General features: G+C 37.5%; 3 protein-coding genes and 1 long non-coding RNA gene across 5 annotated transcripts; 1 reads left to right on the top strand and 3 right to left on the bottom strand.

Annotated features, from left to right (window-relative positions):
- Window positions 1-1,038: 1,038 nt before the first annotated feature.
- Window positions 1,039-3,461, bottom strand: LOC134649419 (uncharacterized). The gene is made up of 4 exons (XR_010096963.1): window positions 3,408-3,461; window positions 2,581-2,619; window positions 1,554-1,619; window positions 1,039-1,067 (listed from the first exon to the last, which is right to left on the bottom strand). It is a non-coding gene; the product is annotated as an uncharacterized LOC134649419 (long non-coding RNA).
- A 1,757-nt stretch (window positions 3,462-5,218) lies between these two features.
- Window positions 5,219-33,888, bottom strand: LOC134649725 (multiple epidermal growth factor-like domains protein 10). Its single transcript, XM_063504556.1, has 8 exons — window positions 33,637-33,888; window positions 30,797-30,887; window positions 29,555-30,291; window positions 11,315-11,339; window positions 8,540-10,200; window positions 7,775-7,810; window positions 7,003-7,127; window positions 5,219-5,355 (listed from the first exon to the last, which is right to left on the bottom strand). The coding sequence occupies exons 1-8, from the start codon at window positions 33,738-33,740 to the stop codon at window positions 5,240-5,242; spliced, it is 2,895 nt and encodes a 964-aa protein (XP_063360626.1). The 5' UTR covers window positions 33,741-33,888; the 3' UTR covers window positions 5,219-5,239.
- A 10,755-nt stretch (window positions 33,889-44,643) lies between these two features.
- Window positions 44,644-92,073, top strand: LOC134649411 (uncharacterized). The gene is made up of 8 exons (XM_063504160.1): window positions 44,644-44,975; window positions 62,319-62,517; window positions 81,672-81,815; window positions 83,473-83,634; window positions 84,014-84,196; window positions 84,506-84,637; window positions 90,827-91,071; window positions 91,481-92,073. The coding sequence occupies exons 2-8, from the start codon at window positions 62,349-62,351 to the stop codon at window positions 91,547-91,549; spliced, it is 1,104 nt and encodes a 367-aa protein (XP_063360230.1). The 5' UTR covers window positions 44,644-44,975; window positions 62,319-62,348; the 3' UTR covers window positions 91,550-92,073.
- A 19,453-nt stretch (window positions 92,074-111,526) lies between these two features.
- On the bottom strand, window positions 111,527-115,688 carry LOC134649348 (heat shock 70 kDa protein cognate 4). 2 transcript variants are annotated; one of them, XM_063504060.1, is made up of 4 exons: window positions 115,527-115,688; window positions 114,813-115,017; window positions 112,115-113,835; window positions 111,527-111,705 (listed from the first exon to the last, which is right to left on the bottom strand). In XM_063504060.1, the coding sequence occupies exons 2-4, from the start codon at window positions 115,015-115,017 to the stop codon at window positions 111,586-111,588; spliced, it is 2,046 nt and encodes a 681-aa protein (XP_063360130.1). In that variant the 5' UTR covers window positions 115,527-115,688; the 3' UTR covers window positions 111,527-111,585. The 2 variants fall into 2 exon arrangements, with proteins under 2 accessions (XP_063360130.1, XP_063360129.1); XM_063504059.1 differs by lacking the exon at window positions 111,527-111,705 and having other exon boundaries at window positions 112,026-113,835.
- Window positions 115,689-117,479: the final 1,791 nt, after the last annotated feature.

The raw sequence follows: 117,479 nt of genomic DNA, 5'->3' as shown, positions 1-117,479 counted from the left end.
TCCCTTTTAGGTATAAGTTCGCCTTTGTACATAACATTCTTATTTTTGTTTTGTTTTTGTCCGTTTTATGTAAACCTGTTTATGTGCAATAAAGTGACATACATACATACATATTATATTATAAGCCCTTTTCACATGTGGCATTTGTTAGCGTATGCGTGGTATTGCTAAAGACCAAAAGTGCTTTGTTCTGTTGATTTATTCATAACACTTAAATTTAACTTATAAATTTAAAAAAATGCCTAAATCGTAGTCGCTCAGTAGGGTGCCCAGAAGGCTGGCCGCATTGCCCCGCTGGATGGCAATGCTGGGCAAAATATTGGCCAGCCCTCTGGTCACCAGAAGCACAGAATAAATAATAGTACTAGGTACAGAAGACGCACTCTCTAACAAAACGCGTCTGTTACGATCAGCACAGATATGGCCGCTAGGTGGCGACAGCGCCACGCGCGGCTTATGGCTTTCCCCAAAATTGGGGTGGAACGGATGTACTTTTAGCTAACTGTAGCAAAGCGACGATATCGCGGAGTGAGCCACGCCTGCCAGAAGCCTCTATAAGGCGCTTTGACAGCTCCTTATAGAGGCTACGCGCGCTAGGTCCCCACGGCCCCAGGGTTTCCATCCCAAACGCCGCAAATATGTAGCTACTACCCAGTGTCGCATACCTGCGACGTTTGAATTAAATAATGATCGTTCAAAAGAAAATTTTAACCCAAAAAAAACGTACTTGATGTCGTCGTCACCCGACATCCAATATCGGAGAAGGGAAATAAAAACTGCAGTTCAAAATTATGAATATTTATTTACTAGACTTATCCACCGTCCGTTATAGTTATATCGTGATTACCTTTTGTATTGTTTCGAGCTCCCGATAAGTATTTCGACGCAGTTACATGCATTTTGTTCATGTCTTGTTGTTGTTGTTGCTTATTATTTATTATTAATTAACTTTTGGTTTATTGTGTAAATAAAGGGCGAATAAACCCGCGCCGAGGATCGCGACCATCACGCCCAGGACCGTCAGAATGATGGCCGTTACGGACATCGCAGGCTCATCTTTACTGCCACTGAAAAAAGAACAATGAGTCAACGGTATTTTTGACACTAACCAATCATTCAAATTCTATAGTAATATAAATTGTATTTTTCTTATTAACTCGTAACGCACAAGCATCACAAGCATTAACAATAATTATAAGATGTAATAATGTTTTGAAAAGATGTGTCCCGCCGAGTTTGTTGCCGGTGTAGGGTTGAAGCCGGTGTAGCTATTTGACGACTGACGTTCATAAGCGCATTGTAATATGCCTAGTTGAATAAACTATCTTTTTATCTTTTATCTATTTTATCTTTTGATAGATGTTGATAGATAGACCAGAGACTACAGGAGGACTGGTAATCAGGTGGCGCCAGTGGACCCCTTAACAAGTTGCAGTATGTATAGGTATTATAGGAGGAAGTAATATAATTTATAAGTACATCTATATGTATCTATCATATATATGTATATCTATATATATCTACCCACTATTGATTGTTTGAGTAATACTTACGTTGAAGCTCCTTTTGTGGCTTCTGTAGCAGCTTGTTTTGTGGCCACATTGGGGTTTTTGACAAACCTGAAAATTAGATATACAAATTTCAAACTTTCCGTCTGCCAATTAATTAGGTACTAAGTTCTTAGAGCCTAATTCAAGTGGCTGTTATTATAATATATAGAGACTCGTAATACGTTCATAAAAAAGTCCCAAAAAACCTAATTTCGAAAATTTCATTTCCACAAGCACTTACAGTATACAACATTAAATTAAAATAGATGCACCATGTAGGGCATGTAGCCTTTTACACAATTCGTATTACCTACTACTGAAGCTACTGTTATAATCTACAGGAAAATAAGGAATATACTACTAAGAAGTGAGAAGCTTAGATGTACCTATGTACTTTCTGTTTGGGACCAAAACCACCCCAACAATGTCCTCCGGTGGACCCAAAAAAAAATCTACTGCTTAAGACGAAATAGGAGCTGAGATTTAAATATTTTAGGTAAATATACCTCTGTCTCGCTAACGGAAGCGGCTCCTAATACTAGTGCGATAAGGACAAGGCGAAAAATCCTGCGTAAAAATCACAAAAATTGAGGTATCGTAATCGACTGTTTCGTCCTCCAAAACTTAACCAATCGTAACCAAATTTGGAAATCTAAATGATTATGAAATTATCTGTGGGACCGTTTTGCTTTTTTGGCTAATTGATATCAGTTTTGAATACCACGCCTCTCATTGCGGCATAGTCAATTAGGCAATTTTGAGCATTTTTTAAAGGGCTCTAGCGCCTTAAAAAAACAAAAATATCAAAAAAAGCGAAACGGTCCGACACAGATATTGACAATATTAATCTGTACTGAAAAAATCATTGCTCTAGCTTCAAAACCCACGGAGGAAACAGTCGAGTACGTTTGTATGGAAAAATGACCACTCCTGTTGGCTCTTAATTAATGTTTCATTCTCATCCATGATCGACAAAATGTTGATCACTCTATGGTAAACTTTTAGAATTTATTTTAGTTGAGATACATACCCTGCTTTTGTACATAAATCATCTGTAGCCACGCTCATTCTGAAAACAAATGTTTTTATTTAACCTTTTCGAAGCTGTGTCAAACACAAAAGCTGTCACGCTGACGCCACGTCACCGAAGTGTCAAAACTGAAATTTAACATTATGCATATACACGTAGGCCTATGTTGCTCTGTGGTCTTTGATCGATTAATCGGTCTTTGGCGTTGAACCTACGGTGCGTATATATCGGTCATTGGCGTCCAAAAGCTTAAAATAGCAATACGAACTTAGTTGTAGGTATATATATAAGTTATTGAGTTTATGTAGTTACGAAACTTACGAATGTGTTTAAAACATTTTTATAGAAGCACAGCTAGGTTTCTTATTAATTCCATATAGTTATGTCACGAACAGTTTCCTTCCAACCAAATGGGGCATTATCCATGAAAAGGGACCTTATTGTCGATGGCGCTTATGCCGCTCAGCGTCGCGCGGCATTCTATTTATATCGAAGCATCGTTGACAAAGGCGTAAGCGCCATCGACAATAAGGTCCCTTTTCATAGATAACGTCACAAATAAAGATAAAGCATTTTAGTGACTCTTTTGTTGAAACAGAAGCATCTTATTAAATGTGGGTACCATTCATAAGAACTAGAGTCTGTGCGGCAAGAGAAGAGTCGTGGAATGTATGGGACCCAATACATTCCACGACTGTTCTCTTTCCGAACAGACTATTAATACACGATGGCCCGAAAGACAATTGGCAAAGTATTCTTAGGAACATTTTTCGTTGTCTGATGTTGGGAGGTGAGTAGATAAAAATATCTAAATAAAATTATCTTACTTATTTCCTTCTAAAGTTGTCGAAAGAGAATCGCCGGAGACTGCAGTTGTGGCCTGAAATAAGATATCTCATTTCCAATTAAGGTCAAATGGGGAAACTATAATAGAAACTTGGTAAGATCGATGGGGATAAGTGTGCCTGTGGGATAAGTGCCGATCAGTCGTCAAAGAAAATTACATGTCGAACGCTTCGGCTCGGGCCCGGCCCGGTTTAACGTGAGTCATCCTTTACACGAAAAATCGCAGTAAACGTGATCGTATTAGGTAAGCGAATTCCACAGTAGGTAATTATAAAGACAGAAGACTTACCAAGACAGCAAAAGCCACAATGAAAAGGAATCCGGTATACATTTTTTAAAGAATTGATTCAATTCAACAATAAATTAAATGATCTCGTTGAACACAACCACCGCCCGCGGCGTATGTCACTTACAGGATAAATTATTTTCCTGTAAGATGATGTTTTTACAATTATGTACTCATTTTAAAGGAAACGGATATCCTGTTTTATCTAAAAACTACTAAACAAAATAATAAGTACCGATGTATATAATTACATTACGATACAAGTGCGAATTACCTTTTCGCACGTGTATTGTATCACCAAATGCTTTACCGATACTGAAATAAATATTTGTACGTAAATAAGTACCTACACGCAGTGTTGTGAATAACGCTTATTTTTAGGCTAAAAGACTCGAGTCTTCAATTTAAGACTCGTAAGTCTTGACGACTCGACTATATTGGAGAATTGTATATATTTATTTTACGCGTATGAATGTAAGAAATCGTCTTTGCCACCTTTGAGGAGTTAAGTCTCGAGAGTCTTAAGGGTTCGAGTCTTTAAGCCTCGAAATACAAAATACCTACACGTAGATAGTAGGTACCTAATTCTAATAAATAATGAAGATGGGAACTATAGTTGGTCAAACCAATTTGTCAGTAAATAGGAACATAAAAAAACTATACTCATCCTTTTCTGTTGGGTGCTAGTACTAGTGTAAGACAAAGATAGTATGATTCTCTCTGTCTATGTTTGAAATGAGACAGTCCTTTGAGAAACTATACATTGGATAACACTTCTTTGACTAGGCCAAATACAACATTTAAACCAAAACTGTAAAATAAAATCTTTTTTTACCTTATTTTATTTTACGTACTTATTTCATTACCTAGTAGTAATCTCGTTGCAAAAAAACTTACACAGTACTATTTTTTTCTCTTATAATAAATAATTTTGGTTAAGGAGATTGCCGATATTCCTTTGGTGTGTGGATATTCAAAGAAATGTTAGTATCTGGTTTTTTTTTATTAGGTAGCTAAGAATTTGCCAACACAAAACCATAATTTATTTATTTTAAACTTTATTGTACATAAAAAAGAGTACAACAGGCGGACTTAAAGCCACTATAGGCATTTTCTACCAGTCAACCAGCCAAAAACCTCACCAAATATCACCAAGGGGGAGGGGGGGGGGGGGTCAAGGCAAATCTTTGTGGCCCTCATAATAAAGGTACTACCATAGAGAAAAAAATACATAGAGTGCTCACTGCAAAAAGACTATTAGCATCTAGCATCGAGTAGCGGAACTATCAGTACTGCTACTTGACAATAGATGTAGCACCGGCCGGAAAGTCTTATGCTGTTGAGATAAGACTTTCCGGTCGGTGATGCTACATCTATTGTCAAGTAGCAGTACTGATAGTTCCGCTACTCGATGCTAGATGTAGACACTGATCTTAATAGTCTGAACTGATGTATGGAGTGAGCACTCTTGTTCTTATTATATTTCTCTATGGTACTACCTATAGCTGATTTAACATTACTTAATAACTAAACAGCACTGGTTTCTTTGTCCAAGAGAGTGTCGTTCGTTTCCTCTTCCTCGATCAGATCGTCTTTTCGGAATAAAGTGTTCGGGACGGTGTACGCTACGCTGCCGTAGAGTCCTGGAAATTAAAATACGACAGTGAAAATTATGATACAAAAAAAACACCGGGTTGCACTCAGGGAGGGAGTGCTGGCAGTAGTGAAAACTCAATCACTATTGCAAAATGTCTGCAGCACTATGTATAATTGAGGTTAACGCCATCTAGCGTTATTTCGTCGCATTACTTGAAACCCCTAAGCACATCACTGTTAGTACTCGAGTTATATTAATACCAGTTAGATCGAAACTCACTATATGGCATTTAAATCAAAAAGAAAAACTCAATGACATTGAAGTAACAGTTTTTCGATCCGACCGTTTTACGTCTTACGGTCACGTGACACCTGTTACGAGTTTTAACATTTTTTCCCCATCACAAAAAGTGCACAGCGCCGCTAAAGAAGTTTTCACTTCAAAAATCAGCCAGACATCAAAACTTGTAAAGACAAATGCAATTTTAATTTGTCTAAACAAAGATTCAAATTGAAATAGAACGGGAGTTGGAATTTATGAATGGGCTTCAGGGAAGCTTGAGGATAGGAAAGAAGATAGACCAAAAGGGCCGGAAGAAGAAACTATAGGACCATACGGAACAGTAAATACTGCAATCGTATTGTATTCCGTAACCCCGTTATACTTGCGTATTTTTACGTGTTACACCTCCCGGGGTGGAAACTTCAATCGCATGCAAAAAACATGCAAGTAAGCAAAAATATTATATACTTATAGCTTTCCATCAGCCAAGGGTCCTTATGCACATGACTCAGGAGCATAAGGACCCTTCTCCAAAAAAAAACAAACATATTATCATGAATGGTCAAATGGTCTCACCGGAAGATCAGCGCTGACTTTCGGGTCAGTATTATGTATGCTGAGACGAGACCATTTTGTGGTAAACTTTAACTCTTACATACTTGTAGTTTTTAGTTATACTTTTGTAACTTTTGTGTGTAACTTTTGTATGTCATTTTAAAGTGTCATTCAATAGAACTTGCTAACTATGTAAACAAACCGCCATACTAAAATGTACACTGAATGTAACTAGTAACTTTTGTTTACATAGTTAGCAAGTTCTATAGAATGACACTTTAGTTTTAGCTTTATCACGAATAAAATACTTGATTCTGATTAAATCGTAACTATTACCTACATCATTAAATATTCAGTATTTTCGGGGTCCCTTTGTTTCCCATAAAGTTTTAAGTCATAATGTATTGTTTGTCATATTATCATTAATCATAAAACTGGAACCGTTAACTTTTCAGGATTTTCGTCAGGTTATCCCACAGAACAAGTTAGAATGGCGATGCGAGCAGGGTACGTGTCGCCGCCGGTTTTGAGCAAACGCTCGCATGCTACTCGCCCGCGCTGACCGAAAAACGAAGTAAACATGCCTTTTGCGCCACAATAAACTTCAGATTTCTTAATCTGGCTTCTTAGCCAGACATCAAATCTGTCTAAAGGAAGCGTATCCATTCACCACGCACACAAGTTTTTACTACCGTTGCGCGAGTGTTAGTAAATGTGGTGAGGAACGAGCGGCGACACCGGTTCCGATACTAACTGCGCGCGATAGCCATTCTAACCTCTTTAATATGTTCTGTGGGTTATCCTATAGATGGGTTAGGTTAGGTTTGTGATAAGTAAAGATACGAATGACTCGTACCATCTTCGGGTGTCTTCCGTGGCAATTTCCTAGCGTAGAGGCGGCTTATCACCACCAGCACCAGCACGATCAGCAGTAGGAGTACTGATCCTCCAACGATCCACGTCAGCTGCATACTCGCCAGCCTATAAACATATTAAATAATTAGGAAATATTAAAACCGCAACGTAATCGACTGAAAAATCTTTAAATTGATACGGCATTCAGTCGACTCGAAAGCCAGAAAAAAGTAATTCAGAATTTGGACTTAGGTTTCTTATTAAGGAGCCTTTCGAATTCTCAGGTATCAATTTTCATTACGATTGGAACAAAAATAAAGATTTTCAAGATGGCGGCTGTTTTATTGCAAATTTAACTTCGGTTTCTTAGGAGCCTTTCGAATCCTCAGATATCAATTATCAAATTTTCATCATGACATTAACTCGACTCGCAGTCTATCGTGCACGACAAAAATGCGCGTGAAGCCCTTATGACACGAACGGTAATTAATTTCTGGGACACCAATAAGCGTGTTTCCGTAACATATTATCAATACCAAAACCATATCAGAAATATCAGAATTAATACCGGTCGAGATTTCTGTTAAGAATTAGACTGATTGCTTTACAAACTGTAATTCCAAACGCGTGTGTGAGAGTGCGTGTTCAATATTTTTGAGCACCTAGGCCACTCCGATACATCTGATGGCGACTTTACGTGGCGTACAGCAAACCTGTCAAATTTGAGACACCTTTTTCTAAGAGTACACCTCTTATACGAATAATAGTCTTACCCAGTAGTGGTTCCTGATGACATTTCCGGATTTGGTCTGAAAAAAAAGATAAATTAGTATTTATATGCAATTATCTATTTACTTTACTTATTTTTAAGATAATAACCAAGGCCAATGATATTTTAATATTTATATATTTCGAGCCCACTAAATCCTTCAAACGCAAACGTAGCGTAGGACGCCCTCAAACTAGATGGAGCGATGACCTTTGCAAGGCGGCTAGCAAGAGCTGGATTAGAATTGCCGCAAATCCAGCAGTGGACGAGAGTAGGCTGATGATGATGATGATGAAATCCTCAGGCAGATCCCCCTCACATTCAAACTTAAAAATTTAACTTGTTAATGAAGTACATATGCCTGACATATTTCATCATGAACATTGGCTAAAGAATACTCAAAATATCGTCTACAAACGTTTTTTGTACAAAATTTATTCAACCAGCATAGAGATATTCAAACTACAAAATAACTCGCCAAAAATACCCTTTTCTTTTCTGAAATCTTACATTAACTTTTATGCAGTTTAATCGCAGTATTGGTAAGGACCTAAGGACTCTCTTGTCTCTCTTCTTTGAGTCCTCTGTTTTTTAAGACTTGATTGTAGTTTTTTTTTTCAGACTCATATAATTAATTCTAATTCCGCTGCTTATACTTTTAATTGCTGATATTTTTTAGTTGAGGAACTCATGCCAAATCGATGATAATTACATCAGAAAAATAATTTTATTGAAATTTTGTGGACAATGCTTTGCTCTTAATACTTACGGAAGAGATACAACACAGGTTCTATTGATCAAATCCATATCAGGACCGCAATTTTCGTAACAGATGGAAGAATCTAATGTATCTTGAGTGAAACCAGTATTGCAGATGCATTCATTTGGAGCTGAACAATAGCCATTAACGCAAATTTTCTCGCATATCGGGACGCAACCTTTATCTGTATGATTGTAACCTTTGTTGCATTCACATTTGTTAGGAGCTTTGCAGACTCCTTTAGTACATAAATCACATTTAGGCGAACAAGTATCTCCGGCTTTCTCAAATCCATTCAAACATTTGCATGTATCTGGCGCTACACAGTTTCCATTCTTGCACGGTTCTTTACAAACTGGCTCACATTTATTGTTGTTTAATTTGTACCCATCATTACAAGTGCATTTACCAGGTTCTGAGCAATATCCATGGCTACAATCGCTACTACATTTAGGTATGCATATTTCTTTGCGACCATTCTTAGGTTCATATCCTTTTTTACATTCACAAATGTTCGGTGCTGTACAGATGCCATTTTGGCAAGGTTTTTTACAAACAGGCTGACATTGAGTACCCCGTAATTCGTATCCATCATTACAAGTGCATTTACCAGGTTCTGAGCAATACCCATGTTTACAACCGCTACTGCACTTAGGTATACAGATTTCTTTATGTCCATTTTTAGGTTCATATCCTTCTTTGCATTTACACTTGTTGGGTTCAATACAGTCGCCATTTTGGCAAGGCTTTTTACAAACAGGCTGACATGTATTATTTTGTAATTCGTATCCATCATTACAAGTGCATTTACCAGGTTCTGAGCAATACCCATGTTTACAATCGCTACTGCATTTAGGTATACATATTTCTTTATGTCCATTCTTAGGCTCAAATCCTTCTTTACATTCACACTTATTCGGTGCTATGCAGTCGCCATTTTGGCAAGGTTTCTTACAAACAGGCTGACATAAATCACGTTTTAATTCGTATCCATCATTACAAGCACATTTACCAGGTTCTGAGCAGTATCCATTATTACAATCGCTACTGCATTTAGGTACGCATATTTCTTTATATCCATTCTTTGGTTCATATCCCAGTTTACATTCACAAGTGTTCGGTGCTATACAGTCGCCATTTTGGCAAGATGTCTCACAAACAGGCTCGCACTTATCACCTTTTAATTCGTATCCATCATTACAAGTGCATTTATCAGGTTCCGAGCAGTATCCATTTCTACAATCACTTTTGCACTGAGGCGTACAATGACCAGCTTTCATAGTATAACCTGTATGACAACTGCAGACATTTGGGCTGACGCAATCACCGTTAGTGCAGTTGGTACAGTGGGGAACACAGGTGTGTGTATCTATTGGTGTGAAGCCTTTATTGCAAGTACATTGGTTGTTGGCTGTACAGTTTCCGTTAATACATGGTTGGTCACAGACGGGATGTAAACAGGTGTTAGGGGTGGTGCTGTTGTACAGGATCATCGGTGGTGCGCACACGCAGTGGTTCGGAGCGACACATGTTCCATTTACGCAGCCGTGTTCGCAGTCTGGTACGCAGGTGTCTGTGTCATCGTCCCAATTGTACAAATCGCAGCATACTAGCTCTGGTACTGTCTGTAAATAAACAGAACATAATATTATCCGCCGGATGATATCGGCCTGTCAGTTGTTTCGGAATGGTCAACTTTATGTTCTAACTGACAGAGCGATATCATCCGGCGGACTGGTTATCAGTGGGCCCCTTAACTGACAGGGCGATATCGTCCGGCGGACTGGTAATCAGTGGGCCCCTTTACTGTTAAAACGTCATTGCGGTTTTCACGGTTATCAGTAAGTTGTTGAGTCATACATGTATTATCAGCTATCTTTCGGCGCGGCGGATGTGTCCTGACTGTCCTGAGTTTCTGGTTATTAAATGAGTATATTATACGATAAGATGGTAAGTTTTTTTTGTATTCTTTCTACTGTATGTAAAATTACTAACACTACGAGTATTTAAGAAAATTACATATTTACAATTGTAAATACAAACGGAATGTGTACAGCCTCTACATTAAATTAAATGAACAGCGATACGATATCATATAGCAGTCATTACAACTAATTAGCTCACAGTGACTAACTATTTGCTACTAATACCGCCAAAGCTTCGCCGACCGTTGATGTTGTTTTGATAAGTCAATTATAATGACACACTTACGCTGCTGACTAAATTACGATTTTCAGGCTCTCTTGAATTGGTCAAATACTGTTAAGAAAGTTGCATTCTATTCACATGCGGGGCAAAGTACAGCGGGCTCAGCACGGTTCCATTTTTATCGACTATGCCCGTCACTTTCGCACTTACATACTTGTTAGAACGTGACAGACATGGTGATAAACGATAAAAATGCGACCGTGCTACTAGGGCTGATGCAAATTTTGAGTTGTTTCCTTAAGTTAGCTGATAGAATTGACTTTCAAATGATGATTTTGAATGATAATATTTGAAGACGTGCATTTGGATTTGATCTGGTGATTTTGTTTGATATTTTACAGTTAATATTTTCTTCGGATTGGCATGGTGAACAAATTTGTGTTTCACTCAGGGGCAAATTTTGTTCAACCCCGTGCTTTGAAACCCTCGCAACGCTTAAAAATCTATTTTTCGAACCACAAGCTACGCTCGTCGTTCCATTTTAGCTGTGGTGTCAATACTGCCAATGTGGTTCGGATTCGGACCAACCATTGTTACTTATTGAAAAAATGAAATTAATAAACGGTTTTTTCTTACCTCTTCTGACCTTATTCCCGATTCACTGAAATAAAAAAAGATACATATTAGAATCCTGGGCATTGTTTCGGAAACGTGGGACAGCCCCCTAATGAGGCACTGACTTACTGCCATATTCGAACTTCAAGATATTCACAAGAGACGACACGAACTAGATCCATTCTAGATACGTTATGTTATAGTTTAGATTTCAACTAGTTCTCTTTTGCAGCGCAATTCTGGCAACCAATATCACTTTTACGTTAGATAGAGTTAGATATCTATTAGATGTGAATTGGATCTCTAAGCCATATCTTGTGGAAGTCGTTCAAGAGTATCTCCAGAATCGCGCAAATGTCAAATTTGACAGGTTAGATCTTAAACATATCGTTATCGTATCTTGGCGATGTCTAAAAGATATCTAACAGATGTCTATTTCAAAATCCGAATCGGGCCCTTTGTCTGCATGCGCCAAATCCTTATGTACCGGGTCATAGGTTAAGTTAATTTTATTTTATTTATTTTTTTAGTTTTATTGCATTATTTAGTTTTATATAATAGTAACCCTGAGTAATTTTAAGTTTAGTAATAATGATACTAACCCCGATGGACCTAGGTCTGAAATAAATGATTTTTATTTTTTATTTTTTTTATTTTACATTATAGGAATGGTGGCCGTAGAATTTTATTACACTTATAAGGCAGTAAACATTCTGAACCCGATTCTGATTATAATTCATGTTCTGAACCCCTAGTGTAAATTTCATTAGATAACGCCGTGACGTGACGTGTACGTGTATGGGATTTTGAGTTCCCAAAACGTCCCGCTTGGTGCGCTGTTCAAAATCCCAACAAAATAGACATAACGCAAACTCGAACGCCCCGTCACGCTATCATAAGAAATTTACGCTAGGGGTTCTGTACGGCTACCATCAGTTTTGCACTGACATAAACGCCATCGGGAACGTAATTTACTTTCTATACATCTCGCTCGTACTCGCATATTAGTGCGGGCGAGATATATAGAAAGTAAATTACGTTCTCGATAGCGTATATGTCAGTTTTGACACTGTCAGTAACTCATAGTACGGGCTCTGAGCTTCATACAAAATGATGTTTTCTCAACTGTCTATTTATATGTACAGCCGCTGTCAGATATATCGGAGCGGCCGAGGCGTTCAAAGATATCTGAACACTCACTCTAAAGCCTATATAGAGGCGTGTTCAGATCTATTTCTGAGCACCTTGGCTGCTCCGATATATCTGATGGCATCTGTAAACTCAAGAGCAATGGTAACGGATTATATCCTATTTATCAAATTAAGCTGTTAATTAAAAATTTACACACGGACAGCCGTATATTATGTCCAACCGCAGGGCGGACACGCTATACATCAAAAAGCGGCCAAGTGCGAGTCGGACTGGCCCATGAAGGGTTCCGCATTTAGGCGATTTATCACGTATTAAAAAAAACTACTTACTAGATCTCGTTCAAACCAATTTTCGGTGGAAGTTTACACGGTAATGTACATCATATATTTTTTTTAGTTTTATCATTCTGTTATTTTAGAAGTTACAGGGGGGGGGGACACATTTTACCACTTTGGAAGTGTCCCTCGCGCAAAATATTCAGTTTAGAAAAAAATGATATTAGAAACTTCAATATCATTTTTGAAGACCTATCCATAGATACCCCACACGTATAGGTTTGATGAAAAAAAAAATTTTGAGTTTCAGTTCTAAGTATAGGGAACCCCAAAAATTTATTGTTTTTTTTTCTATTTTTGTATGAAAATCTTAATGCGGTTCACAGAATACATCTACTTACCAAGTTTCAACAGTATAGTTCTTATAGTTTCGGAGAAAAGTGACTGTGACATACACGGACAGACGGACAGACAGACAGACAGACATGACGAATCTATAAGGGTTCCGTTTTTTGCCATTTGGCTACGGAACCCTAAAAATGATTTGCGTTTATATATGTGCGCGGCACGTCTGTACACGCGTCATTGAGTTTCTGACGGAATCCTGACATGCTCTCAGTAGAGCGACTTACGCACACATTCATGTCGCGGCCTGTCGCGGGCGAGGTAATCCGAATCGGGGCGGGGCTGTGCGTGTCCGTTCTGTATGATAATACTATTACTTATTCTGTGGTCCAACAAGAGATCCTACAGTTTTTTGTTACCTATCGTTGACAGTTGACACCTCATGGCCGTCCTTGTCTAATCTAAGCCCGGAACGCATTCTGATTTAATGTTTTGATACTGTGTTGATAGTTATTGCATGTTATTTAACATCGATTCGTTTCGGTTTAGGCAGTAGGCACAATGCTTTCGTATGACTTTTGAAATTGTGTGTGTGTGTGCGTGCGTGCGTGCGTGCGTGTGTGTGTGTGTGTGTGTATCGAGCCTGAATCAACAAAAAGATACCTTTAGCCCGATTCAGATTTAACAACATGTTACGGTTTAGATATCATTTTGATACGACCTTGAAGATCGCTCACGCTGTTTGGTGCATGAAATGTAGTGAAAGTCGTGCGTGACAATCACTAACCTCGTAAGGCCCACCATACAAAGTTTCCCTATTTTTAATTTGAACCTTGTGGTATAGAGATAAGGGGGACTTTCGTTTGTTTTAGAAAACAACGAAACAAAAGAAATGCTACCTTAAGTATGTAGTTTTTGTAAGGTTCGAATTAGATTGAAACAGAGTGTACATTGTAATGCACATTGGGCCTAACGAGGTTAAGACGATCGTTAAGGTCGTATCGAAACCTGTTCAAAACCACAACATATTTCTAAATTGGAATCGACTTCCATATTTTTGTTTTATATCTAATGTGACTTACTGCTTTTTACAATAATCGTATCATGGGGTCAATGAACTGTTAAAGATAAAGATAAAGATAAGATAAAAGATAGTTTATTCAAGTAGGCATAATTACAATGCGCTTATGAACGTCAAATAAAGCTAGGTAGACCGGCTCCAACCCTACACCTCTGCCCCGAGAAGATTTAAATCCCCCCTCAATTGGAGGAGGGTATCCCAATATGGGACCGGCAACAAACTCGGCGGGACACATCTTTTCAAAAATAATTACATCTTATAATTAACATGCATTACGAGAAAATAAGGGAAAAAATACAATTTAAATTACTATAGAATTCATGCAATTATACACATAAGGTGTAATAGAAATTTGATTTAGAAAATATACATATGTACATGGAATCATACAAAATCGTAGCTCTTTCAGAAAACATATCAAATTCTTACAAAAGGAAAAGAAAATAAAGTTAGGTATTAAAAGAAATGGGAAAACATATTATATAAATCTGATTGATTATTATTAATTACCAACATATAATATTTGATGTGCTTTCCTGTTTACCTGAGCTGTGTCACCTACGTATAACTCTATACATAATACAATGTTTTTAATTGCTACTACTTTTTATTAGTTAGTTGGAATAGGAAACCTTTTGGCACGCCGCGCAAATAATGCGTAGTAATATAAGTAGTCATACTCAGTAGGTAGGTACAGTAGCCATCAGATATATCGGAGCGGCCAAGGTGTTCACAATATCTGAACACGCACTCTAACTCCCTGACAATAGAGGCGTGTTCAGATATTTGTGACGGCGACTATACCTACATGTTGTAACTACTTAATACCTAAACATAACTCAAACAAACGCACAGAATAAGAATAATATTTATTTAAAAGAACAAACCTTTTATTAACAATACATAATTTACCTATTAACTTGTCATAAAATGTGCCTATTATACGCCCGCATGTGCATACTATAAGTATAATGTGACATCCCCAACACCAGAGGGGTTGTAAGTGCGTTGCCGGATTTAAGGGAGTACGCTCTTTTATTGAAGGTCGTATTGGTCTGGAAATACCGCAGGCGACAGTTCATTCCACAGTTTTCTACTGACAAACCTGGCTTGCCAGACAATATTTTAATTATTTTCGGTTCACGCGACACAGGAAGGTTTTACTCCGCGAGTAAATAACTGAAACTCAATTAACTCTCAATTATCTCGAACAAAGACAAGCAAAAAACAACTTTGTAAGCTTCCGGCAGAGTTCAGAGTTGAATGGAAACATTCATGAAATATATACCTATATCCTTGCGGTGGCAGATAATTAATATGTTTGTGTAACGGTTTGACGAGTGCGGAAATGGGAAACACTGTATAGAAAAATATGTAAAACCACAATATGAAATTTCGGCGATTTGACAATGTACCTACGGATATGGCGGTGTGGGATATCCCAAACGAAATTAGGTTACCAAAATTATATGAGAAAGATAGGTACCTACTACTACCCGCTAAAAACTATAGCTACAACCACATTCTAGAAATGTCGGCGTCCATTTGATAGTTATAAATGTAATGTAACCAAACTTGATATTTCTGCAAATTTTAGTTAAGAAGTTCCTTAAACCTTCTATCTTGCGGCTGTAGCACGGTCGCATTTTTATCGCTTGTCACCATGCCTGTCACGTTCTTACAAGTGTGTAAGTGCGAAAGTGACGGACATACTCGTAGTGAAAGGCGATAAAAATGGAACCGTGCTGCGCTCGCAGATCAAGGGGCCTAGCCAAGATGACAATCATTGATAGAAAAAGCCAATCGAAACTTGGGTAGATAATATATGGAAATAGTTACGTCACTTTTGGTAGCATCTGTCACCTACATTTTATGTTTCCTTTTGTTTTGTCGATGTACCACAAAACGGTATTATACTGTATTTAATAGTAGATTGTTAACCAAGGGTGGTATTGTCATCTTTGCAAGGCCCTCGGCTGATCTGATGTTGAGTCGGAAGGTTCCGACAAATTCATTGATTCCAGCTAGGATTCGAACTCACTACCTCCGATTTGAAAGCCGCAAACCTTTTCGCTCGGCTACTAGCGCTCAAAATTTCCATAACTTTTTTAATTAATAAAAACATAATAATTACTCTTCCACTTCACAGACACCAGGATCTCCAACCTTTATCGCGTCAGTACACCACACCAGCACCAAAATCCAGTATGTCCGAGAATGCATCACGAAACATTCAAACGAACGCAAAACAAAACACTTGAAGGATTTTAATTAAAAAACACTGGCCACTAAGAATTAAAAAAAAACCGTAACCCACTGGTTAATAATTTTAAAAAGTATAAACCACTGCACTGGTCACTGGCTGGTAATAAAATGGCAGTGGCCTCAATGTCGATAAGTTCGTATCACTTCCTCTGCCACAGATCCACCTAGGTTTTCAAATGTAACGTTCCCACAGTTTCGTTTTAGGTCAACTATAAATAACTCAGCGAGAAAAAGGCGGGAAGTTTGAAAATAGAAGGAAATTTTAAATTCGCGCCTTATCTAAAGTCTGTTCGGAAAGAGAAGAGTCGTGGAATGTATTGGGCCCCATACATTCCACGACTCTTCTCTTTCCGCACAGACTCTACTTACATACTTATTTGGCAGGCAAAAGATGGACCAAGCTTTACTTTGCATGGCATTCGCAATGACAAAATGTATAATTAATGTCAAATTTCTATGAAAATATTTTGTAACGACACTTCCACACTTTGTTCTGTAAAAGTCGGCGCCGTTAGCTTAGATGGACTTTATTTAATAAACTCTATTGTATACCCAAATACGAATTATGTTTTTACGATTGTGTCCGGCGGAACGCAGTTAATACAATACTGAACGCACGGCGATCGCGCGAATTAATACGACTTTAGCTACAGGATGTTTGCATATATTCATTGAACAATAGTGCCGATTTCGATCTGTTTGGCTTGAGTTTTCAGTCTGTTCCCAAGTCTACTTAACAAATATTATAGCCAACTTTGATGACATCATGAATGAGATTCTTATGTAATTTGGATATTTAAGTATTGCAATACAGCGAGGAAATGCTGCCAGCATTTACGGCAGCATGCCGCAGGAGTATATTTAGTTTTTAGTTATTTACTTTAAGATTAGTTTTACTTATTTTTATAGGTTAATGTTTTTGTATGCTTACTGAAAATAAAGTTACCTCAATGTTAAAAAATTATAATTGGGGATTCGGATATTGGATATCGTCAAATCTGTACGAAAAAAAAGGAGGTAGAATGAAAATAAAACCAGCTCTTGCTCTTACATTTGGCATGTCGGCCTGTCGGGCCATGCTCAGTGTAGGGTTCCGTAGTTACCCGTCCACCATAGGCATATATAATTAAAAATATTATTTTCTCCAATATGCTCGGAAATGTTCACCTTATTGTAACAAAAATAGTACGGGAAGTTCTACGTTATTGTCAAACTCTAATTTAAAAAAATCAAACTATCGCTGTCCTGTTCTAGCGGACGGGAATGAAAAAAACACTACAGTAATAACTTATTACTGTAGTGTTTTTTACTTTTTTTAAATAAAAAACGCAAACAGCCAATTATTATAGCCGCGAGCCGCGTCTACACGACCCGATCAGCTATCATTTCAAGCTATATGATAGAGTGAGATAGTAAGATAAACGACCTTACTTGTCTCGTTCTTACAAGACCGTTGTGCTCGTGTATGATCGTGAGAATACTGCTTAATAAAATCAAAGATTATTTTTATATTTTTTTAAGGATCTCATCCGTGTACATAAAGTTTATATAGTTTGTCAAAGGACTTTCTCATTTCAAACATAGACAGAGAGAATCATACTATATTTGTCTTACACTAGTACTAGCACCCAAAAGAAAAGGATGGGTATAGTTTTCCTGGTTCTTACTGACTGACAAATTGGTTTGACTAACTATTACACACAATTATATTGAATGAACGAATATTGAATGGTACTGAATGGCAGAATAAGTTTGTGCCCTAAACTTTTAAAAAATAATTTTAGAGGGAAATTGTTTTTGACATTTTTGATGTGAAGGTTCGATTTGAGTGATGCTTGATGCTTAAATAATTATTATTTTACCTTATTTCCTCGCATGTTTGGAGAAAAGCACTATATATGCCTCGGCAGGAATAGCAATTCGTGGATTCGTCTTCTTTGTCGGACTCCGCTTCGCGTCGTCCGACAAAATCGAAACTCATCCACGAATTGCCCTTTCCCGGCCTCTGCAATAATGTACTATTAAATTGTATGGAACCACGTAAATAACAGTAAATAGGTAGGGAAAAGTAACGTAAATGGTATAATTTAGTATTCATTGGACGCTAAACTTGTCGTTCGAATATAGAATGAGCATTAAGCTTGGACACTTTTTTATGACTTGCTTAAATTGACACACGGCCCGATTCGAACTTTAAGATACATAAGTACGTCAAAATAAATATTACGGCTATATCGTATCATATGGATTCATGGATTATCGTATCAGATGTCAAAAGTGGCGTTTCTTCAGACAAAAACGTCTCTTTTGACACTGACATATCTACTTAATCCATATTGTATCTAGCCGTAATATTGGACTTATTTTAAAGTTCGAATCGGGCAAACACTCGTATAAAGAATAACCCAACGCATTTTGCATTCAGAAGCTTGCAGTAAAATTGAAGTCAACTGCAGTTACGTGTATCAACGATTATGTTTATCGATATAGATGCGTCAACATTGGCTTTAGCGGCGAAACCAAAAGAAGGTACACCTAACAGCTTTGAATGATTCACGGTTAGTTTCACTAGACTTATATCGAACGACAATTAACTTTATACCGCTATCTTCAGTTACCCGTAAACAAGATGCGTAACATGCGTCGAAATATCGGGAGCTCGAAAACAATTAATACAAAAGGTTATCACGGTTCATATCCCGGTCGACATAAGTAAGTCAAGTTCAATCAATCTTTGGGTAATATGGCTCCATCGATACTGTCGATGATTTCGCCAACGTCAAAGTGGATCCCACGTGGGATCGAATTAATATTATTTGTAATAAAATTCAGCCAGTGTACGGTATAAAAGTATAAAATTATGGCCTCTAGGGCTCTAGCCAGCCACGGTTAGAGGTAGAAATACCAAAATAAATGCTCTAGAGCACGACGTTGTTCGGTAGTTGGGTTCTCAGTTCTTGTAAGGCGATAGCTGGACTTTACAAGAACCCGCGTGGGCTACCCGGCGTTGACGCCAGAATGGTGGTTAAACGCGTTTCATGATTATTTTTTCATTATCTGCACACTTCCACATTAGTTTACTGCATAATACGCTATCAATATTACACTTTAAACAATATTAATAAGCAAAAACAAAGAAATGAATCACGAGGCTATGTTACCAAAATGGCGGTCGACGAATAAGTCCGTAAGTCAAGTTATACCTTCCTCAATGTATAACGAGAGGGTCACCGAAATACATTAGACACGAAACACGACGAAATAACTCCATCTCACTTCTATTTATTGCAGCGTCCCTGTCGTCAGTTACTAAAAAATTAAAATGCCAATATTAACGGACGTCTCCTAATCTAACAAATCGTTTGTGTTTGTTAGAAATAGACAACATTAAATGGTTTGATATTAATCTCTTGATATATAATCATTTATTTACAAACAAGATATATACAGTGTATTACTAAAAGAAATTAAAAACTAGCTTAAATCTAAAATAGGCCCTTGAGGCATTGTACCAAGGATGCTGGCGACATTTCCTCGCTGTATCGCAATGCTGATATGTTGTGCGAGGTAGCCGCCAGCTCTTCGGTCACCAGTTACGTCAACCAGACGCTTCGCGATTTCTGCGAACAACTTATGCGCGCTGGGACCCCATGGACCTAGAGTTTCATTTAGATTTGTTAAGTTTTCTAAAAAATCAAGTACCTAAGTACTTAATTTAAAACAAGGCGTAGTTATAGCCCGACAAAAAATTGTAGAAAATAAAGAAGGGCGCCACTTCCTACGTAGCTGTCACATTTTTGACGTTTTCTTAATCATGGCAACAATTTAGTATGGAATTTTTCTAGTTCCATTTTATTTAATTTCTACTATTTTATGTCACACTATACGTTTAGTGAATTAGGTAAGTACTTAATTAATTTATATCTGTAAGTTACCTTATCTATCTTTTATTTTATTGTATCACACCCTCGCTGGTTTTATGATATCCGTTGAACTTATTAATATGGCGTGCGAACGACATTTTCTTTTATATTGTTATCATTTTACATTGCCAATTATGCAAAATATTATACCTCCTGAAGACAATATTGTAAAATATTTTATTATTACATATTTCAAACAATTTATTTTTTAAATTAAATTCTGTTTGGAATTTTTACTCTTATAAAGAAAATTATAATGAATCATACTCGCGGTTATTCGCACACAATATAGATATCAATAAAAAAAAATCTCTTTATTTACGTCTTTATTTAAGTCTTTGGTTACGTTTTTTTTTGTAGGTAAGTATATTATAGTTCGTGTTTTTTTTATTTTATTTCTAGATTTAATTCAAGTTTAATATAGTTTTTAATTGTAAGTTGTTCGAAATAAATTATTAATTAATACAATATATCCAACGTACGCGCAAAACCTAATAGCGAATTATTCGCACGTATTTCACTACTTTAAGAGGACTCACATAAATAAACTAGTATTTTATGGTACTGCAATTAAGTGTGCCGCATACTAACTTAAAGTAATAAAATGTCATACGCGAATAAAATATATTTAGGAAAATTTAAGTTGCTATTGGAAAATATACTTTAACGTCTGTGAGATACAGACTGTTTTACAAATTCATGTCACGTGCAAATGGATACAGCTAAACCATAATTGCAAATTACCTTTAACTTGCAATTATAATAAAACTACATTGAAGATCATTATGTAGGTTAGAAAGCAAAGTCATACTTACTGTCTTAATAGTTTTTACGCGGTATTTTAGTTTATTATTTGAAGTTTTTTACACCACTTTTGAAAATACATACTTAGTATTTATTTTTTTCTGCGTCTGGAAGAGATCGCTTTTAGTGAAAAGAGCACTCGCTTTCTTGATGTTTTATTTAAAACATAGTGGACTAGGTTATAAAGGCTTGAAGACCTTCATTCAAATTATTCAAAAAAAAACCGTCTCCCGAAAGGACGACCTATATTTTTTTAATTAAATAATAAGCCTAATATTTTTTTAGGTATACTTGCAACACAATATGTAAGCAATAATATTGCTAATTTACTTTAAAATGATTCCACATTACATTACCGTATATAGAACATCCTGTACAAATACACAATACGCATTATCGTAGTTAATTACAATTAAACCGTATAAAATTTATCCCAACGTTGTATACCTAATTATCACATATTACATACCACCGTCCACAATTCATTGACAACACTTCAACCTTATTGCAACTACATAAGCTCTATCAATGATCAGTTATAAGTGTTGTCCATACCATCCGCAAACCAAACCGGCGACCGAGATCATTTATATTGCCATCCCTTTCGCTCTCGCTTCAACTATGCAAGTGTGAATGAGAAGTATGACTCCGGTCGTCAGATTGGTTGGCGAATAGCATAATACAATAGTGTCAACAAAACGTCATATCGTAATAAGCATGTTATGGGAGATATGACATTTTGTAAGGAATACTACGATGAGGAAACTTGGACTTTGTGCTCTCTAGTGCATGTAGGTAATAATAAAATAGGAATTATTGAGTGTGTGAAGTTTTATTCTGGAAATCATGCCTTGAGGCGGGAATAAAGGGGTGAAATTTACTAAATACGTTTTTACTTCTGTTTCTGGATGAGATTAGCTCAGGACCGGGACAAGTGGCGTACTAGAAGAAAGGCCTATGCTCAGCAGTGGGCGATAAAGGGCTGATATGATGATGATACGGAAATGCTAATTCTATGCAGAAAAAGTCGCTGGCAGTAAAGTAATAAGTCTAAAGAAACCTCTCAACAATGTTTATAAGCTAGTTTTCCTATCATAGACCAAACACGTGATTTTCAGTCACGTTTCAGCAAACAGGAACAAACAATATCTAAAGTTACCTACGGGATGAAACTCGCGTCGTTCGAAATAACACTTTACGTTGTAGTAACAGAATTCAGAATCGTATGGGTTACTTACTTATGGGATGAAAACTCACGCGCCGATCAAAATAGCACTTTATGTTGTAGCAACAGAATTCAGAATCGTATGAAAGTTATTTATGAGATGAAACTCACGCGTCGGTCGAAACTTATTACACAAATACAATTAAAAGGATAAATATCCTTGTTTCCTAGCTTATTACATATTCCTAGCTTATTATTTTATATTACATATGGTATAAAAAATAGAGTTAATAAAATAGTAAATAAATTACTCGTTGATAAGGTTAACATCCTCTTGTAATTTTCCATATGCTATTGTTATTTATTTAACTTACATGTAAAGTAAGTACCTATGCTTTATTTAATTACATACTTTATTATTTAACTTACTTTTTACACGCTTATCAAAAAAAAAATTATTATTACGCTTATTTTTATTTTTAAAATGGTTTAAGTTTCCCAAATGGGCAAAAGTCTTTTAAATTTTGTAAACACATTTTATATAGGTACCTAAAATAATAATTAAAAATGACATATTATTCAAATAGCTATGAATATACATATACATAATTATACATATGCCATGATAGTTTAAAAAAAATCTACTAGTGGACCAATCTACTTTAAGACTCGACTCAGTTTTTCAGACTCTTATTTTAATTAAGTCAAAACTCGAAAGCTTTTCAATTTATGAAGAACAAAGAAGTTTGAGTGTTTTTCAGAGAACTCTCACTTTTTACAAAAAAATATGCATTATTTTCGTGTAAAATTCATGGGTTAGGAACCTACACCATACAATACCTAACGCTTTTGTTCTTTACTGCTGCTAGTATTTAAATAAAACCTACAAAATTGTTGACTTGAGTCTTATTCAGAGGCTCGATCCCTTTTGAGTTGCACTCAAAAAAGACTCAATATTTTTTTTTACTCGGGACTCGAGTCGAGTTTTTTTTTAATTTAGACACAAATAACTCGAGATCCTACCTGCTGGTATAGTTCAAACCTCGGCCCGTAACAAATGAAATTCTAAATAAAAACCACAGCGGCGGGCAATAAAGACAGTCGTGTTTTTTTAATTTTCTTAAAGGGTAATTTGTACAAATGGCGGCGCTGAAAGGGTGCAGAATCAGAAGCTTTGTCTTTATGTCCGTCTGTAGCCCCGGAGGTCATAAACTGGTGCCAATACCCTAGGACAAGGTTCTTGTAACCAATTTAAGTTATGAGAGGGAGCGTTTTTGTTGAATATACAGATAACATCAATGAATAACATGTATAAGTAATAAATCGTTACTCATAGACTATTAATATTTTTTTATCCATTATTCACCAGAACCCCTAGTGTAAATTTCATTCGATAGCGTCACGAGCGTTCGCGTTTGCGTTGTCTATTTTTGTATGGGTATTTGAACAGCGCGCCAAGCGGGACATTTTGAAAACTCAAAATCCCATACAAAATGAACCTTAACACAAACGTGTACGTCACTTCACGCTATCGAATTAATCACAAGGAGTACAGAGTATATATAATTAGTACATTTGTTGCCAACCCCCTCATTTTTGGCGTTTCTTCGGCTGCTATCTAACAAAGCCCGGGCTCTGCCTAGGCCAAAGCGAAAGAAAATAAGCAGAAAGTATGTAGATAATCCATTGTCAACCACTAAAGTATTGCCCCTCATTAATCCCGGCGTACTTATATCAGAACAAATTCAATTGGAGTTTTAAACTCTTCGGCCCGGTACAGACGGACTGCAACCCGACTGCAACTTGTATGGGAACTGCACGCCGACGTTGCAGTTATCATGCGGTCGGCGTGAGGTTCCCATACAAATTGCAGTCGGTTTGCAGTCCGTCTGTGTCGTCCGTTACAGAAGTATAGTTCTAAATTCAAAAGCATTAAAATTCCAGGGTCTTACGAGGTTACATTTTTTTTTACTGTAAATCTAAAGCAGATTTTTTCACCCCGCTCTCGCACTCGTTTTGACCCACACGGAAACATTGTATCAGTGAGCGAAATACACCACGAGCGGGAATTGTTTACATTAATTAGGCAGTTAATAAATTAAGTATCGAGCGTTAAAGCTTAAGAGTATAGGAGCGTCGATTTCGACTTTATTGAACTGTATTACAGCCATATTCGAACTTTAAGATACGTCAAATATTAAATATAGAAACGACATGACACTGACATATCAGATCCATATCCTTTCTATATTTAATATTTGACGTATCTTAAAGTTCGAATATGGCTGTGAATGACTCACCGCGGTTTAACAGTAGATACATCCACTAGAGTTAGACCATGCATGTGTAATTTTAAACGTTAAATTTCAAGAAATTATGATGTTTAAATAACACTGGCACAGTCTGTGCTATCAAAATCGCTGGCAACTTAGCTTGGTCTAGCTCTTGTACTTGTAGTAGTATTCTTCCAATTGTGTGTTGTTTGACTTGTTTGTGGATCTGAAGGTACCTATGCTGTTATTATTATGTTGTTTAATAAATATCTTATTTCTTCAAATTTAACTAGTACATGCCTACCCACTAGGCTAGTTCTTTCTAGTTACGCTAGCTTTGAAAAATATGGCACACAAAGAAAAGAGAATTTTGATTTATTTTTCAGAAAGGCAGTGCCTTCTTTCTAAACCACACTATAAATAAACTCTTACGCCAATGAAGCAAACTTAATTAGAATTATGACTTTTGTCAGGCTATAGTAGTAATTAAAAAAAGCATTCGTCCTTTTCTAATGCCAATTACTAAAAGAGACGGATGCTATTTGTGCATTTTTAATAAACGCTTTGATAACGTAAGTACAATGCCCCTAGCGTTGTATACAACGCTTCCGCTTGCCGTAGCCTCTCTGCCCTACACCGTGACGTCACGAGCAATTGTTAACTTTAATGAAGTGAATTAATTAACGATCATCATTAACGTGCCGTGTGTCATTAATGAGCAGCTTTATTTGTAGGTAATTATGTACTTAAGAGGAAAATGGCGCACCGGATTTTTTGAAAAATATAAAAATCATAAATAAAAATGTCATCATCCTCCTCCTTGAGTCGAACCAAGTTGACTCTGCATGGTATCTTCAAACACAAATTGTGGCAAAGTCATCATTAATGTTAAATTTCTATGAACATGTGACGATACAATACAAATTCTCTTAACAAGTTGCACGACCTCAGAATAAATGTAGGTACATGGAAACACACATAATACGTCAAGACAGAGGTAAACAACAGGCCTTATCGCTAAAGAGCAATCTCTTCAAGACCACCTTTAGGTTTATAATGACACTCCCCCACTTTGTTCCGTTCAAGTCAGTGCACAGTTAGATTAGACGGACTATCAGATAATTGAGGAATTTCAGGACGCGAAGGCCGCTCGAATGGGGACAGAGAACAATCGTGCATAAAAATGAGCTGTGACTGCAAAATGTGACGATTCCAGCCAAAAGATGCCGTTAAAATGTCGATAAAGACGATTTCTAATTGTTTCCTTATGGGTGAATGGCTTTATTGACATTTGCTTGAGAACGGTAATAGAATAAATTGGAAATGTTTTCCTGCTGAGTCAACCGGGACGACGGGGATACATATTTAAATTGATATTATGGAATGCAATAAGATCCCATAATGCATACATTGCGCCATAATCAAGTACTGTATTGAGTACCTACCCATAAGATAGGTATTCGAAGATAATTGCTAAATTTATTGGTGATTTTGTTATGCCTTACCATACTCCGAGGGGTGAATATGTTGATCATACTGAACTAATTTTACCATGGAGCAGACCCTATTTTTACAATCGCGAAATAAAGTCCTGCTGTCCCATAGAAAACAAGGTTAACTGGACGAGATTCGCCTTTGTACGATTGATGTGTGTTTTTTCATGTTTTATGTTTATTTTTGTACAATAAACTGTTTTACTACTACTACTACTAAAACATCAATGGTCATATGACTCGCCGGTGTATGAGACATCAGACTTTTTTTGCGTTTTTGGGGTAGGTTCCATACGAAAGTTGTTCAGTATGACTTACATATTCACCCCTCTGAGTATGGTCAGACTTACCTATACAGAGTGAAAATTTAACCACCAGCCATACTCTGCGTACTTAGTGACTATATAGGTCTGAACAACTTTTATTATGGGAACAATGACGAAATCGCGAAAAAAAATTCATACGTTCCGGCTGATGTGATGCCGCTAATTTCTATGGGACAGACAAATTTTTTTACGCGATTTCGTCTTTGGTCTTATAATAAAATCTGTTCAGTATGACCTGTAAAGTCACTAGCGGTAAACCTAAATACCTAAAATATTCTTTTTCTACTCCAGCACTCAAATGTGTCAATTAAATGACTGACAGTGATATCTAAAGCAATGTCATTTGAATGCTTTGTCTATAGGCTCATAAGATGACTGCTAGCAGTCATCTTATGAGTATAATACAACTGCTTTATTTTTTTTAAAGATACAAGTTCCGATCATATTGATTGAAAGAGGTATGTTTTCATTTACAATAATAACTCTTTTTTTTTTTTAAATAAGAACTCTTTTTTTTTAAATAATAACTCTTTTTTTTTTAAATAATAACTCAATTTTTTTTAAATAACAACTCTTTTTTTTTAATAATCTCTTTTTTTTTTAATAATCTCTTTTTTTTTTTTTTTTTTTTTTTTTTTTTTTTTTTTTTTTTTTTTTTTTTTTGTTGCTGCAGCTGTCATAGAAAAAGTAATGTATGCAACAGCTCATAATTGGTTCTTAAAATTCTCGGGTCTTTTTTTACAAAACTCGACTACGTCTCGTTTTGTAACTTCGACCCTTGAATTTTAAGAACCCTTATTATATCACTGTTGCATAAACTACTATTTTCTACTCCAGCACTTAAATGTGTCAATTAAATGACTGACAGTGATATCTAAAGCAATGTCATTTGAATGCTTTGTCTATAGGCTCATAAGATGACTGCTAGCAGTCATCTTATGAGTATAATACAACTGCTTTATTTTTTTTAAAGATACAAGTTCCGATCATCTTGATTGAAAGAGGTATGTTTTCATTTACAATAATAACTCTTTTTTTTTTTAAATAATAACTCAATTTTTTTTAAATAATAACTCTTTTTTTTTAATAATAACTCTTTTTTTTTTAATAATAACTCTTTTTTTTTAATAATAACTCTTTTTTTTTTAATAATAACTTTTTTTTTTTTTTTTTGCTGCAGCTGTCATAGAAAAAGTAATGTATGCAACAGCTCATAATTGGTTCTTAAAATTCTCGGGTCTTTTTTTACAAAACTCGACTACGTCTCGTTTTGTAACTTCGACCCTTGAATTTTAAGAACCCTTATTATATCACTGTTGCATAAACTACTATATTAAGATCATGGTATAATAATATACTCCGACTGGTACTCTCTTCCGAGATTCGCGAATGACCTAACTGGCACTTGCCTACGTCATCATGCTGTTTACAGGTTCTCAAACTTTAAAATGTGGGAGAATTTTAACCAACAGTGAAAATTATTTTAACGGCATTAATTTTAAGTTATTCATGTAGAAACATAGTAAAATAAAACAAATCTATACTGCACTTTTCACTCCTACTCTTACAGTTCCGAATAGAGCAGCCAACCATTTTCGTAACAAAACATTAATTACGAAGCTTACGACGTGAAAAGTTTGGAAAACACTGCGACTGCTGACACTGAGCGAGAAGGAAATAACAATTAACACGCGTTCGACAAGGACGGTCGGTCAGGGACAAAATGGCGGATTGTCAAATGTGACAGCGCTATCCTGTGTTGCCAGTAGTGTAAACAGAATTACCCGAACGTCTGAAATTTCTTTCGTGAATCGGAAGATATTGCTAACGAATAATTAAAAATGACGTGTTATTGTAAAATTTAAGATAAAATACATATAAATGAAAATTATTAAATTATAAAGAAATAAATTAACTTATTAACCATAGATATAATGTACCCATGTAACATGTTATGTTGAAATAAAGTGGCAATGTTATTGTGACGTAGGCAAGTGACACTCTGGGAAGAGAAGACCATGTTTTATTAGACCATGATTAAGATGATTGTGAACAAACTAATAAACAAACTTATAAATAAAATAAAACAATAATAACAAACTAAAATCCTGCTGTAACATTGTGAGCAATGTTATATTTGCCACAAATTGCTGTTATGAAATGCCTGACTAAATCATTGTTAGGTAATGGATAACAAATTGTAAATTAGAGAATGATTTGATTTGATTTATAGGTAGGTACATGGTATTTTGCACGTCTCAATTTTAGGATTGAAGTATTAGAATTAGAATTAGAATTGTTTATTGCACTCATATTAGTATACAGATCTTAAAAACTACTTAGTACAGTTCCACATGAACCCTGTAAGGGTATAGCAATATACTTAACACTAACTTATGAGATAACATGCATCATAGGCTTAAGCCAAGTTTTATAGTCGTAGAGGCTATTTTGTGCGATTATTGAAATTAATAATTATTTCGATAGGTATTTAGGCTTGCTTGTACCACGTACGGGTAAACGCCGAATACAGATTAATGTTGTTAAAATTTTCGGACTTTACACAAAAGTCTTGGGTAATACTAGTTATACCAGGGTAAACTTGAGTTTAATTAGGCAACATTCTAACTATTATATTACCCGTAATACATAAGTACCTACATTAAAATCAATAGGGAAGCGATCTCATAGAGAACATCCCGAGCAAAGGTTATCGCTCTTATCAACGCGACAGGACGTTAATGTCGCTATTGCAAAAAGGGCTTTATACTTAAATCACCAATAATCAACTTTATCTCATTGTCATACGGCTTAGAATCGGTTAATAAAGGGCCAGGAAGCTCAAAGACGTATTCTGGTTGCGTGATAAAGCTTATTTACAATGGAATTATACGTGTAATTTGTATTTGGTTTTTGACATTTTAACTTGGCATTATAAAATAGGAACTGACAGACAAGTGGACAATGAGTGAAACTGATATTAAAAATAAAATACAGTAAATATAAAATAAATATTGTAAGACATTTTTACACAGGACGACCTAGGTAGCTAAAAGCCAAACTCCTAAGCCCTAGCTGACTTTGCTATCCTTGGTTTAAAAATTATGGATAAACTTGGTTTAAAGACTTAGGTATTGAATGTAGTGTATAAGTACTTACTTGGTCGTCATCAAGCAAGTCCCATCAGCTCTGCACTCTCCGCAACCATGTTGTTTTTCTTGGCACACTCTGCTATTCTTCTTTACAAGCGTTTTGTCACACGCACACACATTCGGTTTTACACACCGTCCGTTAACACAAGGCGGTTCGCACACTGGTTCACATTTACCTTTATTAAGTTTATATCCATGAGCACACACACTGTCTAATGTAGATTTAGAAGCACAATTTAAAGAGTCCACTCCCTCTGTACAGTTGACCGCACAATGCGTTGCGTTAAACGCTATATAACCATCTTTACACACACAAGTGTTATTCACTGAGCAAAATCCATTCACACATGGATGATCGCAAATAGGCGTTAGGCATTTGTCTTTAAACCGATATAAAGGCGCTGCGCACTTGCGAACGCAATTTAAAGAAGATTCTATCTCAAACCCTTCTGCACAGTTTACCGCGCAATGCGTTGCGTTGTAAGAAGTATAGTTTTCATTACACACACAAGTATTATTCACAGAGCAGAACCCATTTACACAGACATGATCGCATGTGGGTAGTAGGCATTTGTTTCTAGTATTAGGGTCGAGGTAGCGAGGCGCTGCGCATTGGCATACGTCGGGATCTGCGCAGGTGCCATTGGCGCAGCCCGTGCTGCAGACGGGTGCGCAGGAGTCGGTGCCGCCGGTGTAGACGTAGCCTTTACAGCACATTAGCTGGTTGGTTACTACGGTGTATTTCTGAAAAGGAAAGGTGTTTTAGGAAATACGAGTACATATTTGGATTTAAAAACCTAAGAACATGAACGACGGATAACTAAAAATGAGGAAAACGTTGTGGTGTATTCTGAAGCTTGCCACCAAGACAAACAACACTAGTAAGAGTGAAAAACGACCAAAAAAAGTATTGTAAGTGCTATCTTTACAGTGAAAATGGTGTAGGTAAGTTAAGTACAAACAAAGTATTAACTAAACCTCGTAGCTCGTGTAGAGAGTATATTTCTTCGACTTCATGTACTTTGTATTACTTATTTATGTTTGTACCATCACCCACACTCTTAACTGTACATCGGTGGACCTTATGCCTTCTTTAATAAGGTCCACCGATGTACAGAGTGCTGCTGTCTGTACCTGTGTGCGCGTCTGTTTGACGGTACATTTGTACCTTCGCCTATACTGTTAACTGTACATCGGTGGACCTTATGCCTTCTGTAATAAGGTCCACCAATGTACAGTGTGTCTGTACCTGTTTGCGCGTCTGTTTGACGGTACATTTCCTGGTGCCGCACCATTTTCCCGTCGGCACTAGTATCGTCTTCGGTCTCGTCTTCGTCACACTACAATTAAAAAAACATTACAGGGACATAGTTAAAAGGGAATTTATTCAATTTATCATGAAGACAGATAAATTAGGACGTTAACTCGTTGTAGCGCTACAAGTTATTTTTATCTCTTTCTGTACCTATACTTATGAGTATAACCTGTCCGATTTAGGGCCTAGGGCGACAAAGACTGTAAATCCTCCACTGACAATACCCCAGCAAAGAGTTAAATTCTACAGCCGGGGCGTTGCGGGAAGAAACCTCTAAAACCACACTTTGTACGACCATTTACGTTTCAGGGTGTGATGAATGCTTATCTTTGAAGCATTACATTACTTTTATAATTCTAACACAATTAAGGCCTTTTATACTCTTCTGTATCGCAGGATGTGCTAAATCCGTGGACTTCCGTCGCGGGTCGTCGTACAAGCTCACAGCGCGTACGCATTTAAATATGTACTTATTATCATATATGCTTAAATGCATATCGAAGAATCACCATTGTAAGGCTAATGCATGTTTAATGAGTAACTTTAGGGTTCCGCATCTAAAATGGTAACATTATTTTACTAATGCCCTCTTTTAATAATAGTTACCTATGAAAATTGTTTAAACCGAATCTAAAACGATAATCACTAATATTAAGTGAGCTACCGGAGTTTTAAAGCTTTAGGTACCATTTAACAATTATTAAATTATACAACGGGACTTAATCGCGTATCTAAGTTTTAAGATTTACCTCCGACGTTTCGAGGACGGCGTTGTCCCCGTGGTCTCGGAGAAGACTGGCTTAAGTTGACATCAGCATCGTCTAACCGCGCGAGTTTTTCAAACTACCCGCACTTGGTCTTGTTTACCCGCTTGAACGTTTTGCGCACTAGGGATGTCACTCTGTCGACACACAACACTAACGATATTCGATTTATCGACTGTCGATATTCGTTTACACTTACATTTACTAATGACTGGATTCCATGTGGATGAGATCTTGAAACCCTCGTCCCGATTGATTGATTCAAAGTAGCAGGGAGCCTAAGGTCACCGAAGGACGTTATTCCGTATCAGTCACCTGGCGTTTACAAAATTGATTGCAGTTGTGGTAGTGCCTATATCGGAGAAACAAAGCGCACAATAGCAGAAAGAGTTAAGGAACATATTGCAGCTGTCTAAAATCGTCAGGTGAACAAGTCTGCCGTGGCTGAGCATTTACTGGAGTCAGGACCAAACCACTGGATTGAGCTGCATAACCCTAAAATCCTGTCCACGGATCGTCATTTCTACAGCAGGAAAGTACGGGAAGCCATTGAAATCAAAAAACATAGTAATTTCAATCGGGACGAGGGTTTCAAGATCTCATCCACATGGAATCCAGTCATTAGTAAATGTAAGCGTAAACGAATATCGACAGTCGATAAATCGAATATCGTTAGTGTTGTGTGTCGACAGAGTGACATCCCTAGTGCGCAAAACGTTCAAGCGGATAAACAAGACCAAGTGCGGGTAGTTCGAAAAACTCGCGCGGTTAGACGATGCTGATGTCAACTTAAGCCAGTGTTCTCCGAGACCACGGGGACAACGCCGTCCTCGAAACGTCGGAGGTAAATCTTAAAACTTAGGTACGCGATTAAGTCCCGTTGTATAATTTAATAATGTGTAAAAATCGTGAAAGTTTAAATCAGTGTTACCATTTAACAATTGTTGCCCGGTGATAACAATACTTAAAAGTAAATAGTAGATACCTACCTAATACGCTATTTTACAAATTCGTTGAAAAAGTTGCTCTTTACGGTGCAGAAACTTAATGTTATTGACCTGTTGTTCTTGTATTTGACAAGAATCGCACCATTCGCGTTCTACACGACCGCAACGAAAATGAACATTTTTAAACTTTGAATCCAGCTCTTTCTCTACTAATTTGGCAAAATATGACCTACGGAACCCTCGGTGCGAGTCTGAGTCACTTTTTTTTTACATCTACGTGCATATCCTGACGACGTCACACGGCATAAGTATTAAGGTTACGTTCGGATGTCAACAGCAGTTGCGTTACTGTTGCGGTGTCAATTTCCTTGATAAAATTTATGACTTTCGACAACGCATTATTGCCGCGATTATGGCCCGATTCAAACTTTAAGATACGTCAGGTATGTCAGTGTCAAATGTGACGTTTCTTTAAACAAAAACGTCACTTTTGAAACTGATACGTCTAATCCATATCGTTTCTAGATCTATTACTTGACTTGACGTATCTTAAAGTTCGAATTGGGCCGTATGACTTTCACTCCGGCGACAACAACGATGCGGAAACAGTAATGCAGCTGCAGTCGGCATCTGAACGTTACCTACTTATAGCCTTAAGGATTTAGGACAACTTATAGATATAAACATTAATTACATCTAGTCGACGTTCAATGAACTACATAGAACCTTAGAAAAGATATTAGAAATTCTGATAATGTACCAACTACCAATCGGGTATAAAAGCTCAGTTTACAAATATTTTCCATATTCTTACGTAGTAAATAACTAACTAAAGCAGTCACACTTACATTAAAGATAAACAGTATACACGGGAAAATTTGCAGTATTATTACTGGAAAGTTTCGTAGGGGAGATGTACCTAAGATGAATTCACCTTTTCATATGAGTTGATTTAAAAACCATTGAAAACACAAAAAATGTTTTAGCTTAATATTTTCATGTATTTTCTTAAAGTTTATAGCTTCGAACAATTTCAATTATTAGTAAATTAGCCAATACTCACGTATGTTTCGACACACAAACGCCCTTCTGCGAAGCTTTTAAGCCATTAACAAGTCCAATTTCCAAACCAACCATAAATAAACAAAACACACACCACAACTTCATTTTAGAACACTTCACTATTTCGAACGCATTTAAATTTCGAATACTATCCGAACTCTAACGTACGAAATTTATCACTGACAGGTTTAAATTTCGAATTCTAACGTTCCTAATTTGAAAACTTTTAATGAAATGCCCGATTGACACCCTCTAGTTGTCACGACTGGTTCAAAATGGTGTGTCCACTATCTCTTAATGATATTTAAATGCACAAGTAGGCCTCATTAGTATTTCGAGCACGCGATTATAGTTCCTGTTCGTAAAGGCTTAAAATATTAAATGCGCTGTTTAAGTGCGCGTGATTTGTTTTATGCATGTCATTAGGATGGGTATTGAACAATTGAGCTTTTGTAGCAAATTATATGTCATTAATTTCAATTACCACAATTTAATTATGCAGAAAACTGCTATTATTTTTAGAGAATAGTGGACCACCGTGGGATTGATTTTGGTTTTTAGGGTTCCGTAGCCAAATGGCAAAAAACGGAACCCTTATAGATTCGTCATGTCTGTCTGTCTGTCCGTCTGTCTGTCCGTCCGTATGTCACAGCCACTTTTCTCCGAAACTATAAGAACTATACTGTTGAAACTTGGTAAGTAGATGTATTCTGTGAACCGCATTAAGATTTTCATACAAAAATAGAAAAAAAACAATAATTTTTTGGGGTTCCCCATACTTCGAACTGAAACTCAAAAATTTTTTTTTCATCAAACCCATACGTGTGGGGTATCTATGGATAGGTCTTCAAAAATGATGTTGAGGTTTCTAATATCATTTTTTTCTAAACTGAATAGTTTGCGCGAGAGACACTTCCAAAGTGGTAAAATGTGTGTCCCCCCCCCCTGTAACTTCTAAAATAAGAGAATGATAAAACTAACAAAAATATATGATGTACATTACCATGTAAACTTCCACCGAAAATTAGTTTGAACGAGATCTAGTAAGTAGTTTTTTTTTTATACGCCATAAATCGCCTAAATACGGAACCCTTCATGGGCGAGTCCGACTCGCACTTGGCCGCTTTTTAATACTTATAAACAAACTGTAAGTAAGACAAATACTGTTTTTCAATCGAGGCAATGTTAGGTATGCTGTGCAATGTAGAATAAAAAAAAATGCGTTTATTTCGGACAGAACCCATCAAATGTTTGTTTAAGTTTAGGTTATAAAATTATACAAAGTTTTTAATAGAAAATACAGACCAACCATATATACAATCAAATAGAAAATTAACTTATGTAGGCATGTTTATCATTATAGTTTTTTTTAATTAAAGAAATACTAGGCCTAAAGTAAGCTTTATAGTTTTTGATATTAAATTATCAAAGAAATCTACTTGCTGACCAAAGTAATTCGTACTAAACACTGTGCCTAATGTTAAAAAGTTTTTTTTATATAATATAATTAAATCTAAGCTTAAAAATAAATGATAATGTCCACTGTAAGTACTTACATTTCTTAATACCTTCGTTTACTAATCATTGAGGCGATTTTAACGAGCCTAAACTTAATGGGGTTGCATTGTTTTATCAAATAATCGTTATCGTTATGACCACCTTCGGTCTCCAATTCTCCACCATTCGATCATTTCAGTCAGTAGACAAACCCCCCTTTAAGCAACTAGGCCATATACCATCTTTAAAAAGTGAACTTAAAGATGCTACCTTCTTACCTCATCATGTTGTCATCTATAACCATCGATCCGTATCCAAAGTACGAGTCGTGTCTGATGCATCTTGCGTAAACGAGAGTGGGATTTCACTAAACTACTGTGTACGTATTAGAAAAGATAATGGTAACGTCGGCTACTTAAGTAAAAGCTACCTAGTAAAAACTAGTAAGTACTGAATAAATTACAGAAATGACAAAAGCTCATTTATCTTCATAATTTAACTATATCACAACTTAATACAACCACCGTTATAATATTTATATACACAGTAATCAATCATGCTATCTTATTTCGTTTGACAGCAACTATCTTGCAAACCTTTAAGAGCTATTCTTGATTGTTTCATCAACGTTTGCTGACTTGTTTTATGTCAGTTCGCCAGCCCTTTGTTAGTTCTATCGTGTTTTATCTACAGTTTCTATATGTGATATTATTGTTATGTCAAACTTCATGAGTTATTATGAAGTTGGTTAGATGTGTTGAGCGCCTGGAGTTTTTTTCATAGCAAAGTTCTCAAATACACCTAATAAAAGGTTGATAAGAGTTGCGTGGTGATTTTCTTGTAGCTAAGTATAAGCACTAGTCAGTAATCTAGTATAAGTAGGTATTTTATCATTACCTAAACAATTGAACATAAATTAGTAGATATAATAGATATTAGGAGGTATAGGTACGGATTAGAGAACTGGCTACCCTGGGATTTTTTATAGATTAAGTAATCAACTAATAATTATCTTGGCGTTTATTTACATTAGTTATAGATATAATTCATGAATGACGATATTATTTATACTTTTGCGAGTCATACATAAAAGAGAGTTCATTGGTATATGTTTAGTGAATCAAGCTCTAGACCAATTCTTGTATGTTCCATTTTGCCTCATAGTTGCAATTGTCTTTCTTAAAACTAGAGCCTACGTCAATTCATCGGGTTAGTTGTCAAAGCGGACCCCAGGCTCCCATGAGCCGTGGCAAAATGCCGGGACAACGCGAGGAAGATGTTTCAATTCGCGTTGACGTTTGAGGTAAAATATAGCATAATATGAAAACTTGAAAACCCAACATGATTGATGAGTAATTAATATTTATTACATTAAATTATTTCGTTATAAATATCCCTTTTAAGTGGACGTGTCGGTTCATGTATATGAATATGAAAAGGATTGTGTGCTACTGTCTTGCAATTTCAATGGTAAGTATTTTAATAATCTTACCTAGTAGCCATATGAAGAAGTTTAATATTTTTATACACACTTTTATTATCGACTGTTCTTTGTGCTCCTTCAGTCATTTTTAGATTACGTAAATATATAAAATATCAAAACTTACAAGATGTGAATAAAATAAATATATGTACAAACATTACACATTAAGTATAGTAACGCTGAGTTGTTTTTGTATGTAATGTGGTAGGTCCAATATGATAGTTTTGTAGATACCTGCCTAATGATTCAGTAGGTACAATACAATGTAAGCATTTTCAAATATGTTCTTCATAAATGCATAACTGTCAAAGAAAATGGCTGCCAAGTAAAGTCAAGTGTAAAAATATGGGTGCATACAACTTACTCAAAAATATGTCCCATAGTTCCTCATCCGCTGACATATTAAGAGCTTATGGGACATATTTTTGAACATGATGAGTGCACCCATATTTTTACACTTGACTGTACAATATGTATATTTTCTATTTCGCAGATTCCACTTAAAGAGTGTGCGTATTCAGACGCAGATTGTATGGAACCGCAGCTACTGGTGAAAGAAACCTACTGCGATTACAATAATATGACGTCACTAAGCATGTAAGTAGTAACAATATCAACTATAATAGATTAATTTGAAATTTAGAGAAAACAAAAAACAAATAATCTGCGCTCTTTTCGTTTGTTACCAACGCCCACACTGTTCATTGTCCATCGGTAAACCTTAGTACAAAAGGCAAGGTCCACCTATGTACAGGTAGAGTGTTGCTATTGGTAAGTAGTAGGGTTATAACTGCAAAGTACTTACAGGTTGTTGACAATGATTATTTGTATTATTTTACTTCAAATCAGAGTTGCAAGTTTGACGCTAAAAGAACCGTCACGTCATGCTTTGTTAGGCTGCGGTCGTACTGCAGACGCCGCACGCAGCCGACAACGTCACGTCGCACGCAGCGTCTGAATGGTGTGTTCGAGAATGCTCGGGAGTGGTCGTTTTCGCTCGCTGCGTGCGGCGTCCCCCCGCCAACACCATTCAGACGCTGCGTGCGACGTGACGTTGTCGGCTGCGTGCGGCGTCTGCAGTACGACCGCAGCCTTAACGGTAAAATGTGAATTTCGCTAAAACAATGAATTTCAGATGTCGATGCCTTTTGTAATACAACTGTCTGTAACGCTGTTAGCTAACAAATGTTGACGTGTTTCTTATTTGAAAACATAATATCATTGAAAGTCATCAAATGCATACACAATATTGATAGCTAAAATTCAGATAATTTAATAAGTAAGTCATACTTTTAAAATAGGGCCTCAGGGTCAAATAAATCCCAAAATTGGCGTATGTACTATCTTGGCCCACTTGCACCATTCCATTAACCCGGGGTTAACCTGTTAAACCTGGAGTTACCATGGTTACCAGTACAATTTGATGGTGGGAATGTGTGTGACAGTGGGATGGTGCAAGTGGGCCTTAGTAGGACATCTTACTTTTAATCTGCTTTTTATTACAGGTACACAATTAATAATAAATCTCTAGTAACTTCTCTCGAAGGCTGCGCTGTAGATTTTGATGAACCACTATATTTAAACAACACATTTTATTTCGAATGTGATACTGAAACAAGTTTCTCTAATGAATCAAATGAAATTAGTAAAGCGACTTATTACCTAGAGTGTGAAGAACTGGAAATATTTAGTAAAGGAATAATTAATTCAAAGGAGGATGAAAGTACGAAAGAGTCGTATATACTGAGAAATGAAACTACAACAGAATTCGATGATGAATCAGCAGCTGCGTATGGAAATTTGTCAGAAGTTTATATTAAACATGAAACTACCACAGATCTTGTAAATTCAACTAAAGCTGATGTGTTTACATTCGAATCTTTCACAGCAGTTGAAATCATATCGAAACATGATATTTTGATTTTGTCACAAGCTAATGGGATTACAACAGAATCTACCATATCTGGTTATGGCATATTTATAAATGATGCTGCAAATTCGTCAGAGACTAATGTGATTGCAACTGAATCTAGCACAGCAGTTAATGGTATATTGAATCATGATGTAGCTAATTTGTCAGAGGTTCATGTTCAATTCAAAGATAATCATAATTCAACAAATGCTGATATATTTGACGATAAAACTACGACTGATCATCATGATATTCATGATATATTGAAGGATATTAATGCGAATTCAACAAAAATAGAAGAATTAAGTAATAAAACTGACGTTCATTCATTAAAAGCAGCTAAGAATAATTCGTCTGATTCCAATAATGTCTTGGCTATTCTGGGATATTCTTTAGCAGGGGTCGGAGCAACACTAGCCCTAGCTTTTGGAGCATATAGATTGAAAAATGCTGTACAATCAGGAAGATACTGTAAGTATAGGTGTTTTTATTACAGACTTATAACCCGTTACTCCCCTAAGTTGACCCTAATATTCAACAGTTCCTATGATTTAGCTCACCACTTTAATTATATTTAGCCTGTTCATTGAGATCAGCATTTCTCAGTAACTGGACCACACTGGACTACAGAATCAGATATTATTTTCGGCAGTCCATTTATTATGTTCAAGTATTCTTTCACTATCAGGGTCAAGGCATTTATTTGTGTGTTTATCACGAATATTTGTTTCTGAGTTATGGATGTTTTCTATGTATCTAAGTATGTATTTATCTATATAAGTATGTATATCATCGCCTAGTACTTATAGTACAAGCTTTGCTTAGGGCTGGGTTGATTTGTGTAAGATTGTCCCCAGATATTTATTTATTTAATTTAATAAACTAAACCATTTAAGGTATTCGTTGTAAATTCATGTTCATGTTTTTTTTTTCAGATATCCCTGAAACACCAAGACCACCGGGTTTTATAGAACTAGCTTAAATTTATAGATCTAATGGTAACTCAAATATTCATGGCGTTATTCATAAACGGCTGCTAACTTAATCAGTTGATGATCGTCGTTTGTCCCTATCTGTCGTTATGCCATAGAGAGGGACAAATGATGATCATAAGCTGATTAACTTAGCAGACGTTTATAAATAACGCCCCCAGTCTTCTATTACTTTAGGTTCTTAGACGTAAGTAATTTATTTCACAAATGTGCAACTAATACATTTTTAAGAGTTATGTTGTTTATTCTGTTTTATTATTACTTTTAAATTTTAACTACACTACAAAATATGCGAAGTAGCGTTCAAAATTGTCCAGGTGCCTGATTCTGAGTTTAATTTCTTGTTCTGAAAATGTTATGGGTTTGATGCCAACACACATTTTTGCAGCAGAAAGGCCAGGTCGTACCGCGTCTTGGAGGATATAATCAAACGGAGACGCCATGTCTGTAATTTTCTGTACAAAACAGTCTGCCGATTTTTGCGGGGGAGGGGAACGTCAAATGTATGCGTAACGTAAAAATAGCCATGTCAGATAAACGTCAGTCCATACATTGTGTATGACCGTTGGCCGCCTATTTTCGACAGAGGGGAAAGCCTGTTAATGGCTACTCTGTTTAGTTGTATCCTCCAAGTACCGCGGACATTAAAAAATCGATTTTATTAATGCATCTCTATCGCACTTGCAATTTGAGCGATAGAGAGCAATAAGTCGATAACTATAGTGTGTCAAAGGCTGTCTAATTTCAAGCATAGACAGAGAGAATCATACTATCTTTGTCTTACACTAGTACTAGCACCCAAAAGAAAATGATGAGTATAGTTTTTTTGTTCCTATTTACTGACAAATTGGTTTGACCAACTATATTTTCGATTTTTCAATGTTGGCAGTAGGCCCTCAGACTAGGCTTCCAGTTCCGACCAGTATTTACCTCTAATTATAAATGTTGTTATTTAATCACTACACCTTATAAAACAAAGTATGTTTGCGATAAACTCAAAAACTATACCGAAAGATTTTCATGTGGTTTTCACCTTTATCACTGCTTAGAGTAATTCTTAAGGAAGGTTTAGGTGAATAATCTGTTAAGGTTTTGTTTAAATCTGTATACTTATATTGTTAATCGTCCATATTTTTTTTTTATAAAACTAAGTAAATAAAAATATTTATTCCACTTTTCACAACCTCATATTTATTTTATAACCTAGAAAATGTAACGTCTAAAAAATATTTCCTTGTGACTTTCCGTGTACATTTATTTCCTATGACCATTGAAAATATATAAAAACATACACAATTATATAAAAAAAAAAACAATTATATCATACAGTTATAGGAAAGTGACTAAATCCAGCATTTTCCTTTGGAGTTTCATAGCAACAATCGACAATAAGTACACACCTACATATAGTATGAATTTTAACAAAAAACCATATTAGTGTATAACATACTTTTTAGGGTTCCGTAGCCAAATGGCAAAAAACGGAACCCTTATAGATTCGTCATGTCTGTCTGTCTGTCCGTCTGTCTGTCCGTCTGTCTGTCCGTCCGTATGTCACAGCCACTTTTCTCCGAAACTATAAGAACTATACTGTTGAAACTTGGTAAGTAGATGTATTCTGTGAACCGCATTAAGATTTTCACACAAAAATAGAAAAAAAAAACAATTAATTTTTGGGGTTCCCCATACTTCGAATTGAAACTCAAAAATTTTTTTTTTCATCAAACCCATACGTGTGGGGTATCTATGGATAGGTCTTCAAAAATGATATTGAGGTTCCTAATATCATTTTTTTCTAAACTGAATAGTTTGCGCGAGAGACACTTCCAAAGTGGTAAAATGTGTGTCCCCCCCCCCCCTAACTTCTAAAATAAGAGAATGATAAAACTAAAAAAAATATATGATGTACATTACCATGTAAACTTCCACCGAAAATTGGTTTGAACGAGATCTAGCAAGTAGTTTTTTTTTAATACGTCATAAATCGCCTAAATACGGAACCCTTCATGGGCGAGTCCGACTCGCACTTGGCCGCTTTTTTTTGCTTTTGCATTCAAAAAGTCTGCATAAGTACATTTTAATAAATATCATTTGCAGTGACAAAGTCAAAATTCAAAAAAAAAAAGTTTATTATGACACTCACTCACTTTATTATATTCTAATCGGTGCAAAAATATTTATTTATATTAATTTTTATTACACAATACATGAAGGTACAAATGGCGGACTTAATTTCTTAAGGCATTTTCTACCAGCCAACCAATGGGTCAAACCAGAAATATTAAGTAGGCGTAGTGTCTTTTAAAGTAAATGAATTTTTAGACAAGACTAGGATATATGAATATAAACTATATTGATAAACTTAGACGTACTTAATACAAATAAACATACATAGTTACTATAGATATAAAATACCTTTTAAATATTTCAAAATTAAAAAAGAAACTGTCGGTTCACTCTTATGCATATATGTAGTTTAAGCATCTAGAACGTTATTTTGCTTTACAATAACGTACATCAAACAAATCTAGGTTAACCGCTTCGTATCATTAAATTCATAAACCACTTGACATTACCCTCAGGCATTATTCTTATAGAAACTCACGAAAACTTAGCTGCTATCTCGCTCACTATAGTTCCATGAAAAAGGGATGGATATGTACGGCTGTAAGCGTTGGTTTCAGAATAGGATTCTCGGGATAATGCTGGGTCTACACGTCTACAAAAAAATTAAAACTGTCAGCTTTTGCAGCGGTATCATGGTCGCGTTTTTATCACCTGTTAGTTCATGCGTCACTTTTACACTTACATACTTGTTAGAACGTGACAGTCAATAATTATTCTAACATACCATATCTGCCCTAGTAGCACGGTCGCATTTTTATCGTTTGTCACCATGCCTGTCACGTTCTAACAAGTATGTAAGTGCGACAGTGACGGGCATAGTGATAGTCGATAAAAATGGAACCGTGCTGAGCCCGCTGTAAATATTATTAAGTTTGTAAATAATTGTTATAGTTGCATGATTTTATTTAAGTTTTATTTTTATTTTTTATTTATTTTTTATTTTTATTTTTAATCATCTTCCTCGCGTTATCCCGGCATTTCGCCACGGCTCATGGGAGCCTGGGGTCCGCTTGGCAACTAATCCCAGGAATTGGCGTGGGCACTAGTTTTTAAGAAAGCGACTGCCATTGACCTTCCAACCCAGAGTGTAAACTAGGCCCTTATTGGGATTAGTCCTGTTTCCTCACGATGTTTTCCTTCACCGAAAAGCGACTGGTAAATATCAAATGATATTTCGTACATAAGTTCCGAAAAACTCATTGGTACGAGCCGGGGTTCGAACCCGCGACCTCCGGATTGCAAGTCGCACGCTCTTACCGCCACCAGCGCTTATAAATTATAATTAAAATTAAAAATTAATTTTAATTTTAATTATAATTAAAATTAAAAATTAAAATTAATTTAAATTTTAATTATAATTTATATTCATATACAATGTAAATTGTGACTGAATAAATGAAATGAGTCATGGTGACAAATGATAAAGAGCCAAGATGGCTCTCTGTTTTAAGTTATTCTCAAAACCCTAGTGTAAATTTCATTTGATAGCGTGACGTGCGTTCGCGTTTGCGTTATGTCTATTTTTGTATGGGATTTTGAACAGCGCGCCAAGCGGGATGTTTTGGAAACTCAAAATCCCATACAAAATGACGCTTAACGCAAACGCGTACGTCCGCCATCGAATGAAATTTAGACTAGGAGTACATAATTATTTACGATAAGTTGATAAGGATCCTAACCGTTTTTTTTTTGTCACCATTCTGCATTTAGTTTCATGAACGGTTTTTTTTTTCTCTATACAACACAACCGAGGTTATAACCCACGATTTTACATATGACTCACATTTGAAAGTTATTATGCAATGTGTGTGCTTTGTGTAAGTAGGTTTGTGATTTTATTTTCGAAAATCTGATTTGCAAGACTATACGAATATGAAGGCTGCAAATAATAAAAACTACGGTGTAGACAGAGCCTTAAGAAACCTTCCCGCGCATGCCCCACCATAAACCATTATAAGAAGGACCCTTTATTCTAAAAGTTCCGGCTTATAACGTCCCACGCCATGATGAGAAGAGGTCATTATTAAATGGTTTACGCAACAACTTCACACTGTAACCGTAACATTTCAAAAGTCGTATCCCTATAATACAAGTTTCATAATGACATTACGACCTTTCGAATTTGTGTGGCGTTGAGCTTCGGCCGAAACTCAGACTGTAACCGTTGCAAATCAAAAAGTCATAACTCTATACTAGTTTCATAGTGATGTAAGACTTTTGGATTTGTGTGTCGTAGAACTTGAGCTGAAATCAGGTGTACGTAGCAATTTAGAAAGTCGTATCTTTCTATAACCTCCATACTAAGATATGACCTTTTAGTTTTAAGCCTATTAGAGCTTCGGGAAAACTCGGATGCGTTCGGCAAACTTCGGGTCGGGTAAACGTTTTTCTAATGTATTCAGGGTTTACACCAATGGTAAGTTTTGACAAGCTATCAAACTTATATGTTAAAGGTAGTTAAAATAAAATGGCTAATTTTCAATTCTGTATTTTTCTGTAAAAGATAGATTACGTAAGAAAATAATAGAATAAAAAAGAAGTAGGTTTATTGTAGATAGGTCACAACACAACGCAACGCGGCGTTATACATAGAATACAAATGTTAGCGCCATTATGTAACTTAAGTCTTTGGCTACAAGGACTAGAATTCCTTGGATCAAAATAGGCTTAGGTCATTATGGTTCTAAATTACGGCTATGATTGTTATTGAATTTGGTATGAATATCATACGACCAAGGCAGCACGCCAAAAACACAATTTACGAGCAAAATTTCCTACAAAACCTCATTTGATACCTTACTCATTTGATGTCTAATCAAATACATTGATGTGAAAAGCCATGACATATTTTTGTAACAAATTTCAGTAATATGTAATCTAACCTATAATTTGTACAACTTCGCTTGTCCTTTCATTGGATAAAATTGTACAAAAACGCGCACATGCGTGAAAAGAAACGTCAATCTAAAAATGATAGTCTAATAATATCTAAAAGAGTAAACCCTGGTCTAGTTATTAAAAAAATATATACACTCGCACCTGTAGTGATCCCCATCGATAGGGGTGTCACCACCGCGTCTGCGCGGAGCGCTTGTCCGCCGCCCCGGACGCTTTGCACGTCTCCGCAACTAAAATATACATTTTTAAATTTCAAAAAAGGAACGCGCGTCAAAAAACCGTTTTGTGCCAGTGTGTTCGAAGTGTGAAGTGATATTTTTGAATTCGGAATTTTGTTTTTTTTAGAATGTTTCGATCGTGCTTTATTGTTAAATAATTAGTGGTTTTAGTGTAATGTGAGGATAATTGTTACGTAAAAGCATAGGAGTTAGGTAAGTGGTATTATCATAGTTGTTATATGTGGTTAGTTAGCTGTAGCTACCCTTCATTACGAAACCCCACCACTTCGCGTTGAAGCTGAAGTACTTATGTAAACACGTTTTGAATTGAAAAACCCATATACCTAAAGCTAAGCAATTCAATAAAATTCTCCTCTAAATAAAACCTCTATACTATAAGGATCGTGACCGAATTATTAGTCATCTTTTTGCATTTTTTTTCGAAAACTATTTTTTCTGTTATATACCTACAACACAACCGAGATTTGAACCCACTATTTTTGATCACCATTTTGATGACCACACACGTATGTAAGGTTAAACCAAATTACTTAGGTAAAAAAGGTGTAACTAATGTTTGTGATACGCAAAACAACCATTTATTGCGCGCCGCCTTTTGTTGTAACACCTGTATTTTATAAATTCTACATTCAAGTAAACGAAACGGTGTAATCGTTTATTCGTATTATTATTCTAAAGCTAATTTCGGTTATGATTAAATCCGGCTACTCTGAGCGATGTGTGCACGGAACGAATGAGCAATACGTGTAACAAATAAATATAAATGTTGTAGGATATTCTTACACAAAATTACTAAGTACACAAGAGATCCTCGGGACTTACTTAAGTAAGCTAAATGTAATATTTTTACTTCACAAGAACACAGCAGAAACATTACAATTTATGTAGGTAAATGTTGCCTTTGGCGTTTCGTCTCTTTTCGTAGGTTCCAGCATCATACATAGGGTCTTTAGTGAGATTCGGTTAGGTTAGTATTTTATTGTACATTTAATTATTATTTATGTTAGTCTGTAAGATATTTGTAATATGAGCCTTGTTGCCTGATTTAAATTTCTAAATAAATAAATTATTTATTTTATTTTACGTTATTTCATTTCTTAAAGTTTTTTAGGTTACATTTAAATAACTTGAATGAGTGAACCAGTCTTTTTCAAAGAGCCGATTTTAAATTTTCAACACGCCAAGTTGTTAAACATTGAGTAATTTTCTATCGGCCTAGGCGACTAATTAACTGGCTAACTTAACCAGATGGCTGCAACATTTACAAAACCTCGTACCCATCAAACGATGTCAACCCACTCTCTTACCACTAAAACGTTTCTATCCAAAACAAACACGTCACAAGACATGGGTCTAATCGAAACTTGCGAGTTTGCTCAGCCTGTAACCGCTCTTATATAACAGGCCGTCGACCCCTGAAGTTTACGGGATAAGGACGAATGAAGGACGGATGAATGATACTTAGGGTCGGTTGCACCAAACTCTTTGTCGTATGGAAAGTGTTGTATGGAAAGTTTCATAGTAAACCGCCGCGCGTGCCGGGTGACGTACCTAAGTGACGTTGATCAGTCTGTCAATTGCGGATGGTGAAACTTTGCATACAATAAAATTTAGCGAACTCTTGGAAAACGAGAAAGATCCTTCTGTTCCTAGAATTAAGAAATAAAATGTAGCGTCCAACCAGTCCAGAGTCTGGTCCAGACCAGCTATCATGGTCGCATTTTTATCACCTGTCATGCCATGCGTCACTTTCGCACTTAGATATTTGTTAGAACGTGACAGCCATGGTGATGTGATAAATGATAAAGAGCCGGCCATCTTAGCCCTACAGTACGAATATGATGGTCGTTCTTGTTTACGTGACAGCGTGATAAAACGGTATCCGTCACTTTCAATCGCGCGGTGTTAAATAGTGCCGGATATTTTGTCACGTGGATAAAGACATCCATAATAGGCCTACAGTGTAGTATCCAACATTTTCGAGGACTCCGACATTTGTTTAGGTAATCTAAGTAATAACTTATTAGTTAGTTCGTCGGTAACAACAAACAGCTAGTTATTAGAAAGCAAATTTTCCAAAGAGTACAGTCAACATCAATAACAGCGGATAGAATAACGGCCTTTTTGTATATTGCAGCCAAATAAAACTGTAAATTCATTAATTACGGTTTATTCACAGCTACAGTTAGTCCAAGAAAAGTCTGCGGCGATTTTGATAGCCCACGCAGTGCAAGTGTTATTTACACGTCGTAAATTCATAGAAGTTTGACGTTTAAAATGACACTTGCACTGCGTGGGCTATCAAAATCGCTGCAGACTTTTATCGGTCTAACTCTATACAACACTCTATGCGTTCCGTTACATGACATTAATGACAGTGCATGTCTCAGTATAGCCACTGTAAACACTGTGACAGGTTATTACAGGCTTAATCTTCAGGCACTGGCACTATAGTTGGTCAAACCAAATTGTCAGCAAATAAGAACAAAAAAACTATACTCTTCCTTTTCTTTTGGGTGCTAGTACTAGTGTAAGACAAAGATGTATGATTCTCTCTGTCTATGTTTGAAATGAGACAGTCCTTTGACAAGCTATAAATCATCTACTACCTCTAATAGTTCTACCCCCCTGATACACCAAAAATTATTAAGCGCTTGCAAAAGCGCTTCCGAGGTACCTGTTTGTTCCTTTCGATTCCGCCCTAAGAACTTACAATAGACTCTCAATAATAAACCTTAAGTTTCCACCAGCTATTCACGGAATCCAACATTTTGTTTACTGAAATAACTTTGTTATTAGGTACGAACAGCAAATTTATCAAGTACCTACTCATTTGAGGAAAATTTTGAGTCATTATGACGCTACACTTATTTAGATTGATGAAGCTGAATAGGAATTTAACATTGAGGATGGAAAATGAATGGTAAATACGTAAATAGGTATGAATAACTTAACGCTCAAATGTGGAGCTACTGGGGAAGTACCACGGAAGTGTCACCATCACATGTGATGGCATCACACAAGGGATCTTAGCTTACAGAGAAGAGTTTATTTTTGGCACTTTGTCCATGCTGATATTTACCTTGTAACACTAATTTGTAAGTATAAAGACTGACATAGAACTTGCTCCCCAAAAGGGTACAGTCGCCATCAGATATATCGGAGCGGAGGTACTCAAAAATATCTGAACAAGCACTCTAACGCCTTGACAAAGAGGAGTATTTACATATTTTTGAGCACGTTGGCCCCACCTATATATCTGTTGCGACTAGACCTTGTTGAAATCGGGTTCCTCGCAATATTTTCCATCATATATGTACCTAGAGTTTTATTTGTCTGTTTCCAGTGGGTCTATAATATTTATCGGTCGCAGTCATAATGAATGTATGTCGAGTAGGTATCACTTCACTGAAAAACCAACTTTAAATCTGACTGCATAACGCTCAAAATTGTAACTTTCTACTTTATCAAACCACACTTACAAGACTCTACTCATAATAACCTACGTCACGTCATCTATTTTCGCCCTAAATTACTACAAAATTACCTCAACAGCAAACGATTCTGCACCTTAGCTCTTTACATTTAAAGTTGAAATTAAGTTTTGTAGTTTAAACTGCATTGCAGTTAAATAGCGCAATGCATCATACACTTATAATGGAGGGATTTTATGAATGGAAGTTTTAAGTGGCTTGTGTTTGGGAAAGATTAACTTTGTGTAAGGTAAGTGACACCTTTTGAGTTAGTGCCCCAGAGTGAAAACTAGTTGACTAAAAAGCCATTTCGAGTTTTACTTTTTCGATCTGTTTCCGATGTGATTTCTTCAACCAAAAACGTCACTTTGACACTGACAGATCAGTACCATATCGGAAACAGATCGAATAACTAGAACTCGAATTGGCTTATTTATGGTCCATGTATAAATTGTATACTTAAGAGATAATAAAATTGACAGGCCTTGTTTTATTTTATTACTAACTTGTACTTTTGGAAAATATCCTTTCATACTAGAGCTCTACAATATTTGAAGAAAATACCTGTTTCAAATTTCAAGGCGTTACCTGCAACGGAACGTTTTTATACTTATTTTTAGGGTTCCTTATCTCCGAAACTACTAAAAAATACACAAAATATTTCTTTACCTATAGATGACAGGAAAACCTATTAGAAATGTGCAGTCAAGCGTGAGTCGGACTTAATGTACGCGAGTCCGACACGCAATTGGCCGGTTTTTAGACTTATATTTAGTTGTTTAACATTTTGATAAATTAAAATTACAAACACTATCGATAATAGCGTTAAATTATAATTATGAAGAACATAAACGCTATCGATGTAGCCATTATTTAAATAACCGGTCGCGTGCCGGCAATCATACACAATCACTAATTAAATAAAGCCACTAATTAAATTAACCTCAAGCCATTCACAACACGTGTTACACGTAATATAACATAACGTTAACATAACTGTTAACATCTAACGATCGTTAATATAGTTTAGTATTGATAAGCGAGCGATAGCGAAGTTAACATAACATTTTGACGCCTTCTAACATATTTCGCTTACATAGTTTTTAGGGTTTCGTATAGTCAAAAACTATACTCATACTCATACTCATACTCATTTATTTATAAAGTCATTTTACACGTTGTCGGAAGAAAAAAATATGTAATAAAAAAAATAAAAAAATAAAAATCGTTTATTTCCGAAAAATATTCACTTGGATACAGTTTTTACTGACCTCCACACTAGGCAATGCCTGTCCCTTGGAGGAGAATATAGGAGATATAATATAGGAGAATATAATAGTAACATTAAGAATAATCAGTAAATAATATTAGTATGGTTAAAACAAATTAGGTAATTATTACGGTTAAAAGTCAACATTACAGTGGGTAATAATAATGAATGCTCATAATTTATTCAATAAGAAACCCAACTGGGTTATAGGAACTCCTATATCCTGGTTGACTATACGAACCCTTAAAACTATGTCAGCCTTACCTTATAATATTGAAAACTTTCGTGTTTTGAACAAATCTGAATGTGTTCTGAACTTCTAGGCGCGCATGCGCATGTACTTACATTATGTACAACAATGTGAAGCAGGAATTAAATAAACGGATGGCTGAATAGGTACATTACTGTCCTGAAAACGTTATTGTCTACGTGGTGTGAGGAAATCTTAAGAAAAGGTCAGGGATTAGGGATGACTCTGCGGCTGCGTTTGCAAAATTCGAAGTATTAATATCATAGTATTCGAAGTATTAGTATTAATATCAACATGGCGCGTGATCATATATTCCAGACCAGCTATCATGGTCGCATTTTTATCACCTGTCATGCTATGCGTCACTTTCGCACTTATATATTTGTTAGAACGTGACAGCCATGGTGACAAATGATAACAAGCCAGCCATCTTAAGCCCGTCTGATCAGGCTTCATCTCAATACCAAATTTCATTTACATCGCTTTAGCAGTTTAAAGCGTGAAAAGATAACAGACAGACAGAGTAACTTTAGCATTAATAATATTAGTAGTAATTTCTTAACTGGCAAGTATAACAATGCGAACAAGTAATTAAGTATACGGATGGCTGAATACATTAGGTACTGTCTGGAGGTCGCTTGTGTTTCGCCGAGTTTCGCGGACCCCTGCGGCTGCGAGCTGCGTTCGCAAAATTCGAAGTATTAATAGATAGTTTGATCTTGATATTATCCCTATTTAATATTTAGTCAGAAGTGGTATTGAGTGGGGATGGTGGATAAATACCTAAAGTGCGCCAGAACATACATATCTATACTACTTACTTGGCTTGGCACCAACTTAAAACATATCCTTTTTGAAGTCTGTTTTCTTTTTTTTGTAAAAAGTTTGATGGATTCTAAGTCCCTGTGTCCCCGGTTTGAATCCCGATAAGGACATTCATTTGTCTGTTCATCACAGATATTTCCCGAGTTATATTTTAATTTGTTTAGTTTGTAGGTAAAGTTTTAATGTTTTTTTCACCACACCAGCTCGGAAAGGGTTACTTTGCACTTCAAAAACCGATAGCAAAGTTGCATTTTATTCACATTGCCTCACATGTGAACATAAACATGAACATAAAGAAATAACATTCAATAATGTGTATGAATAATTATTAAATTATAACAATTAAATAATGATATACTTATAAATAATTGCAAGCTATTATTTTTATAAGTTGTGACCGTGTTCATTACGGTCACAACACAATAAGTTATATGTAAATAACATGTAAATAATGTCTTATTTATAAAGGATGTCTAATGTAACGGCACCAGTCATGGGACATTTAAGAGGAAATTTGGAGTATTTATGATATTTCCCTGATACATGTAAAAGTTCTACCGCTTAACTTGTTAAAAGATGAATATCCTATCCTTCTTTCATGTTTCAGGCGTGTTGTATCAAAGATACTGCAGTTAGTTTCCACATAATTAATAAATTAAAAGTATGTTTTTTTTCTCCAGTCATGGACACCAAAGCTCCAGTAATGGAACCCCGGTAATGGACGTGGATCCAGTAATGGGCCCCCTATAATGGGCATACCCTATCAGTATAAGATATTGGAAAGGGAATAAGTTTTTTGAAAAAACTAGTTATAAGTCATTTTTGTCACCCGATTGCATTGTCATCCGATTTGCATACGTATCCAAAATTTCAACTCAATCGGAAATCCAAAAGTGGCTCAAATGCCATTTCCAAGATTTGAACCACACTAACTAATACAGGGTGGATTTTCTTTTTGGGTCAGTGAGGGCAGCTACCAGATCCCGTTCTGCTACGAGAAAACGGTCTTAGAAGACCTTCCCTCGATTTCAAATTAATGAAGATTGGCTCTTACAGATTTTGGAAAAAACATACAGGGTGCGAGGAAAAGGTAATTTCTGACAAACTTTTTTTTTATGCCAATCGATCCCATTCCTATTGAGGATCACTTGTATGGACCAAAAAAAATTTTCCGGCTAGAAAAGCCACAAATCGAGGAAAACTTTTCCCATACAATTTGTATGAAAATGAAAACTTTTATTTTTCACATGCTATGCCAATCGATTCCATTCCTATCCAGTATCAATAGTTTCTTTGGGGTCAAAATTAAATTTCACATTTTCTCCATAGTAAATGTATGGAAAAAGTTTTTAATAATTTGTGGCTTTTTAGTACATTACCGTAAGTTGACCCCAAAGAAACTATTGATACTAGATAGGAATGGAATCAATTAGCATACAAAAATAGCATGTGAAAAATAAAAGTTTTCATTTTCATACAAATTGTATGGGAAAAGTTTTCCTCGATTTGTGGCTTTTCTAGCCGGAATTTTTTTTTGGTTCCATACAAGCTTTTGATCCTCAACAGGAATGGGATCGATTGGCATAAAAAAAAAGTTTGTCAAAAATTACCTTTTTCTCGCACCCTGTATGTTTTTTCCAAAATCTGTAAAAGCCAATCTTGATTAATTTGAAATCGAGGGAAGGTTTTCTAAGACCGTTTTCTCGTCGCAGCACGGGATCTGGTAGCTGCCCTCACTGACCCCAAAAGAAAATCCACCCTGTATACAAACTAACAGGGCAAGTTAAATAACATTTTGTAAAAACGATATTAATTTATCCGAAGTCCGAGGAGACCTCCTGACATAGTTCGTACGCGTAACTACATTATACTTCTGTATTGTTTAAACATGAAATTACGCCATGGCAAGCATCATTATGTAAATTATCCCATCATAGGAGGTATGCAGTTTTACAGCTCCTACAATGGGATTGGGCAAAATACCACTATTTTTTATACATCTCTAGAGTCACAACATAATGTGTTGTATACCTTATCTCATGGTAAATGCAATTAACAAAATACATTCTAGTTTACACCAAGTAATAATTAATTACAATTTAATATATGAACTCACCTCTCTTAGCGAAGTTGTTAAGAATTCTTACTGGTTATTTTTTCCAGTGACACGACAACTTTTGGGTTGGCGCCAATTTCTTAAAAAGTAACCGAAATTAATAAAAAGTCAAACTTAAACAGCTCTATGACTCTTATTTATGGTAAAATATTGCCAGTGTTTATAAACTACTTTTACATACTTATTTTAGAGGATTTGTGGTTTTATGTCCCATTACCGGTTCCACGTCCATTATAGGGTCCATTACTATATACGTCTATGTCTAAATAAAATGGCCCACCCATAACACAAGCCTTATTGAGCTTTTTGTAGAGCTAGGCCAATTTGTTTAAGATTTTCCCATACCTAATATTTATTTAAGTAATACTGTGCGAATAATATCGAATTAACTTTAGATTTTTAATTTGTAATGCCGCTCCTCTAATTTCTGGAAATGTTATTGTCTACGTTTTGTAAGAAAATCCTGAGCAGAATTCCTTGAAACGTCGACCGATTTAAGGATGTTTCACGCTACTCCGATTATTCACCGATCCAAATAATAACCCGACTAAATTATGTATTATTCAGTTGCTTAAGTTTTGATGTAGCCCCACCCTGCGTTTTCTATCGCATGTATAAAATTATAAATAAAGGGGAGTGGTCAGGAAGTGTTCGGATTAATCCCTGCTTTTTCCCGTCATCGGTCTAGATACGCGACTACTTTTCCATCTTCACCGCTTATGCGATGGTTGGCAGTCCTCAACTGTGCGTTTCTCCATAAACTTCCTGCCTCGCACAGCTAAACCGTGGAATGAACTGTCGCCCGCAGTATATCCGAACGGAGAGCTACGACCTTCAAGAAAAAAGCGTGCTCCAATCTTATATGCTGGCAACGGCAACTAAAACGCAGTTTAAAGTGCAGTCAAGTGTAAAAATATGGGTGCACAAATCATCTCAAAAGTAGCTCCTATGTCAGCGAATGGGACGTATTTTTTGAGTAAGTTGTCTACACCCGTGTTTTTACACTTGACTGTACAACCAACGTATTCATAAATAACTTACAAAGACTGCAACATAACTATAGTCCGTCTCTTTATCATTTGTCACCATACCTGTCACGTTCTAACAACTATGTTAGTGCGAAACTGACGCATGACATGACAGGTGATAAAAACACGACCATGATACCGCTGCAGCAGTGTTTCTTGGACAATAGTTGAAAAGCTCGTCCGTTTTCTCCTAATCATGACCAGAGGGCCTAGCCGAGCTGCCAATCGTTTGCGCCGTAGCGAACGAAACGGTAATGCCTCTCTATCACTTTTCTATATAAGTGTGACTGAGAGACATTAGCGTTTCGTTCGCTACGGCGCAAACGATTGGCATAGTGGCTAGGCCCCCTGATGACAGTCTAAAAAGTATACCTGACCTTTAAAATGTTCAAAATCAATTCAGCTGTCTAAAAAGAAATCAGGGAAACTACATAAAAGATGAATCAAGAATCTCATACTTTTCATAGTCGGAAAAACAGATTTTTCAAGGAATTTAATTATAATGAAATTCATAATTTCTCGTATAAACCCTTCGTTAATTAAGTCGCTAAAGCACCGCGGATATTAAAAGCCACTTACCCTACTTGCAAAGTCGTAAGAATTGCTCTACTAAATCCTATTACTGAGTAGATTCTCTAAGTCCACTTGCACTATCCCAATAACCCGGGGTTAACCGGAAAAACCGTTAACCCAGTGTCAAGTTTCACTGGTAACCATGGTAACGCCAGGTTTAACCGATTAACCCCGGGTTAGTGAGATGGTGCAAGTGGCCCTAAGGAGGTTATAGTTGCCATCCAAATGTTAGACACTGCAGACCTTGGAGGATATAACCAAACGGAGTAGCCATTAAATAACAGGCGTCTCCCTCTATCGAAACTCTATGACCAATGGTTACACATTGTATGGACTGACGTTTTTCTGACGTGGCTATTTTTACGTTACGTATACGTTTGACGTGCCCCTCCGCAAAAATCGGCAACTGTTTTGTACCAAATATGACAGACAAGACATAGGCAAGGCGTCTCCATTTGGTTATATTATATCCTCCAAGCTACAGACACAGGAGGTTCTATTGTTTTTTCTTTTGAGGTACGGACCCCTAAAAACATACATAGTATCAGAACGTACCCTCTTAGAGATCCAATCTTAATCGTTTTCTTTATCTTGGGTCCGCGTCGGTTCCAGACGAATCGATCGGATAGTTCTTTGTCACGCTCACGACCAAGTTTCGGGGAAAACCTAACGATATGTACCCTAGTGGGATTTTGAACAGCGCGCCATCGCCAAGCTGGACGTTTTGGAAACTTAAAATCCCATACTAAATTACACCGCAAACGCGTACACACATACATAATCATTTATTACAACCATGGTCATAGAGAAATATAGTAAGACAAGAGTGCTCACTCCATACATCAGTTCAGACTATTAATTTCAGTGTCTACATCTAGCATCGAGTAGCGGAACTATCATTACTGCTACTTGACAATAGATGTAGCACCGACCGGAAAGTCTTATCTCAACAGCATAAGACTTTTCGGTCGGTGCTACAACTATTGTCAAGTAGCAGTACTGATGTCTGATAGTTCCGCTACTCGATGCTAGATGCTAGTCTTTTTGGTACTAAAACTGATGTATAGAGTGAGCACTCTATGTATTTTTTTCTCTATGACCATGCATGGTACAATACAATACAATACAAATACTCTTCATTAAAAAAGCGCTGGTGGCCTAGCGGTAAGAGCGTGCGACTTGCAATCCGAAGGTCGCGGGTTCAAACCCCGGCTCGTACCAAAGAGTTTTTCGGAACTTATGTACGAAATATCATTTGATATTTACCAGTCGCTTTTCGGTGAAGGAAAACATCGTGAGGAAACCGGACTAATCCCAATACGGGCCTAGTCTACCCTCTGGGTTGGAAGGTCAGATGGCAGTCGCTTTAGTAAAAACTAGTGCCCACGCCAATTACTGGGATTAGTTGCCAAGCGGACCCCAGGCTCCCATGAGCCGTGGCAAAATGCCGGGACAACGCGAGGAACATAAGGATGAAGGAAGACAAATACTCTTCATTGCACACCTCACAATGTTCTTTTATTTTAGTCCGTACATACAGACATGGACACTACTAGGGCGGGCGTGAATGTAATTTACACTAGGGGTACCTACCTATCTTTATTTTGGTTATGATGGAACCGAATAAAGTATCCTTTCAAACAAAAAAATATATTGCAAGGCCGCCCTGTCGTATTAGAGAAATCGGGTAATCGGGGTCGGGAGAGGTTAAAAAATATATAGTTATCCCGACGAATTGTGAAAGAGGTTAGAAATCTTACAGTCAAAGAAAGCCAAATAAACTAAAATTCCGAGGAATTAAGAAACTTTTCCGTTTTGAAGTCTTATTTCTCTTAATTCTACTTTTTCTACAGTATATCGGTACAAACTCAAGTAATATTGTGTTACTATTTACCGGATTTACCCGCTTTTATAACAATCCAAGCTAGTCCGCAATTTCCTGCTAACGAATCTTGCCTTTTAACCTGAAATAGACTTTATCACTCACACAATAAGATCGATAATAGCAGAGACACATAATATCGAACATCTGTAATAGAAGCAGAACAATATTTCCATTATGGAGGATTGTTTGCGAAACATTTGATTTGAACATCTCTCTCGCTCAATGCTTTGATATCTGGAGTGTGAGAGAGATGAAAAATTGTGTTCGTCTTGTTTCTTATTGTGTATTCCATGAACGTGTATACATACCTATGAGTTCATATATATAATAGTTATATACAGCGTGTTTTTAATACAACCGCAAATTGAAACGAGGCGTACGTTTCGTAGGTTTTGTCTTATGAAAAGATTTTATAATACATGTTTACTTTAGCCTTAACTAACAGACATTTGTGATGTAAAAAAGGGGTTGCAAAATTTTATGAATAAAGGGGGTAATAGGTATGTGTGATGCTGATGACAGCAAGTCTTAAATGCTTCATCAAAAGGATTCTTATAATATTCTAGTGCTTTCTTTCATGGTCTGTCGTAATGTTAATGTTATTTAAACAGTCAACATCCCTATTGTAATAGTTTCGGTAGCTCAGTTGATAAAACGATGTAAGTACCTGATATCAAATTAGAAAAATTCTGCTACGAACAACGCGTAGCACGTATACCTGCTACGCATTTCTAATTCTGTACCCCTAGTGTAAATTTCAATATAACCACATCTATTAGGATCCTACCATCTATGGATTTTGAGTTACCAAAACGTCCCGCATGGCGCGCTGTTCAAAATCCCATACAAAAATAGACATAACATAACTCAAACGCGAACGCTCGTCGCGCTATCGAATGCAATTTAAACTTGGTTCTGTCTGTAGATAACTTCACAAAGTGTGAGCAAAAACGTCAAAAATCTATGAAAATATACCGGCTAACTATAGCTTTGTGACCCCTCCTTTTATCAGATTAAAGAAAAAGTGATTTATCAAAAGAAACCTTATTTATATAACGATGTAAGTGACGCCATTGACAAATAATATACTTACGCTTTTTTGAACAGGACAAATAATAGCAAGAGGTCACTGCCTAGCTATACCGAAACGTCATATCTCCATATTGAGACAAGTTAAAATGGATCTAAGTGCAGTGGCAGTGGGGTTCAGTTTCGAATGTCATAGTTACATATCATGTATCTTTAGTATAGACCTTTCATGTCTCTGTCAAGTAAAACCTTATTAGGGATAATCCATTTTTTTGTGTCTACATTTAGGTCGCGTTCCTTTTATATCAATTTCCATTTCAGTAATTTAAGTGTCATTTTCGTTTTAAGTCAATTTGTTTTGTCATTGAGTTTTAATAAGTGTCTTCTCATGTTCGTTAACAATTATGACAAGTTTCTAGACGGGTCTAACGCGAAATTTATTCAATTACCTTTATTTACCGACGTTTCGACACAGGTTTCACGGTCATGGTCGCGGCTAACTGATGTCCCAGCAAAATGTCAAAACAAAGATTTCTGAAACTACCCGACGAAAAGTGTATGAAAAAGAGAAACAAAAAAAGAAAAGAAAAAAAGAGAAAAGTGATACAGAAGTTAAAGCCAAAGGATCTATCTTCGGACGTGTGCGTGGATATTGTAAGTGTTGCGTGTCGGACTATTGACAATAATTAACAATATGCGAAGTGGGTGGTTTGAAAATGTGATGTCTACCCCAAACTCTTTCATACACTTTTCGTCGGGTAGTTTCACAAATCTCTGTTTTGACATTTTGCTGGGACATCAGCACCAGTTAGCCGCGACCATGACCAGTGAAACCTGTGTCGAAACGTCGGTAAATAAAGGTAATTGAATAAATTTCGCGTTAGACCCGTCTATAAATGTGAGTTAATATGTGTTCAAAACGCGAAGGTTTTAAATATCATAATACAAGTTTCCCCCTGAGTTCGTCTGTGTAGAGTGAATGAATGAATGATTTATTGCATATGAATATTAGGTAGAATCCGTTAAATAAGTAGGTATGTATAACACTTTAAACTCGCGTTTTGTACACATAACCCTAAAGGTAAAACAATGTAATTTAATTGCGTTAGACCCGTTAAAGACATTAATTATGTGTATAAGTAGTTGGGTACAATATTTTGGTTTTTTTCAGCAAGATTTCTACCTATACAAGTGTACATAGACTGTATATTTGCGTTGATTCGCAACTAATAGTAGTAAAAGTTCGCCAAATTACAGAACATTAATAATCGTGACCGTGACGATTTCCGTAACAAATACTACCCTATGTCCTTCCGGGGGACTTAACCCATCTACATAACATATTTAATCTAAATCTCCACAGCGGTTTAAGCGTGAAGTGACCGGTCCGACAGACGGACAGAGTAATTTTCGTATTTATAATATTAGTAAGGACCAGTAAGGATTTCGAGATAAGCTTTAATATAGCCTAGACTCTGAAAGCGACCCGCGATGATTGATATCTCTAAAATGTCTGCCGCAATTTCCGTAATCAATTCTGAACGTCTGTATCAGATAGCGTTCTAAAAATAACGCTATTTGTGGTAGTACAGAAAGATACAAACTCACTTCTCATTCATCCCAGGGGCGTAGTCAGTTATATAGAATCCCATCAAAAACATAAGTGTGAAATGAGAGCCAAGTTCAATATTAAGAATTTTCGTCGTTGTGGACTTCGCCGGAAAAAGAATTGAGATATATATGGGTGCCAAGTTCTAGTTTGCTTGGGGTGTGATTAAAGTTCAGGCTTTGACTTGGCTAGTTTTTCCCAACTCAAAATCCCAAACAAAATCTAGACACGCGGAAGCGTGTCAAGCGAAGTTCAAAAGAAAAAAGAATTGGCGACGCAGCGGCCGTGTGTTATATTACACGAACCATTGGGCCAAAACAAGCCAAGTCAAATCCTGAACTTCAATTACACCCCAAGCAAACTAATAGAACTTGGCACCCATATAGATCTCAATTCTTTTTCCGGGGAAGTCAACAACGACGAATATTCTTAATATTGAACTTGGCTCTCATTTCATATTTATGTTTTTGATGGGTTACTTACACTTAACGCAAACGCGTATGTCACGTCACGCTATCGAATGTACCTAATTTTACACTAGGGTTACAGATGCCTCTAGACAATTATTGTAATTCTGTAAAACAAAATGGAGTCTCCGATCTCAGGTAACTGTCTCGAAGTGTTTTCCGAAGGTCAGTGTTACCGCATACCCGCCCCTAAGATTGATTAGCTCAGGGGCTACCCCAATAGGCTTTATTGGGGCCACCCCAATAGACTATTGGGGTACCTACCAATAGACGTTCTTTTTACACGATAAAATTGGATTGCAGTAGGGTCGAGCATGTTCAAGGGTCTGTCATTTTGCCACTTTTGACAGTTAAGGCCTGTGCACACCGGATGCGTGAGCGTAGACGTGCACGTGCACATTCGCGTTGTAAGTAGTATACAGCGGCTGTAGCACGGCTGTAGCATGCCTGTCACGTTCTAACAAGTGGATAAGTGCAAAAGTGACGGGCATAGTGACAGGCGATAAAAATGTAACCATGCTGCGCCCGCAGATTCTTATGAGAAACGGCATACTGCTTGCGTGACGTGTGCGTAAATCATTGCCGTCTTCTATATAAGAGAAGAGAAACCTAGTAATGGAGAAATACCTACTTAGATGAGTTAATCGACGTGTGACATGCGAAATCGAAAATTCTATCTCTACATCATAGTCCAATAGTCAAAACAAAAATCGCTGTGGGTCGTTCAATAGTTAGTTATTCACCCCACGATCTGAATAATTAAGGTTTGACCTAGTCTCTAAAGACGCAGATATTCCAGATTAAGACAGTTAAACTAAAAGTCTGGTCACGAAACTCACGAAAAGCCAAGAAAGGCTAAGTATAACCGCAAAAATCGGAGTTCGCCAATTGCGGCCATCTTTCTCTTTTACTCCAATTAAGACGTAATTTGAGTGACAGAGAAAGATGCGGTTTGCGATGCCCTCTAATAAGACAGATATTTAACCAAAAGTCTGGCCACGAAAAGCCTGTTTCCTTAGATTAGAGCAATTCGTAAAGGATCAGTTAGCAAGAAAACGGATTGAGGTGTTTCTTGGTAAATGGTGGAGGTTCTGGTTCCGTTCCCAAAGGGTTAAAAACGGGACGTTCGACAACGGGAGACTCCTCTGTCCGTCTGTTTGTCTGTCCGTCTGTCTGTACGTTTGTCTGAGTGTCTGTCTGTCACCAGGCTGTATCTCATAAACCGTGATAGACAGTTGAAATTTTCACAGATGACGTATTTCTGTTGCCGCTATAACAACAAATACTAAAAGGTACGGAACCCTCGGTGGGCGCGTCCTACTCGCACTTGGCTGTTTATTATAACATCATAAATATTCAAAATCTTAGTTATAAACAAAGGACGCTACCACGAGGAATTTCATACATTGACCCGCATGCTCCTGTCTCTATCGCACGCGCGTAAAAAGTAGATTGTTGTCCCGCCCAGCATGATGCCGGCGGTCAATGACACTGTGCGAGCTGGACAGCAATATAATTATGCGCATGCAATAGAAAGCTTACGCCGTATAAATATAATGGCGCGATTGGCGTGTAGTTAAATATAGATTTAGGTCACTATAGTACTATAGTTACTATAGTTCTAAAGCTTGAAAAATCGAACTCGGTCAACTAGAAAGGCGCTATCAAGGATCAGACAGCATGTCGGTAACAACTAGGGGAGACTAATATAGAAAAGTCGCCCTTCTAGACGCAACCATGCATAATATACCTTATGTCAAAGGGAATAGAGTTGGAAATTGTATGAGATTCTTTTTAATACTGGCTGCTAGTAACGCTAAAGACACAACCATGAATAATATACCTTATGTCAAAGGAAATAGAGTTGTAAATTGTATGAGATTTTTAACACTGGCTAGCTCTAAAGTCAAGTTGACTTAAGTACACATGAATAGTTACGCTATTCTGGAACGTAGTACTCTAGTAATAAGAACTATGGCCGCATTGGTTGTCAGCAGAGCTTATAAAGTGCAGTATTTTGCTTGGATTCATTTGAAAAAGGTAAAGCGAGGGTAAAGGTAGTCGCACATTGAACACAATGCCAAAGGTTACATTACGTTACATACATTACAGGTTTTTAGGATATAATTTGTTTCAAATCCCATATGGAATAGATCTGTCAAAATGACATTCGCGCTGTTCCTGAAGGGCTATGATGGCCGTCTCTTTATCATTTGTCACCATGCCTGTCACGTTCTAACAACTATATAAGTGCGAAAGTGACGCATGACATGACAGGTGATAAAAACACGACCATGATACCGCGGCTGCTCATCCTTTTGTGGTTATCAATCGAATATCAGGTCGAATACTTTCAAACTGACGGGCTAGCATGAGTTGCGTTCTCGCGCGCGACTCCACACTTGAAGTGCGCGCGAGAACGCAACTCGTGCTAGACCGCCTGTTATCCAAATGAGATTGCTAGAATCGTAGAATTCATAGAGCCCAATACAACATCGGAATATTGGCAAAAAAAAATCAGTCCTGAATTTTGCGGGACTTTCTAAGTACAGTCGCCATCAGATACATCCGAGCGGCTAAGGCGCTTACAAATATCTGAACACGCCTCTATTGTTAAGGCGTTAGAGTGCTTGTTCAGATATTGTGAACACCTTGGCCGCTCCGATATATCTGATGGCGACTGTATAGGTATTATTGGTAGTTACCTATTTTGTTTGTCATTGGAGTATATACCGCCACTTGTACTTAAAACCGAAAAATTTAGACGTCCCGAAAAATTCAGGTCGTGTGGTCATCTAGATACAATCTTGAACTGTGGAACATCATATGTGACATTATCTATGAAAAGGGACCTTATTGTCGATAGCGCTTACGCCATTATATGCCATTATTAACGATGCGCCGATATAAATACAATGCCGCGCGACGCTGTGCGGCGTAAGCGCCATCGACAATAAGGTCCCTTTTCATAGATAATGCCCCATATTTGACTTAAATGTGTTGTCCCCAGCGCTGAAGGCGTGTCGCTTGTGATGTCGGCATGGAGGTGGTGCTCCCCCTGGCGGTGGTGTGCGTGCTGGCCGTGAGCGGCGCCCCCAACGCGACGCGCCGCCACCCGGCCCGGCCGGACCCGACGCGGCCCGACCTCGAACCCGAGGACGATGAGCACCACCTGGACTATTATGATGAGGAGCGGATTAATATATCAGGTGAGAACCCAAGTAGCCCGACAAAACTCGAGCCGACCCGATTAAACCCAAGTCAACCTCCGAGCCAACCTGACCAGTCCTGGCAAAACGTAGGGACACAACTGGTAAATATTTGGCATACCAAATATTAACAGTTGACCGAGGAACCGAGTGACCGAGTTGACCGGTAAATTAAAGGTGTTACTCATAAGTAACACCTTTAATTTACCGGTCAACTCGGTCACTCGATTCCTCGGTCAACTGTTAATATTTGGTATGCCAAATATTTACCAGTTGTGTCCCTACGTTTTGCCAGGACTGGTCAGGTTGGCTCGGAGGTTGACTTGACTCGGGTTTAATCGGGTCGGTAACACCTTTAATTTACCGGTTTACTGTTTCCATAGTACAATAAAAATGTACATTTTTTATTGGTTTGCATTCCCTGACAAGAACCGAGATGATTCGACAAAACCCGAGTCGACCCCCTAGAAGAAGAGAGTTTAGAAGAATAAAATTTGACATTGTTTGCATTACGAGTATATCTATTCATATAATTAATAATGATAACCTGTCATGAAAGGAGAAACTTTATGCACTGCAATATTGCAAGCTTTATCGGCTGCATAATAAAATGCATCTCAAAGGCGAACGGGTCGATTTATTCCAATTTCGTGCCTCACGTTTATACAGTACGGATGTCTACCGTCTCCAATTCTCCCTCAATCGCTCAAAGGTTAACTGGAAGAGATCCCGTAAAGGACTAATGACGAATGTTATTTTTCCTGTTTTATTTTGATTTTTGTACAATAAAGTGTTTTACTATACAACTACTTTTCGTCATTTCGCCATCGCGATACATATTTACTTTTCGTTTGTTTTGTCGATGTATGACTCTTAACCAGCAACGTGAACTTTAAGCTGCCTAAATTTGTGCCCATTTAAGAGTTATAAGAGCAGAAAACTCGCTAATTCTGCTCTTTAACCGCTTTTATAATCAGCTTCAAGCGTATTCGTATTCCATTATTCGGCTGCTATACCGCTATCTGTGCTACTTGGGTGTCATCTTGGCTAGCCCCCCGGTACCCAACAGAGCATTATGCAGTAATAAGGCGTGCCAAACACGATCTATAGCTGGCAGGCTGCCACGGCTGACTCCAATACCGATCGGTAATGAAAGGGCTGATTGAAACCTAGGTCATGCCAGTATTTTGGAGTTAAGAGCCAACAGAAGTGGTCATTTCTCCATACAAACGTACTCGACTGTTTCCTCCGTGGGTTTTGAAGCTAGAGCAATGATTTTTTCAACACAGATTAATATTGTCAATATCTGTGTCGGACCGTTTTGCTTTTTTTGATATTTTTGTTTTTTAAGGCGCTAGAGCCCTTTAAAAATGGCCAAAATGGCCTAATTGACTATGCCTCAATGAGAGGCGTGCTATTCAAAACTGATATCAATTAGTCAAAAAAGCAAAACGGTCCGACACAGATAAAGTCATTATCATTTAGATTTCCAAATTTGGTTACGATTGGTTAAGTTTTGAAGGAGGAAACAGTCGAGTACGAAACCTCGATTTTTGAGATTTTTACGCAGGATTTTCGCCTTGTCCTTATCGCACTAGTTTTAGGAGCCGCTTCCGTTAGCGAGACGGGTATATTTACCTAAAATATTTAAATCTTAGCTCCTGTTGGCTCTTAAGCTAAAGTTTGGAAAACTATTAGATTTGATTATATTAGACTAGCGGGCCCGGACCCGGCCCGGCTTCGCACGGGACAAGAAGATATTACCTATGTAGGTTAGGCAGGTACATTTTTGTAAAATCGGTGACAAATTTTAGTGACATTTTAATATTTCATGAAAATACCATCATAATTCAAGCGCATTAATATATAATTATTGTGTTGTATTAAAACATCATGTCATGTCAAACATTCAATCCAAAAGCCCAAACTTTGGATTATAAGCCTTACATGATCTCGTCTTAAAATAGCGTACCTACGTAAATTATTGCGTATAGGATCATGATATCGGCTACTTGGTAACTTAGTTTAGTAACTACTTTTAGTATTAAGGAGGGCAGTGAAATAATTACAATTCTTAAAAAAGTTTTTGAGGACTTGGTAGCTTAGTTGTTACTAAGTAAAACAATTACATAAGAATAGGCCTTGGCAACCTGCCACACAGCTGACTAACATTAGTTTTGAAAGTACTTAATTGAAACTAGGCGATGCCAGCATTTTAGAGATAAAAAATTGATTTCGGCGGGCATAGATTTTCTCATCATACATCTTAGGTATTGTTAAAATTGGGTTTTTTGCAAGTAGGTACATATCAGGCAGTGGAAAGAATTTTAACTCTACATTAATTTACTTGCCATAACGTACGTAACATAACCTTAAATTACAGCTGTTAAATTTTAATTTACCCTACTGTTAAATCATTGTACCTAAAACATATCTCGTAACAAACCCAAATAACAAAACACAAACTGAAATAAAGCATTATACTGGTAATGCCACACAATGCCAAAAACGCAGAGCAAACCTAACAATTCTCGCTGAACTATTGTGTCGCGTGGCAATTGCTGGTTCTGCTGGTTGACGATTGCATTCGGAGTTTTACTAACTTTTCGCAGACCGCAGCGGGCGACAAGTGTCGGAATATATACATGTAGGTATATAGATGTGTTTTATAACGTTTGAAAACTTCGCTGTGCTTTATAAGCTGTTATTTAAATGCGGTAAGCGTATTAGTGTGCGTTTTGCTTGTTGGATATCATCCAACGAGTGGAAATACTATAATTTTGTACTCGCGGCTATTAGATATCTATAGATGTTTTCTACACATAAGACAATCTATTTTCCACCAAAGCATACTATTACTTATTCTGTGACCAAAGCGCAACTCGAATGAGATTACTCGACTGCTTAAAAGCAGTGAGCATAATCGATTTTGCTACGAGCGTGAGAGAAAATTTATATGATAGGTTTCCAGCTTACACTTTTTAGTTTTTGGGCAAGTATAAGGCAAGTATAAGCAAAGTCTGGACTTTGCTTTCCTTATAAAGCTTATACCTTATACTTACCTTATACTTGCCCAAAAACTAAAAAGTGTAAGCTGGAAACCTATCATATAAATTTTCTCTCACGCTCGAACCAGAACATTCGCCAGAACATGCAACATCCAGATATTGCATGTTCTGGAGCAACATGTAGCTAAGTTTAATTAAGCAGTTGAAGAGATATCGAACTTGGCTCTCTTGTTACACAATAACTTTTCTCCGAATTATTAGTTCTACTAAATACTCTGCCCACTTTGTCTTGACGAATTGCTCTAGTGACCTCTTTGCACATAAATCAGCATCAATTCAGTTAAGGTCGGTTCTGCTGCCCTACTTGAGAAGCAGTAAGTAGACAGAGAGCTAGCTCAGAAAAAGGATACAATTTTAAGAGCAAGGAAGCTCTAGTCAAATAGTTTCGCTATCTTGGTTACCTAGAATTAGATTCATTGCGTCTGACAGCTATTTGTAGGTCAGAGCAAAGTTTTAAAGTCAACCAAAAACTCTAGCCTTTCATAAAGATTCCATAAACTGTAAGAGGAATTGATGAGTTTCACTGACACCACATTCATACTTCTATGCAGGGGTGGTACCTACCTCTCTGCAGCTGACTACTACTTATCCATGTTACTAGTTCCGGGCGTCTGTCCGTCTGTCTGTCAAGAAACTAAAGGGATTCCTTGCTCTCAAAACTCTATACGTTTTCCGCGACTATCTCTTAGCATTCTTAGCCCATAGAGAAAGCGACAGTGTGTAATTAAGGGGAATCACGAGATTGCGTGATCCGGCGCCCTCGGCACTATCCAAATAAAATGTAAAGTTTTGCGTGTCCCGGTCTGAATAGACAAACGGCCTGTTTAAATGGATCAATCCTTTTGACAAAACGACATAATTCCGATTCGTGTTATAGATATGAAAGTGACGAAAGTCTTGCTCACGCCATCGCTCGTGCATAAATTGTCACGTCGACGCGAAATTTAATGTAGGTAGGTACTTAAATATATTTTCAATTAAAAGGAAAGTAAACGATATGATACAAGGACAGACATTATAATTTTTTTTTACTTTAATGAAAGAAACCTACGTAGACTATTCTTAGTTATGGAAAAAACTGCACTTTGATGACAGTAATCCTTTTTCACGACTAAAGATCTTTTCTCGAAACCCCCAATATGAATCTTTTAGAAGCCAAGGCATAGCAAAATCTCTTCAAAAAACCGGCCAAGTGCGAGTCGGACTCGCGCACGGAGGGTTCCGCACCATCAACAAAAAATAGAGCAAAACAAGCAAAAAAACGGTCACCCATCCAAGTACTGACCCCGCCCGACGTTGCTTAACTTCGATCAAAAATCACGTGTATGGGAGCCCGACTTAAATCTTTATTTTATTCTGTTTTTAGTATTTGTTGTTATAGCGGCAACAGAAATACATCATCTGTGAAAATTTCAACTGTCTAGCTATCACGGTTCGTGAGATACAGCCTGGTGACAGACGGACGGACGGACGGACGGACGGACGGACGGACGGACGGACAGCGGAGTCTTAGTAATAGGGTCCCGTTTTTACCCTTTGGGTACGGAACCCTAAAAAAGCAATTCTATACCAAAATTTCACATTTAATCAATTTTAAAGAATTAGGTATATTGTCAATTGATAGAAAATGGCTAATACTCAATAATTATAACGATTATTAACAATACAAGTGTATTTAATTCAGATTTAAATGGACACGCAACGCAATCCCCTGTCACAACTTTGTTAAGCCAAAGAGCCGAAGTGCCGTAAAGTTTTTGAACAAGCAATTTATTTCACAGGCACAGCAATACATCAGCAGCTGTGTAATAAATAACAGAATATTTACATAACACACTATGTAATGTACCTACATAAAGTTCTTTTAACTGGCTGTATATCAAACAGTCACACTATAAATATTTGTGGGTCATTTTATTTTACTTTTTCACGACCGTTAAAGTATTGTCAGAAAAAAGTATGATAAATATTGAATTCTTGTATAAAATTGTACCTGAAATTGTACCTAATTTGTTGACCAAAATTCACTTATTAATATTGATTAATGTAAAAAGACGGTAACACAGTGGTAATCGCCTTATTTTCATACAAATCGGAAGACAATCAAGACCACGGAGTTACTGTGAATAAGAATATTTACAATAGTTATTTATTGCTTATCACGAATAAAATACTTGATTCTGATTCTGATTCTATATGTTATAGTATTCTAAAATATACATAAAACAAAAAAGCGAATGGCCCTTGTAACGAATGGGCAGCGGCCGGACTGAGTTTGTTTTCCTTCAAGTTATTAACATTTTTAATTTACAACGCGCAAGACAGAGAAGTGCACTTGTAATAGTTCAAAATACTTAGTTGGATTGAGTACGTAATTATATATATGTACTAGTAACAGTAGTAACTAGATGCACCATATGTATGTTAATACAACCATGTCGCTGTCAAGCTGTCACCACACATTAGATCTTAATTTAATAAAATTAGTAGGTATGAGACCGCGACCACTCGCTTTAGTTCCGCGTGGTTCCGCCCACGGTTACAACTAACTTGTGAATTACAAATCGAAATAATCGTTTTACATTATATTAATAATTAATAAGCATGTTTACCATGCTGTTGTAGCTTCGTAGGCAGGGTCGCTATCAAGACCAAGTAGGTTAAAGTAGCCGGCAAACATACTTAGCTCTGACGTAGCTCACTAACACATACATAGTTTAGCTATAAACGCACTTTGATTGAGCATTCACTCAAGACTAATTCAATCTACTTTGCGGTCTTACTTCCTAAGCGCCTACGTAAAACATTATAGCAACTAGCAACTACTTATTCCAACATTTTGCTAGCATAATTAAGAAACTAATTGCATATATAGATCTAAGTATAAATGTAGTATCACTCAAGCCGATTTCGATTTACTTTGTCGCATTAAATTTTTCCCAAGCGCATATGTAAAATATTACAGCAACCAGTGATTCCAGCACTTTGCTGCCATAATTAAGTACCTAGGCGTTTTAAGATACTCGTAACTAACAATACCTACTTATATATTAGATCGGCTGTAAAGGCACGATTATTTAAAATTCAATCAAAATTTTGTCGTATTATCGTTCTACTTCCCAAGCGCCTACGTAAAAAAATACAGCAACCAGTTATTCCAGCAACTTTGCTAGCATAATTAAGCAGGCGTTTTAAAATAGTGAAAATAAAAACGTGAAGTTTGAAACGCAATAACGGTAGTGTGCCAAGGCCCGGCGGCTGGCGAGTGGCCAGGCTGCAGATGTCACACCGCTAATGCTTGCCGAGTTTTATTGTGGAAGTGTGAACTTTAAAGCCCGCATATTGTCGGCCGTTTTATATGGGAAATATTGCTGGGGTTTAAGCTTACATAATCATGTTTTTGAGGACAAGGGTTGCGGGTGTTTTGCGAATTTATTTTTAATGAGTCGGACGGTTTTTTGTTGCAGTATCCATATCTCTGAGGCTTATAAAGGACATCTCGTTTATATTTAGACATTCAAAATGAGTTAGCTCAACCATAATATGCATATACCAAGAAGTAAGCTCTTTTGGATGGATGGTGTCACGTAAAATGTTTGTAGACATTTTTTGAAAACTACGGTAAAGACATATTTCTTCAATAATTTTTTTTAAATTAAGCCCAAGCAAAAGAGATTTGAAAGAACCAGATTAAGGCCCCTTGATAGCCAGAGTTGCCACATAATATACAGCGCCATCCAACGACATATATGTACTCGTATGTCGGGTGTTAAATGTGAGGTACTAATTTTACATAAGTACCTATATTTTACTGTCAATAACTCGGTGATACTTACAATCCTCCTGATGACCAGCGTCCTACACGTAGTACATCGGCCTCAATTAAGGTTTGACTTTTTGTCCATTTGACAGAGTTCAATTCTAGCTGGCAATTTATGATAACCAGTCGTGAGGAGGCTTAACTAATCGAACCCTGAATACCTATCACAAAGCTATCTGTAAGCCTGCCTCGATTCAAAGCAGTCCTTGAAAAGAAACTCAAACAGCTATCGTATAAAGATCGACCCTTCCGGGCTCGCATCTAAGGCTAACAAGTTTCTGTCTTCGAAAATTTTCCTATTTTAACTTCGTAAAGCTGAAGCTTTGGCTAAGTTAAGAGATAAATAAATAAATTTTAGATATTCACTGTTTCTGACTAATTTGTTTCTTCTGTACCTATCAAAAGAATATTTAAGTTAAGAATATTGCTGAAATAGGTCACACAATTTCGGTACATTATGTCGGTACAATAAAAGTTACAATTCCTACCCAATCATAAAATTCGCTAAAGAGAAGAATTACTCTTGTTTTTCGCTGTATGAACCCAATTACAAACATCGGGTTATAAATGAAGACTTAGCTGGTAGTGTATATAATTAAATTATAAATGTAAGTAATGTAGGTACTTACTCACCTAATCTATTTTGAGTTTCGACAGATCCTTTCTTTCACGCCGAAAACACGCCGTCAGTAAATTATAATTAAAATCTAATTTATATTTTGTTAATTACCTCAAAGCAGTTCAAAGACAGACTGGCCAAGGACATTTCATAATTTTGGGGTTAACAAAAGCTCCTGCCCTGTTTAAATACTACGGTACCTAATTACGACGAGATTGCTCTCGCATTTTGAACAGGCGCAAATTTTAATTAGTTGGATTAAAATTTTATACATTTTACAATGGTAATTAATGCAGAATTGCAGATTTAAGTTCGGTCTCGATAGTTTTTAGTTAGTTTATTAGTTATACAGTAGTTAGATGCGCACAAAATTTAAATAATCCTAATTAAAGTGGCATTCTATGGAACTTGCTAACTATATAAACAAACGGCCATATTAAATTGTCTCTGAATGTCAATTTATAATACTAGTAACTTTTGTTTACATAGTTAGCAAGTTCTATAGAATGACACTTTATCAATGGCCTTTATTATATTGACGTCAAAATTCTATGAAATTATAACATATAAATAACACTTACACAGTCTGGGCTATCAAAATCGCTGCAGACTTATCTTGGTCTATACTGAAAATCGTAATTAGATTCCAAAAAAAGTAAGACAATGTTGCCACTTTTTACTAGCGCGTCTTGTATTTATGTAAAAATAAGTAAATAAAACTACTTTTTTTAAATCGTAGGAGTAAAATTACCAATAAATAAATTATCTTAGTGTGTTCATTTATAAAAAGGAATTTACTATTATACAAACAAATTATTGCAGTGGCAACATTGTCTTACTTTTTTTGGAATCTAATTACGATTTTCAGTTTAACACTAAAACCCGCGCGTTCGCTTAATCTTTGATTGCAAGTTTCACTTCACGCGACGCGCTGTCTTTTTTAGTTTCCTTAATGGAAATATCCGAATTACCTTTAGGTTACCCAGCGTTATATAAGATAACATTCCGAATGAATTAAGACATTTAAAGGATATGGTACAAGTTTTAAAAGTAAAGTATTTAAATATTTAGTTGACAAAACATATTATAGTGTAAGCGATTTTTTGTTAAACTATAAGTACTACATCATTCACACCTTCGATGAGCCTGAACAATTACCTAAACGGCCTACAAACATATGTACCTAAGCCCTAACTGTTACGTAAAGCTAGCTAGGGTTGTCGCAACCTCACCCATCCCCCATTTCAAAATAACGTCGTCTTTTTTTAGGGTTCCGTATCCAAAGGGAAAAAACCCCTATTACTAAGACTCCTCGGTCCGTCTGTTCGTCTGTTTGTCTGTCACCAGGCTGTACTTATCTTATGAACCGTGATCTAGCTATCAGTTGACATTTTCACAGACGATGTAATTCTGTTGCCGCTATTACAACAAATACTAAAAACAGAATAAAATAAATATTTAAGTGGGTCTCCTATACAACAAACGTTTTTTTTTGCCGTTTTTTGCGTAATGGCCTTACCCTTCGTATTCGAGTCCGACTCGCACTTGGCCAGTTTTTATTTAATCATTAGTGTTCCGTCGAGGAACAGATTAGTATTAATTAATTTCTATGCATATTTAGATAGGTATTTTTTCTTACATACAAAGCAACACAATTAGGATAGAATATATTTTCATGTATGTTAGCGAGATGTTTTTGAGTTGGCAACTACATTTATCTCAAAGCCCTTACTTCCGGCGCGACCTATGACCGCGCCACCTAGCGAAGATAAAAAAAACTTCTCCTGCCGTTGAATCGAAATGGCTGCGATCGCTCCGCGCTCCGGTTAAAATAATTCATATCTCGAGTTCTGTCGCTGCAATTTAAGTGAAAATCAACCAGAAAGTACTCAGTGACCCAGTGCCCCTCATGGATATATGCAGCTGTCGATAAAAGCAGAGGATTTCCAAATCACCATACATAGACCACCACGCGGTCCGCCAAGGCGCTTCTGGATTTATGTAAGTTTGACCTCTCAATATATATCGCCGCTACATAGTTTTTTGATCCGTTCGATCCGGATCTTTCTTTCTCTGGTTGTGTTGCTTTTGTAATTTGCGGTATTTCGTACCCAGTTTTTCATTTAGACACGTTTGTAGTTCAATTTAGTATTGTCATTTCCGCCATCTTTGTCTCGCAAAATGGTCCCAAACCCTACAGACGGCAATGCTGAAGCCGACACATCGTGTATTACACAAGACATATTCGAACGAGATCTAATTCTCGACGAATTATTAGATCAATTCCGTTCACGAACAACAGATTTAACAGTGCATCAGCGAAAGTTTACTAAGATTCAAACTAAAATCGAAAAAGCGTTAATTAAATTGCAAAGCTTCAACAAAGAAGCCAATATTAAGATTCGTAACGATTTTAACGACTTGTATTACGCGATAGTTACACATCTAAATAATCTAAAGGAGGTAGACGTAGAAAGGCGTCGCGCGAGCCGCGTACTTACCCCCAACGATACGCTTAGCAACGATCGTCGAAATTTACCCAAATTATCGCTTCCCGAATATCACGGTGAACCGACTGGTTGGCCTGCCTTTTTCGATTTATTTCAATCGCTGGTACACAATAACAATGCCTACACGGATGCGGAGAAGTTTAGGTATTTGCTCCTTTCCGTTAAAAACGAGCCACATAATTTAATTAAATCAATTCCCATAACGGAAAGTAATTATGCAATTGCGCTCGATATTCTAAAGTCTCGTTATGACAATAAACGCATTATCGCATCACAACATCTGGATAAGTTGTTCGATATAGATATTTGTTCCGCGCGATCAGCTGTTGCTATGAGAAATTTACTAAATGTTTATCATGAAAACATAAAGGCTCTGGAAGTAATGGACTTTCCGGTTAAGGAATGGGACTTCGTTCTGTTAAATTTATTGTTACGTAAGATTCCCGTTAATACCCGAAAAGAATATGAACGTTCCTTAACCAACCCGGGCGAAATACCTAAAGTTCAAGGCCTAATTGCTTTCCTCGAACGCGAACTTTCCGCGGAACAGATGATTTCAGTTTCCAATACACAGTCCACTCGAAACAATTCCTTAAGTAGTAAAAATAACCCAAATTTAAATTCAAATCAAATAACACCCAAGCGTGTTTTTGCAACAAGTACGGCGTCAGCCCAAAGTCGACCTTACAACGATACAAATAAGGTTCGATCTTGCTTGAAGTGTAAAGGAATGCACTCACTTAATAAATGTTTGGAGTTTCTAGACTTATCAATCCAAGATAGATTTGCATTTGTTCAAACAAATAATGTATGTTACAATTGTTTATGCCCCGGGCACGACTTAAGGAATTGTAAATCAAGTTTTAAGTGTCGTAAGTGCAATAAAAGACACCATACGTTAATTCATTTAGAATCAAACATTCCGCGACCGGCTATCAATGAAGCTGCGGAATCAGTTGCCGTCTCGCTCGCTCTTACGGAGCAGCCCGGCCCTAGCAGCCCGTCTGCAGTTCACGGCGTAAACGAACAGAGTTTAGGTAATGTAGGTAAACGGCCTAGCACGGTTCTATTGTCAACAGCGTTGGTTGACCTTTATTACGAAGGCAATAAAATTGCTACTATTCGCTGTATGATAGATGGGGGTTCACAAGCAGCTCTAATTACAGAATCGTGTATGCAACGACTTAATTTACCGCGACATCACGATAGCGAGCCTTTGGTCGGTGTCGGCGACTTGCCGCTGGAACCTAGGGGTACCTTCGTGTGCTCAATTTCGCCTAAGGGCAAACAAAGTCCGATTATTCCGTTAGAGGCTTCTATTCTGGCGAAGTTAACCCGCCAAATGCCTAGTGTACCACTAGCACCTCTCGCTGATTGGCCTCATTTGCAGGGCCTCGCTTTGGCCGACCCTGAATTTCATAAACCTCAGCCGGTTGATATGATACTAGGCGAGGATATCTTCATGGATATTGTTCGCGATGGCATTGTCAGGGGTAAACCTGGAACGCCCACCGCAATTAATAGTGTGTTTGGTTATTTGCTAGGAGGTAAAGTGAACTTTACTTCCAATGTTTCGACTCCACGCCATACTTGTTTTACGTCGTTCGACAACGACAATCTTCAGAAGTTTTGGGAGCTGGAGTCAGTACCAGAGTTGCGGAGTTACACTCCCGAAGAAAAGCTATGCGAATCCTTTTTTCAAAAGACGCATAAGCGCGACGACACAGGGCGATACGTAGTCGCTCTGCCATTCAAGCCCGACGCACCGCCGCTCGGCGAGTCTCGGCAAATTTCTCTAGCACGATTCCATAAATTGGAATACCGTCTAGAACGTAACCCCCAGTTGAAGGCGGATTATCACGCGTGCCTCCAGGAGTACGTGGATCTCAACCACATGGAGCTCGCGGACGATAACCCCCCCACTGGCGCGAGTTATTACCTACCCCACCATTCTGTGTCAAAAATTTCCGAAACTACACGCACACGCGTAGTATATGATGCTGGGTGTCGCACGACAAGTGGACACTCCTTGAACGACACCTTGTTGACGGGTCCTAAGTTACACTTAGACATCGTTGACGTTCTTCTAAAGTTCAGAGTGCATAACATTGCATTTTGTTCCGACATCAAACAGATGTATCGCAATATTCTTGTGCGTGAAAGTGATAGGGACTTTCAGCGCATCCTTTGGCGTCAATCGCCCGAGGAGCCTCTGCGCGACTATAGGCTTCGTACCGTTACATTCGGTGTAAGTAGTTCCCCCTATCTCGCATTACGCACAATCAAACAGCTAGCTCATGATGAAGCTGAGCGTTTCCCACTCGCCTCACCAGTCTTACTAAATGACGTCTTTGTCGACGATGTGGTGACCGGTGCAGATACCATAGCCGAGGCCCTCGCTCTGCAGCAGGAGCTGATAGGTATTTGTGCCACGGCCGGGTTCGAATTACGTAAATGGCAAAGTAACTCGCCCGCTATTCTCGCTGGTACGCGATCCCCAGATTCTCATGGTGAGCGGCGCGATAATGTTCATTTTGCCGAAATGGAAAATGACAAAGGGGTCAAAGTCCTTGGACTTCAATGGAATCCGGGATCAGACTCATTTAGTTTCAAAGTACAAAGTACTTCTAAGGCCTGTACGAAGCGGGCAATTCTCTCGGAAATTGCAAAAATTTACGACCCACTCGGGTTATTATCTCCGGTAACATTGTTTGCCAAACATCTAATTCAATTGCTATGGTTAGCAAAGGTTCCCTGGGACGCCGAAGCCCCTATCGATATAGTTAACTCATGGACGAGTTTTGTTGGCGAGCTCCCGCTCTTATCTCAAATTTCATTTCCTCGTCATATTTTTAATATTGACGACTTCGATTCAATCGAAATTCACGGATTTGCAGACGCAAGCCAAATTGCATATGCCGCATGTGTTTATATACGTCTTACGGACAATACCGGTAAGGTTCAAACTTATTTAGTCATAGCTCGAACCCGCGTAGCACCTCTTCGGATTTGCCTTACTATCCCGAAAATGGAATTAATGGGATGCGTGATCCTCTCAAAATTGATAGAACGAGTAATGCCTATTTACGGTGATCGCATTCGCCCCGATCAAGTGTACGCGTGGTCAGATAGTTCCGTCGCGCTCGCGTGGCTTAAGTCACCCCCGCACGAATGGAAAACGTTTGTCTCTAACCGCACCAGTGAGATTTTGTCCCGTGTCCCGGCGAGCTGCTGGCGTCACGTCCCGTCAGCTGACAACAGCGCTGACCCGGCGTCGCGCGGTCTGCTGCCCGCCGCGCTCGTACAAAATGACTTGTGGCTCCATGGTCCTACATGGCTCCAACAAAGTCACGACTCCTGGCCTATACAAAAACCGGTAGTAAACACAACTGAGGAAAAACGCAATAAAAATGAATCGACAAATGTTAATTGTGCATGTGTGTCCACACTACCTACTTCCCCGGACGATGATACTCTTATTACGCGATTTTCGTCGCTAGGTAAATTAGTTCGCGTCACGGCATTGATATTTCGTTTCTATAATAAATGTAGAAAACATAAACAAACGCTCCCGGAGTACATCACCGTACCAGAGTACCACTTTGCATTAAAGCGACTCATATTGATTACGCAACAACAAGTGTTCGACGACGACTTTAAAAATATTTCGTCAAGTAAATCCCCTTCCTTACGTTTGCGGCGTCTCGCGCCTATTATAGATAGTGAGGGATTATTACGCGTCGGCGGACGCATTCATAAATCGTTTTTACCTTATGAGTCAAAACATCAATTAATTTTACCTAAACGACATCCTCTTACAAATCTTATCATTGACGATGTTCATATACACGAATTGCATGCCGGTCCGCAGTGCGTGCAAAACTCGCTCTTACAGCGATATTGGATCATTTCGGGTCGCGATATTGTGCGTCTGCGCGTGCATCGGTGTATTCCATGTTTCCGCGCACGACCTACTCGCGTGCAACCTCGCATGGGCATGCTTCCCTCGGTTCGCTTGCGCCCCGCGCGCGTATTTAGTAAAACCTCGTGCGATTTTTGTGGGCCATTCTACGTTCGCGCTAATAAAGTTCGTAATGCAAAAATAATAAAATGTTATGTTGCGGTTTTCGTATGTATGAGTGTTAAAGCTGTACATCTTGAGTTAGTTTCCGAACTTTCTACGGAAGGTTTTTTAGCCGCGTTGCGTCGTTTCACGTCCCGCCGAGGATATTGTACAGACATATATACCGATTGCGGACGTAACTTTGTTGGTTGTAATAATTACCTTAAAGAATTATACGCGTTCTTACGTAACGATTCGGTCATGAGCGCTCTCAACCAACAAACCTTAGAACAAGGATTAACTTGGCATTTTCAGCCACCGTATGCTAGCCATTTCGGTGGACTATTCGAAGCGGCTGTTAAGAGTTTCAAAACCCATTTATACCGCGTAATTGGTACACAAACGCAAACATATGATTCTATGCACACGCTGACCTGTCAAATTGAAGCGGTACTGAACAGTCGGCCGCTGTGCGTGCTAAGTTCGGACTCTTCTGATCTGTTGCCCCTTACGCCGGCTCATTTCTTAATCGGAGAGCCCTTAACGGCCCTACCGGACGTTTCCTTGATTGACGAAAACCCTAGTCGTCTTACGCGTTGGCGCTGGGTACAGCAAGCTGTCCAGCATTTCTGGCGTCGATGGAGTCGCGAATATCTCCATCAACTGCAACAGAGTACAAAGTGGCTTCAAGATCGCGGTCCCGCCATCCGTGAAGGCACTGTTGTTGTAGTTTGCGATGACCACTTGCCGCCGTTACAGTGGAAACTCGCACGCGTTCATGCTGTCCATCCGGGCACTGATCAAGTTATTCGCGTCGTAACTTTAAAAAGTGGGAACACGTTGTTCAAACGACCCGTAGTTAAGGTCTGTCCTTTACCTTTAGAATAATTCCTACTATCGTTACGACTCTTAATGTTAGCATTTAAGTTAGGTATAGGTTTCTTATCTTTCTAAACTTTCGTAACGTTACTTTTAAAAGTCACTACGTGCTTTTAAGGTGAGCGGCATGTTCCGTCGAGGAACAGATTAGTATTAATTAATTTCTATGCATATTTAGATAGGTATTTTTTCTTACATACAAAGCAACACAATTAGGATAGAATATATTTTCATGTATGTTAGCGAGATGTTTTTGAGTTGGCAACTACATTTATCTCAAAGCCCTTACTTCCGGCGCGACCTATGACCGCGCCACCTAGCGAAGATAAAAAAAACTTCTCCTGCCGTTGAATCGAAATGGCTGCGATCGCTCCGCGCTCCGGTTAAAATAATTCATATCTCGAGTTCTGTCGCTGCAATTTAAGTGAAAATCAACCAGAAAGTACTCAGTGACCCAGTGCCCCTCATGGATATATGCAGCTGTCGATAAAAGCAGAGGATTTCCAAATCACCATACATAGACCACCACGCGGTCCGCCAAGGCGCTTCTGGATTTATGTAAGTTTGACCTCTCAATATATATCGCCGCTACAATTAGAAAGAACTTCGCAAAAGAAAGCATAAGAGGTTTCATCGTACTTTTTTAGTTCAAATAAGCAGTAGGTATTGGTATTATTACTTAATAACTAGGTAGGTACAGTCAGCAGCAATAGTTGCTAATCGGGCGAGGTGTTCAAAATTTCTTTGACGCGCTCTATTTGTCTAAAAGATTGCACCATACCTTTGGCCTAGTCTCGAGTAAATGGCGTTAGGTTTTGACATTTAACAAATTAACACATATCAGTGAAAGAATGAGGATCAAAGCCAAATAAATGGCGTTCTAACAGTTTTAATCTTCTGTCGAAAGATGGCAGTAAATTTACTGTGGCTACATAATTTAGTTTGAAAATCCGCCTCTATTTCAAATTCTCTTTGATAATGTTCACCATAGATATAATATTTTTAAAGATAGAGTCTAAGCCATCTGTCACCGTAGCCTCACACACACAGACAAATGTTATGTACGTTTAACAATGAGGAACCAGAGGCATGTGGCCACGACGATAAAGTGATATCGATAAACTATACGGCCTTTTTACAATTTAAATTTTACTTGAAAGGATTTAAACTACCTAAAATGAACAGATAACCATAATAAAATAACTCTATATACAGCGTGTAAATCCAAAACTAGCGATAAGTTAAACCAGATATAGAATTTATCCTTGTAAACATTAATTTAGAAGTTTTTTAAGTTATTCTTAATTATGACCCCGTTATAATTATTTGAATTATTGTCTAAACTAAAGGATGCATGGAACGCCACATCTATAAAAGTTACATTAAAAGCAAATAAAATATGTTTTTCGCCATGAATCTAGTATTAAACTGGATTGGGCATGAGTGGTGGGGATAACTGACAGAACGGGATAGACTTGTGTATCATTCAGTAGGAGTAGCAGCGAAAGCGCTATTATTGTTTGTCCTTGTCACAGTCTCACATTTTTTTTTATTCCCCACCGTAAATTAGCATGGATGATTGGTCGAATTTGTTTGTTTCCCACCATAACAAATAAATTCGACCAATCATAGCGTCGCATTGCGTATGTTTTGTCCCTCACGGAGGCACGCGTAGACCACTTCTATAGGATGCTACCATCTATGGTTTTTCGCAATAATTGAGTTTATTATTATTTTATAAAATATGTATTAATTATCCATTAGCATTTCCAGGGTGTTTATTTTTAGTGAAGATATCGAAGCTTCAATTAATCCCTATTTCGTTCCGCTGTGTAGAGAATATCGATATATAACATGATTAAAATCGAAGTCCACATCCCTAAAAACGTGCAATAAACTCACACATACACAATTTACGGATAAATTTTGTAGGTACTGAGAAATGAGAACGTTGGGGCCTTGATGTTCACGAATTGTCATTTGTTTTTTAGCACGAAATGTACACGTGCCAACCCTACTCAGTCTCACACCTAATGCATCGTCAAGCCTTTTTGAGTTCGCAAACAAAGAAGTCTTGTCACTCGCTCAAATGAAAGCCTACCTACCTACAAAGGAATTTCAAGCCTAACACCCTCTCTTAAAGCACAAAATCAATTGCACAAACACGTAGGTAATTAATTTGAAGCTGAGATCTTATGATAAACGGGAATCTTCCATTTCAAAAGGTCCTAAGTGCAATATTTTCAAAGCGCTCTTAAGGTCTTCAGGTTCTGTAGGGTCTAAGACAACATTTTCATAGCTTCGGGAACGCACGGAATTTTTCATTTCATTTTGACTTGAATTCATGAGTTTCATTCATGAGTGTCTTTACATGAATCCATTTCTTTGTCCGTGTCTAACTTTTTACGAGCAAGGTTTGTACTTACTGAAACTGAATTTTTTCATCTGAACTGAAAATTCGCAAGCAATAGTTACAAAAGAAAAAGTTAATTTTTAGTTAGTATTCTCAGTTCAACAAATTTTGTTGTTAAATAATACCTATAGGTAACAAAATTTTCTACTTTCAACGATGTAAATTAAGACCATATTATACCGTAGATACTATTACATATAATACTTATGACAAATATTTAATTTATCACTCTAAATTTTAAACTTTATGCACTTCATCAACATTCGACAAATCACAATGTTCTGCGATTTCACGAACTACCTATCAATAAAAGTTTCAAAGCTCTCCCCAACCGATTTACACACAATTCTTCAACCCTATAAAACCCAGTAAGTTCCCCAACAATGGCCGTCTCGACTAACATCGCAACAAATGGAAACAAAGACAGTGCCATTAGAGCGAGAAAGTTCCAAGGCCCCGACCAGCTGCAGGAAATTGAAGAATGCATTTTATAGTGTGTCTGTGTGTAACGTTTTTTTTTTCAAGTTTTTTTATTCTTTGCTGCCAGGATTTATTTATGAATTTAAACTTTATTGCACGACTTAAAATTGTACAAATGGCAGACTTAATGCCTTCAGGGTGAAGTCACATCTATCAGCATCGAATCGCATTTTGTAATACAAAAACGCAATTATGTATGAAGATGCGTTGCGAAGATGCATTCATTCACCCTTCCGCATCGATTCAGCTTCAGCATTAAATGCGTATAAGTGTAGCTATCCATTTCACATACTGAAGAATGCTCATTCATGATAAAGCATGAGAACGGCTGCTTAAGACGTGATTCTAGATGCCTTGCGAATGAGAATAGTTGATTACGCGTGAGACATAACGCTTGCGATTGATAACGGCTGCTTAAGCGTGAGCCGGAATGCTTGGGAATGAGAAAGGCTGCAAATGAAAGGAAGAGGCGTGCGGGCGGCAGACCGCGTCATTATCACAACATGTCCATCTAGCAAAGTGCACTAGTTTGTTTACTTGCAATAATTACAATATATGCACAAAAATGGACGAAGAAAAATTGATTTTGCTGGTGCAAAAATATCCTTGCCTTTATGACATGGCTTCACCAATATATAGTGATCATGAAGAGCATGCGATAGCATACTCTAGCAGATAAAAGCATGCGATAGCACCCTTTAGCAGCTGAAAACATGTAACAGCATACTTTAACTTGCGATGCGTATAGTGTGTCCAAAATCATCCAGGTAAATGCGATTCGATGCTGATAGATGTGACTTCACCCTAAGGCATTCTCTATACAATAAACGCAGCATCAAAGCAGTTATCAAAAAATCGTAAATAAAAATAATTCGCCTGCAAAATTATTCAACGGTTATTTGATTGAAATTTAATTTCCGAAACCTTATCGGCCGGAACCGGTAGTCGATGGAGATTAAAAGATATTTAAATAAAAGCTGTTTGGAGAATCGATTTTACAACGTGGACAAAGTTTTGGGGACTCGATCGACGCCGACGTAGGTAAATAAGGTAAATAATTAAGTTTAATAACGTTCGAGACATAGCAAGTTTTATTAATGATGGATGGCAAAGAGAATTCTATTCTCTTTGATGATGGTAACAATACGTAGGTACAAAACAAATGCTAGAAAGAAAACCTAATTAAAGATAGAAGATTAACGCTTATCCATCGCCTCATAGAACTTCATAGGTATATTGACATGCTTCTCTTCATTGGGAGCACCGTTGGAAAATAAATGAAAGTTTTTTTTTCCGTTTCAGAAAAGGGCAAGTACCTGGGGTCGCCGTGCGAGTTCACCTGCAACCCGGCGCTACTCCACGTGTTCTGCGACCCGACGTCTAATTCCTGTGAATGCGATCCCAAGCACCCTGTCAATCTTGGCGTCGCGCGCGGGTGCGCTAAAGGTACGGTTGAAACCTTAGGAGGTCTATTACCCTCGCCCCACCTAGGGTCCATATGGAAGAATTAAATGTCTTGATAAAAATCCTGACATTTCTTGTAACGGAGATTTGGCCTAGCTTGACTTGAACGACGCCTCGGCGGCGTGCTGCGCTCTGCGGTGTACTTTATCGTGGATCTACCATTCCCTCTCCCTCCGTCCACTTTTTTTGTGTGGTCATTCCTAAAAATCCTAACACTTGCAAAGTCCGACCGCAATCCGGACAAAGGGTCAAAAATCCTGACATGTCCAGACAAATCCTGACGCATGGCAACCCTAATAGCCCCACCTAGAACTGCTATAAATCAAAGTTTATTCACATCTGAGGGGTACCATCGAAAAATCGAAAAACGTTAACTGCCTCTCTATTTCTCTTGCGTATTAGAGCGATAGAGAGACAGATTAATTTCGCATTGCGTTTTTCGCGGTGCAAACTAAAACAGAAGCTCTTTTTAGTTCGGTTTGTTTGGAGCCTCGCTGTGGTCATCCGGAAGGCGTTCTAAATGATAATGATGGTAGCTGTATGTCCGCTTGAACACGTCCTTTGTTTTCACCGGACATTTAATATTCCGTGACCCGTGTTACGCGACTACGTCGAGTTTTATAATGTGCCTGCCGACTGACAGTTACACCCAAGAAAACAAGACATCGTAACCTTCTTCTCAAACGCTAATGCTGGGAACGTAAAGATATATAGGTATCGAGACGACAGATGCGAACGAAATGTCACGTGATTGTTTCTATATTATTTAAGTTTCGATTTTCGTTTTCTATAAACGATTGTCACTTGGCTATGCCCCTTTATTATCATCTATCTTATTTAACTATATATTGTCTTCAGAAAATGAATAAGCTGCTATCATCAAGAAACTCACTCTCTTTAATTTAATCGTGCAATATGCTTCATTAACACACTGTAGTTTATGAGAAGTGGACAGCTTGATGTCCGTCACAAACACTTAACGATATTTTAATAACCACTTAATCCAATTTTACTACCAAATGTAACTTATGTGTAAAACCTCTGGTAAATCCTTACCTACCTCAAATCTTCTTATCTTTCTGAGGAAAACGTCGGCGTCTGGGGTCTCCTCTCTCTCTCTCTGTAAAATTATCAGTCTTCTCTTCTCATATCACCCACCGGCCACTAATTGACAGGATCTATCAGTGGAGCCAAACCAAATGAACCTTTAGTGCATTTACAAAGATCCATCAATGTAGTCGAGCGAACTTTATGTACACTATAATCCGTTACGTATCAACCAATATATGTACCTACTTCGAATGCTGGACAAAGATTTACTCAATCTTTACAACGACTAATCGTGATTTGCACATTAATCCTACGGTTCCCTGCAATATTGACTAAGTCGTCAAACTAATCTTATTGGAAACCTTTTTTTCCTTCTTATTGCTAGCTAAAACCCGCTTCAGTTAAGTAGGTATTCTAGAGAATTTCCGTTTCTCGTAAGAGAGAGAGAGCTTTAGCGTTACTTAACTAACTTAACTAGCACTATTCACAAGACACTGCAACTGTGCCATTGTCAACTTTACTTTTAAAACTCCTAAGTTGATGACCAACTTTATAAAACTAGGTACTTATAAGCAAATTTCCATTCCAGCAAAAAAGCTTGGCGAGCAATGCTTCTACCGGCAGACGTGTCGCGCGTTCGACCCCCACGCGTCATGCGTCCAGGTCAACCACAACGCGTTCTGCCAGTGCGATCCCGGGTACCACAGTACGACACACAATCGGCCGACGCAGAGAGTGTTCTGCACTGAAGGTAAATTAGTGTGGAAGTTATCTGGCCTACATGCTTGTGATGCGGATCAACGGGTGTCGAACTGTCGGGATTTCCACATAATCCACATCTTAAGGCGGGATTCCAAAATGCTTGTACCGCACACATGCTTGGACCTCTCCTAAGGTGACATTAACATGTACTTTGCAGTCTTCGAAAACCATGTGATACGAGCTCCGTAAATTTGCCTCCAAAGACTGTTACTGATTTAGTACAGAAAACGAATTAAAGAACAAAGAATTTCTGGTTTTCGTCGGTACCGAAAGCCATATAATTTCCTATCAACAATCTATAGACTATAGACATTCAGTTGGTCTTTCATGCGATTGATTCCAGCGTTTTCAATCTTCTTTTTTTGCAGACCTCGTGTTGCTGACAGCGGATATGCCGACGCTGCTCGGCGTAGCGTCGGGCATCTTCGTGCTGGGGGGATTACTGTGCATGGTGTTACACCTTTACACACGCGCGCGCTACCACCCTGCGCATCTCGCCGACGCTCGGCTCACACCACCGTGTTTGTACTCGCTCAACGACACACATACCGGTAAATATTTTTAAATTTACGAGTAAGCACCAGAAGAAGCGAAGCGTTTCTACTTAAGAGAATTCTCAAAATCTCGCCATCACCATAGTGACGACCATAATAAGTATGCTGTAGCTGTAGCTAAAGCACAGCATTCCCTTTCTTCTGGCCAACTCCAAACTTTTAGCGAGATTCTAGTGCTTAGCAAAGGTTTCTAAAAACCCTGACACTCGGGAAGTTCCCCGCAATCCTGACAAAGGACCAAAAATCCTGACATGTCAGGGGAAATCCTGTCGTATGGAAGACTAAGGACATTTTGTTTGTTTCCAGGCGGCACTCTAAGCGGAACCCGCGCCTCGTCGCGGGCCTCGTCCCGCTCGGGCGGCACGGGCGCCACGCTGGAGTCGGGCTCGTCGCGACGGGCGTCGCGCCGCGGCGTGCCGGTGTCGGCGTCGCGCGCAGGTGCGGCGCGCACGGCGGCCATCTTGCTAATCTCGCGCCACCTGAAGGCCGTAAGGCGGGACGGCGGCGCGCACGCGCCCAAGTGCGCCGCCAAAGGTGATAACGATGTATGCAGCGCGCCTTCCCATAATGCACGTTCGGTGTTCGGCGGGCGGGTGCGGCCTGGTTCAAATTGCAAGTTTTATAAGAAAATTGGCAGTCAGGCTCGTTACTAATAAATAGTAGCACTGGTAGTGAAAGTAATGCAGTAGGTGCTTAAGGGGTCATGTCGCGGTCGCCATGTAAAGAGGAAATGCAAGAGAACAAGCAAGAAAAGGCAAATAATGACTAAATACTGATTTAATTGTCGAAGCAGGTAGATTACCTAGAGTTGAAGCATCTTACATTGGAACTACACGCTGTCGGTGATTGTTTATGATGTACGTTGTTGTTGGGAGATACGTTGGCATTCTGTCACAGCTAGTTAGTTACAAATAATTTTAATGGGTATATTATAAGGCTTATTAACTGCAGCGAATAGATAAACATAGGTATCCAAATATTCTAAATTGACTGTCCATTTTCTTCACACTTTAAGAGAGAAACGGAATTGTTTTGGCGATCAGTTGTAAACCCACATTTCAAATGGTCAACTAAGTGACTCTCGAATTTCTACGCTCATCTTCATCGCACTATTAAGGATGCCCTAGTCGTGGAGCATGTTATTGTAAACCAGATCACTCCTAAAACTGCCCACATAAATCTTTCTTCTCAGTTCAACTTCTATGAGTAGTATGTCCCACTATCAATTTTTGGCAATTAGACTCATGTACGTACTTATTGTAGTCGGTGTGTTTCTAAATCCTGATCACTTCACCATTAATTACCGTACCGTGGAGGGACATAACATATACTTGATTAACTTAACACTTATTCGCGAAGATCACTTTATCTCTGACACCAGATTGAGAAACTGTATATTTAGAAGTCCATCCAGTCCATCTTAGGCTCTGTTTTCACTTTCCATCAGGTGTGACTAGAGCCAATCGCCGATCAGTTAATAAAGTAAAATAAAAAGTTCTTGAAAATAATATTGGAATATCCGAAATAAATTAAAATCAAATCAACTTTCTTAATAGGAAAGTATTTTTGCCATAAAATTAAGCCGTGATCCTAAACAAAACAAGAAGACGTAAAGTAAAATTAAAAATTAATACACTAAACATGGTAGTTAGGCATAGAAACATCAGATACATGAGAGTCACTCCGAAGTTCAAATCGAGGCAATGACCAAAACTGGTACAATCATGCCTAGTCATGAGTAGACTATACGAACAAACTTAACATCGAAGATGCTGAGTTGTATCGCTTTGTCCAAACAAACAAAAGCGCAGCTATACCTTTTGCCGAAGACGTTCAGGGCATTTTCCATGATTTTGATGGAATACTAGTACTCCAATATAGGTAAATCGTTGCTTCGGTTTTGAAAATTCGGAGATAGAAATTCGAGAGTCCAGCACCCGTCCGCCGCGAGTGTCGCATGGGACGTCCCGTTAGTTGTTGCGTTGGTGTTAGCGGCGCGAGTCACCACGCACATGATGCTCCAAATATGCCCGTTGAGTCAATATTGCTGTCCTTCTCTTTCACTAATATCCCAAGATAGCTTTCCTTCTCTCGAAAACTCCACATCAGCCCTTGTCTCCTTCTTTGACTAAAGGCAGTACATAAACTGCTGGGTCCAGTCAAAGAAAGGGTTGTCTAAAACCCATGTTCCTGCTCAGCTGAAGATCCAATACGCTAGATAGATCTTAATAAGTTTCAAGGCACAACCTCCAAAATATAAGTTTCCTATCCCTCTTTGAGGACTTAATGATGATCCTTAAATTATGATCCTGTCTTCCTTTTTGTTAGAACCGATGTTCCAAGTAAACCCTTTGTCTTTCTCCTTCTTCAATTTGAGTATATTTACTTTGATTTATTACTTTACTTATCCATTTAAAAATTATGACTAGTCAACATTATTTTTTAAAATATTCTTAATATTTTGTTTGTCATACTCCTTGCTTTTGAGTTTTGACGTTTCCTACATTGATCCTCTTCAAGTGGCGATGCGTTCTCGATAAAACCTACATCGGCGATTCGGCGTCCGTTTGACAACTTATAGGCGGGACTTATTCTAAACAGGTTGTACTAGGTTTCAAGAACTACCCATCTACACTTGGAGGATATAATCAAACGGAGACGCCATGTCTGTAATTTTCTGTACAAAACAGTCTGCCGATTTTTGCGGGGGAGGGGAACGTCAAATGTATGCGTAACGTAAAAATAGCCATGTCAGATAAACGTCAGTCCATACATTGTGTATGACCGTTGGCCGCCTATTTTCGACAGAGGGGAAAGCCTGTTAATGGCTACTCCGTTTAGTTGTATCCTCCAAGCATCTACACCACAAGTGAGTACCTTTATGTAACTTTATATCGATATTATTGATTGTTGTATACCTCTACCATAGCCATATAATATGGAACAACTTTTGTGGAATAAGTTCTTCGCAATCTTCCTTTGTATGTATGGTCTTGATGATTCTACATATGTATGCAGGCTTCTTCTGATACTTGCCACGATATTTATATCCCTACAGTTGTTAAACTTTATATTTTCTTAGATATAAATAGTTTCCTTCAGTGTGTCCTTAATCAATGAAATGATCCTTTAACCCTTAATGGCATAATTGGACTCATCAGTGACGAACCAAACGAAGGATCGTACATGTGAGCTTTACTTGTGTGACGCCATGTTTGATGCTTTCTTCGTTAGACATAATGGGGGGGTTAAGGCATGTCTTCAGAAATATGGTGTGAGTCGCGACCTGTCGCGCCTTCCTGTGGCGTGAGCAAGATGGCCATGGTCCTTCCTTCTATCTCTTTCTACCACACTGTTGTTGTATGACACTGCAAATGTATCTCCAACCTAAAGGCTACCGTTGAATTAGCAAGGTCTAGTGGGTAAACTGCAACTCCAGAGCAATTGTCCTTATCCTCAACCTCTACTTTTAGGGTATTGGCATTTGCTAGATGCCCGTTTCTCATCTGATCTTGTTACGAGCTATAATATTTATGATACATTTGCAATGCCATAAAGAAACGAGGTAAAGTTGACCTTACACTGAAACACATATCTAACCTCACATTGGCTTAAATATGTAACACAAAAAGGCTAAATTCACAGACACGAAGCGTAGTATTCAGTTGAAATTGTCTGTGTTCAAAGTTGCAGCTTTCCATCCTTTGATCTGCCAAAATGATAATGAATCATTTAAAAACATTTAGAAGTCATAGATACAGGCAATTTCAAAGTAGAGGGCTAAGGTGAGCTAAGCCTCAGTTTCACACGCACCTCGCTTCATGCTTTATCAGCAATGTAATTATAAGATATGGCAACTCAAATGGTACAGTATCCACCTAGGTGTATCAAATATGTCATATTATAGTTACGCTGCTAGAGTCAGTCCAAGATAAGTCTGCAACGAACGATTTGTGTGTTATTTGTACGTCACAAATTCATAGAAGTTTGACGTTTAAAATAACACTTGCAGTACGTGTGCTATCAAAATCGTTGCAGACTTTTCTTTGTCTAAAATACGTATAAGTATACTCATACTGTTGCATGCTGGCGTTTGCAAGTAAACCCTTTGTCTTTCTCCTTCTTCAATTTGAGTATATTTACTTTGATTTATTACTTTACTTATCCATTTAAAAATTATGACTAGTCAACATTATTTTTTAAAATATTCTTAATATTTTGTTTGTCATACTCCTTGCTTTTGAGTTTTGACGTTTCCTACATTGATCCTCTTCAAGTGGCGATGCGTTCTCGATAAAACCTACATCGGCGATTCGGCGTCCGTTTGACAACTTATAGGCGGGACTTATTCTAAACAGGTTGTACTAGGTTTCAAGAACTACCCATCTACACTTGGAGGATATAATCAAACGGAGACGCCATGTCTGTAATTTTCTGTACAAAACAGTCTGCCGATTTTTGCGGGGGAGGGGAACGTCAAATGTATGCGTAACGTAAAAATAGCCATGTCAGATAAACGTCAGTCCATACATTGTGTATGACCGTTGGCCGCCTATTTTCGACAGAGGGGAAAGCCTGTTAATGGCTACTCCGTTTAGTTGTATCCTCCAAGCATCTACACCACAAGTGAGTACCTTTATGTAACTTTATATCGATATTATTGATTGTTGTATACCTCTACCATAGCCATATAATATGGAACAACTTTTGTGGAATAAGTTCTTCGCAATCTTCCTTTGTATGTATGGTCTTGATGATTCTACATATGTATGCAGGCTTCTTCTGATACTTGCCACGATATTTATATCCCTACAGTTGTTAAACTTTATCTTTTCTTAGATATAAATAGTTTCCTTCAGTGTGTCCTTAATCAATGAAATGATCCTTTAACCCTTAATGGCATAATTGGACTCATCAGTGACGAACCAAACGAAGGATCGTACATGTGAGCTTTACTTGTGTGACGCCATGTTTGATGCTTTCTTCGTTAGACATAATGGGGGGGTTAAGGCATGTCTTCAGAAATATGGTGTGAGTCGCGACCTGTCGCGCCTTCCTGTGGCGTGAGCAAGATGGCCATGGTCCTTCCTTCTATCTCTTTCTACCACACTGTTGTTGTATGACACTGCAAATGTATCTCCAACCTAAAGGCTACCGTTGAATTAGCAAGGTCTAGTGGGTAAACTGCAACTCCAGAGCAATTGTCCTTATCCTCAACCTCTACTTTTAGGGTATTGGCATTTGCTAGATGCCCGTTTCTCATCTGATCTTGTTACGAGCTATAATATTTATGATACATTTGCAATGCCATAAAGAAACGAGGTAAAGTTGACCTTACACTGAAACACATATCTAACCTCACATTGGCTTAAATATGTAACACAAAAAGGCTAAATTCACAGACACGAAGCGTAGTATTCAGTTGAAATTGTCTGTGTTCAAAGTTGCAGCTTTCCATCCTTTGATCTGCCAAAATGATAATGAATCATTTAAAAACATTTAGAAGTCATAGATACAGGCAATTTCAAAGTAGAGGGCTAAGGTGAGCTAAGCCTCAGTTTCACACGCACCTCGCTTCATGCTTTATCAGCAATGTAATTATAAGATATGGCAACTCAAATGGTATAGTATCCACCTAGGTGTATCAAATATGTCATATTATAGTTACGCTGCTAGAGTCAGTCCAAGATAAGTCTGCAACGAACGATTTGTGTGTTATTTGTACGTCACAAATTCATAGAAGTTTGACGTTTAAAATAACACTTGCAGTACGTGTGCTATCAAAATCGTTGCAGACTTTTCTTTGTCTAAAATACGTATAAGTATACTCATACTGTTGCATGCTGGCGTTTGGTTGCAATGTTCATGTCACACTGTTGACTATATGTTGTGTTCCACACCTCATAATGTATTTAGAATTGTGCTGTTCAGAGGTACAAAAAAGGAAATAAGACTCAAAGAAGTTTCGGTGGCATTGCCTTCTGCCTCATCACGGTTTATGTCATAAAATAGACTATTGAAACTAAGCTACGTGTAGTATTTGACGCATCGCCACAGGGACTTCTGGGTTAAGTTATGACTGGTCAAATGCTATGTACTCAACGTTCCAAAAAGTTGCGATTCGTTTATTTTCGTCCTTGATCAGAATGGGAATACACTGCTTTATACGTAACTGGTATATTATACATTTGGATGGTAATTTACAATACAAGTAAGAATTTGATCAAAACTGTAAACAGTATTTCTATTTTGATCGTCGAAAAATTATAGTCTTTAATACTTCTTCTAAGTCTTTAAGGCTAGCAAACTTAAAATTTCATGAAAATGTAATTAAATTCGTCCGTCTGTCGCTGATTACATTCAGATAACAATTATTTATGTAATTTAATTTTAAGCACACACTTCAAGACACTACTTCGTATATTTCAATATCAATCAGCATATTCATTGTCACAAATAAAAATCTTTAGAAGCATTTCACTGTCTTTCGAAACCTTTGCTCAAAAAAAACTTGGCTTTAACATTTTTATCTACACATTCAAGCTATGCATCAAACACAGCATCGCATAGCACGCACAGACTTCATGAATCGTATTTCAAAATCTGACTGTAATTTGTATGATCCAGGTTCCCGACGTCCAAGTATAAGTTCAGTACAAAGCAGTTCATCCTCTATAAGGAGCTACAGCGCTAGACGTTGGGAGAAGGAGCGAGAGCAGAAGGAGAGGCGACAGATGAGCATGCGTCTCGCTCAGTTGCACGACAAAATGAATGCGGGGAGAGAGATACCTAAACATGCGCCTACTCCATCTCCACGCTCTCCCAACAACTCCACGGATGGACTGCTGCCATCTGTATGTGAAATTAGAGAAGTATGAATGTTGTTCCTGGTCCTTCCGAGTGGTGTCAACTCTCTGTCAAATGATGTTTAACTTTGGCAAACCATTTCGAGACAACCAAGGACAATTTTGCCAAAGTTACCTTACTTTGGCAGAAAGAGTTGATATCATTTTGCCTATTGTTTGTATACATTTAAATGTTTGTGTTTGTCATGTGACCACGTTGCCCTCATTCAAAATTCCTAATGATTTAATCAACAATGCACTGAAAAATCGATGAGTATAAGGTCGCATACATTTTTACGTCACTTCATAGAAATTACAAGTAACATTGATGCAAAATTCAATACAATACTCAAATCATGATAATATTTTATTGGTTACTAATTATTGCCGCTAATTTCAATACTTTCATTATAATGTTGTTAATCTATACTTCCAGCTGTCAACAAACCCCGATCAACAATTGCAAGGCGTCGAGAACCCATGCTCGAGCTCGTCGCTTTACTGACAACAGCGTTCTAAATCAGTGCGTCGATCCCTCGATTCACTGTCGTCCGACGGGTCCCCAGCTTACGCCTGGATGTAACACTGGCTTAAAAAAATGAAACTGCCACTCAGTGAACGCAGGCGAAAGTGAAGACGTGTAATATTTTAGAACACATCCAAAGGGGATTTGAAATAGGCGCGAAAGACCTTGAACGCAGTATTTGGGAACGCACCTGAAAATGGAATATGAATTCCAAATTTGAATTAGGAATTGGTTTATAATGGCTGAAAAGACTGCAAGTATTTGTGGGATCTTAAAAACAGTGAATTAGAATGACAAATTAAATTTGTAAGGTTTTGACATTTGAATGCTTGGCTTTTAAGCTAGGCTAGTTAGTGTTGCTGTATGTGATGCTACAAGGAAGTGTTTTGTGTGTAAAATGTACGTCGACAGATATCTAAAATGTAATCAATATATTAAAATTGCTATTACGATAATAGATTCAATTCTGCTCTTTAAAACAGTGACGGAAAGTTTTTCGATTAATTATAAATCTGTTAATTTCCATAGGTGCATGTAATGTGGAACATGTTCGTTGGCATTAGAGTAAGTAACCACAAAGTGAAAATATTAATTCAAAAAAAGGACTGGCGCAACTGATAGGTTCTTTCTACTTTTCCATTTGTTTGGGGGGTTAAGTTTATAATGCGTTCCTGCCAATCCTATGCCATAGGTACCGATTGTATCATAATAGCAATTTTAAACGAAGTATACCGCGTTTATTTGTAAGCCGATTAACGAAACCCAATATTTAAAGCCAGATTAAATATAAGGACGAATTCCGTTACAGATGTTTCTTTTCGAAAGCGAGTTCTTAGCACATAATAGTTTAAAAAAAAATATCTACTTTAAACCATCGTTAATTACATTGGCAACACTTACTTATGTGGTGTTTAAAAGACCTTTTAATTAAATTGATTACGGTATATCGTATATACTATAAAGTGTTCAAAAACTAAACTCATCTTAATGATCGCACTTTTCGAAATGTAACATCTGTAACTTTTTACAATAGTTGTTATACATAGTTATTTAAATCGAAAACTAGATAAATAACAAATCTGAATAGTTCTCTTCTAAGTGCGATGGGGAACCTGGGGTACGTTGGACAGCTATAAATCAATATTATTTTTTATTTCACAAGGAATTACATTTATTGCGTAAATGGATTAAAAAATATAGGATATAATTTAAAAATACCTATCGCTTTCTTCTATATTACATATGAGTATGTAGTTGTTTAAAAAAACGTCACTTTGTGTCGATATGAGTACGACTATTATCTACATTATAATTACTTAGCTAGAAAGTAGAGAAAACTTTGAAGGTTTTTTTAACTTTTTTTCAACGCCATTAATGACCTAGGTTTGTTGTTGTGTTGTCAAACAAGTCTCATGTTTTACATTATTCCTTTGCGTGTAACGTTTTAACAGTCAGTTCTCTGTCGCACTAACTTTTGTCCATTCTAACTCGGCATATTAATAATAGAACTTTTTCTAGTCTTAACTAGCTAGACTCAATAGCACGATAACTTAGATTCATCCAAATGCCTTACCTCCGCCCGCTCTTGCAAATATAATCTGGAAACTATACTCCGTTATTTAAAAAAAAACGTAGGTACAGTCGCCATCAGATATATCGGATCGGCCAATGCTCACAAATATCTGAGCACGCCTCTATTGTTAAGGCGTTAGAGTGCTTGTTCAGATATTATGAACACCTTGGCCGCTCCGATATATCTGATGGCGACTGTACATCAAAGACCGTTGTCACTCCAATAAACTTTCTAAGACTAAAAAGAGATGGTTATATTCTTGTTCATTTAAAAGGATAAATTAAAAGATTACCATAAAATGGTAGTACTTTCCTCCCCGGTGTGTATTTATGCTCCGAATTTTGTAAAATAATTTGACGTTTAATATAAAATATGATTTATTTATATGGTAGTCAGGTAATCGAAAATGAATATACTATAATGTTTATTAAATTATTACTTTGCTCATAAATGTCATCGTTTATTCATAGTCTCTTAATGTTGGAGGAAAGTAGGACCATTCTACGGTACATTTTATTTTAAATATTTAACGTAAATGAATGTATTATATTATCAGATAGTTTTTTTATGTTTGTTAGGGCAGGTAAAACGGCTCTAAACACGTATGACTTAGTGGATTTCCTTGCTCCGCCCTTTCCATCATTGACAGTTTTGTTTATGATATAGAATCCCTTTCTCTTACCTCTATGCCTATAAATAATAAGTGACCTAGAACCCTAAATCTAGCCTAGACCCCACGAATTTCGACAGGCATCGGCTTAACAAATCCAATGTCATGGCCGGCATAGTCTAATCCCAATTTATAGCTTTGCCTACCTATACCATAGTTATAAGTAAATTAAAGGGCTTATTCTGAATGATTTAAAACCGATTTCCTGGTGATATTGCTCAATGAGAAAAGGCCGTTTTCACTTTTGCGCAAACAATCACTTCCGCGGAATTATAGCATATTAGGTTCTCATCCTACGAATACATACTAAGAAAGTTAACTTGAGATTAACTATAAGACTAAAAAGTACGGCAATTGAATGTGAATGGAAGTGAATTTGTACCCAAAAATGATCATAGCCCAAAACTAAAGCAAAGAAGATACAATAAAGTATTTTATATAAAAGCAAACTGGAATGAAAGTAGTAAATCATTAAGAGTAAGCACCTTTGCGATTGGAAGAGTCCTAACACTAACCAATGAGCTTAAAAGACTGAATACGTGGCTATAAAGTACCAATAATTATAATAGATGCTGACAACGCCTCTGACCATCTTAAGTCCTACAGAAATTCTATGGAGAAAAATGTACCTATTGGGATGACAAAAACATGTATTGGGAAGACAGAAAATGTATTGAGATGACAGAAAATGTATTGGGATGACAGAAAATATATTGGTATGACAGAAAAATGTATTGAGATGACAGAAAAATGTATTGGGATGACAGAAAATGTATTGGGATGACAGAAAATGTATTGGGATGACAGAAAATGTATTAAGATGACAGAAAATGTAATGAGATGACAGAAAATGTATTGAAATGACAGAAAAATGTATTGGGATGACAGAATATCTATTGAGATGACAGAAAAATGTATTAGGATGACAGATACGAACGAAAATCCATGTGATTTCCATAAGTTATTTAAGGTTTCTAATTTTCGTTTTCAATAAACAATTAGCTGGGCGCCCAGTGTAACTGTGAGGGTATTTTAGGAGGTAAGATGGTGTAGAAGCACAACGCTACCAACACAGCAAATGGTGGTAGGATTCTTCTGATCGTTTCGATGTAAACCTGGTTAAGGATCGCGCGTGAGCTCTGGAGATTTAAGGATTGATGAAACGTCAGACGATTATTATATAACAGTTTTACGATAGTGGTTGAAAATTTTTCACGGAGCTGATGCGCGGAGTAGTCAACATGCCCAAAGGAGAATGATTTGATGACTCATTAAATAATTTAAATATAACTTGGACCAGTGCCGTAGCGTGAACTAGTCTAGCCATTGGCGAAGTGGCATCTGCGAGGCCCTTTTTTTCACACCCTCGCCAGACAAAGAATGAGGGACTTTGGAGCAAGATACCTAGAACCAAAAGACTTTAAAACGCTACCCATGACCTCCATCATCCGACACATGGAGATGGTGGGAAAAGCTCTAGAGTAGTTGGCGGATCTTTCCTAGGGGGTAATTGCACAAAAGATCCCTATGGGTCGAAGTATGGATATACTTCGACCCATAGGGATCTTTTGTGCAATTACTATAAGATAAAATATATAAGATAAGATAAGAGGCCCTTTTCTTTCCTTGGCTCCCGCGGGGCCTCCTTAAGTGCGAGATCGTAGGTGAGGGGCTGCTTCGCCCACACCTATATAGTTGCGCCACTGACATTGACTACTTATACTTCAAAATTACGTACCTATTCTGAAAATCCCTCCGCATCTTTCCGGACGCAAAGATTCCCATCAAACGTATTGTTTTAAGCATCATTCTCGGATGTACACCCGTTGCAAAAATGCATGGCCACATTAATTAAGTTCATAATGTGATGTAATTTTGCAGCTCGCTGTACAATGGTCGTTTGACTGGATTTTACGCAAAAATGGTTAAAATTTCAGAATACGTATTTATTTGATAGTCTATCAAATCATTCCCTTATTCAAAATTACCTCATATCAATCTGATATCAGACTGATAACACACGTTCTCAGTTCTCAGTCTGGGAATTTGAATGGCATGAGGTGTTTGGTGTTTGTAAACATCACACATGATTGTCCATTATACAATGGAATGATAACATTCGACGCGTATGTATTTATGGAAAAACCGAGAATAACTCTTTAAATTACTACCTCCAATATTGGTAATCTGAACAGCATTTTGGTGGCAAATTATATACAGATAGTTAGCAGACAGAAAATGGCCAATTAGGCCACATGAAGCGCTTTTTTAACGCACGCTCGCAAGGCCCCATTCGCACAAAGGGGCCTTAAGGTTCAAAGTTCAAATAACGTTGAACTCAAAGGGATATATCGGCCTGTCAGTTGTTTGGAACCTTTTGCGTTAAACTGACAGGCCGATATCGTCCGGCGGATTACCAATCAGTGGGCCTCTTAATTAATCACATTAACTGATATGGGTTGTATCGATTCCTATAACTCAAGTAGGTACACTGCCACCAAAATGATACGAGATTACTGTTGTATATGACTTGTTCTTAAACGATCATTATCCTTAACTCCTGATACCTTTTTTGGTCTTGTGCTATAATTACTGCTAAAGGGTAACGTGGGTTTAATCGGATACCTGCATAAAAACAGTCTAGTAATTATTGTGTATTATACATATAAGGTTGGGAAGAATGTGAGAAAAAAAAGGATATTTGTAAATATAATGGACTTTCATGAAACCAAATCTACGTATGTTGAAATTATAATTACGGCAGAAGATATGCAACATAATAAAAACACACACACATAGGTACTTCCCTGATTTCCAAAAAAATATTTAAAAAAATATTCAATTCAAATGTTTAGTAGTACCACTGTATATAATTATGTTTTATGTAAATACATTGTTCCGTTTAAAAAAAAAACATTCATGACTGTGTTGAGATCTCGGAAAACATTACAAAAACAACGATGACGCAAAATAAAACGAAAATAATATTGAATACTTTTAATAAATTACGACAGTTCTATAACCTTGTTTTGACGCTTATTAATTAACCCAGAATGAAGGTAAAATGCCCTGTAGATGGACTTCTGGCTAGTTCATTCTATCTGCCGGTCTAGCCAAGCTGACAATCGCTATCGCTTCGACAGCGAAACGCTTTGTGTCTCTCTATCACTCTTCCATATTAGTGCGACAATGACAGTTGCGTTTCGATCGCTACGGAGCGTTAGCGATTGGCACGTTGGCTACGCGGCCTGAACTAGCAATGATGATGTATTAAGTAAATATCGAGATCTAGACTGTATATGTCGCAGGGAAATTATCAAAACAGAGATTTGATCAAATCTCTAAGGGATATGATCAAATCACGCAGGATGTTAAAATGGCGAACCCATATCATCATTTCCCTAGAAAAATTCAGTCATTTGACCAAATCACTGACTCTGTTTAGTGAAAAGATAAAATCGGCCAATAAACGCGAAACGCTTTTTCATTTCACTAGATTTGTTTAGGAATTTGACAAAATCCCTAACCACGACAGTAAGTTGACGAAACGAACTTAAAAAGTCAACTTGTTTTATCATTTCGCTAAACAGGTTTAGTGAAATGATAAAGTCTCAACTGGAAGATGGTATATGGTAATTTGATTAAATCTCTGAAAGGTTTAGTGAAATGACGAAAGCAAGTACAGAATACAACAGTTTACTCTACAGTTAAGCGATTTGATCAAATCTCTGACTAGATTAAGTGAATTTTTTTGAAATTATGATGCCGACAGATGTACCGATTTGGTACAGATAATTTTTAATACCTATTTAAAACAATCCCCGATACATTACTTCCATCTAATGGACCTCTGTCTACCTTAGGGACGTCCACCAACACGCTTGATTTGATTAGCAACTCTTTGTGCAGAGAAGTCTCTTTCATTTTTTCAGCCGATATTTTCAAAAATGTTCACTTAATCTAGTCAGAGATTTGATCAAATCGCTTAACTGTAGAGTAAACTGTTGTATTCTGTCTTGCTTTCGTCATTTCACTAAACTGTTCAGAGATTTAATCAAATCACCATATAGGTACTATCTTCCAGTTGAGACTTTATCATTTCACTAAACTTGTTTAGCGAAATGATAAAACTAGTTGACTTTTTGAGTTCGTTTCGTCAACTTACTGTCGTGGTTAGGGATTTTGTCAAATTCCTAAACAAATCTAGTGAAATGAAAAAGCGTTTCGCGTTTATTGGCCGATTTTGTCTTTTCACTAAACAGAGTCAGTGATTTGTCAAATGACTGAATTTTTCTAGGGAAATGATGATATGGATTCGCCATTTTAACATCCTGCGTGATTTGATCATATCCCTTAGAGATTTGTTCAAATCTCTGTTTTGATCATTTCCCTGCGACATATATATTGGTACGTTGTATGTGCGATGATTGATTAATCACAATAATATAATAATGATTGATTGATTAATAGCCTTTTTTTAGGAACACTTTGATTATTTTGTCCAGTGCAAACTCATAGCACCAGAAAACAAAACATTTTCAGATCCATTTGCCGAGTGCTTTACCCGTCTGGCGTCCTTATCCTATTTCTTAAAATAATCTGTCTACACGTTGCTTATAATATAAAAAGGATTGTCTGCTACTACTAATATGAAAATTATAAATATACTTGGTCAACCAGATCTTGACAGTAGAAAAAGGCGGCAAATTTGAAAAATGTAGGCGCGAAGGGATATCGTCACATAGAAAATTTGAATATCGCGCCTTTTTTTACTGACAAGATTTGGTTGACCAGCTATAGGACCTAGTTTGTTGTACACTTGAGTCATTTAGACTTGGTGGTTGAATAAAAATATTTATCTTCAATATTTCGAGATCTGGATGAATTAGAAAAGGAAAATAGTCCTATTTTAATTGAGCCCATTGCGACAGCAAATCAACTCGGTAATTTTGGTAAGAAATACAATGGAATCAATTAAAAAATGGAAGAATTAGGACCGTAACTACGAGTATGTAGGTACAATCAATTTAACTTACCCCTCTCAAACCCCTAAATTTCCCTTAAATAAAATATAAGCGATTTTGATTTATTCCATATTCATTCAGTGTAAGTGGTGGTAGTGCTATAACAATTTAAATTTTTAGCAAGGTATCTAGAGACAAACCAAAGAAAGTCTGCAGCGCAATAATTTGACATCGAATTAAAAAACTACATATGGCAATGTTTTTTAAGCAGTCAGTAGGTAAACGTCATGCACTATGGTATGTGTTTGTCAAAATCGTTTAAATATTCATTGTGTTTTGTGATGAACGGAATAAACATGGTGAAACCTTACAAAACCGGCGTGCGGGATTTACTTTTCCGCATGACGAATAATTTTACACTTGTAAAAAGTCAGCACGAGGCGATTCAAGCTGAAAAACGACAATATTTACAAAATTTGGAGTTGATGACGGGTAAGTGGAATGAAACATCTTAATACTTCACCATCACCATACAGGAAATTGAACACACCTAATAGGTATAGGCATACTTATGAACTTCCTCTAACATTTCGAGAAACTCATTGGTACTAGCCGGGTTTTGAGCTGGAACCCACAACCTCCATGCTTATGCTCACGGCATGGGTTACCTACTATACTACTAGTTAAAGCTAAAATGAATTTTTAATATATGTTTATTGTTTTAATGGTTTATTTCGTTTTTCCGAAAACTTTAGTTCGCAAATTGCGGGCAATTTCTCTGTCAATCTAATTACGCCTTAATGGGAGTAAAAGAGAAAGATGCTCGCATATTGAGAACTTCGGTGTTCGCGGTAGGCCCTCTGTACCTATTTACCGCCGTCGCGGATATTACAAAAGCTTATTAATTTTGATGAAGCCAAATGTCACATTCTCCCAATATTATTTATCAATATTAGTATATGTCTACATATTAATAGTGACATCTATTGTTGGAATGAAATTTATTTTACCATAAAAATTAAGCTGTGCATACAGCTTAATTTTTTCATAGACGGTAAATATGGTAGAAATTTCACAAGTATCAAGACTATTTAATCCATTTTCTGTGGTGTTGTCGCATACTGATTTTTAAAAACTACTTTTAATCTAGCGCTGCAGACTTTCTTTGGTTTGTCTCTACGTCAAACGGTCTGTGAGAAAAACGCATTTAACCGATTTGCAAGATCCCATATAGTGTCCAAAAGCCTTAATAAAAAACAGATTAAAAAAATACCCATAAGTGCTCCGTGAACAAAGTTTTGTACGGAGCACGAAAAGGTTTTGATTTATTATTATTTCCACACATATACAATTATCAGTTGGAAATTTCACCCTGATAGGTTTTTACGTTGTTGCAAATCTTCTGCAAATATATGTAAATGAAATGTATCTGTAAGTCGGTTTGCATGAAATGTGGCTTAGGCCAGGCCTTATAGTTCAGGTACCCTGGACGTGCGAGCGAGATAGATAGTATCATGGACTCATTTTGTACTCGTTACTGTAATGTATATAATTATTATATTTAAGGATAGGTATTATACAATAGGAAATTTAACTGGAGTTGAGATTTGACGGGGATTTTTATATAAATGTAAATTGTAATTCTGTTTACCTACTTATACTTTTTAAATAATTAAAAACAAACTATAGACGTATAGTAGAAATCGTGAGCACGATATCTCATAATATGTATTATTATTTTTTTCAACAATTAACTATTTATAATTTGTGATTCTGTTACCGTAACCATTACGTTACAATAAACTGTGATTATTAGATATAAGAACGAAAAACAAATTCCATACTAAAATTAAAAAAAAAAACAAACGTAGTGGCATACCTAACTAATCTATGGTTAATGTTATTATTGTATAACAAATTGTATAAAACCCATCTGGTGTTGTGGATATCCATGTTCGGCGGTAAACGCTTAGCATTAGGTGATCCGTCTGCTCGTTTGCCTCCTAATTCATAAAAAAGAAATACAATGTTAATCATCCAGGAGGACTACGATTTCATTAAGAAGCTTTCCTCTTAAGACTCTTAAGAGTTCTCTATCGAATGAGCAACTCAAGATAGGTTATAGGGTTATAGATAGGCGTTCCAAAATTGAAGCGCTTAACTTGTGACAAATTGGACAAGTTGCCTTTAGTTGCACCTGGGCAAGCGAGCAATGTGCACGTGCCAACGAGCTTCCGCACACCGAAAGAGAAAGACACACGACCTTATGTTTAACAACGAGTATGACAAAGATGGATAGAATGCGAAAATTAATGAAAAATAAGCGAAGGCACAGAAATAAATGTGAAAGTATTTTTTATGCTCCTCAAGTAGGTACGAGTATAACCTATCTACTCTACTCTATTTCTACTCAGAATCACGAGCTCTTTCTATCCTAATAGGTGAAAAAAATTTCAAAATTTCCATACATTTTTCGATCTTTCCATTACGCGACCGCCATACAAAGTCTATGAAAAATGGTGACGGAATGGAAATAAAAAGAATAAAAACCTTAGGACACTTTTTTTCTCCTATTAGGATAGAAAGAGCTCGTGATTCTGAGTAGAAATACCATTAAAAAATCCCAAATTTGAAAAAAAAGTGTAGGGGACAACAAAAAAAAACGCCCAGTTACCTATATAATATCATTGCGAATGAGTGGGTACTTTTTAAGTCAAGAATATTTTCCAATATTTTATTCGAAACTACAAATAAAAGTCTCCACCGAATCTCAGTTCCAGCCAACGCTTGCTGAAAAGTTAATTTAATTCTAGTTAATTGACTAAAGAATCGATTTACATGTAATCGTGATATTTTGTAGGAACGTTCGAATAATGTCCCGTTGGTTTGTTATAGCACAAAATTATATATGAATAAAATGTTTAAATTAATCATGAAGTTTTATTGTACTTTCGGATTTTCGTATTGCGTCAGGGATAGTGCAATACCGCGTAACTAACAAAGTCGAAAGAGTTCTAAATTCAAACCACCGTACAAGGAAGTTGGACCTTACTGCATTTGTTAGTTAAGGTTTATTCGGGTAATTCCGGAAATCGGGTAATCCCGAAAATCATTGTAAAATCACTCATATTCCGTTGTAGTAAGAGTCAGCTTTCGGAATTATCCGCCACTATTCGTTCATTCGGAAATACCCGAATACACCTTACGCGGTATTGCACTATCCCTGACGAATTTGTTCATTCAGTAGATATCTACTCTATTAGTCTTTACTCTTTACTACTGTTGCGTGGGTACCTACCTACATTTGAATAGTTGAACAATTATTTAGGTAGGTACCTACATAGGTAACCTGTATTTTTGACAAAAGTTTCAAGTGATTTAGTTCTAAATATTTGAGTTTTCAAAATCATCAGATATTTTTGTAGTGTAGGATTAGAACCGGTGGTAGTTTGACATTCATATGTGCATTGTAATTAGGTAATACTTTTACTTTAAAGTGGGTAGGTAGGTATAGGTACATACATATTAAAATATATGTTTTACTTACATGTCACTCTTACCACAAGTTCCCCTTTGCCAATGTACAGTCGAATTCATAAATATGTATACATTTATTCACTTTAATCCCAATTGCAATCAATAAGGTAATAGTTATTTGTACAACAAGAGATCAAAGTTTGATATTTCTTCCAGTGCTTATTTTGAGTCCCGTGTAAGCGAAAGATTCTATAGTAATTTAGAATCTTGAGCGTAGTAAGGGACTTAAAAGCGCACAAGATGTAAATAACTTTGATCTCGTGTAGTTCACAAAACTTTTCACCTCAGCAGTGAGAACATATTAGACATTAGACAACCCGAAAAATGTAATCCTTCTTCATCACTTACCTATTCAGTCATGTTTTCTTAAGATATACTAACAATTAAGTTTAATTACCACAATCAAACACAAAAACAAAATGTAGTAAATTTCAGTAAAATAGGTAATATATGAAAACAACGACCATCAATTGATTGAGATTTGAATCGGCATTTTTTTTTGTGAAAAAAAAACATTGTAAGATACTTACTATTTGTAAACTATTGTAGAGATTCTTAAAAGTATAATTAATTATTTTACGTGATAGGGTAAAGGCACCAGTAGTCAGCCTTATAACGACTTTTTTAAGTTTGAACGTTCGGCATTTCTACAGGATTAGTCGGATAATTAAACAAATGACATGGTTAGATCAATTGTTTATCATAGTTTTAAAACAAAATATTTAAAAAATAACAATCCTCTTTATAATATCTCTAATTAAGTTCAAACAAAAAGTGGCACTTTTCTCCAGTAATCAGCCTCCAAAATCCAGTAAGCAGCCTCTGTGTACCCAGTACTCAGCCTATATAAACTATTCATAATAATTAGATCAAAATCACTACTATTGATATCAAAATCAACGATATTATAATATTTATCTTTTTTTTATAATTTTTGTTATCGTTATTGTAGTTAGTTGTAGTTTTTAATTTTAGTTTATAATTTTTTGCATACATCAAAATCAACGATGTTATAATATCTATTTTTTATTTATAATTTTAGTTATTGTTATTGTAGTTAGTTATAGTTTTTAATTTTTTTGCATATATGTATTACTTAATAAAAAAAAATCTTATAGGTACATACAATTCTTATGACACGAAATTTGTTGGCCATAGGTACTTAATTAACTAACACTATTCTTGCAAACTAAGAATCGCAATATTTATTTTTTTAATAATTAATCCGTCAAAAATTTACGAGGTACTTAAATCAGGTAATATATAATTATGTTCCTAGTAGGTATTCGGTAAAAAAATAATTAATCGAGTCTATGCAGATTTAATTATCATTAATAAACAAAGTCATATACCGACCAGGAAAAAGCAAAATGATAGTTATGTATAGTTAACGTCAAAAATATACACTTTTGAACCTTATTTCAATGAGATAGGGTTTAAAAATGTGGGCATATTTTTGGCGGCGACGTATCAAGCAAGGTCAATGGCTGAGTACTGGTTCCGCGAAACCCAGTGCTCAGCCGCATTAAAACGTTATTTCAAATGCGGCTGACTACTGGGTTTTACTTTAAATTGACTAGGGCATGCCTAACTAAATTTGAAAATGTAAATTTAACGGTCTTAACGGTCGCATTGGCTCGAAAATAATAAAATAAACGAATAACCCAAAGGTCAGCCGTGGGGTGCTGGGCACTGGATTCTTTGGAAAAAAGTGTTATCCAGTGGCCAGCCCCCTCAATTTATAAGTGAAATATTGATATTTTCATTCAAATATAATGCAATTTAATAAATAAACTAATAAATAAACCAATCGTTAACAAAAACAATTACTTTTAACATTAAAACATAGTTTTTCTTGCCTGTTAAGAGAACACCACTTGCAGTAAAAAATATGGCGGACATGACACTATTGCACTCGTCGAAAAACAGCACCTGTATGAACGAGTATATTTCTTCCCCCCGTTCCCTCACCGCATCTGTCGTGTGACGTATTAACCAATAAGGAATCAAAGCTCCTATTTGAGTACTCGCGATTTGTTTAAACGAATGTACCAGATATTTATGACCAATAAACGACTCAAAAGGCTGACCACTGGTACCTGGCTGGCCACTGGAGCTATTACCCTATACTGTGTAATTTTTTGAGTTCATTATTTTAATCGTAAAATAAATTACGTAAAATATAGTGTTTTATCAGTTTTTATCAAATCTGAAACTTTATTTTCATTAATTAATTATTAAGAATTAATACTTGTATGTGTTTTGGAACGATGCGTTCTGACCTTTTTCGGGGGTCTATTATAAACCGTCAATATACCGTTGAATGTCGTTTGAACTTTTTTTTGTCTCTTTCTTTTTGCTAACGACGTGAAAGGGACAGAGATAATAAAATCCAAGTATTTCGAACTTATATTAGACCCCGCATGTTGAAATGACATTTGAATATTAAGGTCACTTGAATGTCATTTTGTCTCACTCAGTGAGCAAAATGCGATTTTGCTCACTGTTTTTAAGTAGCAAAGTACCTTTGTTCGAGCTGCTGAGGTGAAAAAAAAATTATATGTAGGTACTTATACAAAACACATGGTGAATTTTTCATGTGATAGTCAGTGGTGCATACTATAAATGAAAGTCGTGGGTAAAATGCACTCCAAGGAATCACAAAGACGATCACCAGGGTCGTATCAAAACCGTAACAACTAGAATGTGCTAACTAGAATATTCCTCAATTTATATTTATAACCAGCCACTAAACTGAAATAGATCGGGGCACGTCCTAATCCGATTTATTTTTTTCCAGCTGTTTTCCACGATTAGAACGTTTTCGTTAAGATTACACGGAAATAGAGTGATATATCAACGGCTTCTTGAGGTTATTCACGGAAGAAAGAATGAGCGCGCCGTGAGGTTATTCAACTAAAATAGATATTCCTTTCAGTTGTGCGTCACTATGTTGGTATTGGTAAATAGGTAAATAAGCGTACCGACAAAATCTGAACAAAACAAAATTCTGTGTTTATCGTTCCCAAACTGTGTAGCCGTTGCCTTGGGGGCGTCATTTGGTCTTAGGTACTCTGAGGTGTCTAGATTTACGCGCAAGTAACTATCTCCATTTATAAGGGTGTCACAAATAAGTATGTTGCATAAGTAGGTTTAGGAGTAAGAAACAGTCGAGAACCGGAACAGGACCTTAAAATTTAAGTTTTTATAAGAACTAAACGCCAGTTTACCTGCACTTCCTATTCATGCTGAATGTAGATTACATATACCTACCTATATACTTACCTACCTACTTCCGAGCAAAGAACGCAGCCATATTGAGGCAAAGAATTCATAGTAAAAGGAGCTAGACCTTCAAACTAAATAGGCCATTGTGTGTAGGGCACCTTGGATACATATGGCTGTCAAGTCCTTATTCAGGCGTGACCTAGGGCCGAAGATAGGTAGGTAGGTAGTAAAAAGGTCATTACTAAACTAAGTACCTAATGTCGATCTTACCTAAGTAGTTTAATGGCTTGTGAGCATTTTTATGGTGTCAATCAATCCCGTGTCTAAAGACTGTAGGTACTGTCAAATAGTAGGTATAGGTACGTAAAATATATCGTAAGATGCTTTGCTATGGTATATGTATCTTATGGTATAATCGCTCCGTCTATACAGCATTTAAATTTAGGCACTCATAATCTTCTATTGTTTGCTGTTTATGATCCATCCAACGTGCGAAAGCATGATAAGATAGTAATTTCATACATTTTATCATTCGAGCAACACCGGCTCCCGACCCGACACATCGCGTCGTAAGGATTTTATCGCTTCGTGACCGAGTCGGGTCAAAGTCCTTGCAAATGTAAGTAGGTACAAACAGCAACACTCCACTGTACATCGGTGGACCTTGTTACAAAACATTTACAAAAGGCATAAGGTCCACCGATGTACAGTTAACAGTGTGGGCGATGGTACGTCCTATAATGATCTTGGTAAACCGGTCTACAAGTAACAAGGCTTCGTTATCGTGTAGAACCTGGCAGATGTTTAGATAAATTTGGATTTCTAGTAAAATCATCATCAGGTAATGCAAATACTGCATAGCAAATGCAGTCTATCAGATTACATACGAGTACATTGAGAATTTTATAGGCAACTAAATACGATACGTGCGATTCTGCTGCTAACTGTACATTTCTAGAGAATGTAGTTTTATCTTCATTCACGCATATTCTCATTTTACACCTAACAGGTCAAAGATTTTGCTCGTTTTAGTTTGGCTAGTACTATTAGAGCGGTTTCGCACTACGTCCGAGGGCGTTTTTTTTGTTGTCCCCTACACTTTTTTTTTCAAATTTGGGATTTTTTATGTTATTTCTACTCAGAATCACGAGCTCTTTCTATCCTAATAGGAGAAAAAACCGGCCAAGTGCGAGTCGGACTCGCGCACGGAGGGTTCCACACCATCAACAAAAAATAGAGCAAAACAAGCAAAAAAAACGGTCACCCATCCAAGTACTGACCCCGCCCGACGTTGCTTAACTTCGGTCAAAAATCACGTTTGTTCACTGAGAGAAAAATCATCACCAGGAATTAAAAAACAGTTCTGTACTGGCGGAAAAAATGAAGTTTTAGTTATAATTATGGAAGTTTCACTGTTTCTGTAAAATTTATTTATTTCTACAAACACCTCAGTAATCCTAAATCTAATTTCAACAAACAGACTTTAGTAAATGGAGCATTAAATAAAGTTCAGTATTTGTTACAATCCATTTTCATTACTATTAAAGTTCTCCGAATTTTACAAATTAAGTTTTCGATTTTTGGAAAAAGCATCTGTGATTTCAAGTTATGATTTTAGTAAATGTCTCAATTACATAGTTTTGTAATATTTAAAAAACTAGTTCGCGGGAATAACATTACCACATTTAAAATAACAATTTAGTTGTTACTATAGCGACATTACAAAGTTTACTGGTATTTAGTAGATAGACTTGTTGGGTTTATGGTCATTGTTGTACCAATCACCAAACGAGTTTTGTAATACCAACACAACGAACGTTTTGATACGTACAAAACATATTTGTTGTGTTTACATTTATTTTGACTGCAATTGCTAAATGAGGTTAGTAAATTTTACTAAAATCAGTAACATTCGTTGTGTAGGCATTACAAAACTAGTTTAGTGATTGATACAACAAAGAATATAAACACAACAAGTATATCTACTAAATACCAGTAAACTTTGTAATGTCGCAATTTAAACAACTGAATTGTTATTTCAAGTGATATAATGTTATTCCAGAGAACTTGTTTTATAAATATTGCAAACCTAAATAAATATTACCCTATCTTTTCTAACACAGCTTTTGCTGTGATTACAAAATAGAGTTGACTCAAGGATGAATTTAATATTTTTAACAAAACGCCATTGATTCCTACGTTTATAATGTTGGCAGCACTGCACACAACGCGGCGCCATCTTAGTATTCGTTCGTTCATTTGGTTAGAATTAGTGCTGTGTCGGGCGTGTCTCGTGTCTTCTTTGTTTAAAATATACTGAAGTTAAATAATAAATTTAGGATATATTGTGCGCCATGAACATATTAACCCGCGACCTACTGTGTGTGTTTAAGAAGAGCGGCAAGACTGGGCAGCTGTGCTTGCGGTGTCTGAGGCATGTGCACCGGATGGGAACCCTCTAGACCTCGACGTGTCTTGCTTGGTGCAGTTGCGTATGCTAAAAAGAACGTTGGAAGACCGATGCAGCGCTTTAAAGACTGTGTTAAGCGAGACATGACATGTCAGCATTTATTTTGTAATCGACCACCATGCCTGGGAAGCCTTAGCTGAAGACCGTGATGGATGGCGCAAGCGTGTTGTGGAGGGGAGAAGGATATGCGACCGAGCCTGATTTAATGCTTTAGATAGCAGAAGGTGTCGCAGAAAGCAAACCGGGACTGGAACCTCAGGTGGCATGAGCTTTCTCTGCCAAAAATTTGGGGGGGGGGGGGGGGGGCGCCCACGCATCGGCCTCCACAGTCACCAAACCCGTTGTCTTAACAGCAATGCATTAATCGTCTGCAATAGAAGGAAAGGCCCGTGATGATGACTGTGTGTGTGTAACAGCGACAACGAAATTTCATTAGATGTATTAGTTAGTGTAATCTATAATCATTAATGTTTATAATAACTATGTCTGTATTCCTACGTGTGTATGACTGTATGTTTACATAATAAATAATGACATTTATCTCTTCTTTAAGTAGAATTCACCCTACCACTAAAACTACGGGTTTTATAAAGACCTATAAGATTAAATATCAGATCGGTGATTCCAAAATTATCACTGTTTATAATTACCTTTTTTTTAATATTTAAAAATCTTATTAAATCATTATAAAACCCTTGATTATTGTGGAGGTGATAGCATCACAGGTCTCGAGTATATTTTTTTAAGATACATACAATATTGTTCTGCTATTTCGAGCTAGCTGTTGTTATTCTAGTGATAATGACATCATAGGTAAATCTAAACTGTTTGCAATTCCTATCTCCCTAGCACAGGTGCGCCGCGAGAGCATGTTGCGCGCGTAATAACTACTAGTCTCTTTCTGACTGTATGATTAAGAAAGGAATGGGTACAATATCTCGACAAACTTTTATAGTGCCTCTATTAGCACAGAGATATACTACCAATTGCATTTTTATTCATACAGACAGAAATAGAGACGGGTAGTTACCACGCGCCCGACATGCCCTCGCGGCGCACCTGTGCTTGGGGCGGTGGAATTGCAAACAGTTTAGTTTTTGCCTGTGACGTCATTATCTCTAGAATAACAACAGCTAGCTTGGAATCGCAATACAGTTAGTAAAACCTGTGACGTCATCGCCTCCGATATTGCTAAAGCACTCTCAGAATTACAAAACGGTTAGTTTTCACCCATGACGTCATCACTTCCGATATTGCTAAAGCACTCTCAGAATTACAAAACGATTAGTTTTCACACATGACGTCATCGCTTCCGATATTGCTAAAGCGCTCTCAGAATTACAAAATGGTTAGTTTTCACCCATGACGTCATCACCTCCGATATTGCTAAAGCACCTCTCGGAATAACAAAACCAGCAGTTGCGGGTATCACAAATGCATACTTGTGATTACAATTTCATAGTTTCTGATATTACTCTTGCATACTTCAAATTACAAATATAGAAGTTGTATATCCAACTAATAGAAATTGCAAAAGTCAATTTGTTCCTATTAGTTGACTCTCCTTGTCCCCGGATTAAGTTTTATTTTTGTAATTATAAGTGTATTTTTGTTAGTTTTTCTCTCAGTGTTGTATGTTTTTAGTATTTGTTGTTATAGCGGCAACAGAAATACATCATCTGTGAAGATTTCAACTGTCTAGCTATCACGGTTCGTGAGATACAGCCTGAGCGCCTACCGCGAACCACGTTCGACGTGTTGCCTCTCTGTCGCTCTTGTAAATTCGTACGTAAGTGTGACAGGGAGGTAACACGTCGAACGTGGTTCGCGGTAGGCCCTCTGGTGACAGACGGACGGACGGACGGACGGACAGCGGAGTCTTAGTAATAGGGTCCCGTTTTTACCCTTTGGGTACGGAACCCTTAAGTGTCCTAAGGTTTTTATTTCCATTCCGTCACCATTTTTCATAGACTTTGTATGGCGGTCGCGCAATGGAATGATCGAAAAATGTATGGAAATTTTGGGACACTTTTTCTCCTATTAGGATAGAAACAGCTCGTGATTCTGAGTAGAAATAATATAAAAAATCCCAAATTTCAAAAAAAAAAGTGTAGGGGACAACAAAATAAAAGCGGCCAAGTGCGAGTCGGACTCGCCCATGACGGGTTCCGTATTTAGGCGATTTAAGACGTATAAAAAAAAACTACTTACTAGATCTCGTTCAAACCAATTTTCGGTGGAAGTTTACATGGTAATGTACATCATATATTTTTTTTAGTTTTATCATTCTCTTATTTTAGAAGTTACAGGGGGGGACACACATTTTACCACTTTGGAAGTGTCTCTCGCGCAAACTATTCAGGTTAGAAAAAAATGATATTAGAAACCTCAATATCATTTTTGAAGACCTATCCATAGATACCCCACACGTATGGGTTTGATGAAAAAAATTTTTTTGAGTTTCAGTTCGAAGTATGGGGAACCCCAAAAATTTATTGTTTTTTTTCTATTTTTGTGTGAAAATCTTAATGCGGTTCACAGAATACATCTACTTACCAAGTTTCAACATATAGTTCTTAGTTTCGGAGAAAAGTGGCTGTGACATACGGACGGACAGACAGACGGACAGACGGACAGACATATAGACAGACAGACATGACGAATCTATAAGGGTTCCGTTTTTTGCCATTTGGCTACGGAACCCTAAAAACGTCCCCGATCCGAATCCGTGAAAATAAGTAGCTGTAGGACTATTTCTAAGGTAATTTACGCACTCCGTCATCCGATGCGTAAATTACCATAGAAATAGTTTTACGGCTACTTCGGACTTCGGACCATTTTTTCACGGATTCGAATCGGACGTGGTGCGAAACCGCTCTTACTTATTCTGTGGTTTGGCTAACAATTTGTGTCACTAGAACAGAACAAAACAACTGCATTATTATCCGAAAGTTCTGTTTTGCTATGGAACAAATTGCTAGCAAGATATTAATTTGGTGTTGGAATAAATAGAAACTAAACAAAAACATGTTTTCAATCATTTAATAGACTTCAATTAGCACGGATGGTAATCGCGTATGGAATGTTTAGTCGACCTCCTCGATGGTGGGGCCGGCGCCTCCGGGCGCAGCCCCGCCGGCGCCCGGGAACCCGGGCATGCCGCCGGGCATCCCGCCCGGGGCGCCACCGGCACCCTGGTACAGCTTGGTGATGATCGGGTTGCAGACACCCTCAAGTAGCTGTAGAACTATTTCTATGGTAATTACGCACTCCGTCATCCGATGCGTAAATTACCATAGAAATAGTTCTACGGCTACTTCGGACCATTTTTTCACGGATTCGGATCAGACGTAGTGCGAAACCGCTCTTATTCTGTGGTTTGGCTAACAATTTGTGTCACTAGAACAGAACAAAACAACTCTGCATTATTATTCGAAAGTTCTGTTTTGCTATGGAACAAATTGCTAGCAAGATATTAATTTGGTATTGGAATAAATAGAAACTAAACAAAAACATGTTTTCAATCATTTAATAGACTTCAATTAGCATGGATGGTAATCGCGTATGGAATGTTTAGTCGACCTCCTCGATGGTGGGGCCGGCGCCTCCGGGCGCAGCCCCGCCGGCGCCCGGGGCTCCGCCCGGGAACCCGGGCATGCCGCCGGGCATCCCGCCCGGGGCGCCACCGGCACCCTGGTACAGCTTGGTGATGATCGGGTTGCAGACACCCTCAAGTAGCTGTAGAACTATTTCTATGGTAATTACGCACTCCGTCATCCGATGCGTAAATTACCATAGAAATAGTTCTACGGCTACTTCGGACCATTTTTTCACGGATTCGGATCAGACGTAGTGCGAAACCGCTCTTATTCTGTGGTTTGGCTAACAATTTGTGTCACTAGAACAGAACAAAACAACTCTGCATTATTATTCGAAAGTTCTGTTTTGCTATGGAACAAATTGCTAGCAAGATATTAATTTGGTATTGGAATAAATAGAAACTAAACAAAAACATGTTTTCAATCATTTAATAGACTTCAATTAGCATGGATGGTAATCGCGTATGGAATGTTTAGTCGACCTCCTCGATGGTGGGGCCGGCGCCTCCGGGCGCAGCCCCGCCGGCGCCCGGGGCTCCGCCCGGGAACCCGGGCATGCCGCCGGGCATCCCGCCCGGGGCGCCACCGGCACCCTGGTACAGCTTGGTGATGATCGGGTTGCACACACCTTCAAGCTCTTTCTGCTTGTGTTCATACTCCTCCTTGTCGGCGAGCTGGTTGGAGTCGAGCCATTTGATGGTGTCGTTGCATTTGTCGAGGATGATCTGCTTGTCCGAGTCGGCCAGCTTTTCCTTAAGCTTCTCGTCCTCCATGGTCGACTTCATGTTAAAGCAGTAAGACTCCAGGGCGTTCTTGGCCTGGATGGTCTCCTTCTGCTTGTCGTCCTCGCTGCGGTAGCGTTCCGCCTCGTTCACCATTCGCTCGATCTCCTCTTTGGACAGGCGGCCCTTGTCGTTGGTGATGGTGATCTTGTTCTCCTTGTTGGTGGACTTCTCGATGGCGGACACGTTGAGGATCCCGTTTGCGTCGATGTCGAAGGTCACCTCGATTTGAGGAACGCCGCGGGGCGCGGGAGGAATGCCGGTCAGCTCGAACTTCCCGAGCAGGTTGTTGTCTTTGGTCATGGCGCGCTCGCCCTCGAACACTTGGATGAGCACGCCGGGCTGGTTGTCGGAGTAGGTGGTGAAGGTCTGGGTCTGCTTGGTGGGGATGGTGGTGTTGCGCTTGATGAGCGTGGTCATGACGCCCCCGGCGGTCTCGATGCCGAGCGACAGCGGGGTGACGTCGAGCAGCAGCAGGTCCTGCACCTCCTCGGACTTGTCTCCGTGGAGGATGGCGGCCTGCACGGCGGCGCCGTAGGCCACGGCCTCGTCGGGGTTGATGGACTTGTTGAGCTCCTTGCCGTTGAAGAAGTCCTGAAGCAGCTTCTGGACCTTGGGGATGCGGGTGGAGCCTCCGACCAGGACGATGTCGTGGATCAGGGACTTGTCCATCTTGGCGTCGCGCAGAGACTTCTCTACGGGCTCCATGGTGGAACGGAACAGGTCCGCGTTCAGCTCCTCGAAGCGAGCGCGGGTGATCGAGGTGTAGAAGTCGATACCCTCGAACAGGGAGTCGATTTCGATGCTAGCTTGGGTGGAGGAGGAGAGGGTTCGCTTGGCGCGCTCGCAGGCGGTGCGCAGTCGCCGGAGCGCCCTCTTGTTGGTGGTGAGGTCCTTCTTGTACTTCCTCTTGAACTCCTGTACAAAGTGGGTGACCATGCGGTTGTCAAAGTCCTCTCCGCCCAAGTGAGTGTCTCCTGCGGTGGACTTCACTTCGAAGATACCATCCTCGATGGTCAGGATGGACACGTCGAAGGTGCCGCCGCCCAGATCGAAGATAAGGACGTTGCGTTCGCCGCCGCCCTTCTTGTCTAATCCGTACGCAATCGCAGCAGCAGTCGGTTCGTTGATGATTCGGAGTACGTTCAGGCCAGAGATGGTACCCGCATCTTTTGTGGCCTGTCTTTGTGAGTCGTTGAAGTACGCCGGAACCGTGATTACTGCATTCTGCACCGTTTTGCCAAGGTATGCCTCGGCTGTTTCCTTCATCTTGGTGAGCACCATCGAGCTCACCTCCTCGGGGAAGAAGGTCTTGTTTTCACCCTTGTAGCTGACTTGAATCTTTGGCTTTCCACCATCACTGACAACGTCGAAGGGCCAGTGCTTCATGTCGGCCTGTACTGTGGCATCTTCGAACTTGCGGCCGATGAGTCGTTTGGCATCTGTAACAAGCAAAGTGCAAAATTTAGTCTATGCACATTTTCAATAATTTAATAAAGTGGCTTCCGAAATCCTCAGATTATTTTTATCATTCAATATGTTCAGAGACTCTAGTCTAGTATATTGGGTATCATCATGAAAGTAAAATTGAATTCAGAAATGTATAAGTAATTAAGTATCATTGCAACAGCTATAAACCAGAATTTTGATACAGCATAATATAACAGGAAACAACAAGGAAGCGTTTCAAATATTCTATCAATATAACTATAAATAATTGCATCATCTTCCACTTAGTCATCATACACAAACTAGATTCGGTTCAACTATGAGTCATATCCCAAAGTCAGGTGCCAAATTATACTGGAAATTTCATACAATTTCATTATTATTACTAATTCTCAATGAAATCCACCTACATACATACTACTTAAAACTTTGAAAATGTAGGTTGGCACAAACCATTGTACTCATGGTTAGTGTGGGTTGGTAACCTAGGGTAACTGCACTTTCCCACAGATTTATGATTCATCTACTATCTACTACTACATCTACATCTATTCAACTATATAGGTATTGTAGGTAAATTACCATCTTTTTACAATTCAAAGTCGCTAGACAAAGATAATGGATGCGGTTTGTGGGTAGACTGATAGCATTATCATTTTATCAACATATCCAAAATGGCGTCCAAACACGCGGGAATAACGTGAGTTACGCGAGGCCCTTTGTTAGATCTGCGTCCTAGATTTTCTACACGACCTAGTTCTGCAGTTCTAGACTAGATATCGATTTACTTTACTACAAGCATATCTGCATAGAAACCTGTCTGTATCAGCATACTGTACTTATAGCAGTTTTATGATATAGTTAATTTAGAACATGAATCATTTTGCTTTAACAGAGTAGAATTTAGAGAAAGTAACTTATAGAGGGGACCGAAATCCGTCAAATCTAACCTTAAAAAAGTTCAACTTACCAAAAATAGTGTTGTTGGGGTTCATCGCCACCTGGTTCTTGGCGGCATCTCCGATGAGACGCTCGGTGTCGGTGAAGGCAACGTACGAGGGCGTAGTCCTGTTGCCCTGGTCGTTGGCGATGATTTCCACCTTTCCATGTTGGAACACACCCACACAAGAGTACGTGGTGCCCAAATCGATTCCTACCGCTGGTGCCTTGGCCATCTAGTAAAAAAAAAGTTAAATTTAATATCTCTGATTCACTGGTAATGAAATTAGAAAAAGAAATCCCCCACGCGCCGCCATAAGCCGACCGGAAAATCGATCGAAAGTTCTCGAATGCTTCGCGTGAAAACTTCACCTTTGTTCAGTTTCTATTTTCCACGGCCAGTTAACGAAAATATAATTAGTAATTGAAGGACTTTTTACAGTTTACGTGAGGTCAGAGACCACGTGCTACGTAAAATAAAATTGCAGATGGCGTGCCGGATGACAAAGGAATGAAAGGAATATGCATTAAACGTTTAGAAATTCTTAGAAATTAGATGAAACTATCAATAGGAAATTGCATAGGGACTTCTTATCATAAGATAAAAGTCTAGCGTGACTCAGAGGACCGGAGTAAAAATCATGACCAATAACCAATTTAAAATTTTACAAAAAATACAAAATTTTACTAATTCATGAAATCAAATCAATTAAATCATCACAAAATAGTAAAGAATAATACTCACTTTGTATAAATTTAACTATAACTTCAGTCGTAGACTTAACTAGTAGATGATCAGCTTAGCAAACGTGCGCGATTGACGGTTTCTTTTCTTGAAATAATAAAATGGCGGGGATCACGCTCAATAAATTTATATGCGTGCGCCACTCCACCTGACGTCACTAGGATGTTCTGGAATGTTCCGTTCCACGAACCAATAGGATTCATTCCCTCCTGACGCACTGCTGCCTGATTGGTTAAAATTTTACGTCAGTAGAAAATTTGCCGCATGGCGGCATTATGAATAGTGATGCGATCGTCCTGAAATTATTTATTATCGACATTTTTTTTTCCTATTTAATAACAGCCAGTCACATCATTTTTTATATAGAAACAGCAATTCAAAACGTTTTAGAAGTCAGTTTACTTTAATATCACAATATGATTTTGCAATAATGGGTAGATCTAAGATATGATTACGACTATTACGAGGAACCTAAAGTGTAATGAGCGCATGTGGTCTAGTTTTTGTATTAAGGTACTCACTGATTACCAGTCCGCCGGACGATATCGGCCTGTCAGTTAGAACAAAAAGTTGACAGTTCCGAACAACTGACAGGCCGATATCGTCCAGCGGTATAGTAATCATATAATAGTAATCAGTGGGCCCCTTTAAGAAGAGATTTATAGTCTGGTAAACCCAAATTGTGAGTAAATAAGAACAAAAAAACTATACTCATACTCATCCCTTTCTTTCGCTAGTACTATAGTTCGTTTTTTTTTTGCATTAGAAAGAACTTGCAAGAAGGTAAGCGATCTTGACATGTCTTTTAATTGAAAAACGCTTTTTAGAAATCAAAAACTATTACTTACGAAAGCAGAAGAATATAAATGATCGTATTAGATTCATAATTTTATTGTTACATATTTGCCGTGACTTATTTTTAAAACGTGTTTTTCAATTAAAAGACACATCAAGATTGTTTACCTTTTTTCTAATGCTAAAAAAACAAAGTATAGCGTAAAACAAATATGGTATGATTCTCTCTGTCATGATCGAAATGAGACAGTCCATGACTAAACTATAGTTTTTATTTAAAAAGTATGTACAGTCAGCACTGCTATTAGCTTAGCACCTTTGCATACGATTTTTTATGCAGGGGGTACCTTTTATCTGCAGCTGACTGTACCTATAAATGAAGAACTAAAGTCTATTTTTTTATTCGGTAGACTAAAATGACATTTCATAGTATGAAATGACATATTATGTTCATACTAAGAACTGTCATTTCAGTCTACCGAATAAAAAAATAGACTTTAACTAACCTACAAAAACTACAACTATGAATTAACCTACAAAATATTATATTCATGTGAAATGGTGATATCTGTTCCATTAAATGTTTCGAAAGCACTACAGTGATCATTTGAAGCTATTACCAAATATTTGGGTTACTTAAATAACTACATTTTAGTCGTCCAAAAGCTAGCTGTCCCAAATTTGGTGTTATAATATGTTGTGTACGCCGCGTTTTACACTGTGTGTATTGAATTGCAAACCAAATATCTTCACTTTCAAGTTATTGATTATAATTTCACTTTCATAAAAGATATATTATGAAATATATATTATATCGACTCGATAACTTCTTGTATGTTTACATCACTAGTCCAATACAAATGTTCTCGACCTTTTGACACAACGAACTGAACGAACATTCTACCCCTCCCTCTTCTCCACGGTCACTAGTCTGGAAAAATGTTGCCAGTTTATATTTCCCATAATTCAGGGAACATATTGGTAATCACGAAAAAAGGTAAATAATTAAACACCAGCTAGGATCCTATACTGGGTCAACCAAATCTTGTCAGTAAATAGGAACAAAAAAACTATACTCATCCTTTTCCTTTGGGTGCTAGTACTAGTGTAAGACAAACATAGTATGATTCTCTCTGTCTGTGTTTGAAATCAAACAGA

Source organism: Cydia amplana, chromosome 7 (assembly GCF_948474715.1).
Source record: "Cydia amplana chromosome 7, ilCydAmpl1.1, whole genome shotgun sequence".
Taxonomy (NCBI): domain Eukaryota; kingdom Metazoa; phylum Arthropoda; class Insecta; order Lepidoptera; family Tortricidae; genus Cydia; species Cydia amplana.
Note: the sequence above shows the minus strand (reverse complement) of the source record. Positions and strands in the feature narration are given on the sequence as shown.

What these genes read in the sequence shown, in the direction of transcription:
- LOC134649348 (XM_063504060.1), bottom strand. Translation starts at nt 115,017, where the DNA reads ATGGCCAAGGCACCAGCGGTAGGAATCGATTTGGGCACCACGTACTCT. An exon ending in CCCCAACAACACTATTTTTG is followed by an intron (nt 113,836 to 114,812) that starts GTAAGTTGAACT and finishes TGCTTGTTACAG; the next exon opens with ATGCCAAACGACTCATCGGC. An exon ending in GCGGGGCTGCGCCCGGAGGC is followed by an intron (nt 111,706 to 112,114) that starts GCCGGCCCCACC and finishes AAGCTGTACCAG; the next exon opens with GGTGCCGGTGGCGCCCCGGG.
- LOC134649411 (XM_063504160.1), top strand. Translation starts at nt 62,349, where the DNA reads ATGGAGGTGGTGCTCCCCCTGGCGGTGGTGTGCGTGCTGGCCGTGAGC. An exon ending in GAGAGTGTTCTGCACTGAAG is followed by an intron (nt 83,635 to 84,013) that starts GTAAATTAGTGT and finishes CTTTTTTTGCAG; the next exon opens with ACCTCGTGTTGCTGACAGCG. An exon ending in GCTCAACGACACACATACCG is followed by an intron (nt 84,197 to 84,505) that starts GTAAATATTTTT and finishes GTTTGTTTCCAG; the next exon opens with GCGGCACTCTAAGCGGAACC.
- LOC134649725 (XM_063504556.1), bottom strand. Translation starts at nt 33,740, where the DNA reads ATGAAGTTGTGGTGTGTGTTTTGTTTATTTATGGTTGGTTTGGAAATT. An exon ending in ACTTGCTTGATGACGACCAA is followed by an intron (nt 11,340 to 29,554) that starts GTAAGTACTTAT and finishes TTTTTATTTCAG; the next exon opens with TGAATCGGGAATAAGGTCAG. An exon ending in CGGGAATAAGGTCAGAAGAG is followed by an intron (nt 10,201 to 11,314) that starts GTAAGAAAAAAC and finishes AACAACTGACAG; the next exon opens with GCCGATATCATCCGGCGGAT.